Source organism: Oncorhynchus mykiss, chromosome 20 (genome assembly GCF_013265735.2).
Source record: "Oncorhynchus mykiss isolate Arlee chromosome 20, USDA_OmykA_1.1, whole genome shotgun sequence".
Taxonomy (NCBI): domain Eukaryota; kingdom Metazoa; phylum Chordata; class Actinopteri; order Salmoniformes; family Salmonidae; genus Oncorhynchus; species Oncorhynchus mykiss.
This window is the reverse complement of record NC_048584.1, coordinates 1,912,334-2,056,512: the sequence shown is the minus strand read 5'-3', so window position 1 is coordinate 2,056,512 and position 144,179 is coordinate 1,912,334. Positions and strand designations below refer to the sequence as shown.

Here is a 144,179-nt window from a genome sequence, read left to right as displayed (position 1 = left end):
GAAACAGGTACAAAAGTATCTATATCCACAGTAAAACAAGTCCTATATCGACATAACCTGAAAGGCCGCTCAGCAAGGAAGAAGCCACTGCTCCAAAACCTCCATAAAAAAGCCAGACTATGGTTTGCAACTGCACATGGGGACAAAGATTGTACTTTGTTGGGGAAATGTCCTCTGGTCTGATGAAACAAAAATAGAACTGTTTGGCCATAATCCCTACTATTGTTCTGACATGTTCACATCCTTAAAATGAAGTGGTGATCCTAACTGACCTAAGACAGCAAATTTTTACTAGGATTAAATGTTGAATAGATTTTCAGAGTTTTAATGTATTTGGCTCAGGTGTATGTAAACTTCCGACTTCAACTGTATATATATAAACCAAAGTCATGCTATTTGTCCATAAAACCTATGTTGTTTGTTTCCACAGAGTAAGCGTTGTAGTTCCCACTGAACTTTTCCTAGCAGTGACACAGCAGCAACTACCATCCTGGCCAAGGAGAGTGCAGTCCTTAGATCAAACCTTTTGGCTCCCTGTCTCCCAACATATTGATTACAAGATCATCCTCCTGACCTACAAATCTCTTCACCACCATCCCCCTCCTTAGCTCTCTGACCTTTTTTCTTGGCTACCAACTCCCACACTCACTCCGTTCTGCCACAGCAGGCCACCTTGCCGCTCCTAGGTCCACACTAGAGAGCTTTGGTGACTGGGCCTTCTCCAGCGTTGCTCTATATATTTTTGTAGGTTTTTTTTGTGAGCGTAATGAATTTGATCCAGTGTGTTGGACCTAAGGACTGCAAACACCCCTGCTCACTCATTCATACACTGACACTGACTGACACATCACTCTTTTCCCTTTTTAAGCTTGATCACCTTCACCTTGTTCAAGTTTTGGTTTCTTTGTGTGGTTGGTTTGTTTGTATTTGTTTACAATTGTAAAGCAGCTTTGGGTCCTTGAAAAATACCATATAATATTTATTACAATCTCTGCTTTAGACTGGTGCTTGTCTTAGAGGATGCTGACAACCTAGGTCTCTGAAGAATCACTACCTTAAGTATTACCCTCTTAACATTTTCCAAAAGCGACAACCACTAACAACAATGTAATCTGTTCTGTTGACTGAAGATATGATGGCCTTAAGATTACTTATTCCTTTTCAGCTCCTTTGACAATTTCATGTTGAATGTGGTAATTCTTTGGACTGGTGGCATCAATGTCCTCTTTTCTCCGACAGGGGGGACATCTTTTCTCTGTCATGATGATGGTGCCGACCTGTAAGCGAGAGGGAGATATTAAAGAGTGTTGTCTCATCAATATTAGAAATCAACAAGTGTCCCGTAACAATTGTCTTTCAAGTTTCTCTTGTTACCTAAATTTAATGAGCAATACATTTGTCATTAAATGACCTCATTCTTTATCTCATGGTATAATAAATAGTACATTGTTGAACATAAGTGTCATTTTCCAGCATATACTCTTGGAAAACACTTGCATTTTCAAATCAGAACATTTGTATAGATATTGCATTTGATATTACTGTGATGAGATCTATTATCAATATGTCACCATAGTTAATACATACTCACCAACAGTAACAATGTCCTTCCCTCCACCAGCAGTGGAGGTAGATCACCCCTGTTGAGCTGAGCAGGGTGCTGCTTGCCTTCTAAAGTACTTTGGTAATGCCCCTGAGGTTCTAGGGATATTACAACATGATTTATGTTAGCTAGCCACATTGTCATGCACATCAGGCCTACTACATTGTTTTATTCATGTCTTTGTGTATATGGCGACATCTAGTGGACTGAAAAGTTATAAATTATCTTTACCATTTAACATGCAATCACTTCCCTTTAGTGGTGTTATGGTAGAAATTACCTCAAGTCATATTTTATGTTAATCACCAATGGTGGAAAACTGACTAAAAGGATATTTTGTGAGTAAAATACACAAAATCGTGTCTGCTATTATTGAAAAAGATCCCTCATGGTTGAAATTCTCCTAATTATACCGCCATTCTGTCCTATAGTAGTTTCATGGTCGAAATTGCCTCAAGTCATATGTTAACAAGTGGTTGAAAACATTTGGAAATTATGTTTTGCTGTTAAAACTCGTCAAATTGATGTCCTCAAATATTGAAAAAGATCTCCAAGGTTGAAATTCTCCAAAAGACATTTCCTTTCAGTCTTGTCTTTCCAAGATGGCGTAGCAGTCAGACGTCTTTGTCCTTCGTCTTGTTGTGTCCCATGTGTATATATCTTTTTATATATTTTTCTTCGCATATCTTTTTTTTTTCTTTTTCTAAACCTCAACTTCAAAATACTCTCCTGCACCCCGCCTCACCCAATATTGTGTCCATCTGTTTTTTCGAAAGTATTTTTATTTACCTCGGAACCAGAATCCCCCAACAGAAGCTAGCCAGCTCACTAGCTACTAGCTAGTAGTCAGCTTACCACTGCTAGCGGTCATCATCTAACCTTTAGCTCAGATAGCTCCAGCCAGTTTGTACAACGTGACTCAAACCAGAGCATACCGGACCTATTTTCTCTCCATATCCCCGGATTCCTACCGCAAGCTCTGAACCTTTTAACCTGGATCATCGCAGCTAGCTAGCTGCAATCTGAGTGGCTACCCCTGGCTAACAACTGTCCCGAAGCAAGCACCAATTAGCCTGGAGCTAGACCATGCTAGACCAATTCTCCCGGCTAGCTGAAGAGGCCCATCAGCCACTCCTGGGCTACAATACCCGGACCCATACTACTGCCGGTACGGGGCACGGAACCCTACCGATCCTTTACGACTGGACAACCGACATAATCTGCTTGAGGGGGTACTCAACTGGCCCCTACGTCGCGACGTCCCCTGAATGCCCATCTGCTAGTCGCGGCCCGCTAGCGTCTAGCCGCGGCCCGCTAGCTGTCTGGAGCATATTGGACTGTTAGCTGAATAGATCCATCGACCAATTTCTTGGGCCACGATACCTATTTTGCCAATTGGACTTGGACCCCTCTGCTACTCGGAAAGCTACTCATCCATCACGACTGTTCTATCGATATCACCACACGCGCAGGCTAAAATAGACTTTCCTCCCTCTAACACGCTGACCAGACCGTTCAGACCGTGCGTATCAAAATAAATTTAGAAATCCATGTTATTCAATTATTGCACCCACACTGCTCGCGCGCGCCAAGGGCTAAAATAGAAGTCGTTCCTATTTCTGATGCAGATCGCGCTGAAAGTCATCTCCTAATTAGTTTATAGAAGCAGGTACCCACTTGCCATCTCCTCATTGGTTATACCCACGTGGGTGATTGAAAGACAAACTTTGTTGTCGTGGTAATACAATGAAAGTTTAAATACGATCACCATATAAGTTCAAAGATGAAAAAGGCTGTAAGGAGGAGAGATGACTTGAAACGATTTGGTTGGCCGTTTTATGTGTGGATTAATTGTCGGTGTAGAGGTCCTTGTGCATTTCAGGTAAAATAACAACTCAATGTTTATTTCCCAGAACAAATTAGCTAGCAACAGCAAGCTAGCTAAATTGGACAAATTAACGTTAGCTAGCAAGTGCAAGCTAGCTAGCTAAATTGCCATACATGTTTAATGCTTTTCGACCTGTCCCCAAATTAATGTCATTGGTTCAGAGTTTGTTTTGATATTTTAACCTGCGTGTCGTGATCGCGTTTGGTGTAGGGGGGCAAAATACATTTATGCACGATGGCGCACGCGTGCAGTCGGTTTGGGTTCCGTGTGAGGCTCTTCTGCTAGCTCGCTAACCCCGGCCTGCTAGCTATCTGAATCGCTGCGTCTCCAGCCAGCCCAACCACTCAGTGGACCTCAATGATCACTCGGCTACGTATGCCTCTCTCTAATATCAATATGCCTTGTCCATTACTGTCCTGGTTAGTGATTATTGTCTTATTTCACTGTAGAGCATCAAGCCCTGCTCAATATGCCTTAACCAATCATTTAGTTCCACCTCCCACATATGTGGTGACATCACCTGGTTTAACCGTCTCCAGAGACAATATCTCTCTCATCATCACTCAATGCCGAGGTTTACCTCCAATTTACTCACATCCTACCATACTGTTGTCTGTACATTATGCCTTGACTCTATTCTATCGCGCCCAGAAACCTGCTCCTTTTACTCTCTGTTCCAAACGTACTAGACGACCAGTTCTGATAGCCTTTAGCCGTACCCTTATCCTACTCCTCCTATGTTCCTCTGGTGATGTAGAGGTTAATCCAGGCCCTGCAGTGCCTAGCTCCCACTCCGACTCCCCAGGTGCTCTCATTTGTTGACCTCTGTAACTGTAAAAGCCTTGGTTTCATACAGGTTAACATTAGAAGCCTCCTCCCTAAGTTTGTTTTATTCACTGCTTTAGCACACCCTGCCAACCCGGATGTCCTACCCTGAATTTTCCATCCCTAACTATAACATTTTCCGACAAGATAGAACTGCCAAAGGGGGCGGTGTTGCAATCTACTGCAGAGATAGCCTGCAGAGTTCTGTTTTACAATCCAGGTCTGTACCCAAACAATTCAAGCTTCTACATTTAAAAATCCACCTTTACAGAAACAAGTCTCTCACCGTTGCCGCTTGCTATATACCACCCTCTGCCCCCAGCTGTGCCCTTTACACCATATGTGAATTGATTGCCCCCCATCTATCTTCAGAGCTCGTGCTGCTAGGTGACCTAAACTGGGACATGCTTACACCCCGGCCACACCTACATTCTAAGCTTGATGCCCTCAATCTCACACAAATGATCAATGAACCCACCAGGTACAACCCCAAATCCGTAAACACGGGCATCCTCATAGATATCATCCTAAGCAACCTGCCCTCCAAATACACCTCTGCAGTTTTCAACCAAGATCTCAGCTATCACTGCCTCATTGCCTGCATTGGTGAAACGACCAACCCTCAATACTGTCAAACACTCCCTAAAACACTTCTGCAAGCAGGCCTTTCTAATCGACCTGGCCCGGGTATCCTGGAAGGATATTGACCTAATCCCGTCAGTAGAGGATGCTTGGTTTTTCTTTAAAAGTGTCTTCCTCACCATTTTAAATAAGCATGCTCCATTCAAAAAATGTAGAACCAGAAACAGACATAGCCCTTGGTTCTCTCCAGACCTGACTGCCCTTGACCAGCACAAAAACATCCTGTGGCGTTCTGCTTTAGCATCGAATAGCCCCCGTGATATGCAACTTTTCAGGGAAGTTAGGAACCAATATCCACAGGCAGTTAGGAAAGCCAAGGCTAGCTTTTTCAAGCAGAAATTTGCATCCTGTAGCACAAACTCGAAAAAGTTCCAGGACACTGTAAAGTCCATGGAGAATAAGAGCATCTCCTCCCAGCTGCCCACTGCACTGAGGCTAGGAAACACTGTCACCGCCGATAAACCCATTGTAATTGAGAATTTCATTAAGATTTTTTTTTACGACTGGCCATGCTTTCCACCTGGCTACCCCTACCCTGGTCAACAGCCCTGCACCCCCCACAGCAACTCGACCAAGAATCCCCCATTTCACCTTCACCCAAATAGCTGATGTTCTGAAATAATCTGGACCCCTACAAATCAGCCGGACCCTCCCTTTCTAAAATGATCTGCTGAAATTGTTGCAACCCCTATTACTAGCCTGTTCCACCTCTCTTTTGTATCATCTGACATTCCCAAAGATCGGAAAGCTGCCGCGGTCATCCCCCTATTCAAAGGGTGAGACACTCTAGACCCAAACTGCTACAGACCTATATCCATACCTACCCTGCCTTTCTAAAGTCTTCGAAAGCCAAGTTAACAAACAGATTACCAACCATTTTGAATCCCACCATACCTTCTCCGCTGTGCAATCTGGTTTCTCAGCTGGTCATGGGTGCACCTCAGCCACTCTGAAGGTCCTAAACGATATCATAACCGCCACCGATAAGAGACATTACTGTGCAGCCGTATTCATCGACCTGGCCAAGGCTTTCAGCTCTGTCAATCCCCACATTCTTATTGGCAAACTCAAGAGCCTTGGTTTCTCAAATGATTGCCTAGCCTGATTCACCAACTACTTCTCTGATAGAGTTCAGTGGTCGCTAGAGGAGTTAGAGCCCTGTCTATGTTGGTAGATAAGATGAGAGCACCCCTCCAGCCAGGATGGAGTCCGTCACTCCTCAGCAGGCCAGGCTTGGTCCTGTTTGTGGGTGAGTCCCAGAAAGAGGGCCAAATTATCTACAAATTCTATATTTTGGGAGGGGCAGAAAACAGTTTTCAACCAGTGATTGAGTTATGAGGCTCTGCTGTAGAGCTCATCACTCCCCCTAACTGGGAGGGGGCCAGAGACAATTACTCGATGCCGACATCTTCCTAGCTGAAGCTATGTTGCGCTTGGTGACCTCTGTTTCATCCTAACATCGTTGGTGCCGACATGGATAACAATATCTCTATACTCTCTACACTCGCCAGTTTCAGCTTTAGCCAGCACCAACTTCAGATTAGCCTTAACGTCGGTAACTCTGCCCCCTGGTAAACAGTGTATGATCGCTGGATGATTTGTTTTAAGTCTAATACTGCGGGTAATGGAGTCGTCAATGACTAGAGTTTTCAATTTGTCAGAGCTAATGGTGGGAAGCTTCGGCGTCTCAGACCCCGTAACGGGAGGGGTAGAGACAAGAGAAGGCTCGGCCTCAGACGCCTACTCGCTGCTTAATGGGGAAAACCGGTAGAAAGTTTCTGTCGACTGAATGAGCGACACTGGTTGAGCGTTCCTACAGCATTTCCCTCCAGAAGCCATGAGAAAGTTGTCCGGCTGCGGGGACCGTGCGAGGGGATTTATACTAACGTTACTATCTGTACTTACTGTCACAGACGCTGTTTCATCCTTTCCTACACTGAAATTACCCTTGCCTAACGATTGCGTCTGAAGCTGGGATCGCAGCACAGCTATCCTCGCCATAAGGCGATCCTTCTCCTGTATATTATGAGTACAGCAACTGCAATTAGAAGACATCACGTTAATGTTACTACTTAGCTTCGGGTGTTGGAGGTGCTGACGAACCAGATAAAGCGTCCGGAGTGAAAAAGTTGAATGAAAAAAAAGTTGAGTGAGGGAAAAACTAAAAATATAAACGGTAAAAAAAAAGTTACAACTGTAAAGTTGTCAGGTAGCAAAGTAAGGTTGGCAACAAAACGCACAGCAACACGTAAACTAGTCTACAAGTTGTGACCGGAAATGACGAGATGACGAAATGCCTATAAGAAGAGTCAAAGATCCACCATCATATTTTACAGTAGGTATGCAACATGGTATTAAGCCATAAAAGTGAGCATTGTTAAAGTGCTAATCTGTTAAAGATGGAGAATACTATATGCTATAGCAGCAAATCTGGAGGGTAAAATGAGGGTTATGTGGTGCTTACTCTAGCGCAGTAAACAGGGAAGGGATCTTGTAGTCCCTAAGGAGCAGCAATGTTGGTAGCCAGCCCTGATCCAGGCCTTGACTGGCATCAAACCCTTTAGGAGACAGAGGAAGTCAAACAGAACTTAGCTCACACAAGAACAGCTCCACCAGTGCAGCTCACAGGTACTATGCAAAGCTGCAACCTCAAAACCACGAAGTTGACAACCAGGAAAATCCATAATCTGTTTCTTGTCCATTCGTTTGACAAACAGTAATTCGAGTTTTAGCTAACACAAAATGATCAAGTAAATTCTATTTTCTTTAGTTTGGAAAGTGGAAAAGCAGGACATTGCACAATGGCAGAGCTTCTCACCTGGGTGAAATCCAACCACGAGATCTGGCTTAGCTGCTTTCTCGGTCTCCACTATCTCCTTAAAGAACTGATGGTAGAGGGCCTTCTAGGCACTGATGTATATCTTCGTCCTGGGACAAAAGTTTGTCAGAGGGGACCTCATGATGGGCCCATCCACCACCTCTGGCCACACCATCACCAACTCAATTCCCCAGTGTCCAGGATACATTTTGTTCAGAAAATATAATAGAAAGTCGAAACCGTGGGGAACACCTTTTTAATAACAATCTTTTAAATGATCTCAAATCCTCTGTCTGTGCAATAAGGTGGTGCTTCATCATGACATAACTGAGGAAGATTACTCTTCTGTCACGCCTTTATCTGTTTCACCTATCTTGGTGAATATCTCCACCCAGCTCCAGGTGTCACCTGTTTTTCCCACCCACTTCTAACCAGAGAACCCTTTTGGTTCATGGAACCAGTACAATACATAATGGAGTTCATGACAAGTGTCATGTTCAAGCAAATAACCACATTTATTTCATTGTCTGAAACCAGACCAGACTGCTTTCTGCAACTGGCTCAGAATTTGAACCATTCCTCCATTTTCTCAAACATCTCTTTCTGAGACGTGGAGGCCAAGCCTTTTCCCCCTGGGGCTGGGGCACTATGAAGAGGTAGATAGAGAGACAATATTTGCAATTTTTTAAATAGTTATTTTAAAGCATCATCCTCGTGTTGCTATAGAAACCTTTCCTGCCACGCTGAAAGCTTTTTTACATTTTGAACTTGACAGGGAGAATAAAAACTAGACCTTTATTTTTTTTTTTACACACATTTGACAAACTATGTCTTTCCAATGAGAATGAGATAACCACAGATTTATCTGGAAATGTATGTAATATAAACATGACACCCTTCACTCAATGCAGGGGTGTCTATTAAAAGGTAAGTGTATGGCTGGCCAGTGGGTTTGTACATGGAGGGGTTGAAAAGGGATCCAATATAACATTTTTTTTAAAGGGGGGTTAATACATCAAAGGCAAAGGTATTAGGGATCAGACCCCTATTCATATCAGATGGGATCAAATTCCACGTCAAACAAAGTCAATTCATGAATTGAATGGAACGTGTCTTAGCCATTTTACATTGTTGTGCTACCCAATCCGAAGGACCACTTCTGACCACTGTGAGGCACAGATCCCCTATTTTCAGAGTGGATCATTTGGCCTGTCATGTATGGAGAGAGTTGAGGGAGGGGGCAGAGGCAGGGAGGTTCAGGAAGCCTGGCACATGAAACACACGCGTGTCCTGGTCCGCAATAGTCATTGTAAAACCCATGGTGACATTCAGTGTATTCATTTTGGGATAACATCAACACAAGGCAGGGGAGAGACCATGGACACATGATAGGCTACCTGGTAATCTATCAATAAATTATCCATCAATAGTCAATTACCTCTTGGTATCGGTCATTCTAACTCTTGAAGTATAAACACACGCTGCTGAATTTGCTTGAGTCGCAGACCCTTCCCGTTTTGTCAGGTAGTTGCAGTTCTTGCATAGAAACTTTCCCTGGAACCCATTCCACTATTTTCATCCACAGACTTGGGCGTAGACTTGAGTTTTTGAAATCAACAGCCGACTCCTTTGAGTGGCTATGCAGTTTTACATTTTTTTTATTATTATAATTTTTGTACCTTTATTTTACTAGGCAAGTCAATTATGAACAAATTCTTATTTACAATGACGGCCTGCCGGGGAGAAGTGGGTTAACTGCCTTGTTCAGGGGCAGAATGACAGGTTTTTACTTTGTCAGCTCGTGGATTTGAGACAGCAACCTTTCAGTTACTGGCCCAACGCTCCAACCACTAGACTACCTGCCACCCCACTGTTGATGCTTCAAAATGTACATTCTTAAACCCTTACGTGTACCTATGTTAGCTCTCTGTTGTTGCGTGCCTTTCGTTTGCTGAAACCCATACTTTATAATAAAAATGTAATCAAATACAAAGCATGCACATTTCCTTGTTGAGATTCAATTGACACGTGTATTAGCGCTGATTAGGAAACAGGTGGTTGCATTTGATTAAGGATTTATTAAACAGTATGGATTTCGGCAAACAAAGAAAGTCACGTAACAACAGTGGACAGACATAGGTACACGGTAAAGGTTAAGTATGGACTGCATAGTGACTCGAAGGAGCCAGAACTGGAATCTGCACTCAAATCCGTGGATGAAATCATCGTGGAGTTGAGTTACCTGGAAAGATTTTTATATGCTCTACATAATCTCCAGTTTAGATATTTTTTTCTGTAGGCCTAAATAACCTTAGTGAGTCTTTAAAAATAGCCATTTTAAAATGATACTTTATCAGACAGATAGGATTTTTGAAAGTATACAAGAGTGCATTTACGATTTTAATCCACTAGAGAGAGATGTAGATCTATTCAAGATCGAGTCAATGTGATGGAATGGATACCACATCTGCACTCCTCGGTTTTGACACATAACGATTCATAATTCAACTTCAGATAACAAATGGGCAATTTAAACACTTTTGGAAATTTCACTTATTTGTGTAAGAGGTTTATAGTATAAAAAAACATGCATAAATGTTTTCAGTTTCACTATTCAGACGCAAATAACATAACATGTAGGCTTTAAAGGCAAACAAAGTGAATGATTCAGTATTAAAACTAAATGCACAGGCACCACAAATGTACAGAGCTTCATTAGTTTATCATACACAACAGATACAATGGAGATGAACACTATAAGATAGGATCAGGGGCATTGTTACCCCATTATTTTATGTTTATGTGGGGTCTCTGCATCAGGCTCTATCTTTGCCGTGATGATGTCACTATTTACTCCTTTATTAGCTGTCAACTTGACCTCTCTCTTTTTCTCTGGGGAGAGCAGGGGACCTTGGGAACAACAGGCACTTCTTCCGGTTGGATCTGTAGCAAGTCGATATGTCAACCATTACTCCGTTCCAACTCACTGTGCTTTGGATGTGGAACAAGACTATCTGTATACAGAGACGTTTCATGGCCAGGAGCATGGATAATGGAGGAGCCACTGTTTCACAACCCACCTATCGGGACCAGAGTGGTGACCTCTGCCAGCTTGCTGGCCAGGCTTGTGAGAGCAGGGCTCATTGTGACCTCTAAGAAATGGCTGGGTGGAAAATCTGCCGGCGACATGGCTTCCTCCATAAAGTCCACCATCCTGCTGCAGCAGGTGGTTTAATGGTTATTTGCTGCACTACCAGGCTCGTTCAGAGAGCTGCTGAGGAGTAGGCAGAGACTGATGGCTCCAAAGAGGTGACATTTTACATGCTCCTAACCAACTATGCTATTTTGTTATTTTTTTAAGCATTGTTTGTAATTTATTTTTAAAATCATTTTGTACATAAAGTTGTTGCTACCATCTTTTATGACAGGAAAAAACTGCGCATGAGGACAAAGATTGTACTTTTTTGAGAAATGTCCTCTGGTCTGATGAAACAAAAATAGAGCTGTTTGGCCATAATGACCCTCGATATGTTTGGAGGAAAAAGTAGGAGGCTTGCAAGCCACATCATCATGTTGTGGGGGTGCTTTGCTGCAGGAGGGACTGATGCACTTCACAAAATAGATGGCATCATGATGGAGGGAAATTATGTGGATATAGTGAAGCAACATCTCAAGACATCAGTCAGGAAGTTAAAGCTTGGTCGCAAATGGGTCTTCCAAATGGACAATGACCCCAAGCATACTTCCAAAGTTGTGGCAAAATGGCTTAAGGACAACAACGTATTGGAGGTATTGGAGTGGCCATCACAAAGCCCTGACCTCAATCCCATAGAAAATGTGTGGGCAGAACTGAAAAAGCGTGTGCAAGGAGGCCTATAAACCTGACTCAGTTAAACCCACTCTGTCAGGAGGAATGGTCCAAAATTCACCCAACTTATTGTGGGAAGCTTATGGAAGGCTACCCAAAATGTTTTACCCAAGTTAAACAATTTAAAGGCAATGCTACCAAATACACTCATTTAGTATGTAAACTTCTGACCCACTTGGAATGTGATGAAACAAATAAAAGCTGAAATAAATCATTCTCTCTACTATTATTCTGACATTTCACATTCTTAAAATAAAGTGCTAATTCTAACTGACATAAGACAGGGATTGAAAAACTGAGTTTAAATGTATTTGGCTAAGGTGTATGTAAACTTCCGACTTCAACTATATATAATAGGCGGTGTCAGAGGAAAGCCCATAAAAGGTCAGTCACCCAAGTCATAGACAGTTTTCTCTGCTACCGCACGGCAAGTGGTACCGGAGCGCCAAGTCTAGGACCAAAAGGCTCCTTAACAGCTTCTACCCCCAAGCCAATCAAATGCTGAACAATTAATCAAATGGCCACCGGACTATTTACCTTGACCCCTCCCCTCCATTTGTTTTGTACATTGCTGCTACTCACTGTTTATTATCTATATATAGTCACTTCACCTCTACCTACATGTACAAATTACCTCAAGTAACATGTACCCCCGCACACTGACTCGGTTTCGTTACCCCCTGTATATAGCCTCGTTATTGTTATTTTATTGTGTTACCTTTTCTAATTTTTTACTTGAGTTTTTTGGTAAATATTTCTTAACTCTTTTTGAACTGTATTGTAGGTTAAAACCTGTTGTGACTAGGGGGCAGTATTTTCATTTTTGGAAAAAAAACTTTCCCGTAGTAAACAGGATATTTTGCCAGGACAAGATGCTAGAATATGCATATAATTGACAGCGTAGGATAGAAAACACTCTAGACCATGTCTTCAAGCATTTTGTGAAAGTGTGATATGTGGTGCAGTTATGTGTGTCTGATGGCAGTGTATTCCAGACATGGGAAGCTCTCACAGAGAATGCAGATTTACTAAAGGTGCTTTTCCTTAGGGGAACTATACAGTCACCTCTCATGGCAGACCTTGTGGATCTGCTGCCATATGTCTGAGTTTTCTGTTTAACAAACATATTGAGTGGGGGGGGAGCCAGGCCATTAAGGATCTTGAATACAAGACATGCGTCGGTGTATTGCACAAGATTTTCCCAACTCAAGAGCTCATGCTTTCTAAGGATGTGACAATGATGATGGCTATTGGGCTTCCTATCAAGCACTTTGAGAGCCTGTTTGTAGACAGACTGAATAGGTTTTAATGTTGTACAGCAAGCTTGGGCCCAACTAGTCAAGCAGTATGTTAAGTGGGGGAGTATCATAGATTTGAAGTACAATTTTGCTACCTCTGTAGTCAAACAATTTCGTATAAATCGGAAATTAGCTAGGTTGAATTAGGTTATTTGAATTACCTTTTTCACATGCTTTTTAAAAGAGAGGTTGGAATCAAGTATGATGCCAAGGTACTTAAAATCAGATACCACCTGGAGCTTCTCCCCTGACACATAGACATCTGTGTGGCTGTGGCTGTGGTTACTACGTAGTGACGATTAGGCACTCCGATATAAAATGTTTTTTCTTGCCTGGGATGTTACGTGTCCTACTAATATCAGTATACTCATAACAACCTAATCATTACAAAACTTCTATTCAATCAAATTAGGCACACTTAGAAAATAAGGCATACACTTTTTTGTTAACCAAATTTGACACTCAAAAACTCTTCGCTTGGTGAGCGAATAAAAAAAACACCACCTGCTGGAGAAGACGGATTTTGGTGTAAGTTATCCCTCTCGCTTCGCGTCGTCCTCTCTGCCATAATTTTAGAACAGGGGAAAATTCTAGCCAATGAACATACCCTGTAGCAGCAGTCTACTTGGTCTTACCGGAATTTTGACCACCGAAGATGAAAGTGGTCGGTGAAAGGTGAACAATCGCTGACAATAAAGAGGTAAGTTCGATTGCGTTTAAGTAGAGAAACCAACCAACTAGCTAGCTAGCTAAGCAACTATAATTTAAATGTTGAAATTGAAGTTGGTAGATATTTATTAAAGGAGGCTATTGATTAGGCAAGCTAGGTTAACGTCAGCTAGCTAGGAAGCTAACTAGGTAACGTTTAACTGGATAAAACCTGTGGTTTAACCAAATATGGTTTTGTTTGCTATACTGTCTTTGGTTTAACTAAGAGCATTATAGCTAAGTCAACGAGGGCTTTAGTAGAGGAAGAGGACTTGGAAGACCAGCATGAGAAAGAGTGGCAGAGGAAGGGGGAGGTATTGTGAAAATAGACAGGGAAGGCAGTCACTGTGGAAGAGGGCCGTGATTGAGGAGGGGGAGCCAAGGGAGGTCAGGCTCTGAACCAAATAATAGCCAATATTGTAACCTGGTAACTGCATACTTTGAGATAGTCATATTGAAATACAGATTTGATCCCTTTTACTGTGTCAGTTTTTGTGCAGTATTTTGTGTATGCCAGTGACCCAAAATCTCAAATAATCTATTTTATATTCAGGCTGTAGCACAACAAAATGTGGATAAAGTCAAGGGGTGGGACTACTCTCTGAAGGCACTGTAAGCTGAAGGGGGGTAACTGGGTCTCCGGTATCCTATTATTTCCTATTCTGATGCACTATTGACAGAGTTCCCCTAACAGAGTGGCAATACCCTGGTAATGGAAACCCTGGAGAACAGAGCTCCATTAGGGAACAGCAGGAGATACCTCAGAAATGACACGACCAGCCTGTGGCCCTTGACACCAAATCCCAACTGCAACAATGAGTCATCCCCTTGTGGCCACTTGCATTAGCGTGTGTATCATACTGCAGGGTGTGTATTGTAAGTCTCTAGACCCACCTGCAAAGGTTTACATGACTGTATAACAATCTATACACTAAATATATACATAGATTTATACAGAGAATTACAGGGATATGCCAAAAATATAGAGCCTTTACTTATAAAGATTTTCCATTTTGTTTTTGAGGAGTGCATTCTATATAGTATTTATAACATGCATAAAACGTATGCTGTAAGTTATTCTGTAAAATACAAATCACCTTTACCTATAATAATCACATTGTAATAAGAATGCTATATTTCTAAACCGTATTAGAAAATACATTTACATTATGCCGTGCAATATACTGTATATTTGAATATTTATTGCTCTCTTAGAAAAGTTTGATATAGAATGAGGCTTACAGAAGCTTGGTGAACATGAGAAGGTACACCCTGAGATAGATGTCTTGAAACACAATATTTGATAGGACTGGCTCCAAAAGCACTGCAGAAATGAATTAAAGGCTAAATTAACTTGACATGCTCTGTATAGTGGCTATACCGTGTAACTTTGAACTGTATATATATATTTTATTTATTTCACCTTTATTTAACCAGGTAGGCTAGTTGAGAACACCTTTATTTAACCAGGTAGGCTAGTTGAGAACACCTTTATTTAACCAGGTAGGCTAGTTGAGAACACCTTTATTTAACCAGGTAGGCTAGTTGAGAACACCTTTGTTTAACCAGGTAGGCTAGTTGAGAACACCTTTATTTAACCAGGTAGGCTAGTTGAGAACACCTTTATTTAACCAGGTAGGCTAGTTGAGAACACCTTTATTTAACCAGGTAGGCTAGTTGAGAACACCTTTATTTAACCAGGTAGGCTAGTTGAGAACAAGTTCTCATTTACAACTGAGATCTGGCCAAGATAAAGCAAAGCAGTGTGACACAGACAACAACAACAGAGTTACACATGGAGTAAACAATAAACAAGCCAATAACACAAACAAGTCAATGACACAGTAGAAAAAAAAGAAAGTCTATCTACAGTGTGTGCAAAAGGCATGAGGAGGTAGGCAATAAATAGGCCAAATTAAATTACAATTTAGCAGATTAACACTGGAGTGAGAAATGAGCAGATGATGGTGTGCAAGTAGAGAAAATTGGTGTGCGAAAGAGCAGAAAAGTATATAAAATAAAAACAGTATGGGGATGAGGTAGGTAGACATGGTTGGGCTATTTACAGATCGACTAAGTACAGCTGCAGCTATCGGTTAGCTGCTCAGATAGCTGATGTTTAAAGTTGGTGAGGGAAATAAAGTCTCCAACTTCAGCGATTTTTGCAATTTGTTCCAGTCACTGGCAGCAGAGAACTGGAAGGAAAGGTGACCAAATGAGGTGTTGGCTTTGGGGATGGTCAGTGAGATATACCTGCTGGAACGTGTGCTACGGGTGGGTGTTGTTATCGTGACCAGTGAACTGAGATAAGGCGGAGCTTTACCTAGCATAGACTTATAGATGACCTGGAGCCAGTGGGTCTGGTGACAAATATGTAGCGAGGGCCAGCCGACTAGAGCATACAGGTCGCAGTGGTGGGTGGTATAAGGTGATTTGGTAACAAAACGGATGGCACTGTGATCGACTGCATCCAGTTTGCTGATTAGAGTATTGGAAGCTATATTGTAAATGACATCGCCAAAGACGAGGATCGGTAGGATAGTCAGTTTTACTAGGGTAAGTTTGGTGGCGTGAGTGAAGGAGGCTTTGTTGTGAGATAGAAAGCCGATTCTAGATTTGATTTTGGATTGGAGATGTTCAATATGAGTCTGGAAGGAGAGTTTCCAGTCTAGCCAGAAACCTAGGTATTTATAGTTGTCCACATAATCTAGGTCGGAACTGTTCAGGGTGGTGATGCTAGTCGGGCGGGTGCGGGCAGCGAACGGTTGAAAAGCAGGCATTTGGTTTTACTAGTGTTTAAGAGCAGTTGGAGGCCACGGAAGGAGTGTTGTATGGCATTGAAGCTCGTTTGGAGGTTTGTTAGCACAGTGTCCAAGGAAGGGCCAGAAGTCTACAGAATGGTGTCGTCTGCGTAGAGGTGGATCAGGGAATCGCCCGCAGCAAGAGCAACATCATTGATATATATACAGAGAAAAGAGTCGGCCTGAGAATTGAACCCTGTGGCACCCCCATAGAGACTGCAAGAGGTCCGGACAACATGCCCTCCGATTTGACACACTGAACTCTGTCTGCAAAGTAGTTGGTGAACCAGGCGAGACAGTCATTACAGTGATTGACAGAGTCGGAAGCCTTGGCCAGGTCGATGAAGATGGCTGCACAGTATTGTCTTTTATGGCGGTTATGATATCGTTTAGAATCCCCCCCCCCCCCCCCGCCAAGCCTCCCCAGCTTCTCCTTCACCCAAATCCAGATAGCAGATGTTCTGAAAGAGCTACAAAACCTGGACCCGTACAAATCAGCTGGACTAGATAATCTGGACCCTCTCTTTCTAAAACTATCCGCCGCCATTGTTGCAACCCCTATTACCCGCCTGTTCAACCTCTTTTTTTATCGTCCGAGATCCCTATCTGTTCTTAGTTCTGCATTTTTTGAACGGGGCATGCTTATCTAAGTTGGTGAGGAAACAACTTTTAAAGAATGACCAGGCATCCTCGACTGACAGGATGAGGTCAATATCCTTCCAGGATACCCGGGCCAGGTCGATTAGAAAGGCCTGCTCGCAGAAGTGTTTTAGGGAGCGTTTGACAGTGATGAGGGGTGGTCGTTAGACCGCAGACCCATTGCGGATACAGGCAATGAGGCAGTGATCGCTGAGATCCTGATTGAAAACAGCAGAGGTGTATTTGGAGGGCAAGTTGGTCAGGATAATGTCTATGAGCGTGCCCATGTTTACAGATTTAGGGTTGTACCTGGTGGGTTCCTTGATGATTTGTGTGAGATTGAGGGCATTTAGCTTAGATTGTAGGACTGCCGGGGTGTTAAGCATATCCCAGTTTAGGTCACCTAACAGAACAAACTCTGAATCTAGATGGGGGGGCGATCAATTTACAAATGGTGTCCAGGGCACAGCTGGGAGCAGAGGGGGGAACGATAGCAGGCGGCAACAGTGAGAGACTTATTTCTGGAGAGATTCATTTTTAAAATTAGAAGTTCGAACTGTTTGGGTATAGACCTGTAAAGTATGACAGAACTTTGCAGGCTCTCTGCAGTAGATTGCAACTCCTCCACCTTTGTATCTTGATGGAAAATGTTGTAGTTGGGTATGGAGATCTCAGAAATGTTGGTCTTTTGGCCTTCCTAAGCCAGGATTCAGACACGGCAAGGACATCAGGGTTGGCGGAGTGTGCTAAAGCAGTGAGCAAAACAAACTTAGGGAGGAGGCTTCTGATGTTGACATGCATGAAACCAAAGGCTATCAAAACTGGTCGCCTAGAGCGTTGGGGACAAAGAATAAAAGGAGCAGATTTATGGGCGTGGTAGAATAGATTCAGGGCATAATGTGCAGACAGGGGTATGGTGGGGTGCGGATACAGCGGAGGTAAGCCCAGGCACTGAGTGTAAGGGTTTTCCTGTGGTGAAGGAGAGGCGGACCAAAATGCGGCGTGGTGGTTATTCATGTTTTTAATAAAGACGACTATACATGAACAGACTAAACAAAACAAGAAAAGTGAAAACCTAAACAGTCCTATCTGGTGCAAACATAGAGACAGGAACAAGGAACACACAGTGAAACCCAGGCTACCTAAATATGGTTCCCAATCAGAGACAATGACTAACACCTGCCTCTGATTGAGAACCATATCAGGCGAGACATAGAAATAGACAAACAAGACATCCAACATAGAATGCCCACTCAGATCACACCCTGACCAACCAAAACATAAAAACACACAAAGCAAACTATGGTCAGGGTGTGACACTGAGTGATGATAAGAGAGGTTGTATCTCTGGACATGCTGGTTATAATGGGTGAGGTCACCCACCGCATGTGTGGGAGGTGGGACAAAGGAGGTATCAGAGGTATGATGAGTGGAACTAGGGGCTCCATTGTAAGCTAAAACAATGATAACTAACCTAAACAACAGTATAGAAGGCATATTGACATTTGAGAGAGACATACAGCGAGGCATAAAGTAATCACAGCTGTTGATTCGGAGAGCTAGCTAAGACAACAACGGGTGAGACAACAACAGCTAATCAGCTAAAACAACAATAGGTAAAATGGCGATGAATGGGCAGAGAGGGTCGGTTAACTACACACAAGAGCCTGAGTTCACGGCTGGGGCTGACAGATGAACAAAATATAAACAGAATGGAGTACTGTAATTAATGGACAGTCCAGCAGGCATCAGCTATGTAGCCAAGTGATCATAGGGTCCAGGGGGAAGCAATAGATGGAACAGAGAAGCCGCGGAGTAGTCACTACTACGCTAGCACGTGGGCGACACGGCGATTAAAGTTCGTAGCCCGGGGCTAGTAGAAGCGTCTGCTCCGACTATCGCCGGAGGATGAAGGCACAGCGGATTAAGTATTTGTCGGTACGGCGGGGCGCAGTGTCGACAAAGGATCCAAGCCAGATGGCGAAAGAGGTATTGTAGTTGTAGTAATTTAGTTTGCTAGCCGGGAGATGCGCCCGGCTCACGGCTAACTGGTGCTAGCTTCGGGCCAAAGGCGTAAGCCACTATAGCCACTCGGTAGCAGCGGTGATCCGGTGCCAAGGTCCAGAGCTTACGGCAAGGTTCAGGTGGAGTAGTGGGTTCTAGCCGTGTTTGGGTGGAGTCCGGGTGAACTGAGTAGGCCGGGAGGTGGGCCTCGGGGATAGCTTCGGTACTGGGTAACTCGGTGGGTGCTAGCTAGCTGTGAAGATCAGGAGTAATGGTCCAGGGATTACGGCAGGAATCCGGCGTTGTAGTGGAGAGAAAGTCAGATACTGGTTGGCTGGCGAGTATTATTCAGGCTAAAAAAAAAGGTCTGGTATCTGTGCAGAAAGTAAAGACCGCTAGCAGTGGCTAACAATGACTAAATAGCTTGTAGCTAGCTAATGGTGGTTCTTGCTATAAGGTCTAAAAATTAAAAATAATAGCGGTCCCGTATCACATTGGGTGAGGCGGGTTACCGGAAGCTATAATTGAATTAAAATGGAAAAGAGATTGAAAATAAAATTGAAATATATACAAAAAAAGACGAAAAATACAAAAGTACACAAGAGGACGAACAAACCACGTCTGCACTGCTACGCCATCTTGGATCTGATCCAAGATGACGTAGAGGTACAGAAGTTAATTACTGGAACTTCACATACAGTTTCAAAGAAGTGTGAAACAGTGCAGAATAAGGCATATGTGCAAGTCAAAAAAATGCATTGCATAATTAATTTATAATTATCAAGGCACAAGGCGAAACAATGTTTATTAATCCAAAGGGGTAGGTAAGAGAATGGTCGTGGACAGGCAAAAAGGTCAAAACCAGATCAGAGTCCAGGAGGTACAGAGTGGCTGGTGGTCAAGGAAGGCAGAATGATCAGGCAGGCGGGTACAGAGTCCAGAACAGGCAAGGGTCAAAACAGGGAGGACTAGAAAAGGAGAATGCAAAAAGCAGGTAGAATGGGAAAAAATGCTGGTTGACTTGGAAACATACAAGACGAACTGGCACAGAGAGACAGGAAACACAGGGATAAATACACTGGGGAAAATAAGCAACATCTGGAGGGGGTGGAGACAATCACAGGAACAGGTGAAAAAATTGATTTTTCCACCCTGAAAAAACCCTGGTCCTATCTTGAATTGAGCCAAATTGAAATAACTACAGTATATTAATATTTTTCATATCTACATGGCACAAGGAGAGCAAAGCAAACTCAAAGAGTTTATGACCACGAAGTTGATACCATAGTCGAAAATCACGACAGACAGGCTGTCCATTCTAAATAACTAAACACATTACTGCACTGAACCACTATGTAGACAAATTATAACAATGCTTGTAAACTTGTAAACCAACCAAAATGTACAATTCCTTATCAGGTCTGTTTCAGAGGAATGTGGTCTTTTCTTCTTCACTTGGTCTCTTTCTAGTCTCTTCCTCACTCGAGACTCCCCAGTGAGGGATGGTGAGGGTGAATGGCAGCTCCTCGGGTTAGGTGGTGGTTGTGCAACGCTACCACCAAACAGTGGGGCCGGTCGTGAAAACCTATTCCCCTCCGAGCTGGGCTGGGGGGCAAAGCGAAGCGCTGAAGCCTGAGCTTTGAGGTTCAGTGATAAACAGGGGCGGAGGTTGGTAGGGGGTAGACGGTAAGAGGGTTGTTAGGGGGTTAAGTGGTTTGGGAAGGGGTTCTGGGTGACATATGACCTCATGTTCATGGTTATCAAGGCACATTCCTCTACCCCAGCCTCACATGCTGAAGTGCTTTCTGGTGGACAAAGGAAGAAGAGTAGCTGATTCTGAAGAGCAAAGTGCACATATCTTCAAACTGTGGCCAGTGAAAATAGAGAATAATATTGACATGTGGTTGTACGCTATAAACATACTGCAGCCACATTTACAATGCATGCAGACATTTTGACTACCTGTACTCTCTGACTGAACAGTAGAGTAGGTAGAAGAGAAAGCTGATACATAAGTAGAGGACATATTAAGAAACTAACAGTTGTAGTTTTTTAAAAATAGTTTTTATTTATTTGGCCCATCGGAACCTGAGATGAAAAACATACATATTTTTTTTTTTTTTTAGATATAGATTTTCTCCTCAAAATCAATAAAATACTCTATACAGTATATAACATTCCTGCCCAAATAAGAAGAGTTCCATTTTTTTGTTTCAGCAATATGTTGGATCAAAACGGTTGGTTCAGTTTGTGTGGATTATAGCTTTGAAGTCTGTACAGTTTACAAAGAAAGAACCAGATAGATAGACAGAGACTGTGAATAGTCAAAGGGTCGAGATTTCCACATAGTCCCACACCACTGGCCATAGTCTATAGAAAACACCAGGGCCCCTTCTGCAAGGAAGAGTCACTACCACCACAACTCAACACGAGGTGAATGATCCAATGGAACAACACAGAGATAGCGAGACAGCGAGAGAACATGAACAAGAAAGACATTTATCAACAACAAAAACATGTAAGCACACAACATGCAAAGTGAAGTCACAGAGCCTCATGACACTGACATTTGAGGTGCCTTTTGATTTCAGGTATTTTTCAGTGCAGGTTTCAGTGTCTGACAAAAGCCAGTCCCGCTCGGCTAAAATATATAAAACATTCATTTTTCTGTCACCTATCAACCAATGGATGTTCACAATCGCTGTACTCATCATATCCACAGATTACACACTCATACATGTCCAGTATGTATCCCATCTTACTTGGACACGTTTTACATTTGCGATACAGCAGGTTCTCTTGTGCTTTGATCAAATCCTTTTTTACTATAATAAATGAACACAGAGAATGGAAATCGACACGGCTGAAATCGAACCAACATGATCCTGAAAGTGTTCTGGTACATGTTAGAATTGGACTAAAACAGTGGACTACTTGAACTATATTATGGTCATAATGCCTAAAGTACTGACACTGTCATGGGTATGCTATTTAGGCAACTAGTTGGCTATGCAACAAGTTAGAAGTAGTTTTATTGCACGAGACAGCATGTATCATGATGACATTGTCCGGCTATTTACTTGCCATGACTGGTGTCAAAAAGCCATATTATTAAGTCATCGTGCAGACTTGGTCAGCTCAAGATCTTATTCCATTATTTCCTGGGACACTACATTAGAACACATGCAAAGTTTATAGAAATCATTACACCCCCCCTTCCACCATTGCATCACCATATTGCAGGGGCCTCTTCAGTGTATGTGTGTGTGAGAGAGAGAGTGTGCGTCTGTGCTTGCGTCTTTGTGTGTGTGTGTGTGTGTGTGTGTGCATGTCCAATAAAACATCTGATTTGTTATTAAAAAGCTACATTTGTTCTCTAATGTGTTGGGGCGTCCCTTAGGGACAGCAGTGCAGATGCTCTGTTTTCGGAGGTTGACGCACCAACCTAACTGAATGCTCAAACAACTCCTCCAACGACGCTAAAACAAACTCACTTCCTCTTCAAGATCCTGTTCATTAGAACAGGCAATGAAAAACTGAAATTATCATTCCTTATTGGACAAGTCCAGGTAGTCCCTCTCCGTTCCAGGACATTTTCTTCCATCTGATGCCTAATAATGATGTATGTATGTTAGTATGTCGTCTCCTTAAACTGGAGACTACTAACAATTCAGGAAGACCTACAATGGAGACTTTAATATGACAATGATCCATTGACCTCCACAGTTGTATTTTCCCAACAGGACTTTAACTTTGTGTACCTGAAGAGTTGATGTTAATGCTGGAGCAAGCCTTGATATACATGTACCAAATAGTGAGCAGGCTGACTGAATGTGCAAAGTCAAATCAACCTCAGGGAGACAGAGCAGGAGATTGGAAAAATGATCTTGCCTCCTTCGACATTGACTGCTTAACTGAGGGAGACAAGGAAGAAAGAGAGAAAATAGAGGTTACATTTCCTCTTTTTCACGACACCCAGATAGACTCAATTTGCTGATCTGTACCATACGCTCTTTCTCTACCTCTCTTCCCCCGTACCCAAAACTAACAGCTATGGATGAAACGCAGCTACCGTCCCAAACCTGTCGCCTCATCCGGAGCGACGGATAGCATGGATAACGAACGACAGTATGTCGAGTTAAAATAGCGAGGTCCAACAACTTGAAGATTCCAGCTATGCTATATGTACTGTACAACTAACTGTATGTGGAAAACTGTATGTGAAACCCAATGATTCTGTAACATGTCAAATCAAAGTCCAGCTTTTATATGAAGTGGATAGGAGTTGCCTTGCGTTTGAGGAATAATAACACAGCATTTCAACAGCAGAGAAACTGGGGAGGGACAGATGACCGTCAGACAGACAGACAGACAGGAAACAGAGAGATGGGACACTAGATGGCTTGTTAAACGATTCAAGCACACATACAAAATACAGACCAAAGAATGCTGGCAAAAATAAAAATTAGACTGGCAACGACAACATGGCTTCTAAAAATAGTAAGTGATTGTGGTAAAATTGGTAGTCGGGCTTGGCTCACGTAGTCCCAGAGTGTAGAATAGAGGATCATAATTGTACCCCATCCTGTTGATAGTTGTCAGCTCCACAGGTGCAGGGTGAAGGAGGCAGGACAGGAGCCTGGGGGAGAGAGCACCTAACCCTCTACCTCCCTCCCTCCCTCCCTCCAACCCAAACCAAACCAAACCAAACCTCACACAGCAGAGCTCATTGGGTGTAGGACAAAGTTTCCACTAGGCCGAGAGGTTGATCTAAGGTATATTTTTGCAGTTCTTCCGCCAATGGTAAAGGTTAGGCTATAAGGAGGGGAAGCTGATCCTAGAACAGCTCAAGGCAACTTCTACCTTGAGTAAGGTGAGTTGGGTCCATAGACCAAGAACAGTGGGTTTCAGGTGGTCAGGTCACGTAGTGGATTGGCTCAGTGGGGGAACAGCCCCAAGGTGGCTCAGTAGTTACAGCACTCCACCCTGACCTCTGAATGACCTTTAACCCTTGAGATGTGGGGTTCCTGGGCATTCGTTGACATCTGTTGGGGGGTTAGGGAAGGAACAGGCGCAGTTCTGGCATCTGTCTGTGTAATATACAGTTGAAGTCAGAAGTATACATACACTTAGGTTGGAGTCATTAAAACTTGTTTTTCAACCACTCCACAAACACTCTTGTTAACAAACTATAGTTTTGGCAAGTCGGTTAGGACACCTACTTTGTGCATGACACAAGCAATTTTTCCATCAATTGTTAACAGACAGATTGTTTCACTTATAATTCACTGTATCACAATTCCAGTGGGTCAGAAGTTTACATACACTAAGTTGACTGTGCCTTTAAAAAGCTTAGAAAATTCCAGAAAATTGTAGTGGCTTTAGAAGCTTCTGATAGGCTAATTGATATCATTTGAGTCTCATTTGAGTTTGGAAGTGTACCTGTTGATGTATTTCAAGGCCTACCTTCAAACTCAGTGCCTCTTTGCTTGACATCATGGGAAAATCAAAAGACATCAGCCAAGACCTCTGAAAATTTTTTGTAGATCTCCACAAGTCCGGTTCATCCTTGCGAGCAATTTCCAAATGCCTGAAGGTACCAATGTTCAACAATAGTATGCAAGTATAAACACTATGGGACCACGCAGCCGTCATACCGCTCAGGAAGGAGACGCGTTCTGTCTCCTAGAGATGAACGTACTTTGGTGCGAAAAGGGCAAATCAATTCCTGAACAACAGCAAAGGACCTTATGAAGATGCTGGAGGAAACAGGTACAAAAGTATCTATATCCACAGTAAAATGAGTCCTATATCGACATAACCTGAAAGGCCGCTCAGCAAGGAAGAAGCCACTGCTCCAAAACCGCCATAAAAAAGCCACACTACGGTTTGCAACTTTTAGGAAAAATGTCCTCTGGTCTGATGAAACAAAAATAGAGTTATGACCATCGTTATGTTTGGAGGAAAAAGGGGGAGGCTTGCAAGCCGAAGAACACCATCCCAAACGTGTGACGCAAGGGGGTTGCAGCATCATGTTGTGGGGGTGCTTTGCTGCAGGACGGACTGGTGCACTTATTATGGGAAGCTTGTGGAACGCTACACAAAACATTTGACCCAAGTTAAACAATTTAAAGGCAATGCTGCCAAATACTAATTGAGTGTATGTAAACTTCTGACCCACTGGGAATTTGAAATAAAAGCTGAAATAAATCGTTCTCTCTACTATCATTCTGACATTTCACATTCTTAAAATAAAGTGGTGATCCTAACTGACCTAAGACAGGGAATTTTTACTAGGATTAAATGTCAGAAATTCTGAAAAACTGAGTTTAAATGTATTTGGCTAAGGTGTATGTTAACCTCCAACTTCAGTTGTAACTGGTCCATAGTCAGACATACAGTACAGCGTTGTAGTTGACAAGGCTAGATATATAATTCTTCATTGTTTGTTGGAGGTTGAAGGATCTCAGGCTCAGGACCCCTCTAGTCACCCAGAAATGCTGATTTAACCTGGGAGGTGTCCCTCATCCCCCACCACATTCAAAATGGCACATCAATCCACCCTCTTCTCCTAATTCCCAACTGGATCCAGGTGCGTTTGGCAGGATTGAGTCCTCATCCTTCAGGGATCGAGGAATTAGAGGAAAAGGTGGAGGAGGAAAACCACATGTACTCTGTCCAGTCATCCTCCCCACGCATGCCTCCACAATTACCCCCTCTCTCCAAATGTTTTGTGTGTATTCCAGCCCCCTCTTTCCGCACATATGTGTTCACGTACGCGTGTGTCATTAGCTTGTGTGTGTGTGTGTGAGAGGGGGGGGGGCCGTGGTCATAGGGGCCGTGGCCGGTGCAGCCCGTCAATGTCGGGGGTGAGCTGGGGGCTGTGCGTGGCCTTGGTGGGGGTCCAGTCCCCTAGGGAGGCCTGAGCGGCCTTGCGGTGGGCCAGCCGGTGGGTGATGGAGAAGCCTGCGTTGCCCTCCAACTGGGATAGCACTACCAGCACCTGCCTGCAGTGGGAGACACAGTCAGGAAACACTGTCAGGAAACATGACCGTCTTCAACAGAAAGACGAGGTATGTGAATAGTGGAGAATATGACCGGGAGAGAACATTGCCAGAAAACATTGTAATCATTCCGTGAACAGTGAGGTGGTAAATAAGTATGGATTCTAAATATGTATTTCTAGGCAATGTAGAAAACTATAGCCTACTCATATTTAGGAGGTCCAGTTCTTTGGAAAGATAACTGCCTCGTGCTTCTCCGCCCATGCATAGCCAGCCTACTTTATTTCATTGAGACCACACATAAACTAGGTGTACTTGATGGCACACGCCCAACTAAGAGAGGAGAGGTAGGCTACTTAACTTGAAGCAGTGAAAAATGTGTTTTTAATACAATAGGTAGGCTAATGCATACAAAGCAGAAAGATTACTGTTTCCAAATAATCTTCAGGACAACTAAAACATTTTAATCTCAAAATCTTCTGATCTGACCTCCCGCTCCCAACCGCAGCATGAACAATGACGACCACACCGCAATGACCTCTGTCGGGAAAGCAGGTCTACCTGGGGCCTCATTTATAGGCCTACAACAAGACAGGATAGGTTACCATTCATCCCACTTCAGAGTAGTAAATAGATAACCTACAGCTTAGGATAGGTTATCTATTTACTACTGTGAAGTGGGATGAATGGTAACCTATCCTAACTTGTTGTAGGCCTATAGGCTATCTATTTACTACTGTGTAGTGGGATGAATGGTAACCTATCCTGTCTTGTCTACCTGTTGTAGGCCTATAGGCTATTTTGCGAGTAGCGTATGAAACCATCACAGTCCGAAAAGGTGAGGAATTTAACCTGCAATGATCATGGAAATGAAATAAATAGTAGGAAATATATGGATATTTCAAATTATTTTAGAATGCAAAGATAATCATTTGTCATTATTGAGAAAAGCAAATCGATTTGAATCTTGTAATTCAGCTTGGCCTACCTGTTCTTTTGTTATGAATAAGAGTGTCATCATATATTCCCCATTTACACAATTACACTTTTTTTGCCTTTTTGCAATGCAATACTTCAACCACTAGAAACTGTGCGTTCACATGGTCTAAAATTTGCGGGAGGATAAGCACATTCTCATGTCAAGTTAGTTTTTTATAAATGCCAACTTTTGTACGAAAACTGGTGCATGCATGTTCAGGGGCCGCTTCTGATTTCATTGATCCTTTTCATATTTCAGATAGACCGAGTTTAGGTGAGTTAGAATGATATACTTCAGTGGTGGTACTGGCGAAAGATGGCTGTAACATCGAACAACCTTCAATACTTATGGGATGAAGTGGTAACAAACTGGGAAACACATTATATTATTTGTGAGGAAGAAAACTGCAACCTCCGCTGCATCGGCCCACAGGTAGGCCATATGATCCTGCTAGCTCCGCTGCATCGGCCCACAGGTAGGCCATATGATCCTGCTAGCTCCGCTGCATCGGCCCACAGGTAGGCCATATGATCCTGCTAGCTCCGCTGCATCGGCCCACAGGTAGGCCATATGATCCTGCTAGCTCCGCTGCATAGGCCCACAGGTAGGCCATATGATCCTGTTAGCTCCGCTGCATCGGCCCACAGGCAGGCCATATGATCCTGCTAGCTCCGCTGCATAGGCCCACAGGTAGGCCATATGATCCTGCTAGCTCCGCTGCATAGGCCAACAGGTAGGCCATATGATCCTGTTAGCTCCGCTGCATCGGCCCACAGGTAGGCCATATGATCCTGTTAGCTCCGCTGCATCGGCCCACAGGTAGGCTATATGATCCTGCTAGCTCCGCTGCATCGGCCCACAGGTAGGCCATATGATCCTGCTAGCTCCGCTGCATCGGCCCACAGGTAGGCCATATGATCCTGCTAGCTCCGCTGCATCGGCCCACAGGTAGGCCATATGATCCTGCTAGCTCCGCTGCATCGGCCCACAGGTAGGCCATATGATCCTGCTAGCTCCGCTGCATCGGCCCACAGGTAGGCCATATGATCCTGCTAGCTCCGCTGCATCGGCCCACAGGTAGGCCATATGATCCTGCTAGCTCCGCTGCATCGGCCCACAGGTAGGCCATATGATCCTGCAACCCCCGCTGCATCGGCCCACAGGTAGGCCTTATGATCCTGCTAGCTCCGCTGCATCGGCCCACAGGTAGGCCATATGATCCTGTTAGCTCCGCTGCATCGGCCCACAGGTAGGCTATATGATCCTGCTAGCTCCGCTGCATCGGCCCACAGGTAGGCCATATGATCCTGCAACCCCCGCTGCATCGGCCCACAGGTAGGCCATATGATCCTGCAACCTCCGCTGCATAGGCCCACAGGTAGGCTATATGATCCTGTTAGCTCCGCTGCATCGGCCCACAGGTAGGTTATATGATCCTAAAACCCCCGCTGCATTGGCCCACAGGTAGGCTATATGATCCTGCAACCTCCGCTGCATCGGCCCACAGGTAGGCCATATGATCCTGCTAGCTCCGCTGCATCGGCCCACAGGTAGGCCATATGATCCTGCAACCTCCGCTGCATCGGCCCACAGGTAGGCCATATGATCCTGTTAGCTCCGCTGCATCGGCCCACAGGTAGGCTATATGATCCTGTTAGCTCCGCTGTATCGGCCCACAGGTAGGCTATATGATCCTGCCACCTCCGCTGCATAGGCCCACAGGTAGGCCATATGATCCTGTTAGCTCCGCTGCATCGGCCCACAGGTAGGCCATATGATCCTGTTAGCTCCGCTGCATCGGCCCACAGGTAGGCCATATGATCCTGTTAGCTCCGCTGCATCGGCCCACAGGTAGGCCATATGATCCTGTTAGCTCCGCTGCATCGGCCCACAGGTAGGCCATATGATCCTGTTAGCTCCGCTGCATCGGCCCACAGGTAGGCCATATGATCCTGCAACCCCCGCTGCATCGGCCCACAGGTAGGCTATATGATCCTGCTAGCTCCGCTGCATCGGCCCACAGGTAGGCCATATGATCCTGCAACCTCCGCTGCATCGGCCCACAGGTAGGTCATATGATCCTGTTAGCTCCGCTGCATCGGCCCACAGGTAGGCCATATGATCCTGCAACCCCCGCTGCATCGGCCCACAGGTAGGTCATATGATCCTGTTAGCTCCGCTGCATCGGCCCACAGGTAGGCCATATGATCCTGCAACCTCCGCTGCATCGGCCCACAGGTAGGTCATTTGATCCTGTTAGCTCCGCTGCATCGGCCCACAGGTAGGCCATATGATCCTGCAACCCCCGCTGCATCGGCCAACAGGTAGGCCATATGATCCTGCAACCCCCGCTGCATCGGCCAACAGGTAGGCCATATGATCCTGCAACCCCCGCTGCATCGGCCCACAGGTAGGCCATATGATCCTGCTAGCTCCGCTGCATCGGCCCACAGGTATGCCATATGATCCTGCAACCTCCGCTGCATCGGCCAACAGGTAGGCCATATGATCCTGCAACCCCCGCTGCATCGGCCCACAGGTAGGCCATATGATCCTGCTAGCTCCGCTGCATCGGCCCACAGGTAGGCCATATGATCCTGCTAGCTCCGCTGCATCGGCCCACAGGTAGGCCATATGATCCTGCTAGCTCCGTTGCATAGGCCCACAGGTAGGCCATATGATCCTGCTAGCTCCGCTGCATCGGCCCACAGGTAGGCTATATGATCCTGTTAGCTCCGCTGCATCGGCCCACAGGTAGGCCATATGATCCTGCAACCTCCGCTGCATAGGCCCACAGGTAGGCCATATGATCCTGCAACCCCCGCTGCATCGGCCCACAGGTAGGCCATATGATCCTGCTAGCTCCGCTGAATCGGCCCACAGGTAGGCCATATGATCCTGCTAGCTCCGCTGAATCGGCCCACAGGTAGGCCATATGATCCGGCTAGCTCCGCTGCATCGGCCCACAGGTAGGCCATATGATCCTGCTAGCTCCGCTGCATCGGCCCACAGGTAGGCTATATGATCCTGTTAGCTCCGCTGCATCGGCCCACAGGTAGGCCATATGATCCTGCAACCTCCGCTGCATCGGCCCACAGGTAGGCCATATGATCCTGCTAGCTCCGCTGCATCGGCCCACAGGTAGGCTATATGATCCTGCAACCCCCGCTGCATCGGCCCACAGGTAGGCCATATGATCCTGCAACCTCCGCTGCATAGGCCCACAGGTAGGCCATATGATCCTGTTAGCTCCGCTGCATCGGCCCACAGGTAGGCCATATGATCCTGCTAGCTCCGCTGCATCGGCCCACAGGTAGGCCATATGATCCTGCAACCCCCGCTGCATCGGCCCACAGGTAGGCCATATGATCCTGCAACCTCCGCTGCATAGGCCCACAGGTAGGCCATATGATCCTGCAACCCCCGCTGCATAGGCCCACAGGTAGGCTATATGATCCTGTTAGCTCCGCTGCATCGGCCCACAGGTAGGCCATATGATCCTGCATCCCCCGCTGCATAGGCCCACAGGTAGGCCATATGATCCTGCAACCTCCGCTGCATAGGCCCACAGGTAGGCCATATGATCCTGCAACCTCCGCTGCATAGGCCCACAGGTAGGCCATATGATCCTGCAACCCCCGCTGCATAGGCCCACAGGTAGGCCATATGATCCTGTTAGCTCCGCTGCATCGGCCCACAGGTAGGCCATATGATCCTGCAACCTCCGCTGCATAGGCCCACAGGTAGGCCATATGATCCTGCAACCTCCGCTGCATAGGCCCACAGGTAGGCCATATGATCCTGCAACCCCCGCTGCATCGGCCAACAGGTAGGCCATATGATCCTGTTAGCTCCGCTGCATAGGCCCACAGGTAGGCCATATGATCCTGCAACCCCCGCTGCATCGGCCCACAGGTAGGCCATATGATCCTGCTAGCTCCGCTGCATCGGCCCACAGGTATGCCATATGATCCTGCAACCTCCGCTGCATCGGCCAACAGGTAGGCCATATGATCCTGCAACCCCCGCTGCATCGGCCCACAGGTAGGCCATATGATCCTGCTAGCTCCGCTGCATCGGCCCACAGGTAGGCCATATGATCCTGCTAGCTCCGCTGCATCGGCCCACAGGTAGGCCATATGATCCTGCTAGCTCCGTTGCATAGGCCCACAGGTAGGCCATATGATCCTGCTAGCTCCGCTGCATCGGCCCACAGGTAGGCTATATGATCCTGTTAGCTCCGCTGCATCGGCCCACAGGTAGGCCATATGATCCTGCAACCTCCGCTGCATAGGCCCACAGGTAGGCCATATGATCCTGCAACCCCCGCTGCATAGGCCCACAGGTAGGCCATATGATCCTGCAACCCCCGTTGCATCGGCCCACAGGTAGGCCATATGATCCTGCTAGCTCCGCTGCATCGGCCCACAGGTAGGCCATATGATCCTGCTAGCTCTGCTGCATCGGCCCACAGGTAGGCCATATGATCCTGCTAGCTCCGCTGCATCGGCCCACAGGTAGGCTATATGATCCTGTTAGCTCCGCTGCATCGGCCCACAGGTAGGCCATATGATCCTGCAACCTCCGCTGCATCGGCCCACAGGTAGGCCATATGATCCTGCTAGCTCCGCTGCATCGGCCCACAGGTAGGCTATATAATCCTGCAACCCCCGCTGCATCGGCCCACAGGTAGGCCATATGATCCTGCAACCCCCGCTGCATAGGCCCACAGGTAGGCCATATGATCCTGCAACCCCCGTTGCATCGGCCCACAGGTAGGCCATATGATCCTGCTAGCTCCGCTGCATCGGCCCACAGGTAGGCCATATGATCCTGCTAGCTCTGCTGCATCGGCCCACAGGTAGGCCATATGATCCTGCTAGCTCCGCTGCATCGGCCCACAGGTAGGCTATATGATCCTGTTAGCTCCGCTGCATCGGCCCACAGGTAGGCCATATGATCCTGCAACCTCCGCTGCATCGGCCCACAGGTAGGCCATATGATCCTGCTAGCTCCGCTGCATCGGCCCACAGGTAGGCTATATAATCCTTCAACCCCCGCTGCATCGGCCCACAGGTAGGCCATATGATCCTGCAACCTCCGCTGCATAGGCCCACAGGTAGGCCATATGATCCTGTTAGCTCCGCTGCATCGGCCCACAGGTAGGCCATATGATCCTGCTAGCTCCGCTGCATCGGCCCACAGGTAGGCCATATGATCCTGCAACCCCCGCTGCATCGGCCCACAGGTAGGCCATATGATCCTGCAACCTCCGCTGCATAGGCCCACAGGTAGGCCATATGATCCTGCAACCTCCGCTGCATAGGCCCACAGGTAGGCCATATGATCCTGCAACCCCCGCTGCATAGGCCCACAGGTAGGCTATATGATCCTGTTAGCTCCGCTGCATCGGCCCACAGGTAGGCCATATGATCCTGCAACCCCCGCTGCATAGGCCCACAGGTAGGCCATATGATCCTGCAACCTCCGCTGCATAGGCCCACAGGTAGGCCATATGATCCTGCAACCTCCGCTGCATAGGCCCACAGGTAGGCCATATGATCCTGCAACCCCCGCTGCATAGGCCCACAGGTAGGCCATATGATCCTGTTAGCTCCGCTGCATCGGCCCACAGGTAGGCCATATGATCCTGCAACCCCCGCTGCATAGGCCCACAGGTAGGCCATATGATCCTGCAACCCCCGCTGCATAGGCCCACAGGTAGGCCATATGATCCTGCTAGCTCCGCTGCATCGGCCCACAGGTAGGCTATATGATCCTGCAACCTCCGCTGCATCGGCCCACAGGTAGGCCATATGATCCTGCAACCTCCGCTGCATCGGCCCACAGGTAGGCCATATGATCCTGCAACCCCCGCTGCATCGGCCCACAGGTAGGCCATATGATCCTGCAACCCCCGCTGCATCGGCCAACAGGTATGCCATATGATCCTGCAACCTCCGCTGCATCGGCCCACAGGTAGGCAATATGATCCTGCTAGCTCCGCTGCATCGGCCCACAGGTAGGCCATATGATCCTGCTAGCTCCGCTGCATCGGCCAACAGGTAGGTCATATGATCCTGCAACCCCCGCTGCATCGGCCCACAGGTAGGCCATATGATCCTGCAACCCCCGCTGCATCGGCCCACAGGTAGGCCATATGATCCTGTTAGCTCCGCTGCATCGGCCCACAGGTAGGTTATATGATCCTGTTAGCTCCGCTGCATCGGCCCACAGGTAGGCCATATGATCCTGTTAGCTCCGCTGCATCGGCCCACAGGTAGGTTATATGATCCTGTTAGCTCCGCTGCATAGGCCCACAGGTAGGCCATATGATCCTGCAACCCCCGCTGCATAGGCCCACAGGTAGGCTATATGATCCTGCAACCTCCGCTGCATAGGCCCACAGGTAGGCCATATGATCCTGCAACCTCCGCTGCATAGGCCCACAGGTAGGCTATATGATCCTGCAACCTCCGCTGCATCGGCCCACAGGTAGGCCATATGATCCTGTTAGCTCCGCTGCATCGGCCCACAGGTAGGCCATATGATCCTGCAACCCCCGCTGCATCGGCCCACAGGTAGGCCATATGATCCTGTTAGCTCCGCTGCATCGGCCCACAGGTAGGTTATATGATCCTGTTAGCTCCGCTGCATCGGCCCACAGGTAGGCCATATGATCCTGTTAGCTCCGCTGCATCGGCCCACAGGTAGGTTATATGATCCTGTTAGCTCCGCTGCATAGGCCCACAGGTAGGCCATATGATCCTGCAACCCCCGCTGCATAGGCCCACAGGTAGGCTATATGATCCTGCAACCTCCGCTGCATAGGCCCACAGGTAGGCCATATGATCCTGCAACCTCCGCTGCATAGGCCCACAGGTAGGCTATATGATCCTGCAACCTCCGCTGCATAGGCCCACAGGTAGGCTATATGATCCTGCAACCTCCGCTGCATAGGCCCACAGGTAGGCCATATGATCCTGCTAGCTCCGCTGCATCGGCCCACAGGTAGGCCATATGATCCTGCTAGCTCCGCTGCATAGGCCCACAGGTAGGCCATATGATCCTGTTAGCTCCGCTCCATAGGCCCACAGGTAGGCCATATGATCCTGCTAGCTCCGCTGCATCGGCCCACAGGTAGGCCATATGATCCTGCAACCTCCGCCGCATCGGCCCACAGGTAGGCCATATGATCCTGTTAGCTCCGCTGCATAGGCCCACAGGTAGGCCATATGATCCTGCTAGCTCCGCTGCATCGGCCCACAGGTAGGCCATATGATCCTGCTAGCTCCGCTGCATAGGCCCACAGGTAGGCCATATGATCCTGCAACCTCCACTGCATCGGCCCACAGGTAGGCCATATGATCCTGCTAGCTCCGCTGCATAGGCCCACAGGTAGGCCATATGATCCTGCAACCTCCACTGCATCGGCCCACAGGTAGGCAATATGATCCTGCTAGCTCCGTTGCATAGGCCCACAGGTAGGCCATATGATCCTGCTAGCTCCGTTGCATCGGCCCACAGGTAGGCCATATGATCCTGCTAGCTCCGTTGCATCGGCCCACAGGTAGGCCATATGATCCTGCAACCTCCACTGCATCGGCCCACAGGTAGGCAATATGATCCTGCTAGCTCCGTTGCATAGGCCCACAGGTAGGCCATATGATCCTGCTAGCTCCGCTGCATCGGCCCACAGGTAGGCCATATGATCCTGCAACCCCCGCTGCATAGGCCCACAGGTAGGCCATATGATCCTGCTAGCTCCGCTGCATCGGCCCACAGGTAGGCCATATGATCCTGTTAGCTCCGCTGCATCGGCCCACAGGTAGGCTATATGATCCTGCTAGCTCCGCTGCATCGGCCCACAGGTAGGCCATATGATCCTGCAACCTCCGCTGCATAGGCCCACAGGTAGGCCATATGATCCTGCAACCTCCGCTGCATAGGCCCACAGGTAGGCCATATGATCCTGCTAGCTCCGCTGCATAGGCCCACAGGTAGGCAATATGATCCTGCTAGCTCTGAACTCCAAAGTGACAATGTGACATAATATCCCTAGTTGATATTGACTGCTCACATGAATGACTTTCAGCTCAAAATGCAGGTGTAAAACGCTGTTTATTTTTCTGTATCTTGCGTTTTGAAAATGCTTTACCGTTTATGGCTGTTACATTTGGGTAGCGTTTGCATGTGCGGGTCAGAAAGCTTGAAAACCACTGTGCTAGTGACCAGATTGCAGATTTGTTGTACAGCTATAGGATCAGATGCAGCACAAACATCAAATTGTAGGGAGAGAGGATTACCGTAAATGAATATGCAGCTCCAAAAACTGTTTGGTGGTCAAGAATATTGCCCCAGCAATGGGGCAAAACCCTAACCCAGGCCTACTGATCTTTTGGTAGGTCAAAATTGCTTGAAAACGATCATTTACTTATGATGCTTGCATTTTGGATTTGTTGTTAAAATGTATTATTATATAATCAAAATGTGTTGTAGACCAAATAATGAAAAGGGCTGTCTGGTAGCCTCAATACATAGACAAAGAGTTGTAGTTGAATAGGTCATTTCCTCTAGCCTATAGTTTTTTAACTTGACTTCAAAAAACTTGTGACTCGACTCAACCTTAGAATGCACGACTTAGACTTGACTCGAGACTCGACCGGTTGCTTGGGACTCGACTTGAGACTTGGACCGTGTGACTTGAGACTTGGACCTTGTGACTTGGACCTTGTGACTTGAACCTTGTGACTTGGACCTTGTGATTTGAGACTTGGACCTTGTGATTTGAGACTTGGACCTTGTGATTTGAGACTTGGACCTTGTGATTTGAGACTTGGACCTTGTGACTTGGTCCCGCCTCTGCCTATTAGGACCTGTGTAAGCTTACATTCTAAAAATGCCTATTTAAACAATGTACTGTTTGGTGTACAGTAGTACCTGTGTAGAGGCGGTACACTGTCGATGGTCTTGAGGCTGCCGCGGGTGGACACTACATTGAAGCTGTCTGTACAGTCACATGACACGTGGAGGTAGTACTTGGGGTGGCGGTTCTCCACCACCACGATCAGTCCCGCCCAGCCGTGGGTCAGGTAGTAGCATGTCATGCCCTCGCGACCCTGCAGAGACATACAGAGACAAGAGAGATAGACACAGGAACACAGAGGCAGACACACACAAAAAAAACACAAGACAGACAGAAACAAAGATACAGACAGTAACACAAATAGACGGACACAAATACATTGTAAATAGTACATACATAAGATTCCATTGGAGTTACACATATGCCTGTGACACAGTCTCTCTCTATTCAATCCTCCTACTATGTTTAGGTAATGCCCGTTTCTGATTTCTATAAATGGATGTGTTTCGTCTCCAGTAGTGAAAGGCTCTTTGCCGTCGCTGTGCGAGTGAGAGTGTGTGTCTGTTACAGAGTAAGTGTACGTATGCTACTCCCTCCTAACCTCGTGTCTCTCTCCCTTGTTCTCGGTCAGTAGGATGATGGCGTCGGCCAGCGTGGTAGCGGTAGCCTCCACCTGCTCCACCATCACCTGACGGGAGCTGTAAATGGCCAGAATGTACCCTGGGAAGTCTTGGGTGGGACGCCGTGCACTCGTGGGGCTCGACACTAAAAGAAGACAAGAGAAGATTCCATTTTGTTTCCCTTGTGATTGGCTAGGTTCAATCCACAAGCTAGCAGGTTAACTACAGGTGTAAGCATTAGCACTTATGGAAGGGACAACATAGCTAGTTTATGACATGGTCCTTGGGAGTCTATGATATATTAATCAGTCCATGGGCATGTTCTCCCTATTGAATGCTTTACCGGTTCAGAACGTCTATGTTGCTTTTGAATGTGTGTGTGTCAATGTTTTTGTATGTGAAAATGGAAATGTATACGAGAATACAAATTTGTGTGTGTGTGCGTTAGCTTGTGTGGGCAGTACTTTTCCACCATCCATTCATGCTAATCTGTAGAGGGCTATACTGTATGTATGTGTGTTTGTGTGTGTGTACCTGGTGTGGGCAGCCCCACTCCGCTGATATGCATCTGCCAGTGGTTAAAGGCGCAGCACACCATGGCGTACTCGCCCGGCTCCAGCATCACTTCACAGCCCACAAACTTCTTAACGGCCCGCTTGCTGTGGGCCAGCAGCCGGCCCAGGGTCAACTTGTTGCCACTGCCAAACGATGCTCTGAACACCATGATACACAGGTCCAACAGGTGGCTGTCTGCTGTGTCCGACCGCCTAGAGAATGGAGGGAAGTAGAAATTCAGAAGTTTAAAATATGTATTTTTCATTCCAACAGGTGCCTGTTGAGAAAGAGAAAAAGAGAGAGCGAGAGAGAGTAGAGAAAGAGAGAACGAGAGTACCTGCTGCCCTCCTGGAAGAGGGCGAACTCCAGCGCGGTCCTCTCCAGCACGGTCAGGGCAGTGACCGTAACAGGACCAAAGGCTCTGCTGGGGAAACAGCCCTGCAACCGCACCTCCTGCCAATCCGAATGGATCTTACAGATGTCAACTGAGTCAAAGTACCTGTGGGAAACAAGAAAATACACTGTTAGACAGGATTAGAATCTCTAACTGTGTAACAGAGTCAGTTCAATCCTGACCAGGACGTGATCTTACGACCTTATGCACACACTCGTCGCTCAAAGCCAATTGTGCTGTTGTTAACGGCGCCAGAGGGGATGGCTGACGTTTTGCTGGCTCCTAACCAATTGTGCTGTTGTTAACGGCGCCAGAGGGGATGGCTGACGTTTTGGTGGCTCCTAACCAATTGTGCTGTTGTTAACGGCGCCAGAGGGGATGGCTGATGTTTTGGTGGCTCCTAACCAATTGTGCTGTTGTTAACGGCGCCAGAGGGGATGGCTGACGTTTTGGTGGCTCCTAACCAATTGTGTTGTTGTTAACGGCGCCAGAGGGGATGGCTGACGTTTTGGTGGCTCCTAACCAATTGTGCTGTTGTTAACGGCGCCAGAGGGGATGGCTGACGTTTTGGTGGCTCCTAACCAATTGTGCTGTTGTTAACGGCGCCAGAGGGGATGGCTGACGTTTTGGTGGCTCCTAACCAATTGTGTTGTTGTTAACGGCGCCAGAGGGGATGGCTGACGTTTTGGTGGCTCCTAACCAATTGTGCTGTTGTTAACGGCGCCAGAGGGGATGGCTGACGTTTTGGTGGCTCCTAACCAGTTGTGTTGTTGTTAACGGCGCCAGAGGGGATGGCTGACGTTTTGGTGGCTCCTAACCAGTTGTGCTGTTGTTAACGGCGCCAGAGGGGATGGCTGACGTTTTGGTGGCTCCTAACCAATTGTGCTGTTGTTAACGGCGCCAGAGGGGATGGCTGACGTTTTGGTGGCTCCTAACCAATTGTGTTGTTGTTAACGGCGCCAGAGGGGATGGCTGACGTTTTGGTGGCTCCTAACCAATTGTGCTGTTGTTAACGGCGCCAGAGGGGATGGCTGATGTTTTGGTGGCTCCTAACCAATTGTGCTGTTGTTGACGGTGCCAGAGGGGATGGCTGACGTTTTGCTGGCTCCTAACCAATTGTGCTGTTGTTAACGGCGCCAGAGGGGATGGCTGACGTTTTGGTGGCTCCTAACCAATTGTGCTGTTGTTAACGGCGCCAGAGGGGATGGCTGATGTTTTGCTGGCTCCTAACCAATTGTGCTGTTGTTAACGGCGCCAGAGGGGATGGCTGACGTTTTGCTGGCTCCTAACCAATTGTGCTGTTGTTAACGGCGCCAGAGGGAGGGAATTCATCGGCGCCTGGGTAACCCGAGTCTACCATCCGTCTATTGGCAAACGTGCATTCACTGGAGAATAAACTGGGCGATCTTCGTTCGAGACTATTCTACCAACCTGACATTAAAAACTGTAGTATCTTATGTTTCACTGAGTTGTGGCTGAACGACGACACGGATAATATACAGTTGGCTGGGTTTCCGTGCATCGGCAGGACAAAACAGCTACGTCTGGTAAGACGAGGGATGGTGGTGTGTGTCTATCCCTCTCTCTGGTTTCAAAGCCTCACTTCATCTGGGAAAACAAAAAAGAAAAGCAGACTGATGACTGACTAAGAGGAAAATAGGGAGAGATACCTCCTCCTCCTCTTCTAAATCATTGTTCTCTTGTTCCTACCGGACATCTGAAAAAATCTGATGTATAACCTGTTGGGCACTGAAACTTGCACTCATGTCTTCAGCAAAGAGAGAACTGGGGGACTGTCATCTGCAGCACCTATATAGCCTTTGATTGCCTTCTCCATTAGTTAACAAGAAATATTTATTTTTGTCTGAAACTGTTTTTATTTTGTCTGTGAACTTGGGTCATGTGAGGGGTCGTGGAGATGCTGCACATGCACAAGGACGTTTTAGTTTTGTCTGAGTTCAAGTATCACACATAATCTCAATTTTTCATTGTGTGTGTGTCTTTGTCGTTTTTGTGGTGTGTAAATGATTTTATAACTGCCGGGGCAAAAATGACCCTAAGACAATCTTTGTACCCTGCTGGTGTACAGCTTTCATGAAAACATGAACAAAAGGCGATGTTTCACTTTTTCTAATGTTGGGGTCACTCTAGGAAAATATGTCAAATTTCAAGGTGAAAAAATATAATTTAGGAGGTTTTCTCTGCTGTTAAACATAGTGCTGGGTCATTTTTACCCTTAAGACAACACAAAGGTTAATCCTATCAGTCCCGAGAGCCCAGCAAAAAACGGCTTTTCATTTATCTTCATGTCCAGCCTTACAGTTGAAATCGGAAGTTTACATACACTTATGTTAACTCGTTTTTCAACCACTCCACAAATGTCTTGTTAACAAACTATTGTTTTGTCAAGTTGGTTAGGACATCTACTTTATGCATGACACAAGTAATTTTTCCAACAATTGTTTACAGAGAGTTTACTTCACTTATATTTCACTGTATCACAATTCCAGTGGGTCAGAAGTTTACATACACAAAATTGTGGATTTAAACAGCTTGGGAAATTCCAGAAAATGATGTCATGGCTTTAGAAGCTTCTGATAGGCTAATTGATATAATTTGAGTCAATTGGAGCTGTACTTGTGGATGTATTTCAAGGCCTAGCTTCAAACTCAGTGCCTCTTTGCTTGACATCATGGGAAAATCAAAAGAAATCAGCCAAGACCTCCGAAAAAATGTTGTAGACCTCCACAAGTCTGGTTCATCCTTGGGAACAATTTCCGAATGCCTTAAGGTACCACAATCATCTGTACAAACAATAGTACGCAAGTATAAACACCAGGGGACCACGCAGCCGTCATACCGCTCAGGAAGGAGACACATTCGGTCTCCTGGAGATGAACTTAATTTGGTGCAAAAAATCCAAATCTATCCCAGAACAACAACAAAGGACCTTGTGAAGATGCTGGAGGAAACACGTACAAAAGTATCTATATCCACAGTAAAACAAGTCCTATCTCGACATAACCTGAAAGGTCGCTCAGCAAGGAAGAAGCCACTGCTCCAAAACCGCCATAAAAAAGCCAGACTACGGTTTGTAACTGCACATGGGAACAAAGATCGTACATCTTGGAGGAATGTCCTCTGGTCTGATGAAACAATAATATAACTTTTCGACCATAATGACCATCGTTATGTTTGGAGGAAAAGGGTAGAGGCTTGCAAGCCGAAGAACACCATCCCAACCCGTGAAGCAAAGGGGTGGCAGCATCATGTTGTGGGGGTGCTTTGCTGCAGGAGGGACTGGTGCACTTCACAAAATAGATGGCATCATGAGGGAGGGAAAATGATGTGGATATATTGAAGCAACAGCACAAGACATCAATCAGCAAGAAGTTAAAGCTTGGTCGCAAATGGGTCTTCCAAATGGACAATGACCCCAAGCATTCTTCCAAAGTTGTGGCAAAATGGCTTAAGGACAACAAAGTCAAGGTATTGGAGTGGCCATCACAAAGCCCTGACTTCAGTCCTATAGAAAATGTGTGGGCAGCACTGAAAAAGTGTGTGCGGGCAAGGAGGCCTACAAACCTGACTCAGTTACACCAGCTCTGTCAGGAGGAATGGGCCAAAATTCACCCAACTTATTGTGGGAAGCTTTTGGAAGGCTACCCATAATGTTTGACCCAAGTTAAACAATTTAAAGGCAATGCTACCAAATACTAATTGAGTGTATGTAAAATTCTGACCAACTGGGAATGTGATGAAAGAAATAAAAGCTGAAATAAATCATTCTCTCTACTATTATTCTGACATTTCACATTCTTAAAATAAAGTGGTAATCCTAACTGACCTAATACAGGGAATTCTTACTTGGATTAAATGTCAGGAATTGTGAAAAACTGAGTTTAAATGTATTTGGCTAAGGTGTATGTGAACTTCTGACTTCAACTGTATATTTAGCCTGACAATTAAATGTTTTATCATTTTCTTTTCATGACCAGGGCCAAGTAAAACACAAAACTATTTGACATGAACCGTTGCATTGATGAGTTTTATTGACAAAGCAAATCCCTGATAAAAATGAATTTATATGAATGTTGTAAGTACAGAAACTGTTTGCTCAGTGGGAAATGAATATCCAACTAGTCAGTGACAACTGTGCAGAGTTGTGTTTGTGACAGAAACTGTGTGTGTTTATTACAGTATTATAGAGTCTATGGAGCTAGGAACACAAGCATTTCGCTACACCCACAATAACATCTGCTAAATATGTGCATGTTACCAATAACATTTGATTTGATGTCCTTGGATTTCCTATTATCTTCGATGTTGAAGAACCCTTTTCCTTCAAATTACTTTTGTGTAGCTTGTGAGCATCATGCTACATGTGCGTGTTCGTGAGAGTTTCAGCTTTTCATATATGGCTTGTAATAGTTTCTAGCTCAAATTATTCGGACTCTACAGACTTTTTTGTAAAAAGACCCAGCCTGAGGCCCTTTGGGATCCGCCCTCGTCTCACAAACACTTATCTACCTCAGCTCCCGTTAATCACACAGACAAATGGTTGGCACCAACGTATGCAGAAGACAAAGACGAATCCAATGGTACAACGTGTTTAAAAGGGGTTAGAAGTCCAAATTGCGCCAGTGGGACTCATTGAGTTAAATGCTGCGAGGACTTCACCTTGCTTGTCTACTGTTTATTTGTCTGTCAAGTACTGTTTACCTTGCTGGATGCTGAGCAGAGTTACTGGGTTCTCTCTCTCTTCTTTCAGATACAGTATATAGGCAGACAGACTCTAGATTCCATTGCTCATTTAATTGACGGAGAAGATGAATTTAACAAAGACAGGCAGACAGACAGACTTCACAGAGCATTGGGCCTTGTACCCTACATTGCAACGTTCACTAAATTGACAAAGGAAAAAAAGCTGACAGTCAGGAAGGGAGGTGCATCCTTGTTGCAATGTACTCTCAGAGTCTGATTCACAGCCTAGCATTTACTTATTGGACTACCAGGCACTAAGTTTAACTCATGCTACTCAACAAGCTAGCAGAGGTCAGTGCCTCTCAGTTTAAGTCTTACACACAAATTATTATCTGCTGAGTCAGCTAATTAACTACCAATTAGTCAATTACCTGAAATACCATCTAATTGACTCTTGTTAATGGCACTTGTTGGTTTTAGTGAGAGCACACCCAATGGGTCTCCAACATCGTAGACAGCCATCCTTGACCTAGTCCTAGGTCCTTGGGTGATTGGCACATTAAGACGGGACCTACTTGATGAAGTCTCCATACTCCATCCAGAAGACGCCCTCGCTGCTGCCGTGGGCCATGAGCTCGTGGCGGAGGAGCTGCGGCCAATCAGGCCACTCGTCTGACCAGCTGCCGTTCCACGAGAAGCGACCCCACGGGTTCCTCAACCGCAGAAGTCTGAGAGGGAGAGAGAGAGCATGTCATTAGCTGAAGCAATTAAAATGAATGCAATTGGGAAGGACTCATATCAGGGTTTCATAAGGTTCTTACAACTAACCGTGGTAAAGACGTAAAAGGATAACAATGACGGGATTTCAGAAAAAGAAAGATACATGGCCCTTTTCAACAATAACATATTAGCCCAACCCCCTTATCACTTGTGACCAATTAGCCACACCCTGTCCCACTAATAACCCAATCAGCTCTCACCTGTAGCTCTGCACGTCCCGTACGTCCAGGATAGAGTAGGCATGGCGAGGGCGGAGGCCCAACGACTCATACACCACATCATCCACCTTCATGTTCCCTCCTCCGCATGATGCCCCCATCAGAAACCTACCCACCACACACACAACATAGATAGAGACGCATAAGAATAAGTTAGAGTCCATTTCCATCACCTTAAACTTGGGGCCAAAGTGGACCCAGATATAAGCCTACTCTTGGACTAAAAAAGTATTCTCCATTGAACATGCTTGTTAGTCAAGGAGTAAGCTTGATCAGGGCCCATTCAATAAGCCTCTTCATGTCTTTTCAAATTAATGATTTGTTATTGACCGAGACCAGGGATGGGCAATTATTTTATAGGCACGCGGACCAATAACACACCGACCGGCATGGGGCCCATTTGTATTTTAATTCATATTTATTAGGGATCCATTAGTTGTTGCCAAGGCAGCAGTTACTCTTCCTGGGTCCAAACACATTAAGGCACTTACATTACATATCAAACAAACTATAAAAAACAGTACATCATATATAGTGGGGCAAAAAAGTATTTAGTCAGCCACCAATTGTGCAAGTTCTCCCACTTAAAAAGATGAGAGGCCTGAAATTTTCATCATAGGTACACATCAACTATGACAGACAAAAAAATCCAGAAAATCACATTGTAGGATTTTTTATGAATTTATTTGCAAATTATGGTGGAAAATAAGTATTTGGTCAATAACAAAAGTTTATCTCAATACTTTGTTATATACCCTTTGTTGGCAATGACAGAGGTCAAACGTTTTCTGTAAGTCTTCACAAGGTTTTCACACACTGTTGCTGGTATTTTGGCCCATTTCTCCATGCAGATCTCCTCTAGAGCGGGGATGTTTTGGGGCTGTTGCTGGGCAACACGGACTTTCAAGTCCCTCCAAAGATTTTCTATGGGGTTGAGATATGGAGACTGGCTAGGCTACTCCAGGACCTTGAAATGCTTCTTACGAAGCCACTCCTTCGTTGCCCGGGCGGTGTGTTTGGCCTTATTGCCATGCTGAAAGACCCAGCCACATTTCATCTTCAATGTACTTGCTGGTGGAAGGAGGTTTTCACTCAAAATCTCACGATACATGGCGCCATTCATTCTTTCCTTTACACAGATCAGTTGTCCTGGTCCATTTGCAGAAAAACAGCCCCAAAGCATGATGTTTCCACCCCCATGCTTCACAGTAGGTATGGTGTTCTTTGGATGCAACTCAGCATTCTTTGTCCTCCAAACACGACGAGTTGAGTTTTTACCAAAAAGTTATATTTTGGTTTCATCTGACCATATGACATTCTCCCAATCTTCTTCTGGATCATCCAAATGCTCTCTAGCAAAATTCAGACGGGCCTGGACATGTACTGGCTTAAGCAGGGAGACACGTCTGGCACTGCAGGATTTGAGTCCCTGGCGGCGTAGTGTGTTACTGATGGTAGGCTTTGTTACTTTGGTCCCAGTTCTCTGCAGGTCATTCACTAGGTCCCCCTGTGTGGTTCTGGGATTTTTGCTCACCGTTCTTGTGATCATTTTGACCCCACGGGGTGAGATCTTGCGTGGTGCCCCAGATTGAGGGAGATTATCAGTGGTCTTGTATGTCTTCCATTTCCTAATAATTGCTCCCACAGTTGATTTCTTCAAACCAAGCTGCTTACCTATTGCAGATTCAGTCTTCCCAGCCTGGTGCAGGTCTACAATTTTGTTTCTGGTGTCAGCTTTGACAGCTCTTTGGTCTTGGCCATAGTGGAGTTTGGAGTGTGACTGTTTGAGGTTGTGGACAGGTGTCTTTTATACTGATAACAAGTTCAAACAGGTGCCATTAATACAGGTAACGAGTGGAGTACAGAGGAGCCTCTTAAAGAAGAAGTTACAGGTCTGTGAGAGCCAGAAATCTTGCTTGTTTGTAGGTGACCAAATACTTATTTTCCACCATAATTTGCAAATAAATTCAGTAAAAATCCTACAATGTGATTTTCTGCATTTTTTTTCTCATTTTAGTCTGTCATAGTTGAAGTGTACTTATGATGAAAATTACAGGCCTCTCATCTTTTTAAGTGGGAGAACTTGCACAATTGGTGGCTGACTAAGTACTTTTTTGCCCCACTGTAACATTATTACACCACTACATATCTACAATACAAAATGTATAATACCACCATACAACAATTTTACAAAGTACGTGTGTGTAGAATGCATGTTCTAGCAGTTGTGTGCGTATTAGTGTCTGTACCTTTGTGTGTGTCTCTTCAGGTGTATTTTATCCCGTTTTTTTTATCTGATTTTACTGCTTGCATCAGTTACCTGATGTGGAATAGAGTGCCATGTAGTCATGGCTCTATATAGTACTGTGCGCCTCCCATAGTCTGACAAAGAGACCTCTGTTGGCATTTTCTGTGGTGCATGGGTGTCCGAGCCGTGTGCTAGTAGTTTAAACAGACAGCTCGGTGCATTCATCATGTCAATACTTCTTTAAAAAACAAGTAGTGATGAAGTCAATCTCTCTTCCACTTTGAGCCATGAGAGATTGACATGCATATCATTAATGTTAGCTCCCCATGTACTTTTAAGGGCCAGCCGTGCTGCCCTGTTCTGAGCCAATGACCACACGACTGAATAGTAGTCCAGGTGTGACGAAACTAGAACCTGTAGGACCTGCCTTGTTGATAGTGCTGTTAAGAAGGAAGAGCAGTGCTTTATTATGGACTAACTTCTCCCCATCCTAGATACTGTTGCATCAATATGTTTTGACACCAAGCAGTTTAGTCACCTCAACTTGCTCAATGTCCACATTATTCATTACAATATTTAGTTGAGGTTTAGTGAATGATTTGTCCCAAATACAATGCTTTTAGTTTTGGAAATATTTAGGACTAACTTATTCTTTCCCACCCATTGCAGTCATTTCAGTCGCTGTAGAAGCTGACGTGTAGTGTTGAGTCATCTGCACACATAGAAACACTGGCTTTACTCAAAGCCAGTGGCATGTCGTTAGTAAAGATTGAAAAAGGTAAGGGGCCTAGACAGCTGCCCTGGGGAATTCCTGATTCTACCTGGATTATGTTGGAGAGGCTTCCATTAAAAAACACTCCATGTGTTCTGTTAGACAGGTAACTCTTTATTCACAAAATAGCAGAGGATGTAAAGCCATAATACATACGTTTTTCCAGCAGCAGACTATGATCTAAGTCTACGATCTAAGTTCCAGCAGACTAAATCTAACAAAACTGCCCTGACAATCTTTTTATCATCAATTTCTCTCAGTACAATGCTTATCTTTCATAATTTGGTCAGATACACTTGGATGTGTAGTGTCATTGATAATCAAACATTTGCCTCCATCCTATTGCAAAATGTGCAGGAAATTTGCTTTAAAACGGCATAATTTTTCTCTGCATGAGGGAGTATGGATATGGGTACACAGACACACGAGCCACTGCAGCCCCCCATGATGAGTTCCAAGTAATTACTTCTTTCCTTGTCCCATTTGGGCACATCATGATACATCTCAGAGACTTTCTCCAAAGACAAATCTCCTCTATTCCACTCACCCGGCCTCCTTGGAACTGAGCATCTTGGCCCAGATGAGGTCCGTGTCGATGGGCTCCTCGCGGGGGTTGGTGGAGCTGACCTGCAGCATGAGGGAGTCGCACGGTGCCCCTGTCAGCGTGGCCAGGCCCTCTATGGCGCGCCCTGCCTGCAGGGCAAAGTAGGAGCCGTGGAGCTTGGCAAGGGCCTTCTCTATCAGGGCCACCCAGAGTTGCTTACGCTGGGCCTAGGAAGAGAGAAAGGAGGGAGGGAAGGGGGATGGAGAAAGGAAGAAGGAAAGATAAAGAGAAGAAAATAGGGATAGTAAAAGGCAGAGGGGGATATAGGTGGCAAAGAAGGAAAGATGGAGAAAAGAAGGTGATAGAGGGAGGGTGGAGAAAGGGAGGGAGAAAGGTAGTGAAGGGGATAGAGGGAAGTGCATGATGGAGAAAGGGAGGGACAGAACAGTAGGAAAGGGGATAGACGGAAGGAGAGAGAAGATAGAGGGAGAGAGAATTAAGTGCCCCTACATTTACATTTTTTGTCATTTAGCAGACGCTCCTATCCAGAGTGCATTCATTTTAAGATTGATAGGTGGTTGTCCCACCTAGCTCAGTCATACAAACGTTTGGGGTCACCAAGAAATGTCCTTGTTTTTGAAAGAAAAGCACAATTTTTGTCCATTAAAATAACATAAAATGGATCAGAAATACAGTGTTGACATTGTTAATGATGTAAATGATATATATATATTGTAAACGGATGATTTATAATGGAATATCTACATAGGCGTACAGAGGCCCATTATCAGCAACCATCACTCCTGTGTTCCAATGGCACGTTGTGTTAGCTAATCCAAGTTTATCATTTTAAAAGGCTAATTGATCATTACAAAACCATTTTGCAATTATGTTAGCACAGCTGAAGACTGTTGTTCTGATTAAAGAAGCAATAAAACTGATTAAAGAAGCAATAAAACGCCAATGTAGATATTCCATTGCCGTTTCCAGCTACAATAGTCATTTACAACATTAATGTCGACACTGTATTTCTTATCAACTTGATGTTATTTTAATGGATGAAAAATGTGCTTTTCTTTCAAAAACAAGGACCTTTCTTAGTGACCCCAAACTTTTGAACGGTAGCGTAGCTACTTTATTGTAGAAATAATGATGTACTATCAGCAAAGTCAGAGCAAGTAAGGGGTAAAAAAGTAAACTGCGAGTGTTAGTTTACGAGGGGGGTGACGTGGGATTATTTAAGATACTCTATGAAGAGGTAGGGTTTCCCCTCTTTATTTCCTCTATGACATTTCTGAGAACCTCTGTCTCCACCACAGCTGATATTTAAAAAACCTTGGAATGAACTGAATGAGTGTGTGCGTGTGTGTTTACTCACCAGTTGGAATATCAGGTTGCTATATTCACTGCATAACAGTGTGCGTGTGTATGACTAATGACAGTGTTTGAAAATCTGTGTGTGTGTATGTTTTCACTCAACCGTAAAAGTATTAGGTTGCTATAGTCACTGCATGACAATTCACTGCATGATCATTTGTTTGTGTGTGTGTATGCGAGTTTGAGAGAGACAGAGAGTGAGTGACTAGACTAGATATAGCTTTGTGTCTGTATACATTGTGTCTGCGTGCATACTATATCCATACACGTGTGTGTGTGTGTGTGTGTGTGTGTGTGTGTGTGTGTGTGTGTGTGTGTGTGTGGTGTATACCCCCCCACCTCACCTGGGAGAAGAGCAGGTATCCATACTCGTCGCAGGGAAGCATGTCATCCACTAGGACGGTTATCCAGGTACCATCCTTACACAGCCTGACCTGGTAAGCCCCCTCCTGGCAGATGCCCCTGGTGATCATCACCCTCTCCACCAGCTCTGGACGCTCTGCCAGCACCGCCAACGCACTAAGGAACCTACAGGGCGGGCAATAAGATAGACAGTCAATTAACTAGGTGATGGGGGAAAAATATCTATACAGTATTGCAATATAATTTTTTCCGCTATTATAAATCGATTCTATGACTCCATTTAATGTTAAAAAGCACTAGTCGGCTGTACCTGCACCAAAACTCCAATATTTCTCCTTCTATAGCTTGTTCTCCATCTTCTTCTCAAATGGTGAACATGTTTTCAGCACTTTTCTTTTCATGACTGATCAAAACTTGTTTTCTCATGGCTCTCTATGGTCCCTCTGAAGCAAATATATAGCAATAAAATGCTAATTAATTACTTAAAAATCATACAATGTGATTTTCTGGATTTTTGTTTTAGATTCCGTCTCTCACAGTTGAAGTGTTCCTATGATAAAAATTACAGACCTCTACATGCTTTGTAAGTAGAAAAACCTGCAAAATCGGCGGTGTATCAAATACTTGTTCTCCCCACTGTATATGAATCAGAATGTATACAATCACAATACATATCATGTCGTGATAATATCGTATGGTGAGGTCCCTGGCAAATTCCCAGCACACAATCAATCAATCAATCAGTCAGTCATTCAATTATTCAATGAATCAGTTAGAAAGTTCATAAATATCAAGTAATTCTGCGAATTGTATTCATAGAATTGTGATGTGGTCATCCTGTCTGGGTTGGCGCCCCCCCCCCCCCTTAAGTTGTGCCGTGGCGGAGGTCTTTGTGGGCTATACTCAGCCTTGTCTCAGGATGGTAAGTTGGTGGTTGAAGATATCCCTCTAGTGGTGTGGGGGCTGTGCTTTGGCAAAGTGGGTGGGGTTATATCCTTCCTGTTTGGCCCTGTCCGGGGGTGTCCTCGGAGTGGGCCACAGTGTCTCCTGACCCCTCCTGTCTCAGCCTCCAGTATTTATGCTGCAGTAGTTTATGTGTCGGGGGGCTAGGGTCAGTTTGTTATATCTGGAGTACTTCTCCTGTCCTATTCGGTGTCCTGTGTGAATCTAAGTGTGCGTTCTCTAATTCTCTCCTTCTCTCTTTCTCTCTCTCGGAGGACCTGAGCCCTAGGACCATGCCCCAGGACTACCTGACATGATGACTCCTTGCTGTCCCCAGTCCACCTGGCTGTGCTGCTGCTCCAGTTTCAACTGTTCTGCCTTATTATTATTCGACCATGCTGATCATTTATGAACATTTGAACATCTTGGCCATGTTCTGTTATAATCTCCACCCGGCACAGCCAGAAGAGGACTGGCCATCCCACATATGCTCTCTCTAATTCTCTCTTTCTTTCTCTCTCTCGGAGGACCTGAGCCCTAGGACCATGCCCCAGGAATACCTGACATGATGACTCCTTGCTGTCCCCAGTCCACCTGACTGTGCTGCTGCTCCAGTTTCAACTATTCTGCCTTATTATTATTCGACCATGCTGGTCATTTATGAACATTTGAACATCTTGACCATGTTTTGTTATAATCTCCACCCGGCACAGCCAGAAGAGGACTGGCCACCCCACATAGCCTGGTTCCTCTCTAGGTTTCTTCCTAGGTTTTGGCCTTTCTAGGGAGTTTTTCCTAGCCACCGTGCTTCTTCACCTGCATTGCTTGCTGTTTGGGGTTTTAGGCTGGGTTTCTGTACAGCACTTTGAGATATCAGCTGATGTACGAAGGGCTATATAAAATAAATTTGATTGATTGATTGAATTGTATTCATAGAATTGTATTCATAGAATTGTATTCATAGAATTGTATTCATAGAATTGTATTCATAGAATTGTATTCATCGATATGTAATTACTTCGCCACCATGGCCTATTTATTGCCTTAACTCCCTTATTGGACCTTATTTGCATATAGACTTTGTTTTATTTTGTTCTACTGTATTATTGATTGTATATTTGTTTTACTCCATGTGTAACTCTGTGTTGTTGTTTGTGTCGAACTGCTATGCTTTATCTTGGCCAGGTCGCAGTTGCAAATGAGAACTTGTTCTAAACTAGCTTACCTGGTTAAATTAAGGTGAAATAAAAAAATAAAAAATATTTGTAGTGGAGGTAAGCTGTTCACACCTTGTGTACATCACCTTCGTGACAGAACCACTGACCTGTTATGGTCGAGTCATGTGGTACTGATGGTGAACGTAACAGCAACTGTAAGTGGAGGCGACAACATCCAGAAAACTCTACATGTCAGAAGACAACATTCTGAGGAAGCAGACTCTAGAGCAGGCCTGGGCAAAGGCCGGCCCGCCAGCGACCTGATTCAATGCGGCCCGCGGAATCAAGCTCAGATCACATAAAGAGTTTGCGATAGTAAAGTTTTTAAAAACGTATTTGTTATTGAAATTAAATGAATACTCTTTGAATACCTTTGTGTAATGATTTTAACGCCCACCGCTTGTGGGACATTTATTTGAAGGCACGTAAATGACAACTGCACGAGGACAGACAGTGACTGACAGGCTGACACGTCACAGTTACAAATAGTAGCTAGCTAGAAATTGCGCAAAAATGAGTTTTTCAAAGATTTTAAAGAAAAGGAAAGTAGACAATGAATGTAGGGTGTTCCAGCGAGAGTGGACATCCAAATGTTTCTTTATTGAGGTATCAGGGAAAGCTGTGTGTTTAGTGTGCGTAGTGAGCATCGCTGTTTTGAAAGATTACAACTTGTCCCGACACTTCCAGACGAAGCATGCAGAGAAATATAGGAATATGTCTTCTGAGCAGAGGACAAGTGCATCGAAAGAGTTGCTTTCTCAGCTGCAAAAGCAGCAAGGACTTTTAACAAAACTGCATTCAGCAAACAACAGAATTGCTAGAGCTAGCTATGTGCTGTCCCACAAAATTGCTAAGCATAGCAAGCCATTTGCTGAGGGCGAATTCATTAAATAATGTTTAATAGACTCTGCAGCAAGAAAGAGCTGTTTGAAAATGTTTCCCTGTCAAGATGAACAGTGACACTGCGTAGTGAGGACATCACAGAGAATATGGAACAACAGTTGAAAGACAAGGTTAACGGATTTCACCTATTTCTCCTTGGCCCTGGTAGAGAGCAGTGATGCACCTGACACGGTGCAGTTGTTGATATTGTTACGAGGCATAACCCCAGACTTTGAAATTACAGAGGAGCTGGCTTCAGTGCTGTCAATGAAGAGCACAACCACAGGGAAAGATTTATTGGAGGAGGTTAATAAGTGTGTGGCAAAGCTGGGACTGAGTTTTGAAAAGTTATCCAGTGTGACCACTGATGGGTGCCCAAACTTGACAGGAAAAAACGCTGGCCTTTTGAAAAGGATACAAGATCAAGTAGCTAAAAGAGGTGATCTGTAAATATGTTCTGAATATGTTGTGGACACAGTCACTAAAGTGGTAAACTTCATAAGAGCAAAATCTTTAAACCACAGACAGTTTGTCTCACTGTTGGAAGAGACAGAGTCAGGTCATGCAGATCTCCCCTACCTCACACACGTGAGATGGCCGAGTTTGGAGAAGGTGCTTAAAAGGGTGTGGGACTTGAAGTCGGAGATGAAAGGAAAATATGTGGATTTCCCTCAACTGCAAGATAAAGAATGGTTGGCTGATTTTGCCGTCACCATGGACATCATGGCCCTCATGAATGAATTGAACTCCAAACTACAAGGGAAGGGCCTTTTTGCACATCAGCCTTGTCAAAGCCTTCAAGGGAAAATTACTCCTCCTGACCCGCCAAGTAGAAGCCAACGATCTCACCTACCTTCCCAAAACTACTAGTCTGTTCCCTATCAGATGACAACAGTCTCCCCCACCTTCCGACACTACTAGTCTGTTCCCTATCAGATGACAACAATCTCACCCACCTTCCGACACTACTAGTCTGTTCCCTATCAGATGACAACAATCTCACCCACCTTCCTACACTACTAGTCTGTTCCCTATCAGATGACAACAATCTCACCCACCTTCCGACACTACTAGTCTGTTCCCTATCAGATAACAACAATCTGACCCACCTTCCGACACTACTAGTCTGTTCCCTATCAGATGACAACAATCTCACCCACCTTCCTACACTATTAGTCTGTTCCCTATCAGATGACAACAATCTCACCCACCTTCCGACACTACTAGTCTGTTCCCTATCAGATGACCTTCTGACACTACTAGTCTGTTCCCTATCAGATGACCTTCTGACACTACTAGTCTGTTCCCTATCAGATGACAACAATCTCACCCACCTTCCTACACTATTAGTCTGTTCCCTATCAGATGACAACAATCTCACCCACCTTCCTACACTACTAGTCTGTTCCCTATCAGATGACCTTCTGACACTACTAGTCTGTTCCCTATCAGATGACAACAATCTCACCCACCTTCCGACACTACTAGTCTGTTCCCTATCAGATGACAACAATCTCACCCACCTTCCGACACTACTAGTCTGTTCCCTATCAGATGACAACAATCTCACCCACCTTCCTACACTACTAGTCTGTTCCCTATCAGATGACAACAATCTCACCCACCTTCCGACACTACTAGTCTGTTCCCTATCAGATGACCTTCTGACACTACTAGTCTGTTCCCTATCAGATGACAACAATCTCACCCACCTTCCTACACTATTAGTCTGTTCCCTATCAGATAACAACAGTCTCACCCACCTTCCGACACTACTAGTCTGTTCCCTATCAGATGACCTTCTGACACTACTAGTCTGTTCCCTATCAGATAACAACAATCTCACCCACCTTCTGACACTACTAGTCTGTTCCCTATCAGATGACAACAATCTCACCCACCTTCCTACACTATTAGTCTGTTCCCTATCAGATAACAACAGTCTCACCCACCTTCTGACACTACTAGTCTGTTCCCTATCAGATGACCTTCTGACACTACTAGTCTGTTCCCTATCAGATGACCTTCTGACACTACTAGTCTGTTCCCTATCAGATAACAACAATCTCACCCACCTTCTGACACTACTAGTCTGTTCCCTATCAGATAACAACAATCTCACCCACCTTCTGACACTACTAGTCTGTTCCCTATCAGATGACAACAATCTCACCCACCTTCTGACACTACTAGTCTGTTCCCTATCAGATGACAACAATCTCACCCACCTTCTGACACTACTAGTCTGTTCCCTATCAGATGACCTTCTGACACTACTAGTCTGTTCCCTATCAGATGACAACAATCTCACCCACCTTCTGACACTACTAGTCTGTTCCCTATCAGATAACAACAATCTCACCCACCTTCCGACACTACTAGTCTGTTCCCTATCAGATGACAACAATCTCACCCACCTTCTGACACTACTAGTCTGTTCCCTATCAGATAACAACAATCTCACCCACCTTCTGACACTACTAGTCTGTTCCCTATAAGATGACAACAATCTCACCCACCTTCCTACACTACTAGTCTGTTCCCTATCAGATGACAACAATCTCACCCACCTTCCTACACTACTAGTCTGTTCCCTATCAGATGACAACAATCTCACCCACCTTCTGACACTACTAGTCTGTTCCCTATCAGATGACAACAATCTCACCCACCTTCCGACACTACTAGTCTGTTCCCTATCAGATGACAACAATCTCACCCACATTCCTACACTACTAGTCTGTTCCCTATCAGATGACCTTCTGACACTACTAGTCTGTTCCCTATCAGATGACAACAATCTCACCCACCTTCTGACACTACTAGTCTGTTCCCTATCAGATGACAACAATCTCACCCACCTTCTGACACTACTAGTCTGTTCCCTATCAGATGACAACAATCTCACCCACCTTCCTACACTACTAGTCTGTTCCCTATCAGATGACCTTCTGACACTACTAGTCTGTTCCCTATCAGATGACCTTCTGACACTACTAGTCTGTTCCCTATCAGATGACAACAATCTCACCCACCTTCTGACACTACTAGTCTGTTCCCTATCAGATAACAACAATCTCACCCACCTTCCTACACTACTAGTCTGTTCCCTATCAGATGACCTTCTGACACTACTAGTCTGTTCCCTATCAGATGACCTTCTGACACTACTAGTCTGTTCCCTATCAGATGACAACAATCTCACCCACCTTCTGACACTACTAGTCTGTTCCCTATCAGATAACAACAATCTCACCCACCTTCTGACACTACTAGTCTGTTCCCTATCAGATGACCTTCTGACACTACTAGTCTGTTCCCTATCAGATGACCTTCTGACACTACTAGTCTGTTCCCTATCAGATGACAACAATCTCACCCACCTTCTGACACTACTAGTCTGTTCCCTATCAGATAACAACAATCTCACCCACCTTCCTACACTACTAGTCTGTTCCCTATCAGATGACCTTCTGACACTACTAGTCTGTTCCCTATCAGATGACCTTCTGACACTACTAGTCTGTTCCCTATCAGATAACAACAATCTCACCCACCTTCCTACACTACTAGTCTGTTCCCTATCAGATGACAACAATCTCACACACCTTCCTACACTACTAGTCTGTTCCCTATCAGATGACAACAATCTCACCCACCTTCTGACACTACTAGTCTGTTCCCTATCAGATGACAACAATCTCACCCACCTTCCGACACTACTAGTCTGTTCCCTATCAGATGACAACAATCTCACCCACCTTCCTACACTACTAGTCTGTTCCCTATCAGATGACCTTCTGACACTACTAGTCTGTTCCCTATCAGATGACAACAATCTCACCCACCTTCCTACACTACTAGTCTGTTCCCTATCAGATGACCTTCTGACACTACTAGTCTGTTCCCTATCAGATGACCTTCTGACACTACTAGTCTGTTCCCTATCAGATGACACTACTAGTCTGTTCCCTATCAGATGACCTTCTGACACTACTAGTCTGTTCCCTATCAGATGACCTTCTGACACTACTAGTCTGTTCCCTATCAGATGACACTACTAGTCTGTTCCCTATCAGATGACCTTCCTACACTACTAGTCTGTTCCCTATCAGATGACAACAATCTCACCCACCTTCTGACACTACTAGTCTGTTCCCTATCAGATGACCTTCTGACACTACTAGTCTGTTCCCTATCAGATGACCTTCTGACACTACTAGTCTGTTCCCTATCAGATGACCTTCTGACACTACTAGTCTGTTCCCTATCAGATGACCTTCTGACACTACTAGTCTGTTCCCTATCAGATGACCTTCCTACACTACTAGTCTGTTCCCTATCAGATGACAACAATCTCACCCACCTTCCGACACTACTAGTCTGTTCCCTATCAGATGACAACAATCTCACCCACCTTCCTACACTATTAGTCTGTTCCCTATCAGATGACAACAATCTCACCCACCTTCCGACACTACTAGTCTGTTCCCTATCAGATGACCTTCTGACACTACTAGTCTGTTCCCTATCAGATGACCTTCTGACACTACTAGTCTGTTCCCTATCAGATGACCTTCTGACACTACTAGTCTGTTCCCTATCAGATGACCTTCTGACACTACTAGTCTGTTCCCTATCAGATGACAACAATCTCACCCACCTTCTGACACTACTAGTCTGTTCCCTATCAGATAACAACAATCTCACCCACCTTCCGACACTACTAGTCTGTTCCCTATCAGATGACAACAATCTCACCCACCTTCTGACACTACTAGTCTGTTCCCTATCAGATAACAACAATCTCACCCACCTTCTGACACTACTAGTCTGTTCCCTATCAGATAACAACAATCTCACCCACCTTCTGACACTACTAGTCTGTTCCCTATCAGATGACCTTCTGACACTACTAGTCTGTTCCCTATCAGATGACCTTCTGACACTACTAGTCTGTTCCCTATCAGATGACAACAATCTCACCCACCTTCTGACACTACTAGTCTGTTCCCTATCAGATAACAACAATCTCACCCACCTTCTGACACTACTAGTCTGTTCCCTATCAGATGACAACAATCTCACCCACCTTCTGACACTACTAGTCTGTTCCCTATAAGATGACAACAATCTCACCCACCTTCCTACACTACTAGTCTGTTCCCTATCAGATAACAACAATCTCACCCACCTTCCGACACTACTAGTCTGTTCCCTATCAGATGACAACAATCTCACCCACCTTCTGACACTACTAGTCTGTTCCCTATCAGATGACAACAATCTCACCCACCTTCTGACACTACTAGTCTGTTCCCTATAAGATGACAACAATCTCACCCACCTTCCTACACTACTAGTCTGTTCCCTATCAGATAACAACAATCTCACCCACCTTCCGACACTACTAGTCTGTTCCCTATAAGATGACAACAATCTCACCCACCTTCCTACACTACTAGTCTGTTCCCTATCAGATGACAACAATCTCACCCACCTTCCTACACTACTAGTCTGTTCCCTATCAGATGACAACAATCTCACCCACCTTCTGACACTACTAGTCTGTTCCCTATCAGATGACAACAATCTCACCCACCTTCTGACACTACTAGTCTGTTCCCTATAAGATGACAACAATCTCACCCACCTTCCTACACTACTAGTCTGTTCCCTATCAGATAACAACAATCTCACCCACCTTCCGACACTACTAGTCTGTTCCCTATCAGATGACAACAATCTCACCCACCTTCTGACACTACTAGTCTGTTCCCTATCAGATGACAACAATCTCACCCACCTTCTGACACTACTAGTCTGTTCCCTATAAGATGACAACAATCTCACCCACCTTCCTACACTACTAGTCTGTTCCCTATCAGATAACAACAATCTCACCCACCTTCCGACACTACTAGTCTGTTCCCTATAAGATGACAACAATCTCACCCACCTTCCTACACTACTAGTCTGTTCCCTATCAGATGACAACAATCTCACCCACCTTCCTACACTACTAGTCTGTTCCCTATCAGATGACAACAATCTCACCCACCTTCTGACACTACTAGTCTGTTCCCTATCAGATGACAACAATCTCACCCACCTTCCGACACTACTAGTCTGTTCCCTATCAGATGACAACAATCTCACCCACCTTCCGACACTACTAGTCTGTTCCCTATCAGATGACAACAATCTCACCCACCTTCTGACACTACTAGTCTGTTCCCTATCAGATAACAACAATCTCACCCACCTTCCTACACTACTAGTCTGTTCCCTATCAGATGACAACAATCTCACCCACCTTCCTACACTACTAGTCTGTTCCCTATCAGATGATCTTCTGACACTACTAGTCTGTTCCCTATCAGATGACAACAATCTCACCCACCTTCCTACACTACTAGTCTGTTCCCTATCAGATGACAACAATCTCACCCACCTTCCTACACTACTAGTCTGTTCCCTATCAGATGACAACAGTCTCCCCCACCTTCCGACACTACTAGTCTGTTCCCTATCAGATGACAACAATCTCACCCACCTTCCTACACTACTAGTCTGTTCCCTATCAGATGACCTTCTGACACTACTAGTCTGTTCCCTATCAGATGACAACAATCTCACCCACCTTCCTACACTACTAGTCTGTTCCCTATCAGATGACCTTCTGACACTACTAGTCTGTTCCCTATCAGATGACCTTCTGACACTACTAGTCTGTTCCCTATAAGATGACAACAATCTCACCCACCTTCCTACACTACTAGTCTGTTCCCTATCAGATGACAACAGTCTCCCCCACCTTCCGACACTACTAGTCTGTTCCCTATCAGATGACCTTCTGACACTACTAGTCTGTTCCCTATCAGATGACAACAATCTCACCCACCTTCTGACACTACTAGTCTGTTCCCTATCAGATGACAACAATCTCACCCACCTTCTGACACTACTAGTCTGTTCCCTATCAGATGACCTTCTGACACTACTAGTCTGTTCCCTATCAGATGACAACAGTCTCCCCCACCTTCCGACACTACTAGTCTGTTCCCTATCAGATGACAACAATCTCACCCACCTTCTGACACTACTAGTCTGTTCCCTATCAGATGACCTTCTGACACTACTAGTCTGTTCCCTATCAGATGACAACAATCTCACCCACCTTCCTACACTACTAGTCTGTTCCCTATCAGATGACCTTCTGACACTACTAGTCTGTTCCCTATCAGATGACCTTCTGACACTACTAGTCTGTTCCCTATCAGATGACCTTCTGACACTACTAGTCTGTTCCCTATCAGATAACAACAATCTCACCCACCTTCCTACACTACTAGTCTGTTCCCTATCAGATGACAACAATCTCACCCACCTTCCTACACTACTAGTCTGTTCCCTATCAGATGACAACAATCTCACCCACCTTCCTACACTACTAGTCTGTTCCCTATCAGATGACAACAATCTCACCCACCTTCCTACACTACTAGTCTGTTCCCTATCAGATGACAACAATCTCACCCACCTTCCTACACTACTAGTCTGTTCCCTATCAGATGACCTTCCGACACTACTAGTCTGTTCCCTATCAGATGACAACAATCTCACCCACCTTCCGACACTACTAGTCTGTTCCCTATCAGATGACAACAATCTCACCCACCTTCTGACACTACTAGTCTGTTCCCTATCAGATGACAACAATCTCACCCACCTTCCTACACTACTAGTCTGTTCCCTATCAGATGACCTTCTGACACTACTAGTCTGTTCCCTATCAGATAACAACAATCTCACCCACCTTCCGACACTACTAGTCTGTTCCCTATCAGATGACAACAATCTCACCCACCTTCCTACACTACTAGTCTGTTCCCTATCAGATGACAACAATCTCACCCACCTTCCTACACTACTAGTCTGTTCCCTATCAGATGACAACAATCTCACCCACCTTCCGACACTACTAGTCTGTTCCCTATCAGATGATCTTCTGACACTACTAGTCTGTTCCCTATCAGATGACCTTCTGACACTACTAGTCTGTTCCCTATCAGATGACAACAATCTCACCCACCTTCTGACACTACTAGTCTGTTCCCTATCAGATGACAACAATCTCACCCACCTTCCTACACTACTAGTCTGTTCCCTATCAGATGACAACAATCTCACCCACCTTCCTACACTACTAGTCTGTTCCCTATCAGATGACAACAATCTCACCCACCTTCTGACACTACTAGTCTGTTCCCTATCAGATGACCTTCTGACACTACTAGTCTGTTCCCTATCAGATGACAACAATCTCACCCACCTTCCGACACTACTAGTCTGTTCCCTATCAGATGACAACAATCTCACCCACCTTCTGACACTACTAGTCTGTTCCCTATCAGATGACCTTCTGACACTACTAGTCTGTTCCCTATCAGATGACAACAATCTCACCCAACTTCTGACACTACTAGTCTGTTCCCTATCAGATGACCTTCTGACACTACTAGTCTGTTCCCTATCAGATGACAACAATCTCACCCACCTTCCTACACTATTAGTCTGTTCCCTATCAGATGACAACAATCTCACCCACCTTCCGACACTACTAGTCTGTTCCCTATCAGATGACAACAATCTCACCCACCTTCTGACACTACTAGTCTGTTCCCTATCAGATGACAACAATCTCACCCACCTTCTGACACTACTAGTCTGTTCCCTATCAGATAACAACAATCTCACCCACCTTCCGACACTACTAGTCTGTTCCCTATCAGATGACAACAATCTCACCCACCTTCCGACACTACTAGTCTGTTCCCTATCAGATGACAACAATCTCACCCACCTTCCGACACTACTAGTCTGTTCCCTATCAGATGACCTTCTGACACTACTAGTCTGTTCCCTATCAGATGACCTTCTGACACTACTAGTCTGTTCCCTATCAGATGACAACAATCTCACCCACCTTCCGACACTACTAGTCTGTTCCCTATCAGATGACAACAATCTCACCCACCTTCTGACACTACTAGTCTGTTCCCTATCAGATGACAACAATCTCACCCACCTTCTGACACTACTAGTCTGTTCCCTATCAGATGACAACAATCTCACCCACCTTCCTACACTACTAGTCTGTTCCCTATCAGATTACCTTCTGACACTACTAGTCTGTTCCCTATCAGATGACAACAATCTCACCCACCTTCTGACACTACTAGTCTGTTCCCTATCAGATTACCTTCTGACACTACTAGTCTGTTCCCTATCAGATGACAACAATCTCACCCACCTTCCGACACTACTAGTCTGTTCCCTATCAGATAACAACAATCTCACCCACCTTCCGACACTAGTAGTCTGTTCCCTATCAGATGACAACAATCTCACCCACCTTCCTACACTATTAGTCTGTTCCCTATCAGATGACCTTCTGACACTAGTAGTCTGTTACCTATCAGATAACAACAGTCTCACCCACCTTCTGACACTACTAGTCTGTTCCCTATCAGATGACCTTCTGACACTACTAGTCTGTTCCCTATCAGATGACCTTCTGACACTACTAGTCTGTTCCCTATCAGATGACAACAATCTCACCCACCTTCCGACACTACTAGTCTGTTCCCTATCAGATGACAACAATCTCACCCACCTTCTGACACTAGTAGTCTGTTCCCTATCAGATAACAACAGTCTCACCCACCTTCTGACACTACTAGTCTGTTCCCTATCAGATGACCTTCTGACACTACTAGTCTGTTCCCTATCAGATGACCTTCTGACACTACTAGTCTGTTCCCTATCAGATGACAACAATCTCACCCACCTTCCGACACTACTAGTCTGTTCCCTATCAGATGACAACAATCTCACCCACCTTCCTACACTACTAGTCTGTTCCCTATCAGATGACCTTCTGACACTACTAGTCTGTTCCCTATCAGATGACCTTCCTACACTACTAGTCTGTTCCCTATCAGATGACCTTCTGACACTACTAGTCTGTTCCCTATCAGATGACCTTCTGACACTACTAGTCTGTTCCCTATCAGATGACAACAATCTCACCCACCTTCCGACACTACTAGTCTGTTCCCTATCAGATAACAACAATCTCACCCACCTTCCTACACTACTAGTCTGTTCCCTATCAGATGACAACAATCTCACCCACCTTCCTACACTACTAGTCTGTTCCCTATCAGATGACAACAATCTGACCCACCTTCCTACACTACTAGTCTGTTCCCTATCAGATGACAACAATCTCACCCACCTTCTGACACTACTAGTCTGTTCCCTATCAGATGACAACAATCTCACCCACCTTCCTACACTACTAGTCTGTTCCCTATCAGATGACCTTCTGACACTACTAGTCTGTTCCCTATCAGATGACCTTCTGACACTACTAGTCTGTTCCCTATCAGATGACCTTCTGACACTACTAGTCTGTTCCCTATCAGATGACAACAATCTCACCCACCTTCTGACACTACTAGTCTGTTCCCTATCAGATGACAACAATCTCACCCACCTTCCTACACTACTAGTCTGTTCCCTATCAGATGACCTTCTGACACTACTAGTCTGTTCCCTATCAGATGACCTTCTGACACTACTAGTCTGTTCCCTATCAGATGACCTTCTGACACTACTAGTCTGTTCCCTATCAGATGATCTTCTGACACTACTAGTCTGTTCCCTATCAGATGACAACAATCTCACCCACCTTCCTACACTACTAGTCTGTTCCCTATCAGATAACAACAGTCTCACCCACCTTCTGACACTACTAGTCTGTTCCCTATCAGATGACCTTCTGACACTACTAGTCTGTTCCCTATCAGATGACCTTCTGACACTACTAGTCTGTTCCCTATCAGATGATCTTCTGACACTACTAGTCTGTTCCCTATCAGATGACAACAATCTCACCCACCTTCCTACACTACTAGTCTGTTCCCTATCAGATGACAACAATCTCACCCACCTTCCTACACTACTAGTCTGTTCCCTATCAGATGACAACAATCTCACCCACCTTCCGACACTACTAGTCTGTTCCCTATCAGATGACAACAATCTCACCCACCTTCCTACACTACTAGTCTGTTCCCTATCAGATGACAACAATCTCACCCACCTTCTGACACTACTAGTCTGTTCCCTATCAGATGACAACAATCTCACCCACCTTCCTACACTACTAGTCTGTTCCCTATCAGATGACCTTCTGACACTACTAGTCTGTTCCCTATCAGATGACCTTCTGACACTACTAGTCTGTTCCCTATCAGATGACCTTCTGACACTACTAGTCTGTTCCCTATCAGATGACAACAATCTCACCCACCTTCTGACACTACTAGTCTGTTCCCTATCAGATGACAACAATCTCACCCACCTTCTGACACTACTAGTCTGTTCCCTATCAGATGACAACAATCTCACCCACCTTCCTACACTACTAGTCTGTTCCCTATCAGATGACCTTCTGACACTACTAGTCTGTTCCCTATCAGATGACCTTCTGACACTACTAGTCTGTTCCCTATCAGATGACCTTCTGACACTACTAGTCTGTTCCCTATCAGATGACCTTCTGACACTACTAGTCTGTTCCCTATCAGATGATCTTCTGACACTACTAGTCTGTTCCCTATCAGATGACAACAATCTCACCCACCTTCCTACACTACTAGTCTGTTCCCTATCAGATAACAACAGTCTCACCCACCTTCTGACACTACTAGTCTGTTCCCTATCAGATGACCTTCTGACACTACTAGTCTGTTCCCTATCAGATGACCTTCTGACACTACTAGTCTGTTCCCTATCAGATGATCTTCTGACACTACTAGTCTGTTCCCTATCAGATGACAACAATCTCACCCACCTTCCTACACTACTAGTCTGTTCCCTATCAGATGACAACAATCTCACCCACCTTCCTACACTACTAGTCTGTTCCCTATCAGATGACAACAATCTCACCCACCTTCCGACACTACTAGTCTGTTCCCTATCAGATGACAACAATCTCACCCACCTTCCTACACTACTAGTCTGTTCCCTATCAGATGACAACAATCTCACCCACCTTCTGACACTACTAGTCTGTTCCCTATCAGATGACAACAATCTCACCCACCTTCCTACACTACTAGTCTGTTCCCTATCAGATGACCTTCTGACACTACTAGTCTGTTCCCTATCAGATGACCTTCTGACACTACTAGTCTGTTCCCTATCAGATGACCTTCTGACACTACTAGTCTGTTCCCTATCAGATGACAACAATCTCACCCACCTTCTGACACTACTAGTCTGTTCCCTATCAGATGACAACAATCTCACCCACCTTCTGACACTACTAGTCTGTTCCCTATCAGATGACAACAATCTCACCCACCTTCCTACACTACTAGTCTGTTCCCTATCAGATGACCTTCTGACACTACTAGTCTGTTCCCTATCAGATGACCTTCTGACACTACTAGTCTGTTCCCTATCAGATGACCTTCTGACACTACTAGTCTGTTCCCTATCAGATGACCTTCTGACACTACTAGTCTGTTCCCTATCAGATGATCTTCTGACACTACTAGTCTGTTCCCTATCAGATGACAACAATCTCACCCACCTTCCTACACTACTAGTCTGTTCCCTATCAGATAACAACAGTCTCACCCACCTTCTGACACTACTAGTCTGTTCCCTATCAGATGACCTTCTGACACTACTAGTCTGTTCCCTATCAGATGACCTTCTGACACTACTAGTCTGTTCCCTATCAGATGATCTTCTGACACTACTAGTCTGTTCCCTATCAGATGACAACAATCTCACCCACCTTCCTACACTACTAGTCTGTTCCCTATCAGATGACAACAATCTCACCCACCTTCCTACACTACTAGTCTGTTCCCTATCAGATGACAACAATCTCACCCACCTTCCGACACTACTAGTCTGTTCCCTATCAGATAACAACAATCTCACCCACCTTCCGACACTACTAGTCTGTTCCCTATCAGATGACAACAATCTCAACCACCTTCTGACACTACTAGTCTGTTCCCTATCAGATGACCTTCTGACACTACTAGTCTGTTCCCTATCAGATGACCTTCTGACACTACTAGTCTGTTCCCTATCAGATGACCTTCTGACACTACTAGTCTGTTCCCTATCAGATGACAACAATCTCACCCACCTTCCGACACTACTAGTCTGTTCCCTATCAGATGACAACAATCTGACCCACCTTCCGACACTACTAGTCTGTTCCCTATCAGATGACAACAATCTCACCCACCTTCTGACACTACTAGTCTGTTCCCTATCAGATGACCTTCTGACACTACTAGTCTGTTCCCTATCAGATGACCTTCTGACACTACTAGTCTGTTCCCTATCAGATGACCTTCTGACACTACTAGTCTGTTCCCTATCAGATGATCTTCTGACACTACTAGTCTGTTCCCTATCAGATGACAACAATCTCACCCACCTTCCTACACTACTAGTCTGTTCCCTATCAGATAACAACAGTCTCACCCACCTTCTGACACTACTAGTCTGTTCCCTATCAGATGACCTTCTGACACTACTAGTCTGTTCCCTATCAGATGACCTTCTGACACTACTAGTCTGTTCCCTATCAGATGATCTTCTGACACTACTAGTCTGTTCCCTATCAGATGACAACAATCTCACCCACCTTCCTACACTACTAGTCTGTTCCCTATCAGATGACAACAATCTCACCCACCTTCCTACACTACTAGTCTGTTCCCTATCAGATGACAACAATCTCACCCACCTTCCGACACTACTAGTCTGTTCCCTATCAGATAACAACAATCTCACCCACCTTCCGACACTACTAGTCTGTTCCCTATCAGATGACAACAATCTCAACCACCTTCTGACACTACTAGTCTGTTCCCTATCAGATGACCTTCTGACACTACTAGTCTGTTCCCTATCAGATGACCTTCTGACACTACTAGTCTGTTCCCTATCAGATGACCTTCTGACACTACTAGTCTGTTCCCTATCAGATGACAACAATCTCACCCACCTTCCGACACTACTAGTCTGTTCCCTATCAGATGACAACAATCTGACCCACCTTCCGACACTACTAGTCTGTTCCCTATCAGATGACAACAATCTCACCCACCTTCTGACACTACTAGTCTGTTCCCTATCAGATGACCTTCTGACACTACTAGTCTGTTCCCTATCAGATGACCTTCTGACACTACTAGTCTGTTCCCTATCAGATGACCTTCTGACACTACTAGTCTGTTCCCTATCAGATGATCAGCAGAAGTATACATCGCTGCTGCACGCTTTGAACGGTGAGTTTTCTCATCGTTTTGAGGATTTTTCAAAGTGTTGGAAAATGACATGCTGTTGGTTTCCTCTCCTTTCACCTTCAATGTGGATAACGCTCCCACTGACCTGCAACTTGAGCTTATCCATCTTCAGTCTGATGCAGTGATTGGAGAACTATTCAAAACAATGTCACTGATGAGGTTCTATGCATCTCTCAATGAACAACATTTTCACGCTCAGAATATGTTTGTACTGTTTGGGTCAACCTATGTATGTGAACTGACATTTTCAGTGATGAAATATAACAAGTCAAGGCACAGATCCTCTCTTACTGACTCTCACCTCTCAGTAATCCTGCGCATAGCGACGTCAGAAACCATACCTGACTTCACTACTCTTGTCAATGCCCATCAGAGACTTCACTCCTCACACGGATTGAGTAGTTTAAATGTAATGTTGAGCTCTCTCTCTTGTGTTTTTGTGCATACCCGTTAACAAGAGTTCTGTCCGTGGTGCTGAATGCACAGTGTACTTTTCCCTCCATGTAGTTCATTGCATGTTTAATAATGAAAATACCTACCAAAAGGAGAACATGGATGTGGTTCATTTTTGTGCATGTTAAACAAGTAAAATAAGTGGCATATCTGGATGTGATTTACAGTAGATATATCTGTCAACACAGTCATACACATGATGTATAACCCTGTAATATGATTCTGGCACGCGATGGCAAAAATATATTCTAATTTGGCCCTCCATGGAAAATAATTGCCTGCTCTAGATGGAGGTTCGGGGAAGCTGACAATCTCTTTGCAAATCTCTCCTTCCTAGTGCAAAGCTCCATTTATTTGAGGCCTTACTGAACAAGCACCTGGCCACATGACCTGAGATGTTTGTGTGAGAATGTGTGTGTGTGTGTGAGCATGCGTGCAATCGTTTGTGTGTTCTCGAGATAGAGAATCTGTCTCGAGAGAGGTTCTGGATGATTTTCTAGTATCATCTCAACGAGACGTTTTCAATAATAACTCAATCCCCCAGTCTGCTCCGGCGCTAGAGCTAGACAAGCAGGGCCATCCCCATGTAAATCAAATCAATGCAAATCAGATAAAAAAATAATAAAATCTAAATCCAATTACTTTGGTCGCAGCGATGGAACGCCGGACAATGACGGGTCATGTTTCTAGCTTCTCCGGCCACTCAAGGGCGAGCGAGAGAGGGGAAATGTGATTGGACATGGTTGCGTGGCTGGGGATGTGTAACGTGGACTGCAAATGTGACTGGGGTGTGATTCAGGATGGGAATTGGTTTACCTCCTGAAGTGAGAGAGAAAGGGTGTGTGGAGGGGGCTCTGGGGAGGGTTATTTTTGATAAGCGTGCGTGTGCGTGTGTGTATAGGGATGACTACAAGGCCCAAGGACACCCAAAACAAGTACATGGAGAAAACTGTCTGTGTCCAGACCTACATTCCTCTGAATAATCCTCTGAATAATCCCCCAGTCAGGTGATGTATCAGTACATCTGGCCGCCTCACCCCTCCCCTCTCACTTTCTCCTTCTTTCTCTCCCCAGTTATTTCTTGGTTTATTCTCTCTGTCCCTATCTATCTCTCTCTCTCTCTCTTAAACCTTGGCCTACAATGGTTGTGCCCCGCGGAAATCTGATTAACATAATACGGGGAAAGCTGCCGTTACCGTCAATATCACTCTCCAACGTGCAATCATTGGACAATAAACTAGACAAGGTACGATCACGAATATCCTACCAACGGGACATCAAAAACTGTAATATCCTATGTTTCACGGAATCGTGGCTGAATGATGACATAGATATTCAGCTAGCGGGATATATGCTGTACCGGCAAGATAGAACAGCACGACGAGGGGGGCTGTCTGTGCATATTTGTAAACAGATGGTGCACGAAATGTTAGGAAGTCTCTAGACTTTGCTCACCTGAAGTAGAGTATATTGTGATAAATTGCAGGCCACACTATTTGCCTAGAGAGTTTTCAGCTATACTTTTCGTGGCTGTTTATTTTAGACAGATGCTGGCACTAAGACCAAACTCAGTCAGCTGTATAAGGAAATAAGCAAACAGGAAACCACTCACCCAGAGGCGGCACTCCTAGTGGCCAGAGACTTTAATGCAGGGAAACTTAAATCAGTTCTACAAAACTCTATCAACATGTTAAATGTGCAACCAGAGGGAAAAATTTTCTAGATCACCTGTACTCCGCACACAGAGACGCGTACAAAGCTCTTCCTCGCCCTCCATTTGGTAAATCCGACCACAACTCTATCCTCCTGATTCCTGCTTACAAGCAAAAATTAAAGCAGGACGCACCAGTGACTTAGTCAATAAGAAAGTAGATGTTACCTACAGGACTGTTTTGCTATCACAGACTGGAATATGTTCCGGAATTCTTCCGATGGCATTGAGGAGTACACCACATCAGTCACTGGCTTTATCAATAAGTGCATCGAGGACGTCGTCTCCACAGTGACTGTACGTACATATCCCAACCAGAAGCCATGGATTACAGGCAACATTCGCACTGAGCTAAAGGTTAGAGCTGACGCTTTCAAGGTACGGACTCTAACCCGGAAGCTTATAAGAAATGCAACTATTCGCTGCGACGAACCATCAAACAGGCAAAGCGTCAATACAGGGCTAAAATTTAATCATACTACACCAGCTCCGACGCTTGTCTTGTGTGGCAGATCTTGAAAACTATTACAGACTACAAAGGGAAGGACAGCCACGAGCTGCCCAGTGACACAAGCCTGACGAGCTAAATCACTTCTATGCTCGATTTGAGGCCAGCAACACTGAGGCATGCATGAGAACACCAGTTGTTCCGGACGACTGTGTGATCACGCTCTCCGTAGCCGACATGAGTAAGACCTTTAAACAGGTCAACATTCACAAGGCTGCGAGGGCAGACGGATTACCAGGACGTGTGCTCTGGGTATGTGCTGACAAACTGGCAGGTGTCTTCACTGACATTGTCAACATATCCCTAATTGAGTCTGTAACACTAACATGTTTCAAGCAGACCACCATAGTCCCTGTGCCCAAGAACACAAAGGCAACCTGCCTAAATGACTACAGCCCGTAGCCATGAAGTGCTTTGAAAGGCTGGTCATGGCTCACATCAACACCATTATCCCAGAAACCCTAGATCCACTCCAATTTGCATACCGCCCATACAAATCCACAGATGATGGACAAAAGGAACATCTATGTGAGAATGCTATTCATTGACTACAGCTCAGCGTTCAACACTATAGTACCCTCAAACCTCACCACTAAACTAAGGATTGTGAGACTAAACATCTCCCTCTGCAACTGGATCCAGGACTTCCTGACCGGCTGCCCCCAGTTGGTGAGGGTAGGTAGCAACACATCTGCCATGCTGATCCTCAACATTGGAGCCCCCCAGGGGTGCGTGCTCAGTCCCCTCCTGTTCACCCACAACTGCATGGCCAGGCACGACTCCAAAACCATCATTAAGTTTGCAGACGACACAACAGTGGTAGGCCTGATCCCAGACAACGACGAGACAGCCTATAGGGAGGAGGTTAGAGACCTGGCCATGTGGTGCCAGAATAACGACCTATCCCTCAACGTAACCAAGACTAAGGAGATTATTGTGGACTACAGGAAAAGGAGGACCGAGCACGCCCACATTCTCATCGACGGGGCTGTAGTGGAGCAGGTGAGAGCTTCAAGTTCCTTGGTGTCCACATCACCAACAAACTAGAATGGTCTAAACACAGCAAGACAGTCGTGAAGAGGGCACGACAAAGCCTATTCCCCCTCAGGAAACTAAACAGATTTGGCATGGGTCCTGAGATCCTCAAAAGGTTCTACAGCTGCCTGGTACGGCAATTGCTCGGCCTCCGACCACAAGGTACTATAGAGGGTAGTGCGTACGGCCCAGTACATCACTGGGGCTAAGCTGCCTGCCATTCAGGACCTCTACACCAGGTTGTGTCAGAAGAAGGCCCTAAAAATTGTCAAAGACTGCAGCTACCCCAGTCATAGACTGTTCTCTCTACTACCACATGGCAAGCGGTACCGGACTGCCAAGACTAGGACAAAAAGGCTTCTCAACAGTTTTTACCCAGGTAATCAAATTGTTAGTTTACACATACAGGTAATCAAATGGCTACCCGGACTATCTGCATTGTGTGCTCCCCCCAACCCCTCTTTTACGCTGCTGCTAGTCTCTGTTTATCATATATATAGTCACTTTAACTATACATTAATGTACATACTACCTCTATCAGCCCGACTAACCGGTGCCTGTATATAACCTCTGTACTGTATATAGCCTCTCTACTGTATATAACCTCGCTACTGTATATAGCTTCGCTGTTGTTATTTCTCCACTGTCTCTTTACTGTTGCTTTTATTTCTTTACTTACCTATTGTTCATCTAATACAGGCTCTAACCAATAGTGCAAAAAAGGTAAGTAAGCATTTCACTGTAAGATCTACACCTGTTGTATTCGGTGCACGGGACAAATAAACTTTGATTTGATATAGATGTGTTTTTTTTGCATTTTTTTTTGCATTTTTTTTGTCTCAATCCACCGCATCCGCTGATATAGCACTCTTCTGCTTATGGGTGAAAGGTGGCAGAGCTAGACAGGTGTTTGTCAGACAATGACACATCCCCAAATTCGGTCTTCTCACAAAAATGTCTGTAGCCTACAAACTATTGTGACCACTCTCACTGAGACTCTCATGAACACGATGCTCTCCGTTTTTCACTAGGGCACAAGACTCATCTGAAGGTCCCTGGTACCAATTTATAAACAATATGGAAGTATTTCCTTGATCTTTCTTATACTGTATCTCAGATATAGGGCAGACACTTCAGAACAAAATTATCTTAGATTTTTTTTTGGAGACTGTGTTATTCAATGCATTTCTAATGGCTAATAAGCCATAAAGCCAAATTCAATGTCTCATCCCCAAAAAATACCTTAGGGTCTTAAAATGTTTAATCAAATTATCCTTGGTATGCCCATCTTAAAACAATTCCCCCCGGCTTAGACTCTAGAGGGTTAAACTCCCCCTTTCCCTCTCTACCGGTCTCTCCCCCCTCCCACCTTCTCCCTTCTCTATCTGCTTTAGGCCCAGAGAGTACATCTATAGTCACTGCTCAATGATAAACTACACGGGCCACCAATATGCTGTTATTCCCCCTGACCTTTAAGACAAGCGATGAGAGATCCCCTCTCATATGCAGAGTGGAGCTGGTTTATTCATTCAGAAACACATTAGGAATAGTCCAGGGAGGACGGAGACAAACACTGTGTCTAAGAAGCACTGCAGGCACACTGAACATGCATGCCACGTGGATACATTTCTACACAAAAGCCACAGACACAAAAGCATGAACACACGCTGCTTAAGGTAGGTTGTACACAGTTTGGTACCCACACAGACACATGCACGCGGACGCACGCACACATAGCTAAACTACAGATACTACGACACTGCACACGTTCAGTGACGACAACTCACCAACAGTTTCCCAGCAGGCCTTGCAGGATGTCCGAAGGCCGCGGAGTGCGGAAGACGGACCATTTGACGCCCCGGTCCTTGAAGTTGTTGCAGTTGATCTCGTGGGGGCGGAGCCACTTTTTGATTCGCTGCTGTACGCTGTCACCCTCGGGGAAGCCCACGGAACACGGACCTGGGGGGAAGCTGTCGTCTACGAAGTTCACCACATTCTAAAAGAACGAGAGATATAAAACTCTGAGACAGAGGATTCATAACAGTCCAGCTGAGAAACAGTCAGAGATCAGTAGTGTCTGATGAAGTAAGTTACTGCCCTGGCACAAAACATTTGCTTGGAGAGGAGAAGGCTGAACAAGTGTAACACCATACTGGCATAAAGACTAGTCGAAACAAGACTAAGTCACCACACTGAGAGAAAATGTGTATGTTGGCTGCACTCTGGAAATCCCAGAATATATTGTAAATACAGTATGTGTAAACTAACAACATGTCAAATAGCCTCAACATGACACTATCAGGGATCTAAGGTTAGGCCTATAAGCCATTACAGACGCTAGCCTCCAGATTTCTGTCTGATGTCTGTGTTAAACGAATGATGATACATTTGGAGCCCTGCAGGCCACTGTCACGGGATGCTGAGACAAAGCACAAGGACAACCACCGGCACTGAGTGGTCGCGCGGCTCAAGGAGCCTCCCCCTGCTGCTAACACATTAAGATGCACACGCAGCATGGAATGTGCTGTGCTAACATATATCAAAACGCATCTCCCGAGATCAAGAAGACGGCACACTGAATTACACCGTGACGCTTCTGAACACACTGACCTGCGCTCCCTGTGAAGAACTATCAAGCGCTCACTTAGGCTAAACATGGCCTCTTTGAAACACACACAAAAAATGTCTACTTCAACATAACAGTTTGCATTTAGGCGAACTGACCTACAGTACACAACCTATGTGTCACACTTTGTCACTGCCAAAACCCTGTTTGACAAACCTGAGAGCACACATACAAAGACTAGTCTATCCTATTTCCTCTGCTCACTGGTGGCAGCAGTTGGATCCCGCATCCTGAACCAGTGGAAAGTACTGTAACCCGGCGTCGCACAGCCGGTGGAGGAAAATTCATTCGTCACCCTACACAAAAGCCACTTCTGTCGCCCTCGACACTGTGCCAGACATCGGCAGCAGTACTTTGGCCCCTGTCCCCATTTCCCATCATGCTCCAGCAGATTTAGCCCCACCGGGGGCTATCAGTGACTCACTGGCTCAAAAGCCACACGCCGACAGCTCAGGACCTCACAGAGACGGTAGGGTAGAAGAACTTGGATAAACCTGTATGAGGAGCGTGTCCCCGAAATCAAAGGCAAACGAGGACGAAGCACCATCATGACCCGTGTAAAAATAGGACAGACTGCCACAGCAAGTCAAACAGACAAGACACAAACAGTCACATGCAGCTTTAGTGTCCCTTCACCTAATCTCGCCAGGTCCAGCTGTTTGTTGTGAGGGCGACAGTGTAACACAGTGCTGGTCTGACTGACCGTCTGACTGTCTCCGATGGAACTGTGTTGGGTAATTCTCAAGGCTGGGCCAATGCCTGAGAGCACTCACAGTTCATGGCTAGACTATTCTGGCTAACAAAACAAACAGCACTCCAGCTGTCTGAGTCTCTATAGAAACCTGAATCAATACGGGGATGTTTTAATGCAGAGAGGGAGTGACTGGCACTCCCTGCAACCCAGTTCGACGCTACAGTCAACCTATTGATCGTGGTAACAGTAGTGATGGATGGCTATTGAGCCGACGTGACATTGGCACACTGCCGTCACATAAAAAGAGCACCGATAACAGCGTCATTTACAGTGGCTTATTGTAAAACATGAGCCACTATGACCAGTTAAATCGTGTGGCGGTTGAAATTTGTCCAAGTGAAAAGTGGTGGTTTGCCTTGTCGCTGTTGCTTTCAATTACCATCCACATGTAGGCCTACTGTGTGAATTGTGCTGTTATATAGCCTCGGCTGTTTAATGGAAAATAGAAGGGACTAGAATAATATGTGATGTTGTCAACAGGAAACAATGAATATGTTCAGTTTACTCTGTATTTGGTGGTAGTCGAGAAACAATGTTTTCACCACACGGGGCTTTACAGGTTAGAAAGAACGCCAACACGCCTCAGTGTCGTTCCCCTGTATTAAATCGTACAGTGGATGGGCACACTTCACCACACGGGGCTTTACAAGTTAGAAAGAACGCCAACACGCCTCAGTGTCGTTCCCCTGAATTAAATCGTACAGTGGCACGGGGCACACTTGGGGCTATTTCTTTATTGCTTAAAACCTGAAGTAGTAGACCATGGAGGGATATTGTCTATGAGGATTGTTGCCTTTGTCCTTAAACTATCTATCTATCTAAATACCATCTTTGCTGCATTCTCATATAGCTTCCGTTCTTGATCTCCTTGTCTGTGACTGAAATGGCTAGATAGGAGATATGCCTCCACAACATTGTACTCATCTAAGCTCTCTTATCTTTGACCAAGAAGGACACAAGACCACATCAGGAAATCCAAGACGAACCGTTACATTCTGTAGAGTGGCTTTGGAGTGGTGTGTGGTCTGTGGCACTCTGTGCATGCCAACTGGGCATGTGGTAGTCCTATCGTTTATATACCGGAGGAAGTATTTTATCATCTTGTGTTAGGCTGAGGCAGTCATGAGGCACCCTAGGGGAGATAAATGCACTGCATGGACAGCGTGTGCTTAGCCGACGTCACCCTCCATAAACTGAGATGTGCCGCTCCATGCTCCCGCTGATTACATTCGCTTTAGGGAAGTGGATAATTGCTGTTACCCTACTCCCCCGTTTCTAAAAATAGAATGGCCCGTGTTCACCACAGTGTGCACATGGGTAGTGCCACAGCAACAGAGGAAAGGTGGGGAGTTATGGTGCACGGGGGAATAGAAGTGAGAGGAGGAAGAGGAGGTTTATGATAATGGGAGTGAGGGACGAGAAAGAACATATGAAGGAATACAGTTTAAGTCAGAAGTTTACATACACCTTAGCCAAATACATTTAAACTCAGTTGTTCACAATTCCAGACATTTAATCCCAGCAAAAATTCCCTGTCTTAGGTCAGTTAGGATCACCAATTTATTTTAAGAATGTGAAATGTCAGAATAATAGCAGAGAAAATTAATTATTTCAGCTGTTATTTCTTTCATCACATTCCCAGTGGGTCAGAAGTTTACATACACTCAATTAGTATTTGGTAGTGTTGCCTATAAATTGTTTAACTTGGGTCAAACGTTTCGGTAGACTTCCACAAGCTTCCCACAATAAGTTAGGAGGAATGGGTCAAAACTCACCTGACAGAACTGGTGTAACTGAGTCAGGTTTGTAGGCCTCCTTGCTCGCACACGCTTTTCCAGTTCTGCCCACAAATGTTAGGGCATGGGCAACTTTGTTGTCCTTAAGCCATTTTGCCACAACTTTGGAAGAATGCTTGGGGTCATTGTCCATTCGGAAGACCCATTTGCGACCAAGCTTTAACTTCCTGACTGATGTCTTGAGATGTTGCTTCAATATTTCCACATACTTTTCCTCCCTCATGATGCCATGTATTTTGTGAAGTGCACCAGTCCCTCCTGCAGCAAAATACCCTCACAACATGATGCTGCCACTCCCGTGCTTCACAGTTGGGATGGTGTTCTTCGGCTTGCAATCTTCCCCCTTTTTCCTCCAAACATAACGATGGTCATTATGGCCAAACAGTTCTATTTTTGTTTCATCAGACCAGAGGACATTTCTCCAAAAAATACGATCTTTGTCCCCATGTGCATTTGCAAACCATAGTCTGGCTTTTTTATGGGGGTTTTGGAGCAGTGGCTTCTTCCTTGCTGAGCGACCTTTCAGGTTATGTCAATGTAGGACTAGTTTTACTGTGGATATAGATACTTTTGTACCTGTTTCCTCCAGCATCCTCACAAGGTCCTTTGCTGTTGTTCTGGGAATGATTTGCACTTTTCGCACCGAAGTACGTTCATCTCTAGGAGACAGAACGCGTCTCCTTCCTGAGTGGTATGACGGCTGCGTGGTCCCATGGTGTTTATACTTGCGTACTATTGTTTATACAGATGAACGTGGTACCTTCAGGCATTTGGAAATTGCTCCCAAGGATGAACCAGACTGGTGGAGGTCTACAATTTTTATCTTGGCTGATTTCTTTTGATTTTCCCATGATGTCAATTAAAGAGACACTGATTTTGAAGGTAGGCCTTGATATACATCCACAGGTACACTACCAATTGACTCAAATAATGTCAATAGCCTATCCGAAGCTTCTTAAGCCATGACATCATTTTCTGGAATTTTCCAAGCTGTTTATAGGCACAGTCAACTTAGTGTATGTAAACTTCTGACCCACTGGAATTGTGATACAGTGAGTTATAAGTGAAATAATCTGTCTGTAAAAAATTGTTGGAAAAATGACTTGTGTCATGCACAAAGTAGATGTCCTAACTGACTTGCCAAAACTATAGTTTGTTCACAAGAAATTTGTGGAGTGGTTGAAAAATGAGTTTCAATGACTCCAACCTAAGTGAATGTAAACTTCCGACTTCAGCTGTACATTTGCCTAATTGCTCCAGAGGAAGAGAGGATCTCTCTAACATCCTTCCTCTATAGCCTGCTTCCCACACACGCTTCCAAAGGTGAACCTGCAACTCACAGAGTAGCATTTGACATGAATAATGCAAGGTAGAGCCAATGTTTTTGCATGATGAACACGATACCCTGAAATGTGTGAGCGACTATGTTGCAGTTTCAATTTCCCCCCCATTTTCTTGCTTATACATGAGACGATTTAGGCCTAGGTAAACTGGTAAACACCGAAATGCTGATTCAATGGTGCCGACAGCCCCCTCCTGTACTCTCTGTTCACCCATTACTGCGTGGCCATGCACGCCTCCAACTCAATCATCAAGTTTGCAGACGACACAATGGTAGTGGGCTTGATTACCAACAACGACTAGACAGCCTACAGGGAGGAGATGAGGGCACTCGGAGTGTGGTGTCAGGAAAACAACCTCTCACTTACCGTCAACTATGGAGATGGTTGTGAACTTCAGGGAACAGCAGAGGGAGCACCTTCCCATCCACATCGACGGGACAGTTGTGTAGAAGGAGGAAAGTTTTAAGTTCCTCGGCGTACACATCACCGACAAACTGAAAAGGTCCACCACACAGAGAGTGTGGTGAAGAAGGCACAACAGCGCCTCTTCAACCTCAGGAGGCTGAAGAAATTTGGCTTGTCACTTAAAACCCTCACAAACTTTTACAGATGCACAATTGACAGCATCCTGTCGAGCAATACCACCACCTGGTATGGCAACTGCACCGCTCTCAAGACCAAGGCTCTACAGAGGGTGGTGCGGTCTGCACAACGCATCACCGGGGGCAAACTACCTTTCCTCCAGGACACCTACAGCACCCGTTGTCACAGGAAGGCCAAAAAGATCATCAAGGACAACAACCACCCGAGCCACTGCCTGTTCACCCCGCTACCATCCAGTCGAGGTCAGTACAGGTGCATCAAAGCAGGGACCGAGAGACAAAGAAACAGCTTATATCTCAAGGCCATTGACTGTTAAACAGCCATCACTAACACAGAGAGGCTGCTGCCTACATACAGACTCAAATCATTGGCCACTTATAGAAATGGATCACTAGCCACTTTAAATAATGCCACTTTAATACATTTACATATCTTATCTCATATGTATATACTGTATTTCATACCATATATTTATTTACATGTACATATTCGTATTCCTTCCCTTTACATTTGTGTGTATAAGGTAGTTGCTGTGGAATTGTTAGATTACTTGTTAGATATTACTGCACTGTCGGAATTAGAAGCACAAGCATTTCGCTACACTCGCAATAACATCTGCTAACCATGTGTATGTGACCCATAACATTTGATTTGATCTTGAAAAAGTTCAAAAGTGAGCTAGCAACAGATGCTGCCATCTTCCCCCTCTTTTGTGGGGATCGTTCCATGTCATTTCATCAGCCATGACACCTACCATCTCAGATTGTTCTGAAATCCTTTCTGTAGTTAGAAACAGATGAGATTAGCATTCCTGAAACATTATTTTGTTCAAATATAATTTGATCTGAGTAATTATTTGATCTGAGTAATTAAGCTAAATGACTGCACACAAATTGGGCAGTCATTTAATTTAATTTATAGGATTAATTTAATATTCAAAAAATATAGTACCTGACATTTGATTTGGAGCAAACTTTTTTATAACACTAGCTAGGTTTCTATCGAAATGGCGACATATCACGTGAATATTCTAAAATCTGCAAGTATCGATCGTCATGTCACCAGGATCAGACACTCAATATTTATTGAAAAGGAGCATCAAGAATCACTGTGCACTTTCACCACCCTGTGAAGTTCATAAGTTATTTCATCTGTAGCCAAATAAACACTGCAATAAACTGCATGGTTTCCCGAGTCGTAGTGGGAGGATCACACACCATATCATCGCGTGGCTCCAAGTTTACTTTGGTATGATGGTTATAATATCAATAAACTGCATGGTTTCCCGAGTCGTAGTGGGAGGATCACACACGATATCATCGCGTGGCTCCAAGTTTACTTTGGTATGATGGTTATAATATCAATATTTCTGCATAAAGGTGTATCCACAATAATTTATTGCGCAATACATTTACCAACACAAAAAGATCCCACCATGTCAACAAAACAAATAATCTGTCAGCATTTATAAAATTGTACCAAACGTCCTGTTTCCATCATAGGTGTCTTGATATAAAAAATACAAAAATGTTACACAGTGTTTCTGGATGGAAACGTGGTTAGTGAGTAAGACATGAGAAATCCACAGAAATGGTCAAAAGCCACATATGGACCCAAAACCAGTTCTCTGACAAAGAGTATGAAGCTGCGGCTCTGAGATCTGTTTTGTCATGCTATGTAATGTCTTCTCAGTGAATTTGGTGTTGTTTTTGTTCTCCTGTTCAGAGAAATGAGTAATCGAAGTTGATAGGTCGATGTGCCATCCTAAACTCAGCAAAAAAAGAAATGTCTTCTCACTGTCAACTGCGTTTATTTTCAGCAAACTTAACATGTGTAAATATTTGTATAAACATAAACAAGATTCAACAGCTGAGACATAAACTGAACAAGTTCCACAGACATGTGACTAACAGAAATTGAATAATGTGTCCCTGAATAAAGGGGGGGGAGGGGGGGGGGGGGGGGGGGGGTCAAAATCAAAAGTAACAGTCGGTATCTGGTGTGGCCACCAGCTGCATTAAGTACTGCAGTGCATCTCCTCCTCATGGACTGCACCAGATTTGCCAGTTCTTGCTGTGAGATGTTACCCCACTCTTCCACCAAGGCACCTGCAAGTTCCCGGACATTTCTTGGGGGAATGGCCCTAGCCCGCACCCTCTGATCCAACAGGTCCCAGACATGCTCAATAGGATTGAGATCCGGGAATTCGCTGGCCATGGCAGAACACTGACATTCCTGTCTTGCAGGAAATCATGCACAGAACGAGCAGTATGGCTGGTGACATTGTCATGCTGGAGAGTCATGTCAGGATGAGCCTGCAGGAAGGGTACCACATGAGGGAGGAGTATGTCTTCCCTGTAATGCACAGCATTGAGTTTGCCTGCAATGACAACAAGGTAATTCCGATGATGCTGTGACACACCGCCCCAGACCATGGCGGACCCTCCACCTCCAAATCGATCCCGCGCTCCAGAGTACAGGCCTCAATGTAGGCCTCATTCCTTCAACGATAAACGCGAATCCGATCATCACCCCTGGTGAGAGAAAACTGCGACTCGTCAGTGAAGAGCACTTTTTTGCCAGTCCTGTCTGGTCCAGCGACGGTGGGTTTGTGCCCATAGGCAACGTTGTTGCCAGTGATGTCTGGTGAGGACCTGCCTTACAACAGGCCTACAAGCCCTCAGTCCAGCCTCTCTCAGACTATTGCGGACAGTCTGGGCACTGATGGAGGGATTGTGCATTCCTGGTGTAACTCAGGCAGTTGTTGTTGCCATCCTGCACCTGTCCTGCAGGTGTGATGTTCGGATGTACCGATCCTGTGCAGGTGTTGTTACACGTGGTCTGCCACTGCAAGGACGATCAGCTGTCCGTCCTGTCTCCCTGTAGCGCTGTCTTTGGTGTCTCACAGTACGGACATTGCAATTTATTGCCCTGGCCGCATATGCAGTCCTCATGCCTCCTTGCAGCATGCCTAAGGCACTTTCACACGGATGAGCTGGGTCCCTGGGCATCTTTCTTTTTGGTGTTTTTCAGAGTCAGTAGAAAGGCCTCTTTAGTGTCCTAAGTTTTCATAACTGTGACCTTAATTGCCTACCGTCTGTAAGCGGTTAGTGTCTTAACCTCTCTGATCTCCCAAACCCGGATCCGGTATCGTGACTACAGCCTCAAGCTCATTACCATAACGCAACGTTAACTATTCATGAAAATCGCAAATGAAATGAAATAAATATTAAATATGCCATCTCGCAAGCTTAGCCTTTTGTAAACAACACTGTCATCTCAGATTTTCAAAATATGCTTCTCAACCATAGGAAAACAATAATTTGTGTAAAAGTAGCTAGCTAGCGTAGCATTTAGCGTTAGCATTAGCGTTAGCATCCAGCACCCAACATTTCAACAAAAACATAAAAGCCTTCAAATAAAATAATTTACCTTTGAAGAACTTCTGATGTTTTCAATGAGGATACTCTCAGTTAGATAGCAGATGCTCAGTTTTTCCAAAAAGATTCTTTGTGTATTAGAAATAGCTCCGTTTTATACATCACATTTGGCTACCAAAAAAAAACGAAAATTCAGTCCTCAAAACGCGAACTTTTTTCCAAATTAACTCCATAATATCGACTGAAAACATGGCAAACGTTGTTTAGAATCAATCATCAAGGTGTTTTTCACATATCTCTTCATTGATATATCGTTCTTGGACACATGGTTTCTCCCCTATATCAAATGGAAAAGTACAAGCAGCTGGCAATTGCGCACCGAATTCCACGCAGGACACCAGGCGGACACCTGGAAAATGTAGTCTCTTATGGTCAATCTTCCAATGATATGCCTACAAATACGTCACAATGCTGCTAAGACCTTGGGCGAACGACAGAAAGTGTAGGCTCATTCCTTGCGCAATCACAGCCATATAAGGAGAGAATGGAAAACAGAGCTTCAGAAATTCTGCTAATTCCTGGGTGATGCATCATCTTGGTTTCGCCTGTAGAATGAGTTCTGGGGCACTTACAGACAAAATCTTTGCAGATTCTGAAACTTCAGAGTGTTTTCTTTCCAGAACTGTCAAGAATATGCATAGTCGAGCATCTTTTCGTGACAAAATATCGCGCTTAAAACGGGAACGTTTTTTATCCAAAAATGAAATAGCGCCCCTAGAGATCTAACAGGTTAACGACTGTTCCACAGGTGCATGTTCATTATTGTTCATGCTTCACTGAACACGCATGGGAAACAGTGTTTGAACCCTTTACAATGAAGATCTGTGAAGTTATTTGGATTTTTATGAATTATCTTTGAAAGAGAGGGTCCTGAAAAAGGGAAGTTTCTTTTTTAGCTGAGTTTACATCCTGATATTACTGGATTCTGACCACTAGATGGGGCTGTTCCTGCTATTAGTTTTTTTTATGATCTCCCCCTCCCCTCAATTTTTGAGGGATAGTCCACCCAAATTTCAAAATGCCAAATTGGTTTCCTTAGCTTGTAAGCAGTTTATGGACCAGGTATAACAGCAACCCATCCAAATTGGTTTCCTTAGCTTGTAAGCAGTTAATGGACCAGGTATAACAGCAACCCATCCAAAGATGGAACCTATATTAGTATTTTCACGCTTCACATCCAAATCATTTTTTGAAGGTTATTTATTGATTTGAAAATTAGGTTTGTGTCATTAGATTTGGCGTGGGGTTGTGAGAAATTATAGGAGAAAGAAAATTGGGTCCACAGAAATTCAGGAGGAAAAAAATGGGGTGCCCACTGAAACATTTCCAAAACCACTCCTTTAGGACAGTTTGGACATGAAGTGTCAAAATGCTAATATAGGTTCCATTGACTTGCATTGGATTTGTGCCACAAATGTTAAAACGAAAAAAATGGACAACCAAACCAAAACATGGATTGCTGTCATACCTTGTTCATAGCTTAAACCAATACCCCTTGGGTTGTGCCATGGCGGAGATCTTTGTGGGCTATACTCAGCCTTGTCTCAGGATGGTAAGTTGGTGGTTGAAGATATCCCTCTAGTGGTGTGGGGGCTGTGCTTTGGCAAAGTGGGTGGGGTTATATCCTTCCTGTTTGGCCCTGTCCGGGGGTGTCCTCGGATGGGGCCACAGTGTCTCCTGACACATCCTGTCTCAGCCTCCAGTATTTATGCTGCAGTAGTTTATGTGTCGGGGGGCTAGGGTCAGTTTGTTATATCTGGAGTACTTCTCCTGTCCTATTCGGTGTCCTGGGTGAATCTAAGTGTGCGTTCTCTAATTCTCTCCTTCTCTCTTTCTTTCTCTCTCTCGGAGGACCTGAGCCCTAGGACCATGCCCCAGGACTACCTGACATGATGACTCCTTGCTGTCCCCAGTCCACCTGGTCGTGCTGCTGCTCCAGTTTCAACTGTTCTGCCTTATTATTATTCGACCATGCTGGTCATTTATGAACATTTGAACATCTTGGCCATGTTCTGTTATAATCTCCACCCGGCACAGCCAGAAGAGGACTGGCCACCCCACATAGCCTGGTTCCTCTCTAGGTTTCTTCCTAGGTTTTGGCCTTTCTAGGGAGTTTTTCCTAGCCACCGTGCTTCTACACCTGCATTGCTTGCTGTTTGGGGTTTTAGGCTGGGTTTCTGTACAGCACTGAGATATCAGCTGATGTACGAAGGGCTATATAAATACATTTGATTTGATATCATATTTTGTATTTTATTATTTAAAATAAATCACCTATTTGCAGGAACAACACAAGCATCTAGTGGTCAGACAGAATATATATTATATACTCGTTGGGGTGGGTTTGGCGTGGGGTGTGGGGGTTCGTGGGTCGCTTTTTTACCATTTCTTTGGATTCCTCATTGTAAAAAAAAAATGGGCCAAATGTTAGGTTATATTTTTGAAAATGATGAATCCTATACATAAAAAAAATGGCTGCAATCAATTACATTTATATGACAACATATGACTTTCTGAGTTACAGTTCATATATCAGTCAATTGAAATAAATCATTAGGCCCTAATCTATGAATTTCACATGACTGGGAATACAGATGTGGTCACAGATCAATCAATAAAATGTATTTATAAAGCCCTTCTTACATCAGTTGATGTCACAGAGTGCTGTACAGAAACCCAGCCTAAAACCCCAAACAGCAAGCAATGCAGGTGTAGAAGCACGGTGGCTAGGAAAAACTCCCATGAAAGATATAAATATTTTTTTAAGTAGGGGCGTGGAAGTTGCTGGATATTGGCGGGAACTGGTACTTGCTGCTATACATGTCGATCCAGATAATCTGGTGAGTATGCAGGCCATGGAAGAACTGGGACATTTTCAGCTTCCAGGAATTGTGTACAGCTCCTTGTGACATGGGGCTGTGCATTATCATGCTGAAACATGAGGTGATGGCAGCGGATGAATGGCACGACAATGGGCCTCAGGATCTTGTCACAGGATCTCTGTGCATTCAAATTGCCATCGATAAAATGCAATTGTGTTCATCGTCCGTAGCTTATGCCTGCTCATACCATAACCCCACTGCCACAATGGGGCACTCTGTTCACAACGTTGACATCAGCAAACCACTCGCCCACACGACGCCATAAGTCTTTCATCTTCCTGGAAGAGTTGTAACCGGGATTCATCCGTGAGAGCAAACTCCTCCGGTGTGCAAGTGGCCATCGAAGGTGAGCTTTTGCCCACTGAAGTTGGTTACAAAGCCGAACTGTAGTCAGGTCAAGACCCTGGTGAGGACAACGGCCACACAGATGAGCTTCCTTGAGATGGTTTCTGACAGTTTGTAAAGAAATTCTTTGGTTGTGCAAACCAGTTTCATTAGTTGTCCGGGTGACTGGTCTCAGACGATTCCACAGGTGGAGGTCCTGGGCTGACGTGGTTACATGTGGTCTACGGTAGAGGTCGACCGATTAATCGGAATGGCCGATTAATTAGGGCCGATTTCAAGTTTTCATAACAATCGGAAATCGGTATTTTTGGGCACCGATTTGCCAATAATTTTTTTTATAGCCTTATTTAACGTGGCAAGTCAGTTAAGAACACATTCTTATTTTCAATGACGGCCTAGGAACGGTGGGTTAACTGCCTTGTTCAGGGGCAGAACGACAGATTTCCACCTTGTCAGCTCGGGCGATCCAAACTTGCAACAGTTAGTCCAACGCAATAACGACCTGTCTCTCTCTCGTTGCACTCCACAAGGAGACTGGCTGTTACGCGAATGCAGTAAGCCAAGGTAAGTTGCTAGCTAGCATTAAACTTATCTTATAAAAAACAATCAATCATAATCACTAGTTAACTACACATGGTTGATGATATTACTAGATATTATCTAGCGTGTCCTGCAGTGCATATAATCTGACTGAGCATACAAGCATACACGTATCTAAGTATCTGACTGAGCGGTGGTAGGCAGAAGCAGGCGCGTAAACATTCATTCAAACAGCACTTTTGTGCGTTTTGCCAGCAGCTCTACGTTGTGCTGTTTATGACTTCAAGCCTATCAACTCCCGAGATGAGGCTGGTGTAACCGAAGTGAAATAGCTAGCTAGTTAGTGTGCGCTAATAGCGTTTCAAACGTCACTCGCTCTGAGCCTTGTAGTAGTTGTTCCCCTTGCTCTGCATGGGTAATGCTGCTTGGATGGTGGCTGTTGTCGTTGTGTTGCTGGTTCGAGCCCAGGTAGGAGCGAGGGGAGGGACGGAAGCTATACTGTTACACTGGCAATACTAAAGTGCCTATAAGAACATCCAATAGTCAAAGGTTAATGAAATACAAATGGTATAGAGGGAAATAGTCCTATCATTCCTATAATAACTACAACCTAAAACTTCTTACCTGGGAATATTGAAGACTCATGTTAAAAGGAACCACCAGCTATCATATGTTCTCATGTTCTGAGCAAGGAACTGAAACGTTAGCTTTCTTACATAGAACACATTGCACTTTTACTTTCTTCTCCAACACTTTGTTTTTGCATTATTTAAACCAAATTGAACATGTTTCATTATTTACTTGAGGCTGAATTGATTTTATTGATGTATTATATTAAGTTAAAAGAAGTGTTCATTTAGTATTGTTGTAATTGTCATTATTACAAATAAATAAATAAAAATCGTCAGATTAAAATCAGTATCGGATTTTTGGTCCTCCAATAATCGGTAACGGCGGTGAAAAATCATAATCGGTCAACCTCTAGTCTGCGGGTGTGAGTCTAGTCGGAGGCACTGCCACATTCTCTAAAATGACGTTGGAGGTGGCTTATGGTAGAGAAATTAAAATTAAAATCTCTGGCAATAGCTCTGGTGGACATTCCTGCAGTCAGAATGCCAATTGCACACTCCCTCGAAACTTGAGAGACCTGTGGCATTGTGTTGTGTTATAAAACTGCACATCTTAGAGTTGCCTTTTACTGTCCCAAGCACAAGGTGCACCTGTGTAATGACCATGCTGTTTCATCAGCTTCTTGATATGCCACACCTGTCAGATGGATGGATTATCTTGGCAAAGGTGAAATGCTCACTAACAGGGATGTAAACAAATTTGTGCACGAAATTTGAGAGAAATTAGCTTTTTGTGAGTATGATTTACTGGGATATTTTATTTTAGCTCATGAAACATGAGACCAACACTTTACATGTTTTACCCCCTTTCTCTCCCAATTTCATCACTGCAACTCCCCAACGAGTTCGGGAGAAGCAAAGGTCGAGTGATGCATGGTCTGAAACATGACCCGCCAAACCACGCTGCTTAACACCCGCACACTTAACTCGGAAGCCAGCTGCACCAATGTGTCGGATGAAACACCGTAGTCAGCCTGCGGGCACCCGACCCACCACAAGGAGTCGGTAGAGCACGATGAGCCAAGTAAAGCCCCCCCGGCCAAACCCTCCCCTAACCCGGACGACACTAGGCCAAGTGTGCGCCGCCCTAAGGGACTCCCGGTCACGGCCGGTTGTGACACAGCCTGGGATCGAACCCCATCATGGGAACCCCGTCATTTTCCCCATCGTGTGAAATCCATAGTTTTGGGCCTAATGAATTGATTTCAATTGACTGATTTCCTCATATGAACTGTAATTCAGTAAAATCATTGAAACTGTTGCCTGTTGTGTTTATATTTTTGTTCAGTATTGTTAGGTCCTAAATAACAGAGTAAGACATTTGACGGACACCATAAAAGCTCCAACCAAGTTCATTCCCCCAAAGGATTAAACATCTGAACAGACAACGAACATATTCACACACTTTAACCCTTTCTCATATGCTGAGCCCCTCCTTACACATCTGAACAGCCAATTCCCCTTTGTTGCCAGACAGAACATTAGTGATATATGTTCTTCCTCACTTCATCTGACCTGACCTCTGCCAAAATTCCTCACTCCTCCCCAACTCACGGCTGTCATGGTGACTTGTATCAGACTCTATCAGACAGAGTCTCTTCTCCTCCCATAAGATCCCTGATGGTTAACAATAACATATCCTGACATAATGTAAACGCTATACATTACCCTCTCTCCCTCAGTAACATATCCTGACATAATGTAAACGTTATACATTACCCTCTCTCCCTCAGTAACATATCCTGACATAATGTAAACGCTATACATTACCCTCTCTCCATCAGTAACATATCCTGACATAATGTAAACGCTATACATTACCCTCTCTCCCTCAGTAACATATCCTGACATAATGTAAACGCTATACATTACCCTCTCTCCATCAGTAACATATCCTGACATAATGTAAACGCTATACATTACCCTCTCTCCCTCAGTGACATGTTCAGACATAATGTAAACACTATACATTACCCTCTCTCCCTCAGTGACATGTTCAGACATAATGTAAACACTATACATTACCCTCTCTGTATCAGACTGTGTCTCTTCTCCTCCCATAGGATCCCTGATGGTTAACAATAAAATATCCTGACATAATGTAAACGCTATACATTACCCTCTCTGTATCAGACTGTGTCTCTTCTCCTCCCATAGGATCCCTGATGGTTAACAATAACATATCCTGACATAATGTAAACGCTATACATTACCCTCTCTCTCTCAGTAACATATCCTGATATAATGTAAACGCTATACATTACCCTCTCTCCCTCAGTGACATATCCTGACATAATGTAAACGTTATACATTACCCTCTCTGTATCAGTAACATATCCTGACATAATGTAAACATTATACATTACCCTCTCTCCCTCAGTAACATATTCTGACATAATGTAAACGCTATACATTACCCTCTCTGTATCAGTGACATATCCTGACATAATGTAAACATTATGCATTACCCTCTCTGTATCAGTGACATCCTGACATAATGTAAAAGTTATACATTACCTTCTCTCCTTCAGTGACATATCCTGACATAATGTAAACGCTATACATTACCCTCTCTCCCTCAGTGACATATTCTGACATAATGTAAACGCTATACATTACCCTCTCTCCCTCAGTGACATATCCTGACATAATGTAAACGCTATACATTACCCTCTCTGTATCAGTGACATTTCCTGACATAATGTAAACGCTATACATTACCCTCTCTCCCTCAGTGACATATCCTGACATAATGTAAACGCTATACATTACCCTCTCTCCCTCAGTGACATATCCTGACATAATGTAAACGTTATACATTCCCCTCTCTCCCTCGAAATGAATTAGTATATTTCATGATTTCAAAGGTTAAGAAATCAGACCCTCAGTATATTGAACAACGAGTGGTGGGGAAAAGGGACGTCAATCTACATTAGGTATTTTAATCTGGAGATTAGGTTGTAATTCGTTTTTCTCAATTAAGAAAATACCTTGATTCATTTTTCCAGACTGACATTTATGTTGACCCCTTGATAAACGGTCAACCCTCCTGTAATTTGTTAATTAAACATGTTATATCAAAGTTTAGTTAGAAAAATTGGATTTGAAATGCAATTGAACTGACCAATGTTGACTTGCATGCCACCATTTCACCATTACAAAAACCTCATTTCGCGGTTTCAATTTATCACCTCTTAATTAAAAACAAATGACAATGAATGTTTCCTTGTGTGAATTGAAGACTGAAACCGACTGGTAGTGTCTATGTGAGAGAAAGTGGAGTCAGAGAGACATGAAGTCTTATGCGGATCAGAAAGTGTACCAGGGGCAGCATTGTGTAATAGGTTGACGTTGCCCCTAGATGCTGACACAGGGTAGGAAGTTAGGACGGTCTACACTAAGTTTGGTCAACATCAGTAACAGGACACAGATGCAGTCTGACTAAATAATAAATAAATAATAATTGCAGGAAACTATCTTTAAAACTGCTAAATTCTCTGTACTTGTACATCAACCTGCCTCATGCTCACGGAAAAAGGAGATAGGCTCCTGCACTGTGAGCTGTTCTGGCTCGCACAAGCCAAGGCTCGTTCCTTAATTACTGTCACGCCCACCACCTAAGCCCCTTTTCCATCCAGAGAAAACCCTGTACTGGCATTTCAGGGTTGCAGTGTGACGCATGTAAAACAACCCTAACGGATTCACTCTTCATGGCACAATGAAATATGCTGTTTGGGAAGCTTCTTGACTATTCATCTCCATTGAAAGAAATGCTGACGTGTCAGTGGTGAGCTCTTAAGAAACAAAATGGCTACCAGGCACCACCCAGCATGAAAAAAATTGTGTTCTGTACACGGAAACGGATTTAAGTTGCTAGCGTATTATGTCAGTTGTCTTGACCCATGCTCTTTATTCAGAAAACTATTAGCTTTTGAAAATCGTAAACACAATCAATTTCCCAACGTCATGTTTCCAGATGGCTTACCTCTCGACAGAAGGTAGTGATGTTCTCCCAGAGTTCCTTGGCTTCGCCCTCGTCGTTGCGCCGCCTCGCCTCCACATGCATGCTCTCCCTCCTCTTAAGCGGCTTGGCCACCTTGCGCAGTGTCAGGTACTGCTGAGGTGTGTGGCATGCTGCGCAGTTCTTGGACTTGACGTCGTTGAGCAGCGTACACGCCGGACAGCCCCACTGCTTCTCCTGCAGCAGTGTGCACGAGGAAGAGAAGGACGAGGATGAGGAAGAAGAGGAGGAGGTGTTTGTGGCCGAGGGCGAGGGGTAGACCCGGGCCTGTTTCCTGGCTTTGTGTCCAGAAGACAATGTGGAGGAGGCTGAGGAGCAGTAGCAGGGGCCGGGGAGCCTGCAGTGCGGGCAGCAGTGAGAACTAGGCTCCTGGAAGCCGTGTAGCTTGGAGGAGCAGCAGGCAGTGCACTTGGTCATCCCGGTGGGGTTGCGTAGGGTACACTTGGAGCAGGCCCAGGTGCTGGAGTCCGGACTAGAGGGGTTTGCTGGCGTGAAGCGCACCGACTCGCAGCCCATCAGGTCGATAAGGTCGGCGCCGGCCCGCGACGAGTGGCATGCCTCGCACTTGGACGAGTCACTCAGGTTGGGCAGGGAGCATCCATGGCACTTCCAGGTGGGTGGTGATGTGACGGGGGTCTTGGAGGTGTGATAAGGAAGGGGGTGGGTGCCGTCCCCTTCCTCCAGGATGCTGTGGCGCTTGCTGGGGAAGGAGGGCTCCTGGGGCTGGGCGTGCTTGGGCTTGGCAGGGCAGAGGGCAGGGCAGTGCTGGGGCAGCACGCAGGCCGTGGAGGGAGAAGTTGGGCTTGGGGCATTGGGGTTAGGGTTGGGCGGACGCCCCGGTGGGGGCACCTCTCTCCTGCTGCGAGGCACCGGGTTGTTCTGGAGAGAGGAGAAGGGCGTGAAAGGGGAGGAGCGTGGCGGTGGGGGCAAGTGGCTGTGGGGGGGCTCCTGGGGTTCACAGGGGGCGGCTGCAGTGGGTGAGTCATCCGTCAAGTCAATGAGGAGCAGGGGGGCAGGGGCCACGTGGACGGGAAACCCTAGCACGGGCGTGCGCACTTCGGGCACCACCAACGCCTCAGGGGGGATCTTGGGCAGCGACAGTTTCCTTGGTCCCCCGCAGGCCGAACAAGACAGTGCAACAGGAGTATTATGAAGTGTGCATCGCGGGCACGCCCAGCCCAAGTGGTGGTGTTGCTGCCCCTCGGGTCCACCCGGGCCACTCAGGCCCCCCACGTCCCCGTTGCTCTCTGACCTCCTCAGTGCCTCCTCAGACGGCTGCTGCCCGCGGGGCTCCAGGAGAACCATGGGAGTCATGACAGGCGTGGGAGTCTCCGGCGGCACGAGGCCATTGGCGATGGTCGCCATGCTTGTGGTCGGTGTGTGGGTGCTTGGCGAGGGTCCAAAGCCACAGATGGTGCAGGCGCCGGAGCCCTGGGGGTTGTTGAGGGTGCAGCGGGGGCAAGCCCAGCGTTGCTGCTCTTCGGTGCTGCTCAGCCTCAGGATCTGGTTTAGGTCAGGCTTCTGGCGAGGTGCCTCACAGATGGAGCATCGCGGCGCCGCCCCTGCGTTTAGGAAGGTGCATCGGCCGCAAGACCATTCGCTGCCTTGCACCGCCGCCGCCATGGAGCCCGGGGAGTGAGAGTGGCTGTATGAAGGTGGGGGGGGGGGGGGGGGGGGGGGGGATATTAGGAGCAGTCGGTAAAAAGAAGAGTTGAGATAAGTAGTAGAAAAAAGAAGAGAGTAGAGAGAGAGAGAGAGAGAGAGAGAGAGAGAGAGAGAGAGCGCGAGAGAGAGATAAAGAGGGGAAGAGAGAGGAGACAGAGATTAGCCAGTGCAGTGGAATCAAATCTCCCTCCTGGGGGCATTGAGGGCAGTAAATCCATACACAATGCCCCTGTGATGAAAGGAGCCAGACAGACAGAGACAGCAGAAGAAGCTGCTGCTTCTATTGCAGGAGAATACAGAGTGAATCCTCTCACAACCATATACAACACTCTCACAACCATCCACCTGACTGACACTTATTGGAATGGAGAAACACCGGGACCTTCTAATCTAACACCTTCTATCATCCTCCCTAAGGCCAATTCTAATGGAGAAGACAGAAGGGGAAATAGAGTGAGTTAGAATGAAAGCACTACATTTATTTAAATAGGCACTGACGGTTGTGTTCCCATCTTGGATTGGGGCTTTGGCCTTGCTGGTGTGTTTCGGCCTATTCTGAAAGAAAGTGATGATTTTCAAAACTAGAATTACTAGCATTCTAGTTCTAACTAGGATGTGTTCCAACTAGGAACAGGAAGTGCGTGTTCCAACTAGGAACAGGAAGTGCGTGTTCCAACTAGGAACAGGATTTGTGTGTTCCAACTAAAAACAATCAAGCTAGGATGTGTTCAAACTAGGATGTGTTTTTAACTAGGATTTGTTCCAACTAGATGTGTTCATACGGCCCGTCCTAGGGGACTGACACGGTTGACCAACTCTAGAGTGTGCCAGGCTGATGGAGGCGAGGGACCGGGATGCCCCTGGGGACACTCGACACGGGGTGTTGTTCGAGCGGAGCCCATAAATGTCATCGCCAATCAAAGCACTTGTGTGTGAACACGGACATGGGGAGGGAAATGGATCAGGTGCTAAGAGCTAGCACCACTAGCACCAACTCGCTAGCCAGGGTACATCTGTCACTATTAATAATACAGCGTTATACAATTACAATGTGTGTTACAGTGGTGCTACACAGTAGGAAATACATCCATCTCGGCCTTTGTCCGTGTAAAAGTGTAGCAGAATTGACTGGACATTCTTTCACATTTCTGATGAAATGTAGCCTATTTTTAAGAGTGGTGGTAGATAAATAACAGAGTATGTCTGTTCAGTTCATTGTAAAGGCATATAAAGGCAGAACTGACTGTATAAAGGCAGAACTGACTGTAGACGACATCCTAAGAGGTGCATATCTCCCTTTTAATATGATTCTGTGCACTCTTTTGAAAAGCATTGTGAGTCTATTTTCCTTATGCCTTGTACTGTGTGCTTTCATGTAGTACGGGAATATGAGAAGCCTTCTCTCGAAGATTGACGGCGATTGGACTGGTCCGGGTAAGTCCCACTGTTCCACTACAGCTCCACTGGAGCACCATGTGTCCTGGTCAGCTAATTGCCCTTAGTTCAACTCCATTAAACCCTTTCAGGCAAGAACACAGCTACAACCGAAGAGGTCCTTTAATAGACCAAGACATATCTCTCTACTCCTGTTCTAGCCATGGGTCCCAGAGGTGAAGAGAAGGGTCACTTTGAGCTGCGGAGGAGGTGAGAGAGGAGGAGTGACAAGAGGGAGGAGTGCAAATGTTGCTGTGGTGCTATGTATGTGTGTGAGAGATTGAGAGAGAAAGAGAGCGATACAGCAGAGCCAATAATGAGCTACTGTTGCCTACCATTGAACATCTGACTGACATGTCGTGATACCAACACCTGACTAAACGCCTGCATGACGTCTACATCTTATGCTGTTGCCTACCATTGAACGTCTGAATGACATATCGTGATACCAACACCTGCATCTCACAAAATAGCATTGAGCTACACTACCTGTCGAACGTTTCAGAACACCTACTCATTCAAGGGTTTTTCTTTATTTTTACTTTTTTCTACATTGTAGAATAATAACGAAGACATCAAAACTATGAAATAACACATATGGAATCATGTAGTAACCCAAAAATTGCTAAATAAATAAAAAAAAAAAAAATATTTGAGATTCTTCAAATAGCCACCCTTTGCCTTGACAGCTTTGCACACTTTTGGCATTCACTCAACCAGGTTCATGAGGAATGCATTTCAATTAACAGGTGTGCCTTGTTAAAAGTATATTTGTGGAATTTCTTTCCTTCTTAATGTGTTTGAGCCAATCAGTTGTGTTGTGACAAGGTAGGGGTGGTATATAGAAGACAACCCTATTTGGTAAAAGATCAAGTCCATAATATGGAAAGAACAGCTCAAATAAGCAAAGAGAAACAACAATCCATCATTAATTTAAGACATGAAGGTCAGTCAATCTGGAACATTTCAATAATTTTGAATGCAGTCGCAAAAACTATCAAACGCTATGATGAAACTGGCACTCATGAGGACTGCCACAGGAAAGGAAGACCAAAAGTTACCTCTGCTGCAGAGGATAAGTTCATTAGCGTTACCAGCCTCAGATTGCAGCCCAAATGAATTCTCACATCAACTGTTCAGAGGAGACTGCGTGAAATCAGACCTTCATGGTTGAATTGCAAACAAACCACTACTAAAGGACATCAATAAGAAGAAGAGACTTTCTTGGGCCAAGAAACACGAGCAAAGGACATTAGACATTAGAAATCTGCCATTTGGTCTGATGAGTCCAAATGTGAGATTTTTGGTTCCAATCGCTGTGTCTTTGTGAGACGCAGAGTAGGTGACCGGATTATCTCTGCATGTGTGGTTCCCACCATGAAGCATGGAGGAAAAGGTGTGATGGTGCTTTGCTGGTGACACTGTCTATTATTTATTTAGAATCTAAGGCACACTTAGCCAACACGGCTACCACAGCATTCTGCAGCGATAGTCCAACTAAGCTCAAACCAGATGGGATGGCGTATCATTTGTTTTTCAATAACAGGACAATGACCCAAAACACACTTCCAGGCTGTGTAAGGGCTATTTAACCAAGGAGAGGGATGGAGTGTTGCATCAGATGACCTGTTCTCCACAATCACCCGATCTCAAACCAATTGAGATGGTTTGTAAATGGTTGGACAGCAGAGTGAAGGAAAAGCAGCCAAGTGCTCAGCATATGTGGGAAGTCCTTCAAGACTGCTGGAAAAGCATTCCTTATGAAGCTGGTTGAGAGAATGCCAAGAGTGTGCAAAGCTGTCATCAAGGCAATGGGTGGCTGCTTTGAAGAATCTCAAAGATATTTTGATTTGTTTAACACCTTTGGTTACTACATGATTCCATGTGTTATTTCATAGTTTTGATGTTTTCACACAAATAACTGGTACTGTATATTATATATATTGTGGGGGAATTGTGAGGGATCAGCCAAATCAAGTGGTCGACTGCACCCTCCCCTGGATGTGGGCCGCAGTACAGCCACTACTGATGAGCTCACCTGAGGCCAATTGACTGATTATTGTTTGTGCCTGACTGAAGGGGCATAGGGGGGAGAGTGATTATGAGCTGGAGACTATTCCTTCTTTTTTGTTGAAGTCACGTCTCTGAGTCTCATTTCATGCTGTCCTGCCTAGGATTTCGTCAGTGAATAGGTATGGCCTTTCACAATATATACATACACAGTCGTGGCCAAAAATACTGGCAACCTTGCACTTTTTTCAAGTAACTCACAATTATCCCTAAAAATAAGTTGAAATTGAACAAAGTATTTGGTCGCCACAATTTTTTATTTCACTGGTAATATTACCGAACCTTTGTTTTTGATTCAGAAGTTAATATATCCATATAAATCATAAAATAAACAAATGGCATTGACACCCTTGACTTAATATTTGGTAGCACAGCCTTTGGTCAAAATAACTGCAATCAAGCGCTTCCTGTAGCCAACGACGAGCTTCCTGCACCTCTGTACTGGCAGTTTGGGCCACTCCTCTTGTGCAAACTGCTCCAGTTCTCCCAGATTAGAAGGTTTTCAATGGGATTTAGATCTGCTGGCCACTTCTGGGTGTGTTTGGGGTCATTGTCCTGCTGGAAGAGAGACCCAGCTTTCTGACACTGGGTATGACATTGCGCTCCAAAATACCTTGGTATTCTCCTGATTTCATGATGTCATGCACACGTTCAAGGCACCCAGTGCCAGAGGCAGCAAAGCAACCCCAAAACATAGAAATGGTGTACTTTACCAAAAAGCTCTTTGGTCTCATCTCATCATTTTCCAAGAAGGATTTTGGCATGTTCAGGTATGTTTTGTCAAATTGCAGTCAGGCTTTCTTATGTCTTTCTCTCAGCAGTGGGGTCCTCCTGGGTCTCCTACCATATAACCCCCTTCCATTGAGTTGGCGACGGATGGTGCGACAGGAAACTGTCCTACCTTGTGTCTGAAGGTCAGCTTGAATCTGTGTAGCAGTTGGCCGAGGTGCTTATCCACCATTCTAACAATCCTTCGCTGCAATCTTCCATCAAGTTTTCTCTTTGAGGCCACGTCCAGTGAGGTTGGCTACAGTGTCATGGGCCTTAAACATCTCGATAACATTACGTACGGTGGAAACAGGAACATCAAGGTCTCTGGAGATGGACTTGTGGCATTGAGATTGTCCATGCTTGACTACAATCTTGTGTCTGACGTCCTCAGATAATTCTCTGGTTCTTTCTTTTGTCCATGCTCGTTGCGGTACACACAGTGTCAAGAGAGATCTGGAGCTGGTTACTACAGGTACCAGTCCTCTTCTCTATTTAACCTGGATGAATACGTGATGTTTATACTGCAGGCACCTGCAACTCACCACTGGTGAGTTCAATTCCAAAGTAAAGGAGAATCACCTGCTGGAAATCTAATTATTTCTAACTACTTCTAGATGGTGCAAATAATGTTGTCCGGGCCATTTTAGGATTTCTTTGTGGAATAATCTAAGATTTAGTACAATTATTCAGACATTGAAAACATACATATGTGGATTACCAAAGTTTCAACAGTTTTCTGGAAGAAATGCTGCATTTTTTGAACAAAGTGCAAGTGCAAATATTTTTGCCACTACTACGTATGCGAGTGTGTGTTTATACTATATACACACACCACCACACACACACTGAACACGAATATAAATGCAACAGGCAACCATTTTTATATAGTTCATATAAGGAAATCAGTCAATTAAAATTAATTAATTAGGCCCTAATCTATGGACATCACATGACTGGGAATACAGATATTCATCGGTTGGTTACATATACCTTAAAAAATAAAAAGGTAGGAGTGTGGATCAGAAAACCAGTCAGTATCTGGTGTGACAACCATTTGCGTCTTGCAGCGCAACACATCTCCTTCGCATAGAGTTGATCAGGCGGTTGATTGTGGCCTGTAGAATGTTGTCCCACTCCTCTTCAATGGCTGTGTGAAGTTGCTGGATATGGGCGGGAACTGGAACATGCCTTCGTCCAAGTGGATCCAGAGCATCCTAAACATGCTCAATGGGTGACATGTCTGATGAGTGTGCAGGCCATGGAAGAACTGGGACATTTTCAGCTTACAGGAATTGTGTACAGATCCTTACAACATGGGGCCATGCATTATCATGCTGAAACATGAGGTGATGGTGGCAGATGAATGGAATGACAATGGGCCTCAGGATCTTGTCACGGTATCTCTCTGCATTAAAATCGACAAAATGCAATTGTACGTCGCTTATGCCTGTCCATACCATAAGCATACTGCCACAATGGGGCACTCTGTTCAAAATGTTGACACCAGCAAACCGCTCACCCACACGACGCCATACACGTGGTCTTCCATCTGCCCAGTACAGTTTAAACCGGGATTCATCCTTGAAGAGCACACTTCTCCAGCGTGCCAGTGGCCATCAAAGGTCAGCCTTTGCCCATTTAGTCAGTGACAACACCGAACTGCATTCAGGTCAAGACCCTGGTGAGGATGATGAGCGCGCAGATGAGCTTCTCTGAGAAATTATTTGGTTGCACAACCCACAGTTTCATCAGCTGTCTGGGTGGCTGATCCTGCAGGTGAAGGATGTGGAGGTCTTGGGCTGGCGGGGTTACTTGTGGTCTGCGGATGTGAGGCCGGTTGGATATGCTGCCAAATTCTCTAAAACGATGTTGGAGGTGGCTTATGGTAGATATATGAACATTAAATTCACTGGCAACAGCTCTGCAGTCAGCATGCCAATTGCACACTCCCTTAACTTGAGACATCTGTAGCATTGCATTGTGTGACAAAAGTGCACTTGTGACTCGAATCAGGAAACTTGGCGTATTTATTTATTTAACCTTTATTTAACCAGGTAGGCAAGTTGAGAACAAGTTCTCATTTACAATTGCGACCTGGCCAAGATAAAGCAAAGCAGTTCGACACATACAACAACACAGAGTTACACATGGAGTAAAACAAACATACAGTCAATAACACAGTAGAAAAATAAGTCTATATACGAAGTGAGCAAGTGAGGTGAGATAAGGGAGGTAAAGGCAAAAAAAGGCCATGGTGGAGAAGTAAATACAATATAGCAAGTAAAACACTGGAATGGTTGATTTGCAGTGGAAGAATGTGCAAAGTAGAGAGAAATAATGGGGTGCAAAGGAGCAAAATAAATAAATAAGTACAGTAGGGAAAGAGGTAGTTGTTTGGGCTAAATTATAGATGGGCTATGTACAGGTGCAGTAATCTGTGAGCTGCTCTGACTGCTGGTGCTTAAAGCTAGTGAGGGAGATAAGTGTTTCCAGTTTCAGAGATTTTTGTAGATCATTCCAGTCATTGGCAGCAGAGAACTGGAAGGAGAGGCGGTCAAAGGAATAATTGGTTTTGGGGGTGACCAGAGAGATATACCTGCTGGAGCGCGTGCTACAGGTGGGTGCTGCTATGGTGACCAGCGAGCTGAGATAAGGGGGGACTTTACCTAGTAGGGTCTTGTAGATGACATGGAGCCAGTGGGTTTGGCGACGAGTATGAAGCGAGGGCCAGCCAACGAGAGCGTACAGGTCGCAGTGTTGGGTAGTATATGGGGCTTTGGTGACAAAACGGATGGCACTGGGATAGACTGCATCCAATTTATTGAGTAGGGAATTGGAGGCTATTTTGTAAATGACATCGCCGAAGTCGAGGATTGGTAGGATGGTCAGTTTTACAAGGGTATGTTTGGCAGCATGAGTGAAGGATGCTTTGTTGCGAAATAGGAAGCCAATTCTAGATTTAACTTTGGATTGGAGATGTTTGATGTGAGTCTGGAAAGAGAGTTTACAGTCTAACCAGACACCCAGGTATTTGTAGTTGTCCACATATTCTAAGTCAGAGACATCCAGAGTAGTGCAGGTGCAGGCAGCGATCGGTTGAAGAGCATGCATTTAGTTTTACTTGTATTTAAGAGCAATTGGAGGCCACGGAAGGAGAGTTGTATGGCATTGAAGCTCGCCTGGAGGGTTGTTAACACAGTGTCCAAAGAAGGGCCAGAAGTATACAGAATGGTGTCGTCTGCGTAGAGGTGGATCAGAGACTCACCAGCAGCAAGCGTGACATCATTGATGTATACAGAGAAGAGAGTCAGTCCAATAATTGAGCCCTGTGGCACCCCCATAGAGACTGCCAGAGGTCCGGACAACAGACCCTCCGATTTGACACACTGAACTCTATCAGAGAAGTAATTGGTGAACCAGGCGAGGCAATCATTTGAGAAACCAAGGCTGATGAGTCGGCCGATGAGGATGTGGTGATTGACACAGAGTCGAAAGCCTTGGCCAGATCAATGAATACGGCTGCACAGTATTGTTTCTTATCGATGGCGGTTAAGATAGCGTTCAGTTCGGACCTTGAGTTTGGCTGAGGTGCACCCATGACCAGCTCTGAAACCAGATTGCATAGTGGAGAAGGTATGGTGGGATTCCAAATGGTCGGGAATCTGTTTGTTGACTTGGCTTTCGAAGACCTTAGAAAGGCAGGGTAGGATAGATATAGGTCTGTAGCAGTTTGGTCAATAGTGTCACCCCCCTTTGAAGAGGGGGAAAACCGCAGCTGCTTTCCAATCTTTGGGAATCTCAGACGACACGAAAGAGAGGTTGAACAGGCTAGTAATAGGGGTGGCAACAATTTCGGCAGATAATTTTACAAAGAAAGGGTCCAGATTGTCTAGCCCTGGATTTGGGAGAAGGAGAAATGGGGAAGGCTTGGGTGAGTTGCTGTGGGGGGTAAAGTGCTGTTGACCGGGGTAGGGGTAGCCAGGTGGAAAGCATGGCCAGCCGTAGAAAAATGCTTATTGAAATTCTCAATTATAGTGGATTTATCAGAAGTGACAGTGTTTCCTATCTTCAGTGCAGTGGGCAGCTGGGAGGAGGTGTTCTTATTCTCCATGGACTTAAGTGTCCCAGAACTTTTTTGAGTTTGTGTTGCAGGAAGCAAATTGTATATTGGTTTCTAGCTTCCCTGAAAAGTTGCATATCACGGGGGCTGTTCAATGCTAATGCAGAACGCCATAGGATGTTTTTGTGTTGGTTAAGGACAGTCAGGTCTGGAGAGAACCAAGGGCTATATCTGTACCTGGTTCTAAATTTCTTGAATGGGGCATGCTTATTTAAGATGGTGAGGAAGGCATTGAAAAAATAAATAAAAAACAGACATCCTCTACTGACGGGATGAGATCAATATCTTTCCAGGATACACCAGCCAGGTCGATTAGAAAGGCCTGCTCGCTGAAGTGTTTTAGGGAGCGTTTGACAGTGATGAGGGGTGGTCGTTTGACAGCAGACTCATTACGTATGCAGGCAATGAGGCAGTGATCGCTGACATCCTGGTTGAAAACAGCAGAGGTGTATTTGGAGGGCAGGTTGGTTAGGATGATATCTATGAGGGTGCCCGTGTTTACGGCTTTGGGGTGGTACTTGGTAGGTTCATTGATAATTTGTGTGAGATTGAGGGCATCAAGCTTAGATTGTAGGATGGCTGGGGTGTTAAGCATGTTCCAGTTTAGGTCGCCTAGCAGCACGAGCTCTGAAGATAGATGGGGGGCAATCAGTTTACATATGGTGTCCAGAGCACAGCTGGGGGCAGAGGGTGGTCTATAGCAGGCGGCAATGGTGAGAGACTTGTTTTTAGAGAGGTGGATTTTTAAAAGTATAAGTTATAGATATAGTTATAGTGACCCAAGAAAAATTGTCCGATAGACCTATTCAGATAGCAGCCGATAAGACAGCTAACGATTAGCGGGCCGCAGATGGGCGTTCAGGTAACGTCGTGACGGAGGGGCCAGTTGGATAACTCCCTTGGGCAGATAACGTCAGTAATCCATTCGTGAAGGCCCGGTGGGGCTCCGCATTGGCAGTAAAACGGGTCCGGATAGGCGATTGTAGCCCAAGAGTGACTGATGGAACTCTTCACCTGGCTAGCTCCGGAATAATTGATGTTTGCTCCGGGATCGACGTAAGCCAATAGTCACACAGATAGCAGCTAACTAGCTGCGAGATCCAGGTGTAAATGGATGTCGCAAGTCACGACTTCACAGGAGAGCCGTTTGAACATAAAACATTTTTTTAAATCAAAATGCATTTTTTGGGGGGCAGAAATGCCTTCTCGAACATGTGAACTTTCATGTGCCTTAATAACAAACTTGTATGCCCTCTGTAAATACAAATAGTTAAATTACGAGCCACAGAAAGTTAGCAACCTTCCCACTAGCTATGATTGGCTGAGATAACGAGTGGGTTGGACATGCAGAGAGAATATTTCAGATTGTCAAAATATATTCAATGTGGCAGACCAAAGTAATTTCAAGCTAAAGTGTACTGTTAGCTAGCTAACGTTAGCTAGGGAGCCAGCCAGTTGACATTATTATTTGTTTCCCGGAGCTGTTTGCTTTTCTAGATAGCTATCAAACATTACTCTAACATTGGACCTGGTTGGTTAGCTCCCAGCACTGTGGTTTTGTTGGCACTTTGTTCAATGTTGTTTAACTAGCTAACGTTAGCTGGCTGGCTCATTATCTAACGTTACGTGACATGTGTGATCTTAAACGTTGTTTAGGTTAATTGTTGTTAGGTTAATTGTTTACCTAGCTAGCTAGCTATATGTCATAAGCTAAAGTGTACTGTTAACTAGCTAGCTAGTGTTAGCTGGCTGGCTCCCTAGCGGACATTATTATTTGTTTACCAGAGCTGTTTGCTTTACTAGTTAGAGCCTAATGTTAGGCATTGTTGGCACTTTGTTCATTGTTAACGTAGTTAACGTTAGCTGGCTGGCTCGTTAGCTAACATTACGTGACGTGTAGAGCACCAGTTGAATATGGCCGGTGTCAGTAAACGTCTGCAGAAAAGCGTAATGAAATTGTTGCCAGCAGAGCTGGTTAGCCTGTTTTCATATTATCCAGAGGTAAACAAATAATCAGCCAAGAGCATCAGGTGTGCGGTCCGAAAGCGAAACGAGATGGGGGGGTTAATGCTTAAGAGGGTGTGAACGATGCTGAATGGGTGTAGATAAAGAAGAGCTCTTCACTAGATACCAAAACATTTAAATGCAATTTTCTCAAAAGTGAGTTTACAAGTTGATCAACTTTCAAAGAAGAGTTACTTTCCCATTGTTCCTCAAATGCAGTGTATGATATGCCATTTTGTAGCCGAGTCTCTACTTTTATCCAATGTAGAAAAAACAAAATTCACATTTTGCTACATACAGTCGTATGAAAAAGTTTGGGCACCCCTCTGAGGCTGCATAATAATTTACTCTGTCGGCACAGAAAATTATCACAGTGGCATGCCATTCATTTTCTAATAAAAGCTGAGTACTGGGGTATTGTCCAGACAAAGATGTTTAGTGTAGCAATATTAAGCTGTATGAAATTAAATCAGATGTGAAAAATAGGCTATGCAAAAATGTGGGCACCTTTGTCATTGTGTTGATTTGAATACCTGTAACTACTTAGCACTGATGAATTGGAACACACAATTGGTTTGGTGAGCTCATTAAGCCTTGAACTTCATAGACAAGTGCATCCAATCATGAGAAAAGGTATTTAAGGTGGCCAATTGCAAGCTGTTGTTCTCTTTGACTCTCTGAAGAGTGGTAACATGGGGGCCTCAAAACAACTCTCAAATGACCTGAAAACAAAGATTGTTCAACATTATGGTTTAGAGGAAGGCTACAAAAAGCTATCGCAGAGATTTAAGCTGTCAGTGTCCACTGTGAGGAACATAGTGAGGAAATGGAAGACCACAGGCACAGTTCTTGTTAAGGCCAGAAGTGGCAGGCCAAGTAAAATATTTGAGAGGCAAAGGCAAAGGATGGTGAGAATGGTCAAAAACAGCCCACAGACCACCTCCAAAGACCTACAACATCATCTTGCTGCAGATGGTGTCACTGCATCGTTCCACAATTCAGCGCACTTTGCACAAGCAGAAGCTGTATGGGAGAGTGATGCGGAAGAAGCCTTTTCTGCGCAAACGCACATTTGGACAAGCCAGCTTCATTTTGGAATAAGGTGCTGTGGACTGATGAAACAAAGATTGAGTTATTTGGTCATAACAAGGGACGTTGTGCAAGGAGGCAAAGAACACAGCATTCCAAGAAAAACACTTGCTACCCACAGTAAGATTTGGTGGGGGTTCCATCGTGCTGTGGGTTCCATCGTGCTGTGGGTTCCATCATGCTGTGGGGCTGTGTGGCCAGTGCCGGTACTGGGAATCTTGTTCAAGTTGAGGGTCGCATGGATTCCACTCAATATCAGCAGATTCTTGGGAATAATGTTGAAGAATCAGTCACAAAGTTGAAGTTACGCCGGGGCTGGATATTTCAACAAGACAACGACCCAAAACACTGCTCAAAATCTACCCAGGCATTTATGCAGAGGAACAAGTACAATGTTCTGGAATGGCCGTCCCAGTCCCCAGACCTGAATATCATTGAGAATCTGTGGGATGATTTGAAGCGGGCTGTCCATGCTCGGCAACCATCAAACCTAACTGAACTGGATATGTTTTGTAAGGAGGAATGGTCCAAAACACCTTCATCTAGAATACAGACACTCATTAGAGGCTATGGGAAGCATCTAGAGCATGGGTGTCAAACTCTGGCCCGTGGGCCAAATTTGGCCCGCGGGGTAATTATATTTGGCCCGCGAGACAATACCAAATTACTACTAGAGCTGGCCCGCCGGTATTATACAGCGCATTCACCACTAATACTACGAATCCCATAATGCTCTGCTGTTTTCGCGCGCCAATCAGGACAGGACCCAGAAACGCTCTCTCCTCTGTGACAGTAGTCATAGCAACATAGACGCTACAACTGTCAGCGAGCTAACCCTTCCCAAAAATGGCGAAAAGAAAGGCAGAAAACAGGAGCTTTCTGGACAAGTGGGAGGCAGAATATCTGTTTACATATGTAAAAGACAAACCTGTTTGTCTTGTTTGTGGAGTCAACGTGGCTGTAAGTAAGGAGTACAACATTAGACGACACTATGAAACGAAACACCATGACAAATACAAGGACCTGGACATGACTCAAAGGAGCCAGAAAGTAGAGGAGATGAAAAGAAGTTTGGTTTCACAACAGAATATGTTTAAAAAAGCCACATCACAAAGCGAGGCTGCTGTAAAGGCTAGTTATATAGTGGCAGCAGAGATCGCAAAATCAGCCCGGCCCTTTAATGAGCGAGAGTTCATGAAAAAGTGCATGATGAAGGTCTGTGACCTCGTATGCCCAGAGAAAAAACAAGCATTTTCAAACGTGAGCCTGAGCAGGAACACAGTAGCTGATCGCACATGTGATCTTGCCACCAATCTGTATGACCAGCTGATGGAAAAGGGAAAAGATTTTGTTGCGTTCTCCCTCGCTGTGGATGAGAGCTGCGACGCATCTGATACTGCTCAGCTGTCAGTCTTCATCCGTGGAGTGGACTCAAATCTGTGTGTTACGGAGGAGCTATTAGGATTCAAATCAATGCATGGCACAACCACAGGAAAGGAAATCTTTGAGGAGGTTTCCAAATGTGTAACTGAAATAAAGCTGCCGTGGGATAAACTCGTTGGATTAACGACAGATGGTGCGCCAGCGATGTGTGGTAAAAAGAGTGGACTGGTGGGCATGGTTCGGGAGAAGATGCGGGAAGAGAACTGTGCAGGTGAGCTAACTGTTTACCACTGCATCATACATCAGGAAGCACTGTGTGCCAAAGCCCTAAAGATGGAACATGTTATGACCACAGTAACACAGGTAGTTAACTTTATAAGAGCCAAAAGTCTAAATCACCGCCAGTTTAAATCTTTTCTGGAGGAGTGTGGTTCGGAATACGCAGACGTGCCGTATCACACAGAGGTGAGATGGCTAAGCAGAGGAAAAGTACTGAACAGATGTTTCGAGCTGCGTGAGGAAATATGTCAATTCCTGGAAACCAAAGGGAAGGATACAGCAGAGCTCCGGGAGCCGGCGATTTGCCGACTTCGATGCCCAGAAATGCAAGTTTGAACTGCTTAGTAATCCCTTCGCAGTTGATGTGGAAAATGCACCAACCAACATCCAAATGGAGCTGATTGAACTCCAGTGCAACGACACGCTGATGTCAAAGTATGATGCTGTGGGCGCCGCACAGTTTCCACGGTTCATCCCTGACACAATGCCTCAGCTCTGCACCCAAGCTGCTCAGATGCTCTCCATGTTCGGCAGCACTTATCTATGCGAGCAACTTTTCTCCTCGATGAAGATGACCAAAACAACTCACAGGAGAAGTCTGACTGATGAACATCTTCGCTCGATACTGAGGATTTCTTCAGCTCAGAGCTTGAGCACAGACATTGATGAACTAGCATCCAAGAAGAGATGCCAGGTATCTGGCTTGGGCACATCAGATTAGACCAGTGTGCAATAATTAACGTTTTCTTTATGCACTTTTTCTTGCTACAAGGCATGGGCTTGAATGGTTGATTGATTTATTATCATTTTATTTGTAAAATTATTAGCCAGTGGAAAAAGTTTATTTTGGTATTTAAATCAGAAGGCTGCAAATAGAAAAGAGGCATACAATTTTTATTTAAATTTTATTTATTTAATAAATGAATGCCATTGATGTGTTTTTTCATTTGAAATTCGATTTTGCATGTCTCCACTATTAAATTATATATTGTATGGTAATAAGCGATGCTTGTTCCATATTCAATGTTAAAGCAAAACTTGTTTGGGTCCATATTAAAAGGTTAATTTGTTCAATGTTGGCCCGTGACTTTGTTCAGGTTTTACATTTTGGCCCACTGGGTATTTGAGTTTGACACCCCTGATCTAGAGGCTGTTATTTTAGCAAAAGGAGGCTCTACTAAATATTGATGTGATTTTTCTATTGGGGTGCCCACATTTATGCACCTGTCTAATTTTGTTTTGATGCATATTGCACATTTTCTGTTAATCCAATAAACCTCATTTCACTACTGAAATGTCCATCAGTTATTTGATAGATCAAAATGAAATTGCTGATCCAAACACCCAATTATTTATAAATGGAAATCATGGAAATTGTCAGGGGTGCCCAAACTTTTTCATGTGACTGTAAGACCTAATCCAGGTGGTGAGTCACATTTTAGAGTAACTTTTTATTGTCCCCACAGGAGCACCTGTGTAATGATGATGCTGTTTAATCAGCTTCTTGATATGCCACATATGTCAGGTGGATGGATTATCTTGGCAAAGGAGAAATGCTCAATAACAGGGATGTAGAACATTTTTTGAGAGAGACATTTGTGAGTATGAAATATTCTAGGAACTTCTATTTCAGTTTACAGCCTACATATAATTTGTCAGTCAGAGAGAGGCTCTGCTGACAAACAGCTGAAAAAGTTGTTGGCACCGGTGGAAGAAGTTGGTACAGAACCCTGGTGTGTCTCTGTGTGTGATCGTGGCCATGTGAATTGTGCCCACTAGTAGCCCAGGGCAGTGAGAGGGAAAGGAAAGTGACTTCCTTTTTGCTTTCAGAAGCCATTAGTGATAAACTCTCCCTGGCCCGGGCCAGCACTCCTCTCCAACTGGGAATGGACTTAGCTACTGTCCGGTAGTTAACACTAACACAGAGAAGATAGGGAAAAGCTGCCCTTAGAGAAGAGAAGCAAAGTAACAGAGCACCTGGTTAAGTCCTCTTAACCCTCAAAACACTAGCAATCAGGCAGTAAGTACTTGAAGGCCATTGCTCAAACATTCACAGTATTCATCTTTCAAATGCATAAAATGAATCAGAAATAAGTATCCATTACTAAAAAACAAGAGGGTTTAGGTCCATCTCTAAAACCACTTTGCTCACTCATAGTCCAACTCCAACCAAACACAGAAACTGTGATCAGGGCACTTCTCCCTAAAACAATGACAGCAGAAACTGTCCTCACACGACCCTACTGTTACACTTGCAATGTGAAGTGAAGTGCATTTTCCACAGTACTCTGCTGTTCACTCAATTCTCTATGGCTTAGTGGAGCAGCCCACTGCTAGGGAGAGAGACCATGTTCACACACACACAGTCTCTCTCACACACAGTCAAAAGGGTAAAGCCATTTGAATTCAAGCCATTTTGACAGCACCCATTTTGATTTGAACAAAACCATCCATGCATATTTGCTTATTGTAGAAGCCAAAACATTCAAGAGAAAAAGGCCTAAAACACAACTAAAACTGTCTACCAGCTACTGTGGTAGGCAGATAAAAAAATATTATTTTTTCACCAACCACTCAGATTTTCTACCAATCAAAATATATATTTTTTGCATTAATTACACCAAAAAAATGAAACAAAATGGATGATGTATTCTAAAACAAGGAATGTATTACTATTAAGATGCAATGTGGTATATTGCTAATTTAAGCTAAATATGACAGATGAGCCACATTTCAGCAGCCCCTTTAAAAGTTACTGTTGCAACAGGGCCACTCCAGTCAATGTGTGCCTGTGAGAAGCTGACTAGTAGAGGCTACTACGTGACAACAAACACACCGTTCCAAGGCACTTCCATGGTTTGTCTTGCCCATTCACGCTCTGCCTGGCACACACACACAATCCTTGTCTCAATTGTCTCAAGGATTAAAGATCCTTCTTTAACCACCTGCCTCCTCCCCTTCATCTAAACTGACTGAAGTGGATTTAACAAGTGACATCAATAAGGGATCATAGACTGACCAGGTGAAAGCTATGTCATGGAATGAGCTGGTGTTCTTAATGTTTTGTATACTCAGTGTATCCATATAGGGTTGTCAAACTATATAAACATTTTCACCCCCAAAAATGTTAATGGAAATCAATAATTATTTTTGCCCTTAACGTCAATGATAAAAAAAAAACACATTAAACAACTAAATAAATCATATTCGCATAAATTGTATCTTAGTCCCTAATTTACATAATGAGGTTTTGTGTTGTGCCCGTCATCGGCTGAGACACATCATGTTCTTGAATACATGTTGGCTGATAAATGTAGCCTATTAAAATGGGTATGAAATGTACATTTCTGCTTTCAAATGGTACCACAAAAATGGTTGGAAGTCCACACATCAGAGAATGTTGACTTGAATGGGAATATCTGTTGTATTAAATTATACTGTCAGTCCTCTTTCAGAAAGATGTCATACCCCTTGAATTACTCCACATTTTGTTGTGTTACAGCATGAATTCAAAATGGACTAAATCAATTTCATCACCCATCTACACACGTTAGAATCACGATTTGCAGCAATTACAGCTCTTGGTAAGTCTCTAAGAGCTTTGCACACCTGGATTGTACAATATTTTTTTTGCTTTGTGAAGTTGGTTGTTGATCATTACTAGACAGCCAATTTAAGTCGAAACTTTAACTTGGCCACTCAGGAACATTCAATGACGTCTTGGTAAGCAACTCCAGTGTATATTTGGTCTTGTGTTTTAGGCTATTTTCCTTCACCCTGTCATTTAGGTTACAATGTTGATCTATCGTCAGTTCACAGCCATTCAACTTTCTGAAGGCACTGTAAATTGACAAATCGACATAGGGTGGGTTAGTCATTTGAAGTAAAAATAAAAATGGCAATGGTGCACCAGCTACAGCTATCTGACGGGATAGTTCCATTCTATGAATTCTATTTCTTGATAGAAATGACACCCACCATGTATTAAAGTGTATGTTGGGTCTCAACCGATGGCGAGCACAACACAATAGAACCTCAGATTATGTAAAGTAGGGTCTAATCTGCAACGTGCAAATATCAAAAAAAATAGTAGTTTACACATTTTTTGATAACTGACATTAAGGGCAGAAAAATGTATTCATTTTTATTAAAACATTTTTGGAGGTGAAAATGTTTGTCGTTTGACAATGCTGCTTGTAGACTGAAATGATATCAAACTCAAGCGTTGTATCTTTTCCAGTGATGAAGACGAGGATGTCTCATGGTAGGGTGGGGGATGCAAAATGGATCCACTTTGAGCAGCTTTATCTCCTGAATGTTTTGGCATTCAGGTCCAAAAAGTCCCTTTCTGACCATTTCTTCAAAGAGGCAAACGTATTGGAAGTTTTTTTTTCAATCAAAAGGGATGCTCTCAAAAAAGGATTGAATTCGAATGGATTTACCTTACAGACAGACACCTCTCCACAGCCCTGCTTCCACTCCGACGGAAGGAATCGAGCATGACAAGACAACCACAAAAAAGGGACACTTCATTTTTTTCAAACAGAATTTCCCCGGCAACTATTTTAATAACTTTCAGACCTCCTCCTTCATCACCAAAAGTAAAACCAAACTGTTGGCAAAGGAAGGCCACTGTAAAATCTATTGTTATGGTGCTCAATGACTCATTCAATGTTATTGGTTCCAATCACAAATTAACAGAATAAAATAACAATCAATACAAATCCCTCAACAGCTGTTAATTTGAATAAACATTTACTTTAGTTTATTTAATAAATATTTTCTTAACTCTATTTCTTGAACTGCATTGTTGGTTAAGGGCTTGTAAGTAAGCATTTCATGGTAACCTGTTGTACCAGGCTGAATCACATCTGGCGGTGATTGGGAGTCCCAGAGGGCGGAGTACAATTGGCCCACCGTCTTCCAGGTTTGGCCGGGGTAGGCCGTCATTGTAAATACGAATTTGTTCTTAACTGACTTGCCTAGCTAAAAAGGTTAAAGAAAAAAAATATATATATAAATTTGGCGCATGTGACATAACATTTTATTACATTTTATAAACAGTAATCCGTTTCGGTATGCATAATAGTAAAAGTATTTAGCATTGAAGCATTATTAAATCTAACTAATGAATTGATCATTATCTGGCATAGCCTGTGGTACCAACTTCTTTCTTGTAGGCTTGCGGGAACCCCCACCCACCATCTTCTGTCCTTGGCCTTGTGTTCTGTGGAGCTGCTCAAAAAGTGCCCACTTCAGCTTCTTAGTGTGGCAGACCTAGGCTTGGGGCCAAGAGCTCTCAGTGGCAAAGAAATGCAAGAGAACCATTTTCCTGCACAAAACCTTGCTGCATTCACATTCGTTTCCACTAGCCACCCTGCAGCCAAGCTGCCCAGTATACTCCTCCTCATCTTCATTCACTGTAGCCCCGAGGAGAGGACGCTACTGTATCACCTTAACCAATCACTGACAAAGCCACTGGGTTCTGAACCAATCACAGGGCATGAAAGTGAACTAGGAAAGTCAAGGAGCAGAGGGCTTCCCTCCTGTAATGAAGAGAGGGAAAGGTAAATAGATTGAGAGCTTAGGGTTACTGTTGAGGAGTAGGTGAACAGAGGAAGGGAGCATAAGGAATAGCAAGGGGGGGGGGATTATATCCAGAAAAGGTAGTGAACACTATGAATAAAGGGAGGAACAAAAATAAAATCTGCAGTGGAAGGACCAGATAAGAGGGCAACGGTTAAGGCACAGAGGGCCAAGTTAGAGGCAGTCTGGTCAGTGCTGCAGGCAGTGATGATGGAGTATGCCACCATGGCCGGCTGCCTGTGCTCCACATTCTGAGCACCGGTGTGAGAGCCAAGCCGTGAGCCAAGCCGCCGCCGGCTTCCCCCGCCTCGCCGTTAGACATTTGCCTTTGTGTGACAGTCATTAGTGCTGCCTTTCCAAGGTTGGCCCACAGCCCAGTGCCTCAGTCTTGGGAGCGATATTATCCCCCTTAGCCACCGGGGGCACCATTTGTTTTTTATTATTCACAACATAAAGCACAAACACCACTACTCACACCGAAGGACTGGGCTAATCATACTATCTTTGCCAAGTCAGGAAAAAAGGCATAGGGTAAGTGTACCTACTAAGCCTACCAAAATCTAAGTTTAGACATTCCTAACATACACTATCCTAATTTCTGTAAGATAAAATGAGATAAAATGAAAGAGTAATTTCTCATGTGAAGTTTTATGACTGTACTTGCAAAAATGTGTTAAGATAAAAACATTTGATTAAATACGTGAAAAGTCCAGACAGGGCTTAATTGGTACCGAATGTACCCTTCAACCTTGTCATATGTCAGTTCCAAATATCTCTAACGGTCGCCCCAGCGGTAGTTGTTTCATGCACGTGATGTCAGAATGAACAGAACAGTTAACACGCGCTGCCTGCTAATTATCTATAGGCTGTTTCCACTTGTCAATTTCAAATGATTTTCTAACAAGAGTTTGAATTCAGGTGTGTTCCGCCTCCTCATTAATTCAAAGTTAACAATGTGAACCAAAGAGGTGCGGGGGGCTGCCTTAAATCGACACCCACGTCTTCGGCGCCCGGGGAACAGTGGGTTAACTGCCTTGCTCAGGGGAAGAACGACAGATTTGTATCTTGTCAGCTCTGGGATTCGAGCCAGCAACCTTTCGGTTACTGGCCCAAAACTCTAAACACTGAGCCTGATTGAACAAATCAACTAATCATAGACTTCAAATGGTTATAAAAAATAAAAAAAATCTACACCCACACCTTGGCCTTCTGTGGATAAGAGGCCATGCACAAAGACCATAACACACACACACAATGAATGATCTGATAGCGGAGTCACATTTGCTGTACTGCTATTCTTGTTAATAAGTTACACTAGTTTTTCTAAAGCCTGTCTGACAGTTAAAAATCTCCATCTCTACTGTTGTATTACAAAGGTACAGGCGGAGGGCCAAAAAACTTCATCACCTAGATGAATGAAGGACAACAACGGGACAATGGTCCAGGTTGTGCTGTTCTGCGAAGGGAGTAGTACACAGCGCTGAACCCTTGACTTTTTCCACATTTTGTTATGTTACAGCCTTATTTTAAAATGGATTAAATACAAGAAATGCATCAGCAATCTACACACACCACCCCATAATGACAAAGTGAAAACAGACTTTTAGAAATGTTTGCAAATGTACCAAACATAAAAAACAGATACCTTATTTACCTAAGTATTCAGACACTTTGCTATGAGACTAGAAATTGAGCTCAGGTGCATCCTGTTTCCTTGATCATCCAACTTGATTGGAGTCCACCTGTGGTAAATTCAATTGATTGGCTATGATTCGGAAAGGCACACACCTGTCTATATAAGGTCCCATAGTTGACAGTGCATGTCAGAGCAAAAACCAAGCCATGAGGTCGAAGTAATTGTCCGTAGAGCTCCGAGGCAGGATTGTGTCGAAGCAGAGATTTAGCAAAGGGTACCAAAACGTTTTGAGGAAGGCCCTTTCCTGTTTCAGCATTACAATGCCTCCGTGCACAAAGCAAGGTCCATACAGAAATGGTTTGTCGAGATCGGTGTGGAAGAACTTGACTGGCCTGCTCACAGCCCTGACCTCAATGCTCTTGTGGCTGAATGGAAGCAAGTCCCCGCTGCAATGTTCCAACAACTAGTGGAAAGCCTTCCCAGAAGAGTGTAGGTGGACCAATATCGTATTAATGCCAATGATTGTGGAATAAGATGTTGGACGAGCAGGTGTCCACATACTTTTGGTAATGTAGTGTATTTACTTTACTTAGAACTTAAAGTTTGTTTTTGTAACGTCTTCATACTCACATCTTCCAGAGAGATGGTAATTTTCAGGTTCTCAATCAATATATACTTTCCCACCCTTTATACTGGGTGAAACATAAATTAAATTGGATAACGCTTTTTAAATAGCTCCATGTACTATATTCTGAAAGAGAGAGAGAGCATAGTCATTTTCTGCCGTCAATTCTCCAAGCCTCTATTATTCTACGAAACAAAAAAAGAAAGAGATGGAGAAATCACAGACGCAATTTCCATGTTAATATGCACAGCAGTATAAGCCTCCTCCAGTTTCACAGGTTCGATATGATATTATCAGACACAAAGAGAAGGAGGACCAGGCAAACATTCTTCCGAGGCTCATCATGAAAGATAAAAGCTTGGGGGGAAAAAACTTGATTGATGTTTCATAAATCAGCGTCTTGTTCCGAGAGCCCTCACCTGGGACACAAAGCTAATAGAGTCGCTCTTCAGACGACACGGATCTCCTCTGCTGTGAATCATCTCTCACATAATCATCAAGGAGGATTCCTTTAACTAGCGCCACTTGACATCACGGTCTTAAAGAATAACGACATAGGCTTCTACTACAATAACACCTGAGAATAAAACTAACATCAAGGCCTAATCCTAGAGAAACAGCGGTCTGGTTAGCATGGTGAACATGCTGCTAATCTTGCAGGATGCAAATCCATGTAGCCGATACGTGCTAGTCCTAATTAGCAGTGGAGAAAGCTCAGTAGAGAAACCAAAACAAGGGCGGTCTATGGTGATAGGTGGGAACGGCTGAGAGTGGCAGAGGGTTGGGATTAAAGAGTTTGTTTGGTAATGTATTGTTGTATACAGTTGTAGTCTGAAGTTTACATACACCTTAGCCAAATACATTTAAACTCAGTTTTTCACAATTCCTGACATTTCATCCTAGTAAAAATGCACTAACTTAGGTCAGGTAGGATCACCACTTTATTTTAAGAATGTGAAATGTCAGAATAATAGCAGAGAGAATGATTTATTTCAGCTTTTATTTCTTCCATCACATTCCCAGTGGGTCAGAAGTTTACATACACTCCATTAGTATTTGGTAGCATTGCCTTTACATTGTTTAACTTGACTCAAACGTTTTGGGTAGCCTTCCACAAACTTCCCACAATGAGTTGGGTGAATTTTGGCCCATTCCTCCTGACAGAGTTGGTGTAACTGAGTCAGGTTTGTAGACCTCCTTGCTCGCACACGCTTTTTCAGTTCTGCCTGCAAAGTTTCTATAGGATTGAGGTCAGGGCTTTGTGATGGCCACTTCAATACCTTGACTGTGTTGTCCTTAAGACATTTTGCCACAACTTTGGAAGTATGCTTGGGGTCATTGTCCATTTGGAAGACCCATTTGCAACCAAGCTTTAACTTCCTGACTGATGTCTTGAGATGTTGCTTCAATACATCCACATCATTTTCCTCCCTCATGGTTCCATCTATTTTGTGAAGTGCACCAGTCCCTCCTGCAGCAATGCACCCCCACAACCTGATGCTGGCACCAACGTGTTTCACGGTTGGGATGGTGCTCCTCGGCTTACAAGCCTCACCCTTTTCCCTCCAAACATTACAATGGTCATTATGGCCAAACAGTTCTATTTTTGTTTCATCAGACCAGAGGACATTTCTCCAAAAAGTACGATCTTTGTCCCCATGTGCAGTTGCAAACCGTAGTCTGTCTTTTTTAATGGCGGTTTTGGAGCAGTGGCTTCTTCCTTGCTGAGCTGCCTTTCAGGTTAGGTCAATATAGGACTCATTTTACTGTGTATATAGATACTTTTGTACCCGTTTCCTCCAGTATCTTCACAAGGTCCTTTGCTGTTGTTCTGGGATTGATTTGCACTTCACACACCAAAGTACGTTCATCTCTAGGAGACAGAGGGCATCTTCTTCCTGAGCGGTATGCCGGCTGCGGGGTCCCATGGTGTTTATACTTGCATACTATTGTTTGTACAGATGAACATGGTACCTTCAGGCGTTTGGAAATTGCTCCCAAGGATGAACCAGACGTGGAGGTCTACAATTTTTTCTGAGGTCTTGGCTGATTTCTTTTGATTTCCCCATGATGTCAAGCAAAGAGGCACTGAGTTTAAAGGTAGGCCTTGAAATACATTCACAGGTACTCCTCCAATTGACTCAAATTATGTCAAATTAGCCTATCAGAAGCTTCTAAAGCCATGACATATTTCTGGAATTTTCTAAGCTGTTTAAAGGCACAGTCAACTTAGTGTATGTACACTTCTGACCCACTGGAATTGTGATACAGTGAATTATAAGTGAAATAATCCGTCTGTAATCATTTGATGGAAAAATGTCTTGTGTCATGCACAAAGTAGATGTCCTAACCGACTTGCCAAAACTATAGTTTGTTAACAAGACACTTGTGGAGTGTTTGAAAAACAAGTTAAGTTTGTAAACTTCCAACTTCAATTGTATAAAAGTACCATGTATGTAAAATGTATATGTACAATGTATATGTAGCAAAACAGCTGTATAAAAACAAAGATTTGTCCTCCAAAGAGGAGTAGTGGAGGGTTACATTTTTATTTATTTTTTAACTCGGTAGAGAAAAGATTGTGTGACCACTGCACTGCTAAAATAGTTTCCTCCTAGGTTCCCCTGTGGCTGGCTACAATTCTACCTGGCCCAATCATTGGGTGGATGGGGTGGTGTGTTGTTTCCAGCCTCACTCCCCTGGGGGCCTAGCTGCTAGTAATAATGCAGGTAATCCATACAGCCCCGGGGGCTGACATCAAGGATCCTGGTGTTGGGGATTTTTTTTGTGAAATATAGAATCAGGGATGAGGTGGGACAACGACGTAGAGGCAAAATAAGAGGTTTATTACAATGCCTAGGAGGTAGACAGCTAGAACAAATAGAGGCATACTAGGCTACATCATCTCTGAAGACAGCAGGCATGACTTCGGTTTCTATTCCTTCAGTCTATCAGCATGCTAGATGCTACTTTAGTATGGCACTTTAGCATTGGTGGGCACAATATATTTCTGAAATGACACGGGCCTTTTTCTGGTGCCCACTGGGGCTAAGTTGGACAGGGGAGGCTCAGTAATGGTGAGCTGTGCCCAGATAAGACTGGCGCTTCAGTAGGTAATTAGCCCGAGTTAGCTTTGCTTAGCATAGCCTCCTCAGGAGGAGACACTAAGGTCACACTCACAGAGAACTGATTGGCTACAATCTGCCAGTTACACGCAGTTTAACTGGGTGTTAGAGTGTAGCTTCCCTGAGAAGATGAACTTGAAGACGTGGCACCTCACAGCCATGGAAAATAAACCCTTACACTTACAGCACACTGACCAGTAAGCTTTTCACGATTTCTGCTTTACAGAGGAATAAAGGAAGGAGTTAGAATATCCTGAGATCCAGAGAGTGTGTAGATCGTGAATCTAAAGCAACGGTTCTCAACTGGTTTTGCCTAAGGATCCAAATTGAACCAGGTCCTCCCAGTCGCAACCCAATATTCACATCGCAAAAAAAGAGTCACCAAAATATAATGTATTTTGAATTAACACTTATTTGAACTTAATATAATACATCAATAATATCAATTTAGCCTCAAGTAGATAATGAAACATGTTCAATTTGGTATAAATAATGCAAAAACAAAGTGTTGGAGAAGAAAGTAAAAGTGCAATATGTGCTATGTAAGAAAGCTAACGTTTCAGTTCCTTGCTCAGAACATGAGAACATATGAAAGCTGGTGGTTCCTTTTAACATGAGTCTTCAATATTCCCAGTAAGAAGTTTTAGGTTGTAGTTATTATAGGAATTACAGGACTATTTCCCTCTATACCATTTGTATTTCATTAACCTTTGACTATTGGATGTTCTTATAGGCACTTTAGTATTAGCAGTGTAACAGTATAGCTTCCGTCCCTCCCCTCGCTCCTCCCTGGGCTCAAACCAGCAACACAACGACAACAGCCACCACATCGAAGCGTTACCCATGAAGAGCAAGGGAAACAACCACCCCAAGGCTCAGAGCGAGTGACGTTTGAAACGCTTTTAGCGCGCGCTAACTAGCTAGCCATTTCACTTCGGTCACACCAGCCCCATCTCGGGAGTTGGTAGGCTTGAAGTCAAACAGCACAATGCTTGACGCACAATGAAGAGCTGCTGGCAAAACGCACGAAAGTGCTGTTTGAATGAATGTTTACGTGCCTGTTTCTGCCTACCACCGCTCAGTCAAATACTTAGATACTTGTATGCTCAGTCAGATTATATGCAACACAGGACACGCTAGATCATATCTAGTAATATCATCAACCATGTGTAGTTAACTTATGATTGTTTTTTATAAGATAGGTTTAATGCTATCTAGCAACTTACCTTGGCTTACTGCATTCGCATAACAGCCAGTCTCCTTGTGGAGTGCAACGAGAGAGAGGCAGGTCGTCATTGCGTTGGACTAGTGAACTGTAAGGTTGCAAGATTGGATCCCCCGAGCTGACAAGGTGAAAATCTGTGTCTTTCTGCCCCTGAACGAGGCAGTTAACCCACCGTTCCTAGGCAGTCATTGAAAATAAGAATGTGTTCTTAACTGACTTTCCTAGTTAAATAAAGATTAAATAAAGGTGTAAAAAAACAATTACAATTAAAAAATATATAAAAAATAAAATAAATAAAAATCAGCATGAAAACTTGAAATCGGCCACAATTAAATCGGCCATTCCGATTAGTCGGTCGACCTCTAATTCAAATAGAGGGATGTGTTGGAATATGCCCAAACTTTACTGAAAAAATTAAGTAAGCTCAGGAATGCCATCTACCCTATGGCAAACCAAAACATTCGCAGCACCGCTCCCTAGTGAGATTTCTCCCAGTCTGAGATTGAAGCAACACTTTTCCGCTTGAGTCATATATACAGTGGGGCAAAAAAGTATTTAGTCAGCCACCAATTGTGCAAGTTCTCCCACTTAAAAAGATGAGAGAGGCCTGTAATTTTCATCATAGGTACACTTCAACTATGACAGACAAAATGAGAAGGAAAAAAATCCAGAAAATCACATTGTATGATTTTTAATGAATTTATTTGCAAATTATGGTGGAAAATAAGTATTTGGTCAATAACAAAAGTTTATCTCAATACTTTTTTATATACCCTTTGTAGGCAATGACAGAGGTCAAACGTTTTCTGTAAGTCTTTACAAGGTTTTCACACAATGTTGCTGGTATTTTGGCCCATTCCTCCATGCAGATCTCCTCTAGAGAAGTGATGTTTTGGGGCTGTTGCTGGGCAACACGGACTTTCAACTCCCTCCAAAGATTTTCTATGGGGTTGAGATCTGGAGACTGGCTAGGCCACTCTAGGACCTTGAAATGCTTATTACGAAGCCACTCCTTCGTTGCCCGGGCGGTGTGTTTGGGATCATTGTCATGCTGAAAGACCTAGCCACGTTTCATCTTCAATGCCCTTGCTGATGGAAGGAGGATTTCACTCAAAATCTCACGATACATGGCCCCATTCATTCTTCCCTTTACACAGATCAGTCATCCTGGTCCCTTTGCAGAAAAACATCCCCAAAACATGATGTTTCCACCCCCATGCTTCACAGTAGGTATGGTGTTCTTTGGATGCAACTCAGCATTCTTTGTCCTCCAAACACGACGAGTTGAGTTTTTACCAAAAAGTTATATTTTGGTTTCATCTGACCATATGACATTCTCCCAATCTTCTTCTGGATCATCCAAATGCTCTCTAGCAAACTTCAGACGGGCCTGGACATGGCTTAAGTAGGGGGTCACGTCTGCCACTGCAGGATTTGAGTCCCTGGCGGCGTAGTGTGTTACTGATGGTAGGCTTTGTTACTTTGGTCCCAGCTCTCTGCAGGTCATTCACTAGGTCCCCCCCGTGTGGTTCTTGGATTTTTGCTCACCGTTCTTGTGATCATTTTGACCCCACGGGGTGAGATCTTGCGTGGAGCCCCAGATCGAGGGAGATTATCAGTGGTCTTGTATGTCTTCCATTTCCTAATAATTGCTCCCACAGTTGATTTCTTCAAACCAAGCTGTTTACCTATTGCAGATTCAGTCTTCCCAGCCTGGTGCAGGTCTACACTTTTGTTTCTGGTGTCAGCTTTGACAGCTCTTTGGTCTTGGCCATAGTGGAGTTTGGAGTGTGACTGTTTGAGGTTGTGGACAGGTGTCTTTTATACTGATAACAAGTTCAAACAGGTGCCATTAATACAGGTAACGAGTGGAGGACAGAGAAGCCTCTTAAAGAAGAAGTTACAGGTCTGTGAGAGCCAGAAATCTTGCATGTTTGTAGGTGACCAAATACTTATTTTCCACCATAATTTGCAAATAAATTCATTAAAAATCATACAATGTGATTTTCTGATTTTTCTCATTTTGTCTGTCATAGTTGAAGTGTACCTATGATGAAAATTACAGGCCGCTCTCATCTTTTTAAGTGGGAGAACTTGCACAATTGGTGGCTGACTAAATACTTTGTCCCACTGTATACAGTACAAGTCAAAAGTTTGGACACACCTACTAATTCAGGGATTTTTGTTATTTTTGTAACTATTTTCTACATTATAGAATAATAGTGAAGACAAACTATGAAATTACACATATGGAATCATGTAGTAACCAAAAAAGTGTTAAACAAATCAAAATATATTTTACATTTGAGATTCTTCAAAGCAGTCATTCTTTACCTTGATGACAGCTTTGCACACACTTGGCATTCTCTCAACCAGATTCATGAGGTCGTCACCTGGAATGCATTTCAATTAACAGGTGTGCCTTTTTAAAGGTTCATTTGTGGAATTTCTTTCCTTCTTAATACGTTTGAGCCAATCAGTTGTGTTGTGACAAGTTAGAAATAGCCCTATTTGGTAAAAGACCAAGTCCATATTATGACAAGAACAGCTCAAATAAGCAAAGAGAAAGACATGAAGGTCAGCCAATACGTAACATTTCAAGAACTTTTAAAGTCTCTTCAAGTGCAGTCGCAAAAACCATCAAGCGCTATGATGACACTGGCTCTCTTGAGGAACGCCACAGGAATGGAAGACCCAGAGTTACCTCTGCTGCAGAGGATACGTTCATTAGAGTTACCAGCCTTAGAAATTGCAACCCAAATAAATGCTTCACAGAGTTCAAGTAACAGACACATCAACATCAACTGTTCTGAGGAGACTGTGAATCAGGCCTTCATGGTCGAATTGCTGCAAAGAAACCACTACTAAAGGACATAAATAATAAGAAGAGACTTGCTTGGGCCAAGAAACACAAGCAATGGACATTAGACCAGTGGAAATCTGTCCTTTGGTCTGATGAGTCCAAATGTGAGATTTTTGGTTCCATCCGCTGTGTCTTTGTGAGACGCAGTAGGTGAATGGATGATCTCCGCATGTGTGGTTCCCATCATGAGTCATGGAAGAGGAGGTGTGATATTGTGGGGGTGCGTTGCTGGTGACCCTGTCTGTGATTTATTTAGAATTCACGGCACACTTAACCAGCATGGCTACCACAGCATTCTGCAGCAATACGCCATCCCGTCTGGTTTGCGCTTAGTGGGACTATCATTTGTCTTTCAACAGAACAATGACCCAAAACACACTTCCAGGCTGTATAAGGGTTATTTAACCAAGGAGAGTGATGGAGTGTTGCATCAGATGACCTGTTCTCCACAATCACCTGACTTCAATCCAATTGAGATGGTTTGGGATGAGTTGGACGGCAGAATGAAGAAAAAGCAGCCAACAATTGCTCAGCACACAGTGGGGAGAACAAGTATTTGATACACTGCCGATGGGCTACAGGACAATAGGCAAGCAGCTTGGTGAGAAGGCAACAACTGTTGGCGCAATTATTAGAAAATGAAAGAAGTTCAAGATGACGGGTCAATCACCCTCTGTCTGGGGCTCCATGCAAGATCTCACCTCGTGGGGCATCAATGATCATGAGGAAGATGAGGGATCAGCCCAGAACTACACCGCAGGACCTGGTTAATGACCTGAAGAGAGCTGGGACCACAGTCTCAAAGAAAACCATGAGTAACACACTACGCTGTCATGGATTAAAATCCTGCAGCTCACGCAAGGTCCCCCTGCTCAAGCCAGCGCATGTCCAGGCCCGTCTGAAATTTGCCAATGACCATCTGGATGATCCAGAGGAGGAATGGGAGAAGGTCATGTGGTCTGATGAGACAAAAATAGAGCTTTCTGGTCTAAACTTCACTCGCTGTCTTTGGAGGAAGAAGAAGGATGAGTACAACCCTAAGAACACCATCCCAACAGTGAAGCATGGATGTGGAAACATCATTCTTTGGGGATGCTTTTCTACAAAAGGGGACAGGACGACTGCACCGTATTGAGGGAGGATGGATGGGGCCATGTATCGCAAGATCTTGGCCAACAACCTCCTTCTCTCAGTAAGAGCATTGAAGATGGGTCGTGGCTGGGTCTTCCAGCATGACAACGACCCAAAAACACACAGCCAGGGCAACTAAGGAGTGGTTCCGTAAGAAGCATCTCAACGTCCTGGAGTGACCTAGCCAGTATCCAGACCTGAACCCAATAGAACATCTGTGGAGGGAGCTGAAAGTCCATATTGCCCAGTGACAGCCCCGAAACCTGAAGGATCTGGAGAAGGTCTGTATGGAGCAGTGGTCCAAAATCCCTGCTGCAGTGTGTGCAAACCTGGCCAAGAACTACAGGAAACGTATGGTCTCTGTAATTGCAAACAAAGGTTTCTGTACCAAATATTAAAGTTCTGCTTTTCTCATGTATCAAATACTTATGTCATGCAATAAAATGCAAGTTAATTACTTAAAAATCATACGTGATTTTCTGGATTTTTGTCTCTCACAGTTGAAGTGTACCTATGATAAAAATTACAGACCTCTCTACATGCTTTGTAAGAAGGAAAGCCTGCAAAATAGGCAGTGTATCAAATACTTGTTCTCCCCACTGTATGTGGGAACTCCTTCAAGACTAATTCCTCATGAAGCTGGTTGAGAGAATGCCAAGTAGGTGTGTCTTAACTGGTACTGTATATATTTTTACTTTTAGTTTTTAACAGCGTTCCTCATTCCCTCCCTTCCACTCCCTGTCTATCAGAGAAGAGAGGATGAGTGAGGCAATGACTGACTCAGAGCATAGTAAAAGAAAGATGGGGACATAAAAGTACATTTACTCTACTTTACTCATCTGATTCTACAGCCAACACCAGTGATGGCAGACATCGCTCTACTACAGTATGATCAGAGGAATGAAGCTTCAGACAATGAGTACTTCAGTGATAGTAGACAAAACCTCAGGTGTGTCACACTGAACTTTGGTTACATGACAACAGAGGGCTTGGTGACATTGAGACGTTGGTCAGTAGTAAGAGACACTTGTTTTTGGGATAAGACACCTAAGCTTTTGTGACAATTTGACTAAGTGATAAAGACTAACGCTTTAAGAGTAAAAGAAGTGAAGACATTCACAAGAGTTTTTTTCTAGATATTAGACGTGAAAACACTCAAAACCACACAACTGACTGTGTGGTTAACTGAAGAAGACAGAAGTATCATGCACTTCATAATAATGTAATTTCTTCTGAAGAGGGCAATGTGGTAAGTGTCAAAACAAATAGGGCTGTGTGTGAACACCAGGTCATATGAGAGAATGAATAGCATTTCAAGGCCTAGACCTGTTTGTTTTCTTTGTCTAGGAGCACATAGCTGGATTTATTTCAGTATAACGCAACCCATGGCCTCTGGTGATATTAAACAGGCAAAACTCATCAGCTCTTGCCCCATATGCAGATGAATAAATAATACAACACTTTGTAAAAATGGCCTGTTTCCCAGTTCGGCTCAGCAGGCAACCTACTCCAAACATCTATTTAGTAGGCCTATAACCTAGTTCATACATTCAAAAAATGTCTTAAAACTTCTCTAGGCTTGGGGGCGCTATTTTCACGTCCGGATGGTAGATTTGGATAGACAAAAGTCTAACGTTTCTAAAACTGTTTGAATAATGTCTGTGAGTATAACAGAACTGATTTGGCAGGTGAAACCCCAAGCACATTCCATCCAGGGATTTTTTTTTTTAAGTCAATCTGTTTTCCATTGGTTTTCTATGGCCCGTTTTAATATAAATATGCTTGCAGTTCCTGAAAAAGTACGGCTGTCCAGAACGAGGGTCCAGCCTAGGGCTCTCTAATGTTTTGATTTTTTGTTTTCCTCCGGTATTGAACACAGTTTATCCAGTCTTAAATTTGATTATTTACATAAAAATACCCAAAGTTGTATTAGGAAAGTTGTTAGAAATGTTTGGATCAAGATTACAGGTAATTTATAAGATATTTTGTAGTCATGTTGCGCGAGTTGGAACCGGTGTTTTCTTCAATCAAACGTGCCAAATAAATTGACATTTTGGAGATATAACGACGGAATTAATCGAACAAAAGGACCATTTGCGATGTTTATGGGACATGTTGGAGTGCCAACAGAACAAGTTCTTCAAAGGTAAGGCATGAATTAAATAGTTATTTCTGACTTTTGTGTCGTGCCTGGCGGGATGAAATATGATTGTCTGTGGTTGTTTGATGGGGTGCTATCCTCAGATAATAGCATGGTTTGCTTTCGCTGTAAAGCCTTTTTGAAATCTGACACGGTGGCTAGATTAACAAGAAGTTCAGCTTTAATTTGGTGTATTGCACTAGTGAATGTATGAAAGTTAAATATTTCTAACAATTTAATTTGAATTTGGCTCTCTGCCATGTCACCGGATGTTGTCAAATCGATCCCGTTTACGGGATTTGAGCCATAAGAAGTTTTAATAAGAATGATAAACTACAAAGTTAATGGAGTCTATATTCATTCAATCATCATTTAAAGATCCAATATCAAATCAAACCTCAATTCAAAATTTGTTTGGAGTGCATTTAAAATAGCAACACACTTAAAACAATAAAAGACAAAAACACGGCAATAAAATAGATCAAATGTTATCAAAGAACATTAAACACAAAAGGTGTCATTGATTAAAGAACAAGCTAAAAAGGCTGGTTGACAAATGTGGCCGGTGATGCATGCTAAGCTTAATATTTCTTAGTGTTCCAGTATTCATCAATATTCATCCAGAAAGTGTGTTTTGCTGTCAGCCATGTCTGTGGACATGAAATACGGGACACGTCTCAGGAAACTAGGCATATGTCGCGGGTCACTACTTCACAGGAGAGCCGTTTCAACAAATATATATCAAAATGTGTTTTTTGGCAGAAATGCCTTCTCAAACGTGTGAACTTTCATGTGCCTGAAGCATGAGGACTTGCAGCAAGTGGTGAACTTCATCAACAACTATGCAGAGGATAATTGTATTAGCAGCCACCCAGGACACAAACACTTTGATAAAAAGCTGCTGACATCCCATGTGACAAAAGCAGCAGTGTGGCATCTTTTTAAGGAATCGATGCAACACTTTATGTAAAACATAAACACGTTTTGATTATTATTGTCACTAATTTTATTGATCTCAAATAAAATAAAAAAATATTTCCTGTTTTACAGCTTCGATGCTCTGGAGTGTTGTTGTCGCTAAGGAGCGTTGGGACTCAGTCGGGACCAGGTTTCAGCTGCTGCGCAACACTGACATCCTTCCTCCCACAGATGGTCTGCCTGGACAAACACCACCTGGACTAGATACAGCTAGACAAACTTATCTTTTTGAGAAGATCAGGGAGTTTTGCAACGATGAGGTTATGGAAATCACATGCCCTGCACCAAAGTCAAGGGCAGGACAGAAACAAAAATAGATTATTGTTCATGCGTGGTTCGGACGGACCAGTTCATCACTGGGGGAAGAGTTCCCAGTCATCAGCACTATCTGCAGTGCCTTGATTCAAATGTCTCTCCCCTAACAAATCAAATCACAATTTATTGGTAATACACATGGTTAGCAGATGTTATTGCTAGTGTAGAAAAATGCTTTGCTTCTAGATCCACCAGTGCAGCAGTATCTAACAGGTAATATCTGACAATTCCACAACAACTACCTTATACACACAATCTAGTAAAGGAATGGGATGAGAATATATAAGTATAAAATATATGGATGAGCAGTGACAGGGCGGCATAGGCAAGATGCAATAGATGATATAAAATACATAAGGGCCTCCCGGGTGGCGCAGTGGTTAAGGGCGCTGTACTGCAGCGCCAGCTGTGCCATCAGAGTCCCTGGGTTCGCGCCCAGGCTCTGTCGTAACCGGCCGCGACCGGGAGGTCCGTGGGGCGACGCACAATTGGCCTAGCGTCGTCCGGGTTAGGGAGGGCTTGGTCGGTAGGGATGTCCTTGTCTCATCGAGCACCAGCGACTCCTGTGGCGGGCCGGGCGCAGTGCGCACTAACCAAGGTTGTCGGGTGCACGGTGTAGCCTCCGACACATTGGTGCGGCTGGCTTCCGGGTTGGATGTGTGCTGTGTTAAGAAGCAGTGCGGCTGGTTGGGTTGTGTATCGGAGGACGCATGACATTCAACCTTCGTCTCTCCCGAGCCCGTACGGGAGTTGTAGCGATGAGACAAGATAGTAGCTACTACAACAATTGGATACCACGAAAAAGGGGTAAAAAAAAAAAAAAAAAGATAAAATACATATGAGATGAGTAATGCGAGATATGTAAACATTCTTAAAGTAGCATTATTAAAGTGACTAGTGTTCCATTTATTAAAGTAGCCTAACGATATCAAGTCTGCAGGTAGGCAGCCGTCTCTCTGTGCTAGTGGTGGCTGTTTAACAATCTGATGGCTGTTTTTCAATCTCTCGGTCCCAGCTTTGATGCACCTTGCCTTCTGGATGGAAGCGGGGTGAACAGGCAGTGGCTCAGGTGGTTATTGTCCTTGATTATCTTTTTTGCCTTCCTGTGACATTGGGTGCTGTAGGTGTCCTGGAGGGCAGGTAGTTTGCCACCGGCGATGCGTTGTGCAGACCTCACTACCCTCTGGAGGGCCCTGCAGTTGTGGGCGGTGCAGTTGCCGTAACAGGTGGTGATACAGCGCGACAGGATGCTCGCGATTGTGCACCTGTAAAAGTGTTTTCAGTGACAAGCCACATTTTTTTCAGCCTCCTGAGGTTGAAGAGGCGCTGTTGCGGCTTCTTCACCACACTGTCTGTGTCGTGGACCATTTCAGTTTGTCAGTTATGTGTACGTCGAGGAGCTTAAAACTTTCCACCTTCTCCACTAATGTTACGTCGAAGTGAATAAGGGGGGTGCTCCCTTTGCTGTTTCCTGAAGTCCACAGTGATCTCTTTTGTTTTGCGGACATTGAGTGAGAGGTTAACTCCCTCACCTCCTCCCAGTAGGCTGTCTCATCATTGTTGGTGAATGGGTCTAACACACACACACCATACGTTGCTGCTACTATATACAGTGCCTTGCGAAAGTATTCAGCCCCCTTGAACTTTGCGACCTTTTGCCACATTTCAGGCTTCAAACATAAAGATATAAAACTGTATTTTTTTGTGAAGAGTCAACAACAAGTGGGACAATCATGAAGTGGAACGACATTTATTGGATATTTCAAACTTTTTTAACAAATCAAAAACTGAAAAATTGGGCGTGCAAAATTATTCAGCCCCCTTAAGTTAATACTTTGTAGCGCCACCTTTTGCTGCGATTACAGCTGTAAGTCGCTTGGGGTATGTCTCTATCAGTTTTGCACATCGAGAGACTGAAATTTTTTCCCATTCGTCCTTGCAAAACAGCTCGAGCTCAATGAGGTTGGATGGAGAGCATTTGTGAACAGCAGTTTTCAGTTCTTTCCACAGATTCTCGATTGGATTCAGGTCTGGACTTTGACTTGGCCATTCTAACACCTGGATATGTTTATTTTTGAACCATTCCATTGTAGATTTTGCTTTCTGTTTTGGATCATTGTCTTTTTGGAAGACAAATCTCTGTCCCAGTCTCAGGTCTTTTGCAGACTCCATCAGGTTTTCTTCCAGAATGGTCCTGTATTTGGCTCCATCCATCTTCCCATCAATTTTAACCATCTTCCCTGTCCCTGCTGAAGAAAAGCAGGCCCAAACCATGATGCTGCCACCACCATGTTTGACAGTGGGGATGGTGTGTTCAGCTGTGTTGCTTTTACGCCAAACTTAACATTTTGCATTGTTGCCAAAAAGTTCAATTTTGGTTTCATCTGACCAGAGCACCTTCTTCCACATGTTTGGTGTGTCTCCCAGGTGGCTTGTGGCAAACTTTAAACGACACTTTTTATGGATATCTTTAAGAAATGGCTTTCTTCTTGCCACTCTTCCATAAAGGCCAGATTTGTGCAATATACGACTGATTGTTGTCCTATGGACAGAGTCTCCCACCTCAGCTGTAGATCTCTGCAGTTCATCCAGAGTGATCATGGGCCTCTTGGCTGCATCTCTGATCAGTCTTCTCCTTGTATGAGCTGAAAGTTTAGAGGGACAGCCAGGTCTTGGTAGATTTGCAGTGGTCTGAATATTCCTTCCGTTTCAATATTATCGCTTGCACAGTGCTCCTTGGGATGTTTAAAGCTTGGGAAATCTTTTTGTATCCAAATCCGGCTTTAAACTTCTTCACAACAGTATCTCGGACCTGCCTGGTGTGTTCCTTGTTCTTCATGATGCTCTCTGCGCTTTTAACGGACCTCTGAGGCTATCACAGTGCAGGTGCATTTATACGGAGACTTGATTACACACAGGTGGATTGTATTTATCATCATTAGTCATTTAGGTCAAGATTGGATCATTCAGAGATCCTCACTGAACTTCTGGAGAGAGTTTGCTGCACTGAAAGTAAAGGGGCTGAATAATTTTGCACGCCCAATTTTTCAGTTTTTGATTTGTTAAAAAAGTTTGAAATATCCAATAAATGTTGTTCCACTTCATGATTGTGTCCCACTTGTTGTTGATTCTTCACAAAAAAATACAGTTTTATATCTTTATGTTTGAAGCCTGAAATGTGGCAAAAGGTCGCAAAGTTCAAGGGGGCCGAATACTTTCGCAAGGCACTATATATATATATATATATATTTATTTTTTTATCCTGCTACTCAGCCACTTTACCCTTGATTGTATGCACAACAACCTCATCTATCACTGACATCTTTATTGTTATTGTACATAGTGTCAATATAAAGAAAATAATATACAGAATCTATTTCTAATATTTCTGATATGCAAGTAAACATTTGGCTGTACCGTTTACACCTTCTGTAGAGACCCATCCACTTGGCAAGATGTGGCTGGGGGTTATAGCGTTTCTTTCACATTACCTATCAATTTAGACCAGTCTGGGTAAGTGTCATCTAATATTCATAACATATTTATATCTGGACACTTTGTTTACCTGGAATTGTTCCTTATCGTAGGCTACTACTTTTACCACTTTTAGTCTTAATCTTTCCTACACTACTCACTGCTTAGCACATAGACTCACATGTGAATCCTTAAACAGATGGGCGGGGCTGGCTTAAGAGGGTGTGAACAATGCTGAATGGCTGTAGACAAAGAACAGCTCTCCAGTAGGTACCAACACCTTCAAAGCCCATTTTCTCAAAAGTGAGGTTACAAGTTTATTATCAACTTAAGGCAGAATTACTTTCCCGTTGTATGATACACAATTTTGTAGCTCTGTGTGTCTGCTTTTATCCAATGTAAAGAACACGTATGGCACTTCAAATAGCTCAGAGAAACGTAATTTTTTTTAATTATAGAACAAAAATAAAAAGTAGCCCGACTTAATAAATTGGTAAGATATATTATCGACGTAATACAGAGGAGACACAAACAACTCTGTAATAATAAACCCACAAGTACAATGTTCATCCTGCCAAAATATCTCCTGCCTGGGTCTGCTCTTGTTGCAATGGCAATTCCTCTGGAAACGTGGCTGTGTCTTGCTGTTCAACTGTCCATTGATGAGTGAATTTAACACAGTCATTGTAGTGAACATGATCATGTTACATGGACTTTAGTTGTATGAGTAAGGAGGACTGCTACTGCACGGCAAGCGATACCGGAGCACCAAGTCTAGGTCCAAAAGGCTCCTTAACAGCTTCTACCCCCAAGCCATAAGACTGAACAATTATTCAAATGGCCACCTGGTCTATTTACATAGACACCCTCCCCTTTTTACACTGCTGCTACTTGCTGTTTAGTATCTATGCACAGTCACTTTACAAATGACCTTGACTAACCTGTACCCACGCACATTGACTTGGTAGCGGTACCCTCTACATATAGCCTCTTTATTGTTACAGTGGCAAGAAAAAGTATGTGAACCCTTTGGACTTACCTGATCTCTGCATAAGTTAGTCATAACATTTGATCTGATCTACATCTGTCACAACAATAGACAAACAGTCTGATTAAACTAATAACACAAGTTATTGTATTTGTCTGTATTGAATACGTAATTTAAACATTCACAGTTTAGGTTGGAAAAAGTATGTGAACCCCTAGGCTAATGACTTCTCTAAAAGGTAATTGGAGTCAGGAGTCAGCTAACCTGGAGTCCAATCAATGAGACGAGATTGGAGATGTTGGTTAGAGCTGCCCTGCTCCATAAAAAACACTCACAAAATGTGAGTTTGCTTTTCACAAGAAGCATTGCCTGATGTGAACCATGCCTCGAACAAAAGAGATCTCAGAAGACCTAAGATTAAGAATTGTTGACTTGCATAAAGCTGGAAAGGGTTGCAACGACCCAAAACAGAAGTAAATCAACAACAGAATGGCTTGAACAGAAGAAAATATGCCTTCTGGAGTGGCCCAGTCAGTCCTGACCTCATCCCGATTGAGATGCTGTGGCATGACCTCAAGAGCGGTTCACACCAGACATCCTAGAATATTGTGGAACTGAAACAGTTTTGTAAAGAGGAATGGTCCAAAATTCCTCCTGACCGTTGTGCAGGTCTGATCTGCAACTACAGAAAACGTTGAGTTTATTGCTGCCAAAGGAGGGTCAACCTGTTATTACATCCAAGGGTTCACAAACTTTTTCCACCCTACACTGTGAATGTTTACACGGTGTGTTCAACAAAGACATGAAAACATATAATTGTTTGTGTGTTATTAGTTTAAACAGATTGTGTTTGTCTATTGTCGTGACCTAGATGAAGATTAGATTAAATTGTATTACCAATTTATGCAGAAATCCAGGTAATTCCGAAGGGTTCACATACAGTACACTGTACATGGCACGTCTCAGGCTGGACACATCGGCAGCCGGGACCTCTAGTCTCCACGAGTGTTGTTAACACCCCATGGTTCCCCTTATCCAACAGTCGGTGTAGAAACCAGCTCTCGGGTGTTCAGAGATAAAACACCTGGGTTCTTCTGACTGGCTGGTCTTCAGAGGTGCAAGGATAATTAGGAGTCTGAAACTAGGGTACTTGGTATAGTGCAAACACTAGATAGAACAGCAACCTTGCAGAGTAGCAAGGCCTGAGCTTCTTGCCGGATGAGAGTCTAGCTTTACGAGCTGGACGGGAATCTGTGACTTTTCGAAACACAACATTGTGTGTGAAAAAAAAGCGCCTGACCTCTGGCTGTACCCTCTGAATATTTCATGACCGGCGCTCATATTTGATGGGTGAATCTGTCAGTGGGGAAGACAGCTGCAGACGTTTGAATCTTTAAACAGAGGAAACTGTCTGACTGGGTTTCAGCAGATAAAGTGTTGCAGAGACAGAGAACCATGCAGGGACGGATGTGGCAATAAGCCCTGGCTTTCGGGAGAAAGAAGAGGTGGCAGGGGCGCAGGCATCGCGTGATGCTGCGCCGCTAATCTGATGTTTCTAACGGGTACTCGAGCCTCACAGGCACTGGCAGTGCTGACACAGCATGTCCTTCAACCAGGAAGGTGCTCCAGAATGGGGAGTAGCAAAACAGAGATTTATTCACAGCTATTACCCGCCTGAATTAAACAATTCTCGAAATGATCCGTTAGAATAATTTCCCCATAAAAAGTTTCCACTCTGCATTACCTTCTATCCAGCATTACTGGAGACAGAGTTGAATTGAGTAGTTGGAGAAGGATATTCTGAGAGTGGTGGCAGTTTGTATCTCTAACACAAACGGGGATAAGCAAACAGTAATTTATCTACGGGACATACAGTAAAAGTCCATATTATGGCAAGAACAGATCAAATCAAAGTGTATTTGTCACGGGCGCCGAATACAAAAGGTGTAGACCTGACAGTGAAATGCTTACTTACAGGCTCGAACCAACAGTGTAATTTCTAAGTTTTAAAAAAGGTATTAGGTGAACAATAGGTCAGTAAAGAAATAAAAACAACATTAAAGACAGTGAAAAATAACAGTAGCGAGGCTATATACAGTAGAGGCTACATACAGTAGAGAGGCTATATACAGTAGAGGCTATATACAGTAGAGAGGCTCAATACAATAGAGGCTATATACAGTAGAGAGGCTATATACAGTAGAGAGGCTATAACAGTAGCGAGGCTATATACAGGCACTGGTTAGTCGGGCTGATTGATTGAGGTACTTTAACCATATCTACATGATGTACATGTAGATATGGTTAAAGTGACTATGCATATATGATAAACAGAGACTAGCAGTAGCGTAAATTTAATTACCGGTTCAGGAGTCATGACTTGGGGGTAAAAACTGTTGAGAAGCCTTTTTGTCCAAAACTTTGCACTCCGGTACCTCTTGCCATGCGGTAGCAGAGAGAACAGTCTATGACTTGGGTGGCTGGGGTATTTGACAACTTTTATGGCCTTCCCCTGACACCGCCTAATATAGGCGGTCCTGGATTGCAGGCAGCTTAGCCCCATTGAATTACTGGGCCGTACACACTACCCTCTGTAGTGCCTTGCGGTCGGAGGCTGAGCAGTTGCCGTACCAGGCAGTGATGCAACCAATGCTCTCGATGTTGCAGCTGTAGAACCTTTTGAGGATCTGAGGACCCATGCCAAATATTTTTAGATCAAATAAGCAAAGAGAAACAACAGTCCATCATTACTTTAAGACATTTAGGTCAGTCAATACGTAACATTTCAAGAACTTTGAAAGTTTCTTAAAGTGCAGACGTAAAATCCAAGCGCTATGATGAAACTGGCTCTCATGAGGACCGTCACAGGAAAGGAAGACCCAGAGTTACCTCTGCTGTAGAGAACAAGTTCATTAAAGATACCAGCTGCAGAAAATGCAGCCCAAATAAATGCTTCACAGAGTTCAAGTAACAGACACATCTTAACATCAACTGTTCAGAAGAGACTGCGTGAATCAGTTCTTCATGGTTGAATTGCTGCAAAAAAACACTACTAAAGGACACCAATAAGAAAAAGAGACTTGCTTGGGCCAAGAAACACGAGCAATGGATATTAGACCGGTGGAGATCTGTCCTGTGTTGAGTCCAAATGTTTGATTTTTGCTCCAACCGCCGTGTCTTTGTGAGACGCAGAGTAGGTGAATGGATGATCTCTGCATGTGGAGGCTGTGTGGTGCTTTGCTGGTGACACGGTCTATGATTTACTTAGAAATCAAGGCACAATTAGTGGGACTATCATTTGTTTTTGAACAGGACAATGACCCAACACACCTCCAGGCTGTGTAAGGGCTATTTGACCTCCGCAATCACCCGACCTCAACCCAATTAAGATGGTTTGGGATGAGTTGGACCGCAGAGTGAAGGAAAAGCAGCCAAAAAGTGCTCAGCATATGTGGGAACTCCAAGACTGTTGGAAAAGCATTCCAGGTGAAGCTGGTTGAGAGAATGCTAAGAGTGTGCAAAGATGTTATCAAGGCAAATGGTGGCTACTTTGAAGAATATAAAATATAAAATACATTTAGAATTGTTTAACACTTTTTTTGGTTACTACATGATTCCATGTGTTATTTCATAGTTTTGATGTCATCAGTATTATTCTACAATGTAGAAAATAGTAAAAAATTAAGAAAAACCCTTGAATGAGTAGGTGTGTCCAAACTTTTGACTGGTACTGTATGTTATGATCTCCATGGAAAGAGGGAGGAAACTCCAAAATCATAATACAGATGGCGTTAATGAAAATATACCAACACTTCAGGTGTGTCAATCCACTTACAACAATGCATCACAAAACTGTGCATGCGTGCTAAATCCATTGTGATCACTTCAAGACCAGTGTCCCGACTTGGCCTGCCCAACACACAGGCAATAGACCTAATTGGGAAGATACACTGAAATAAGTCAAGACACAAACACAGACACAACGCATGTTAGCCAAATCCATGTGGATCAGTTTTAATCCAATTAGAGGGAGAACAGCCAATGGAATGGAGCCATGGTAAACGCTCACATCCATCATGCATGGACAAACACAGACGCCTGCAATAGGAAACAACCACGGACCAGCAGACAGGAACTTCAGGAGGGGCCGGGGGAATTGGCCATAAAGTCAGTACAGCATAGTTGAATTTATGGGAAAATAATGGGAAAAAGGCTAGCCCTGAGATTATGTGAAACTACCTTGAAAGATCAGCTTGGCATCAGGCTTTATTCCTAGATAACACACTTTAGCATTTCCTGGAACCATCACGAAAAGAGGGAAAACATTCTTCATACCTGATATAGGCTACAGGCAATGGTAAATGTTTACGTTTCGTTAGAGACCTGTTTCCATGACACTCACCTGTTTGTGTTAGAGATACAAACAGGAATATCTACGGGACGTACAGTACCAGTCAAAGGTTTGGACACACCTACTTATTCCAGGGGTTTTCTTTATCTGTATTATGTTCTGCATTGTAGAATAATAGTGAAGACATCACAACTGTGGAATAACACATGGAATCATGTAGTAACCAAAAAAGTGTTAAACAAATTAAAATATATTTTATATATTTGAGATTTTTCAAAATAGCAGTCCTTTGCCTTGATGACAGCTTTGCACACTCTTAGCATTCTCTCAACCAGCTTCATGAGGTAGTCACCTGGAATGCATTTCAATTACCAGGTGTGCCTTGTTCAAAGTTTATTAGTGGAATATATTTCCTTCTTAATGTGTTTGAGACAATCAGTTGTGCTGTGACAAGATAGGGGTGGTATACAGAAGATTGCCTATTTATATCAAATAAGGCTAAGAGAAACAACAGTCCATCATTACTTTAAGACATGAAGGACAGACCTAGCTAGTTTACATGTTTGGTTGCTTTCTTGAGCAAGCCTAAAACTGTGAAGTGAAGAAATACTGATTCACTACACAGACCCTTCCCAAGACCAATGAGTCACTGCTGGGAGAAGCTGAATTTTAAAAAAAGAATACACAAGGACAAGACATATTGCCAGTTTTCAGGGGCTGGGATAAACAGCCGGAGAAAGAGTTCCGTGTGGTGCAACAAGACACTAGGGCTATATTAAGGGAGTAAACCCTCACCATGAATCACCAAACCTAAGCTGAGCTCACAGCAGTCTGTTGTTTCTATATTTCATGCTCTGTCACGGCTCAGCTAGGCTTGCCTAACCTCGTTAGACTCATGCAGAATGTGTGTATGTGTGTGGGGTGAGAGTGTGTGTGAGAGTACGCTCAAAGCATCATTGCGCATCACTCCTAAAAGACGTGTCATTTGAGGATCTGCGTGTGAGTGCGTTGTGTGTGTGTGTGTGTAAGCAGACCCTCGCCGCTACCAAAAGCAGTGGTTGTACTTGTGGTGAGATGTGCATTCATGCATTTGTGTATTATGAGCTCAGCTGACTGAGGCTGGAGTCTGATTGGTGATGGAGACAGAGGCTTGTTGCTATGGGGATGCACATGAACACAGCAGAAGAGGGTCTCCCAAAACAATAAAGGAGTTCAGTGTATGATGATGCAAACCGATACTGACAGCACTTTCTATCATCACTCGTATAAAATAGGCCTACTAATAATAAAGACAGGCACTTCCTTCAGCCAAAGGCAGGCACAACCTACCTTATGCACAGTTCAATCAGAACCCTACAAGACCTCTCCAAGAGATTCTAAAGTTTGACTGTTAACTGAAGGGCAATTGCAAAGTATTGACAAGCACAGACAATAGTAGCAAGAGATGAGAGATAGAGGAGGCCCACGCTGAATAAACAATGGCATCCATTGTAAGGATATTTGATAGACTTTCTGAAACTCAATACCTAACAACTGGACTTGATGCCTGTAGTGACTCAGCAATAACCTCAATACACCGGAGGAGGAAGCCGATAGCAGCTCCACTGTTCTCCTTCCCGGAGAACTGACATACAAACCCATTTCACACCTAGACTCTGCCTTCTGTTAGCGGACAGCACATTGACGGGCATCAAACAACAGAGCCCAGTGTATCGCGTGCTCTCAAGCGAAGACGATGTCATGGAATCAAAAGTCTCCTGGTCTGGTCGCCCTCCAAAGGATTTGCCATGATACAAGCTCCCCAATCCACCCAGCGAGAGAGTTTGTGCCTGGGTCGCTCGTGCCTAGGTCACGCCATGGGTGCAATCAACTTGGTACACCAATCCAATTTGGCGCATAGAGCTGGAGGAGGTACTAACAGGTGGGATTGTCAGATGACAAATCCAGCACAAGTGGATTTTGGATATCAAAATATCAAAGCGGAACTATGTTTAGATCAAATTTGGAACCATACTTTTGATTTAATAATATTGTGTAAGATTTAATGATACTATAACATTGTCAGTGCATATAAAGCGATTTCATTGAAAAGGCTTGAATATGAAATAATAGTCCACAGTAAATTGTGTCTAAGGCAGCGGCAGGTGTCCGATTTAAAGTGGATCTGAGAGCTCTGAGAATTGCCACACTAAAAATGTCAAAACACCCTTAGAATATGACTCAAATAAAACACACATCACAATATTGCGATCTGCACAACAAAGCCATCTGTCCTTTATGCTTGCTCTAACTACCCCCAGTGACATCCATCCCTGTGTAATACAACCCCTAGTGTTGCAGAGCATGGCCCATTTCTCTGCTTGCTGGCCATCAACAGGCCTGACCAGTCTGGCCCTGTCGCCCAGGTGCAGTGGACTGAAGTGTTGGCTCTTACCTGCGCTCTCTGTATGGATGTGGTGGCTGCTGCTGCTGGCGCGTAATGAAGGTGGTGCCCCACACCGGGCTACTGTGGCTGTTCCTAAGCCAGCCCATAGGAGGCGACGACGGGTACGGGGTGCTCCGGAACCCGTGGTCCGACTCGGTCTCTGCGGTGAGAGAGGAGGCAGAACTCCCCATCACCACAGCGACACAACTTTTTCAGTCTACTGGGGTTCTCGCCCTTTGAACCCGCAAAGTGTGTGGGACAGGGAGTAGAGGAGTGACAGTGCCTTATGTCTCAGTCTCAGGATTACAGTTTAAGGGTGGGGATAAAGGTAGTCTAGGCCCGATGAAAACCCTGCTCATGTGTTCTTAGTCCTGCCAAACTTCCAACTGGCACGATTCGAAACAACCCCTATTTTTAAAAAAGGGACAGATTTCATCCTGTTAAGTGACTCCAAATGTGCTTGAAGATGGCTATATCCAAAAATATCGAATGGAAAAGGCAATAACGAGGATATCAGGAGTAATCAAAAAAACAAGTGGAATACGACAAAGTCTCAAAGTCCAGATCGAGGTGGATTTCCCACAGCGAGCAGGAAGTCGTGTTCAATCAAAACTGTAATTGGTTGCCCCGAGCACTGATTCCAATGTGGCACTGAGTCTGCGGGAAAATAACTCACATACTCCTCTCTTCTCTGAAGTGGGTACTAATTCTCTCTGTCATAGCCTTCTTAACTAACTATGTGGGCCTTGTTGCCTGCAGTGTTCCTTCGTGGCATGTGCAGTCTCATACCTGGTCCAGCATGCTTGAATCCTGTGTCACGCATGGACACAGGCAGTGGAAGAGGCACACACAGAGATGACGTAGTCCTCCGTCAATCAACATCTCTGAGATAATATGGCACAGTTCAGGCACTCGACTGTTTTTGTTGTGGTTGACAAAACAGGAATAAAAAAACATAACCGAATGGGAACTGAAAAATGACTGGCAGATGTCTGGGGCGTTTCTTTTTTAGCACTTGAGCCAGAATGAGTTTGTCAAATTCAAACCAAACCATGACATGGGTAACAACCTACATTTTTTTTGCTATTTTCAAATACTTTCCTACTTTTAATATGGCTTTAAATAAGCTTTTAACTCAACACATATCTGAATACACTAAAGTAAAAAACGAATTTAGTTTTTTACTGTAATGTTTATCTGAGAAGCAGTCTCAGAATGTGAGTGATTCTGTGTGCAGGCACTGCTGCCACACTGACTGAAGCTCTGAATGAATATCCAAGGTTCATCCTTCAAATGTTGACACTTGCCTTTAGCTGCTACAGCAGAACACTCGAACCACCATTTCTTTGTGGCTGACAAGTCGCACTATTCACAACTGACAACTCTGATTGAGGCAATGTCCCGAATAGCAAGCTACTTGAACATTAAAACAAACATGAACTTTGAAATCGAACACAACCCAAAGACAACGTGTGTGCGCATAGAGCGCAGTGTAGAACACGAACGGGCCACAATGGAAATTGGAATAGGCTACTGCTCCCAATCCCAACGGACAGAGAAGTTCTAACACATATTCGACAAGTGCAACCTTTTTAGCAGACTGTCCCCTAATGGTATGCAGTCCTTTGCCGGTGCGGCCCTGTTACAACACGGGAGATGTCGGGTAGCCTATTCGGAGCTTCACTTCAGTCTGATGATCCCGTTGATGATACGGCCGGTCTGGTGGTTCATCTGTGGGTACAGTAGGCTGTACGTGTGCCAACCTGTCATAGCGAGTCGGTATGCCAGGGGGAACTACGATGGTGCATTCCGGGTGAGGAGTCCAACGGAGGCGTGAAGTCTAATTATATACACATGCATGTTTTATTCCAAAGAAGACAACAACACGCGAAATTATTACTTCACTTATATTATTTCAATCTCCCTTATTATCGACATAAAAAAGCTCAAGTCTCTACAATAGGGACGGGTAGCCTCTAACTATCAGACGAGCCGCGCCAATATTGATAATGACACAGATTTTGTTCATGCCAATACAGCCTTGCTCATTAAAATGTGTAGCGAACTACAATGTGGTAAAGCTTTGCCTACAAATGCGTGCAGTAACATTTAACAATGTATCGAATTACCGTCGGTGCCAGAGCTGCAAAACGGGCGAGTTCAGAGTAAACCATGCAGGCTACAACTGTAGAAATCTGCCAGTTTCCAGTGACTAACTCAGGAGCTGACTAAATGGTATTGATGGAAGGGACTGAGCCGAAATAACAGGCTATTAAAAACGTGAAATTTGAACTAAACAGTCTCATCCAGAATGGAGACGCAAATTCCACTCTCTTCCTCCCGGTCCATTCTCGTGAGCTCATCTCATAATTCCGGTGTTTTATGACGCTGATCCTCGTTGACTTCTATGAGACATCCTCGTTTCGGCCCCGTTGTCGCTTCAGAAATAAATGACTACCCATACTGCAATGCTCTATCCTGGGCCCACAGTATGTATTTGCACCGGGGGCTGTTTTCCATTATATGCATATATTTTTCCCCATGGGGTTTAATTCTCCCTCTCTGATGAATGCAGTGGAGGCAGATGCAATCTCTGCCTAAAGGAGGATTACAGCTAGTCAGCAGCGCGCATGCGCACTGGCATGTTGGTCAGAGAACGCGAAGGGCTGCATTCAAGAGATCAAAACGGATAAAAACGATACAAATACTGTAGCCTATTTGTATTGTTCTAAATAAATTGCAGTAGGCTAGGCTACTCATGACTGGCGGTCTGCCCAACGCATCACCGGCGGCACACTGCCTGCCCTGAAGGACATCGAATCCCTGTGCTGAAAAGGTAAAAATCTGTCGTTCTGCCCCTGAACAAGGCAGTTAACCCACTGTTCCTAGGCTGTCATTGTAAATAATAATTTGTTCATAACTGACTGGCCTAGTTAAATAAATGAAAACAACAAAAAAAATACAGCACCTGATGTCACAGGAAGGCCAAATGATCATCAAGGACATCAACCGCCATGGCATGTTCACTCCGCTATCATCCAGAAGACGAGGTCAGTACAGGTGCATCAAAGCTGGGACAGGAAGACTGAAGAACAGCTTCTATCACAAGGCCGTCAGACTGTTAAATAGGCATCACTAACTGGCTTCTGCCCTGAACTTAGTCACTGTCACTAGCCGGCTTCGACCCGGTTACTCAACCCTGCAACTTAGAGGCTGCCGCCCTATGTACATGGAATCACTGGTCACTTTAATAATGTTTACACACAGTTTCTCATGTCATATGTATATACTATGTGTTATTCAAATATTGCTGTATATTCTACGTATTCTACAGATATACTAAATATTCGATCCACATACTGTCCATAAAGTCATAAAGTCTATGCATCACATACCAGTCCAAAGATTGGACACACTTACTCATTCAAGGTTTTTTTCTACATTTTGACTATTTTGACTATTTTCTACATTGTACAATAATAGTGAAGACAAACTATGAATTAACACATATGGAATCGTGTATAAGAAAAAAACACAACTGCTTGGCTCAAACGCATTAAGAAGGAAAGAAATTCCACTAATGAACTTTTAGCAAGGCAGACCTGTTAATTTAAATGCATTCCAGGTGACTACCTCATGAAGCTGGTTGGGAGAATGCAAAGAGTGTGCAAAGCTGTCAAGGCAAAGGGTGGCTACTTTGAAGAATCTAAAATATTTTGATTTGTTCAACACTTTTTTTTTCTACAATGTAGAAAATAGTACAAATAAATAAAAACCCTTGAATGAGTAGGTCCAAACTTTTGACTGGTACTGTATATATACATATTTTTTTCTTCTTCATAGTTTCAAATCAAATCTTATTGGTCACATACACATATTTAGCAGATGTTATTGCGGGTGTAGTGAAATGCTTATCTATCAATATCTATCAATTCACAACAATACTCAGTAATCTAAAAGTAAAATAATGGAATTAAGCAATATATAATATTTGGACGAGCAATGTTGGAGTCTGGGGTATAAATAAGTAAATAAATATATTATATATACACACACACATACATACATACATATACATATATATATATATACATACATACATACTATATATATATATATATACACTCTCTGGACTCCGACATTGCTCATCCTAATATTATATTTTTGGTTTAATAGAACAGGGAGTGGTGACTCGGCTTGCCCATAATTGTCTGATGCTTACAGTAATTATCTCTCTCTGTGTGCGTGGGCCTCTGTGGAAGACCTATTCCTGTTGCCACGTATTGAAAGAAGAACCCAAACTGGTCCGACTTGTCAAATACTGGGTCATTTACATTGCAAAGCCCTACTGTATGAAAATGTAAAACATGATACTGACATTTGTGTCGATCAAAAGCTATAGCCTACACAACACACTTCCCCAATGGCACAAAGATAAACTCTTTCTCTATCTACCCCCCACTGCTCCCCACCCCCCACACACACACACAGCATGATCCCCCCCCCCCACACACACACAGCATGATCTCCCCCCCCCCCCCCCCCCCCACCCCCCCACACACACACACACACACAGCATGATCTCCCCCCCCCCCACCCCCACCCCCACACACACACAGTACTGTAACCCTTTGTTACAATGCACCTGTTCCTGTAGACACCTGTCAGTGAGGCAGACCAGCTGGGTCTCAGACAGAGACAGACAGAGAGAGAGTGTGCATTTGAGAGCGTCAGTGCCAGCAAGAGATTTAGTTCATTCAGTAGTCAAACGAAAGCACAATCTGTCTCCACCCAGTGAGGCAAATGGCATAAATATGATTTACATTTAGGTTGCCAGCATGGAAAGTTGTCCTGACTGTGAAGTATAACACAAGCTTTGACATAAGAGTGGTTTTAATCCTCATCTCCCAAGCACACAACCAGAAAGCTGCATTCAGTAGACAAAGTATTATGGCTACGACAGTGCAGTCTTTAAACATCAGTTTAAAAGTGCAAGACGCATACACATTGGGAAAGCATTACAGTCATTTATTTGACAACGTTTCTTCCATAGGCCATGTCACATTTTATTTCCATTTAGCGTTTAGGAATGAAGTACAGGCTAGTCTATTCTACTCCTCTCTATGGCATGCTAGACTAGCCATACAGAGCAGGCAGACAGACAGTCGAACCAGATCCTATGTTGCTCACAGCCATGAGGGAAAAGCTAGAGAGCAATGGCTAGTTCACCTGTCATCATGTTCCTACCGCGGCCAAATAAAATAACTCGCAACAAAGTTCCACAAGAAAGCAGCACGAGTTTGTCAGTTTGCCTACAATGTAGCAGCAAGAAATCCCATACTGGGATGACGCGGGACAGCGGGAGACAAGGAAGCCGGGGGACAATTGTAAACAAAGACAACCGTATACCGCGAATATATATGGACATAATCGATATTGTCACAGGCTTTCTGTTTCTGATTATACGTCGAAAGGATTCTTACCTCAAAACACGTAGCTGGTGATGTGAGGTTGACGACAAGCTGGTCCTTTCTTGATTTTCGAACGTGTTTACTTTTCTGTATGAGCCAAATGAGAAGTTATCTCAGAAATGGCACTTTGACGAGCGTCAGCTGCCGAAGACAGTACACTGTTCAATATTACCTTCTCACTCCAGTGCATCCTTGAGCTATTTGTTTTACTAGCTCTCATTTATCATTCATTGAGTTAGGTTAGGTGCTGAATACAGTCACCATGTAGCCTACGTTACATCAAACACCCCAGGAAGGGAATCTCCAAGGGGCCAAAGCAAGTTCAGTATGCGTATAATTCCTTCGGGAATATGGCCATTAGAACTACGTTTCCCACGGTGCACTGTAAATCTATTGTAATTGTTTTACACAACTGCTATCAGTTGAAATTGACAACCTTTTATTAACAAACATAAATAGCACTGTATATTTTCTGAAGTTGTTTATTAAAGACAAATAAATCAATTTATACATCAAAAATATGTTTTTCTATTATTGTATTACATTGTGCATACTGATATGCTAGGTAAAGCCCCGCCTTATCTCAGCTCACTGGTCACCATAGCAGCACCCACTCATAGCACGCGCTCCAGCAGGTATATCTATCTCACTGGTCACCCCCAAAGCCAATTCCTCCTTTGGTCGTCTTTCCTTCCAGTTCTCTGCTGCCAATGACTGGAAGGAACTGCAAAAAATCTCTGAAGCTGGAGACTCATATCTCCCTCACTAACTTTAAGCACCAGCTGTCAGAGCAGCTCACAGATCACTGCACCTGTACATAGCCCATCTGTAAAGAGCCCATCAATCTACCTACCTCATCCCCATACAGTATGTATTTATTTATTTTGCTCATTTGCACCCCAGTATCTCTACTTGCCCATTCATCTTCTGCACATCTACCATTCCAGTGTTTAATTGCCATATTGTAATTACTTCACCACCATGGCATATTTATTGCCTTACCTCACCTCATTTGCACACACTGTATATAGACTTTTTGCTTTCTTTTGTTCTACTGTATTATTGACCGTATGTTTGTTTTTTCCATGTGTAACTCTGTGTTTTTGTATGTGTCGAATTGCTATGCTTTATCTTGGCCAGGTCCCAGTTTCAAATGAGAACTTGTTCTCAACTAGCCTACCTGGTTATATAAAGGTGAAATAAATCAAATAAAAAATAAATATAAATTATTCTTGTTTTACAATTTATTTTATTTGATTCTATATGACTATTGATACAGGTAGCCTACATCGAATTTATTAAGCAACAACCGTTTACACAACCCATCAATAGGCACACGAAACATAACAAATAAAAAAAACTCACATAAACACATGTTTTACGAATACCGGTGAAATGTAGAATGTATTTATATTTCTATTCCATGTATTTTATGTTATATGAATATCCCAGCGTCAAAATGAAAAAAAAAACAAAGCCAAAATGAACTGTCCCGCCTAACCGTTTTATTTTGCAGACATCGGCTGTCATCTAGCGGCACAACGCAAACGTGCACCTTTCGAAAAAAACAACTGATCTGGGTAAAGGACATTAGATTTAAGAAATACGCTTTTCCCTCTACAAGAAAACCATCAACAGAGCATCACTTTTAAGTATGAATTTCTTACCGAATTTCTTACCGTTTAAAATCAAATTGTATTTGTCACATACCCTTGTTTAGCAGACGTTATTGCACGAAATGCTTGCGTTTCTAGCTCCAACAGTGCAGTAATATCTAACAAGTAGTATCTAACAATACACACAATCTAAAGTAATGGAATGAAGAAAAATGAGCATTTGGATGAGCAATGTCAGAGAGGCACAGACTAAGATACAATAGAATAGGATAGAATACAGTATATACAGATGAGATGAGTAATGCAAAATATGCAAACACTGGGATATGCTTGGGGTAGATTTAATGTTCGTGGGTGTAGTTTATACTTTATTAGGCCTACATAGTGCCACATTTTTCATATAATGTATTTGTTTTTACAATACATTAGAGGACATCTAGCATAAACAGTGTATATACATCAATAATGCAAGGGTTTTCTAAGCTATCAACATTTGCCAAAATCTGGGAAAAGGGAAAATAACATCATATACCAAAGAAATGCCTTGCATAAATACCTGCACAAAGCTTTTGCATTGACGTGTCACTCGGTGTGTTTGAACCATGCAGGGTTCAAATGATTATATATGTTCGTCAGTGTTATGACTTTAAAGTGTATCATGACAGAGATTGAGCAGGGGGCTATAATATGAATTCTACATTAATTAAGCATTTTGAAATATGAATAATCTGACGTACATCTCTGGTCCCTATCTCAATACTAGAAATTGTACCGTGGGCAAGGCAATTAAAACATTTAAATAAGGGTTTGAGATCATGTGCATATGTTGACCCTGAGCCGTGGGGATTAAACCCGTTCAGGGGTGAAACGTGGGCTCAAGAATAGCGGGATATACTGTGCTGAGAAAATTAGACTGTTGATTTTCACATGTCGGTTATGTTAAATGTACTTTTTAGGGACTAATATGACAGCTATTCTAAAGTGGCTATTTATTTGATTTGCACAGTCTTCTGAATAACATATCATCTTTCGGCTGCTACATAAACGAACATGCTAAACCGGTCTGGAGTTTGCTACTTGGATTGGAAGACCTCTTTGTGAAGAAGGTATGTGATGACATCGGATTTGGACGTTCTTTATTGCGCTTGTCACGTTGAAAGACAGGGCACTTGTTCTGCCTTTGTTTGACAATCCAGAGCTGTAGCTGTGCTTTGCTTTTCATACATTTAAAATGTCGCCATTGCTCCAATGTTTTTTTAGACCAAACAACAAAACACAGCAATAATTTATTTCGGATTTTAGTGTGTGTTTCGTCTTCAAAGGCCAGCAGCTCTATGTGCACACTGTTGTCATGAAAATGCTACGGCAAAAAGCGCAAGGAAAATTGGTGAGGCGCTCCTGCGTGGAACTTCTATTTTAAACTATTCTACTACAGACAGTTTACAAGTCCATTATCACTAAATAATTCTACTTACGTTGGCTATGCAGTCTAGAATGGCATGGTTCAGACAGCCAAATATTGTAAATACGAATGTTATATTGGGTTTACGTGGGACTGGGGACAGCGTGTGTTCCGCTAGTCAGGAAAGGGATGCTTTTAGGCTGACATTATCTTCTTGTTATAATAGCCGGCACACGTGGAAGTGACAGCCACTACAATAAATCCAGGAAAGAGTTTAGGCTAGCTGCTTGGAGGAAAACGGAAATCCAGGGGTCTGTTTGTTTGTGAGTGTGTGTTTGTTTGTGTGTGTGTCTCTGAATTTTAAATTAAATCAAATTGTATTCGTCGCATACACATATTTAGCCGATGTTATTGCTGGTGTAGCGAAATGTTTATGTTCCTAGTTCCAACTGTGCAGCAATACATAACAACACAAACAAATCTAAAAGTAAAAGTATAGAAATATTACGGTGATTAGTGTCCGAGTCCGGAGTATAAAAAAATGTACATAGGTACCAGTCAAAAGTTTGGACACACCTACTCATTCTAGAGTTTTTCTTTGTTTTTACCATTTTCTTCATTGTAGAATGATAGTGAAGACATCAAAACTATGAAATATCAAATGGAATCATGTAGTAACCAAAAAAAAGTGTAACAAATCTAAATATATTTTATATTTCAAATTATTCAAAGTAGCCACCCTTTGCCTTGATGACAGCTCTGCACACACTTGGCATTCTCTCAACCAGCTTCACCTGGAATGTTTTTCCAACAGTCTTGAAGGAACACTTTTGTTGGTTACTACATGATTTCATAGTTTTGATGACTTCACCGTTATTCCACAATGTAGAAAGTAATAAAAAAATAAAGAATAACCCTGGAATGAGTAGGTGTGTCCAAATTTTTGACTGGTATTGTACACACACACACACACACACACACACACACACACACACAGTGCATTCTGGAAAATATTCAGACCCCTGGACTTTTTCTAAATGTTGTTACATTACAGCCTTATTCTAAAATTAATTAAATAGTTTTTTCCCTTCATCAATCAATATATCCATAATGACAAAGCAAAAACAGGTTTTTTAGAAGTGTTTGCAAATACAGGTACATTTCAAATAAAAACGGATATATCACATTTACATAAATTCAGACCCTTTCCTCAGTACTTTGTTGAAGCACCTTTGGCAGCAATTACAGCTTCGAGTCTTCTTGGGTATGACACTACAAGCTTGGCACACTTGTATTTGGAGAGTTTCTCCCATTCTTCTCTGCAGATCTTCTCAAGCTCTGTCAGGTTGGA

At 44.1% G+C, this 144,179-nt stretch overlaps 1 protein-coding gene across 2 annotated transcripts; it reads right to left on the bottom strand.

Annotated features, from left to right (window-relative positions):
- Positions 1-25,328: 25,328 nt before the first annotated feature.
- LOC110498718 (calpain-15) lies at positions 25,329-140,146 on the bottom strand. Of its 2 annotated transcripts, none has more exons than XM_036955589.1 (12): positions 134,349-136,939; positions 88,627-90,307; positions 71,471-71,679; positions 48,500-48,683; positions 46,782-47,005; positions 43,197-43,322; positions 42,792-42,944; positions 37,456-37,617; positions 37,098-37,330; positions 36,545-36,708; positions 36,018-36,196; positions 25,329-26,101 (listed from the first exon to the last, which is right to left on the bottom strand). In XM_036955589.1, the coding sequence occupies exons 1-12, from the start codon at positions 134,528-134,530 to the stop codon at positions 25,924-25,926; spliced, it is 3,675 nt and encodes a 1,224-aa protein (XP_036811484.1). In that variant the 5' UTR covers positions 134,531-136,939; the 3' UTR covers positions 25,329-25,923. The 2 variants fall into 2 exon arrangements, with proteins under 2 accessions (XP_036811484.1, XP_036811485.1); XM_036955590.1 differs by lacking the exon at positions 134,349-136,939 and adding an exon at positions 139,823-140,146 and having other exon boundaries at positions 25,924-26,101.
- Between the last annotated feature and the right edge of the window lie 4,033 nt (positions 140,147-144,179).

Coding starts and splice junctions, on each gene's coding strand:
- LOC110498718 (XM_036955589.1), bottom strand. CDS start 134,530: ATGGGGAGTTCTGCCTCCTCTCTCACCGCAGAGACCGAGTCGGACCAC. Junction 90,308..134,348: donor CATCCATACAGAGAGCGCAG/GTAAGAGCCAAC, acceptor ACCTTCATACAG/CCACTCTCACTCCCCGGGCT. Junction 26,102..36,017: donor AGTGTACCGCCTCTACACAG/GTACTACTGTAC, acceptor CTCCCACTGCAG/GCAGGTGCTGGTAGTGCTAT.